The 137170-nt window shown below is 55.3% G+C and overlaps 6 protein-coding genes, 1 long non-coding RNA gene and 2 pseudogenes across 21 annotated transcripts; 3 read left to right on the forward strand and 6 right to left on the reverse strand.

Annotated features, from left to right (window-relative positions):
* Positions 1-17023: 17023 nt before the first annotated feature.
* Positions 17024-28586, reverse strand: CALY (calcyon neuron specific vesicular protein). 5 transcript variants are annotated; one of them, XM_060126812.1, is made up of 6 exons: positions 28567-28586; positions 20838-20980; positions 19796-19912; positions 19050-19163; positions 17686-18051; positions 17024-17324 (listed from the first exon to the last, which is right to left on the reverse strand). In XM_060126812.1, the coding sequence occupies exons 2-5, from the start codon at positions 20958-20960 to the stop codon at positions 17719-17721; spliced, it is 687 nt and encodes a 228-aa protein (XP_059982795.1). In that variant the 5' UTR covers positions 20961-20980; positions 28567-28586; the 3' UTR covers positions 17024-17324; positions 17686-17718. The 5 variants fall into 5 exon arrangements, with proteins under 5 accessions (XP_059982795.1, XP_059982793.1, XP_059982797.1 ...); XM_060126810.1 differs by lacking the exon at positions 28567-28586 and adding an exon at positions 25392-26241; XM_060126814.1 differs by lacking the exon at positions 28567-28586 and adding an exon at positions 25392-26241 and having other exon boundaries at positions 17682-18051.
* Positions 28587-47341: 18755 nt separating this feature from the next.
* FUOM (fucose mutarotase) lies at positions 47342-55411 on the reverse strand. Its single transcript, XM_060125784.1, has 6 exons — positions 55192-55411; positions 50105-50200; positions 48645-48715; positions 48348-48446; positions 47692-47765; positions 47342-47417 (listed from the first exon to the last, which is right to left on the reverse strand). The coding sequence occupies exons 1-6, from the start codon at positions 55409-55411 to the stop codon at positions 47342-47344; spliced, it is 636 nt and encodes a 211-aa protein (XP_059981767.1).
* Positions 55412-56807: 1396 nt separating this feature from the next.
* ECHS1 (enoyl-CoA hydratase, short chain 1) lies at positions 56808-64068 on the reverse strand. The gene is made up of 8 exons (XM_060126198.1): positions 63936-64068; positions 62566-62763; positions 61964-62091; positions 61033-61132; positions 59704-59808; positions 59115-59234; positions 57932-57999; positions 56808-56961 (listed from the first exon to the last, which is right to left on the reverse strand). Exons 1-8 carry the CDS (start codon positions 64021-64023, stop codon positions 56896-56898), a joined length of 873 nt encoding a protein of 290 aa, XP_059982181.1. The 5' UTR covers positions 64024-64068; the 3' UTR covers positions 56808-56895.
* A 93-nt stretch (positions 64069-64161) lies between these two features.
* Positions 64162-71728, forward strand: LOC132507305 (uncharacterized). Of its 4 annotated transcripts, none has more exons than XR_009536135.1 (3): positions 64162-64215; positions 68558-69422; positions 69552-71728. It is a non-coding gene; the product is annotated as an uncharacterized LOC132507305 (long non-coding RNA). The 4 variants fall into 4 exon arrangements; XR_009536138.1 differs by having other exon boundaries at positions 69587-71728; XR_009536137.1 differs by having other exon boundaries at positions 68558-68645.
* Positions 71729-71850: 122 nt separating this feature from the next.
* PAOX (polyamine oxidase) lies at positions 71851-80166 on the forward strand. Of its 5 annotated transcripts, none has more exons than XM_060126522.1 (7): positions 71853-72156; positions 72653-73139; positions 74025-74224; positions 75785-76037; positions 76757-76872; positions 77609-77766; positions 79778-80166. In XM_060126522.1, exons 1-7 carry the CDS (start codon positions 71973-71975, stop codon positions 79979-79981), a joined length of 1602 nt encoding a protein of 533 aa, XP_059982505.1. In that variant the 5' UTR covers positions 71853-71972; the 3' UTR covers positions 79982-80166. The 5 variants fall into 5 exon arrangements, with proteins under 5 accessions (XP_059982503.1, XP_059982504.1, XP_059982505.1 ...); XM_060126518.1 differs by having other exon boundaries at positions 71854-72156; positions 76760-76872; XM_060126520.1 differs by lacking the exon at positions 77609-77766 and having other exon boundaries at positions 71851-72156; positions 76757-76853.
* A 2453-nt stretch (positions 80167-82619) lies between these two features.
* MTG1 (mitochondrial ribosome associated GTPase 1) lies at positions 82620-96109 on the forward strand. Of its 4 annotated transcripts, none has more exons than XM_060126525.1 (12): positions 82620-82831; positions 83876-84044; positions 86268-86313; positions 86400-86471; positions 88407-88487; positions 89020-89076; positions 89293-89383; positions 90637-90698; positions 91083-91179; positions 91482-91563; positions 95290-95380; positions 95641-96109. In XM_060126525.1, exons 1-12 carry the CDS (start codon positions 82720-82722, stop codon positions 95725-95727), a joined length of 1047 nt encoding a protein of 348 aa, XP_059982508.1. In that variant the 5' UTR covers positions 82620-82719; the 3' UTR covers positions 95728-96109. The 4 variants fall into 4 exon arrangements, with proteins under 4 accessions (XP_059982508.1, XP_059982507.1, XP_059982510.1 ...); XM_060126524.1 differs by having other exon boundaries at positions 82626-82831; positions 95290-95402; XM_060126527.1 differs by lacking the exon at positions 86268-86313 and having other exon boundaries at positions 82628-82831; positions 83876-83940; positions 86367-86471; positions 95290-95402.
* Positions 96110-98583: 2474 nt separating this feature from the next.
* On the reverse strand, positions 98584-100132 carry SPRN (shadow of prion protein). The gene is made up of 2 exons (XM_060126528.1): positions 100009-100132; positions 98584-99186 (listed from the first exon to the last, which is right to left on the reverse strand). The coding sequence occupies exon 2, from the start codon at positions 99168-99170 to the stop codon at positions 98724-98726; it is 447 nt and encodes a 148-aa protein (XP_059982511.1). The 5' UTR covers positions 99171-99186; positions 100009-100132; the 3' UTR covers positions 98584-98723.
* A 3351-nt stretch (positions 100133-103483) lies between these two features.
* LOC132506964 (ganglioside GM2 activator-like) lies at positions 103484-104174 on the reverse strand (annotated as a pseudogene).
* A 640-nt stretch (positions 104175-104814) lies between these two features.
* Positions 104815-107944, reverse strand: LOC132506965 (olfactory receptor 6B1-like; annotated as a pseudogene).
* Between the last annotated feature and the right edge of the window lie 29226 nt (positions 107945-137170).

Below are 137170 nucleotides of genomic sequence, written 5' to 3' on the forward strand. Positions count from 1 at the left end.
ACAGAGAAACACACGCACAGATACATATAGAGCCCCCCGCACACCTGCAGCTCCCAGAGCCCAAGGACCCTGCAGTGCAGGGTAGGAGCTCTCAGCCTGATGGCCCCCATACAGGACTCCCAGGAGGTGCCTCTCAGGATGTGGCCCTTGGGTCGCGTGGCAGCCTCTACCTTGTGAGGGGTCCCAGGCACCGCACCAGGAGGGGCTTCTTCTAAATCTGGGACCATGAATGCAGAGACATTATCTGGCCACAGGCCTCCGTGGCTGAACCTCAGGCTGACCAGATGAAGGCGCGGGACAGCCGTGGCCAGACCGAGTGCCGACCGTCCCCCTTGCCCCCCACGGGTGCTTGCCCCCCTCAGCTGGGACGGTGGTTCTCAGGTTCCCGGCTCCCCCACCTCCGTGGCAGCACCCCTGGGAAGCAGGACCACCCCTGCCTCACATGCCAGGCCCACACCCAGAAGCAGGGGCTCTCCTGTCCCCTACAGCCCTCACAATACCTCCTGGGCCCTGTCATGGGCACGGCCTGCCCCATGTCCCCTTCCCAGCGAGGCCTCCCCGGACCACCAGCCCTGGTGGCCACACCCGTCCTTCCCAGCCCGTAAGACCACTAGTGGTATGATGCCTCTCCTTTTCCCCACCGCCCTACCACAGGGGACGTTCCTGTGCTCAGCGGGAGTCCTGTACATGGATCTGGAAAGTGTTCCGTGAACATCTGTTGGTGAACGAATTTGTTGAATTTGTTGTAGGCCGAGGGCGCCCAGAGCAGGCTGGGCTTGGGGTGCGGGCTCCCCGTCCAGACCCCTGGGAGGCCACGGGGTAGAGGATGCAGGTGCCCGTCCCCAGGGACACCCCCGCCCCAGCCTCTCTTGGAGGTGGCGGCTGCCCGGGCACTGCCTCCTGTTGGGGGAGAGAAACGTTCCTCTACCCTTCTCGGTTCTTCTGGCTGGTCTAATAATCAAATAGGCATAAGGCAGATAAACAGGAGAAAAACAAACAAATCTGATTTTGTACGTGCGAGGCTCCATGTGGACCTAAGTCTGTGATCAAAACAGACGGTTTATATATCTTTTTAGACAAAGAATCAATTCTTCGTGAAGATTTGACACAACAAAGGGATTTTTGCTTGGGGTGGCAAATGAATGAAGGAGTAACAAAGTTTGATTATGCAGCAACTTGGCCTTGAGTTCCCTGCCTCCGGCCCAGAGGATGCCCTCCATCCCCCTGCCTGTGGGGATGCTTCTCGTGGGAGTTTGTTTCCTGCTTTCAGGGAGACAAAGGAGAGTCAGAATGTCCTTTGCGTACTGACTGTTTCTCAAGTAACTTTAATTCAAAATAGTCAATATGCCACCTTGGCGTATTTTGGGGTGGCCTGCTCCGAGCCCCTTCACACCCCGTGCCCCTCCCAGCCCGCTGTGGTGGTCACTGGGCTGGTGGGCGGTTGACAGCTGTCTCCGTGGGTGCTCATGGGTACGGTGGGGGGCCAACCCCGCCACCCCTCTTCTGTCCTCCCTCGGGGGCCACGTGGCAGCTGCCTGGCCACCCCGGCTGCTTCTCACCATATGCTCCTGACGCTGACGGCCGCCGGACCCACCCCATGAGGCCCTTCCTTCCATGGAGTCTCCCCTCCCCCAGGTTAGGGCCGGGCAGCAGTGGGGTGGGGGGGGCTTTGTGACCAGGCCTGGCCTGCTCCCACCAGGCCCAGGGTCTGGAGTGCAGCAGACCATCACTGAGGCCTCCTGACCTCAGACGGGGAGGGCTCAGGGACTCCTGGGGTCCTGGGTCAGGTCGCTCCCCCACTGGGGGCTCTGCTGGCAGTGGCCCCTGGAAGGGCTGGTCTGGGGGCTCTGTGGTGCCTTGCCCAGGCCCTGAGACCTTCCCTGCTCAGAGACTGGACATGCTATTTTAGGGGAGCCTCCCAGGCTCCAGAGCCTGCTGGGAGGGGCTGAAGGTGCAGTGATGCCTGTCTAGCAGAGCCTGCCTGGGGGTGGGGGCATCACCCAACGCCTGGTGGTCACTCCAGTGCTACCAGATGTCCCTGTAGACGCAGCCTCAACCGGCCCACGTGGACAACCCTGTAATGTCCACGTTCGCTCAAGTGAGAGTCAATTTACTGCACATCTATTTAAAATATCTGTGGCAATAGCCTGTTACATTAATAATGTTACAAAGGCCGCGAGGCTTACAATGCTGAGTGCCTACAGCACAGCGTGGCTGGACTCTCGGAGTCCACCCCAGGCTTGGGGTCAGCCCTGTCTGTGCACAGACGTGCCCCTGCAAATCCTGCCCCCGTCGGAAGGCCACATACCCTGCTGCCGGGGGCAGGTCCTCCGGCTCTGGGCTGTCCAGGGGCCACCGCGCTCAGTCCCTTTCTTGCCGGGACGGCGGGCACGCAGCTGGGGGGTCTCAGTCTTGCTGCAGGTCAGGAGTTGGGGGTCTCGCCCCCTTCTGGGGACACTGACCTGTGGGGACATGGCCGGCCAGCTGAGTCAGAGTGGGGATAGGGCCCAGCTTCCCCAGAGTTCAGAGTTGCCCCAACCTTTGCAGTGAGGTACATGGTGGGGGTCAGACCAGACATGGGCTGGGGTGCCAGGCAGTGGCCTGGTGTGGTGGAACTCTGCAGGGTGGTTGAGGAGTTGAGGAGGCTGTACCTGGGGGTGCTGTCCCTGGGGGTGCTGTCCCTGGGGAGTACTGTCCCTGGGGGGGGCTGTCCCTGGAGAGTGCTGTCCCTGGGGAGGGCTGTCCCTGGGGGGGGCTGTCCCTGGGGAGTGCTGTCCCTGAGGGGGTGGCTGTCCCTGGGGGGGGGCTGTCCCTGAGGGGGTGCTGTCCCTGAGGGGGTGCTGTCCCTGGAGGTGGCTGTCCCTGGGGGGTGTTGTCCCTGGGGGGTGCTGTCCCTGGGGTTGCTGTCCCTGAGGGGTTCTGTCCCGGGGAAGGCGGTGCTGCCTCAGGCTGAGTTCAGCTGCGTAGAAAGTGGATGTGTCCCCTGTGGGTGGCGTTGGGGAAGGGCAAGTCCACCACAGGGCAGTGGACACTGGGCCTCACAGTCTGTCTGCAGTGGACACCTCCGTGTAACTGCTCTGCCCAAGAGGAGCTGTGGCCCCCAGCAGCTCGGTCCAGACAGGGCTACTGGGTCCTTAGCCCTTTGTCTTTGGCTTTTCTAAAATCGCATTCACACTCCACCTTGACCTGTGGTGTTCCTGCCCGGTCACCCGCCCGAGGTGCCAAAGGACCTCAGCACACCGCCTTGGTAGAAAGCTGACACCATGAGAAGTGGCCACTGGCTGCCCAATAGGAAATGCTAGATGGGTGAGGGGTTAGGCCAGCGTCCTGCTGTGGCCTTGAAAACAGAAGAAGTGAGTCCCTGGCTGCCCGCCTGCCCGCAGCGAGGGCTCTCAGCATCTGGAACGTGGGAGTAGGGCTCCCCCTGTGGGGGCGCGTGCCCCCCTGCAGCCTGCTGTGCGCAGTTGGGGGCCTTCCCTGCCTCTGGGGTCTGGGAGGGGCCCGGCCTGCGCTCCAGACACAGCTCAGCAGGAAGCCGGGCCCCCAGCACCGTCTCCGACCCTGGTCAGGGGCCCCTCTCCACTTGCCCTCGCCTGGCGTGGGCTTCGCAGGGCCCAGGGCTCTCCTGCCGTCCCACCTCGAACCTTTGAAGCCCAGAACCCCTTCTGGGGTCGTGGGGCAGGCCCTGGCCGGGGGCGGTCCCTGAGCCTGGAGCTGCACCTGGGGGTGGCGTGGTCCAGGTGTGGACACAGCTGACCCGTGGCAGAGGGGCCCGTCATGTGTGGAGGGACATGGGTGGAGCTCGGTTCTCCCTCCCTCCCTCCCTTCCTTCCCCAATATGTCTGCTGCCTGGCAGCCCGGACACAGAGATGCCCGCCGTGTCCACCTCATGGAGCCCTGCCAGGCGGGACCAGTGAGTCCAGACGCAGCGCCTGTGCTGGGGGCTGCTGGGGAGGGGTGCGAGTCCGTGGGGGCCTGACTCAGAGGTGCCACCTGAGGTCTGGAAGCAAAGAGGGAAGGCGTGACTGGCAGAGGGGACGGAGGCTTGGTGTGGCCGGAGCACTAGGACTGAGGGGCTTGGAGGGTAAGGGGCCAAGGGAGCTCGGGGACAGCAGATCTGGGGACCCCGTAGGCCAGCAGGCCCCACTCCCCCCAGGCAGCACCCGTGGCTGTCCAGACACTGTTCAGAGGCTCAGACAGCAGCGGGCCGAGGTCATCCAGTCCAGCCTTGATGCGAGGGAAGAGGCGGGCAGCCCTCCCGCGTCCCAGGAGAGCGAAGACCAGCCTCAGGGGGTGTGGTCAAGCAGGGCACGAGGACAGGATAGAGCAGGAGTGGGGATGGGGGTGTCAGCTCACTCCCTGTTTTTCCACATCAAGGGCTTGGGGTAACAGCAGAAAATGAACCCAGCCCAGTTGAGGCGGGAGCCCTCTGGGCTCTGCTCTAAGGAAACACGCCAAGCCCCACAGGCACCAGCGCACTAGGCTCCGGCAGGAAGCAGTTCCTCCCTGCATGGTCAGCATCTTTTTGTCACAGCCGTGGTCACGTGGAACTGCCGCTGGGGCCGTCCAAGGGAGTCCAGAGCTTGCAGGCCCCATTCCTGTGTTCTGAGTGCTCTGGTTACCAGTGAGCTTCCTTTAACTCTATCTTGCCCATATGCCATCTTGGTTTTTTAAATGGAGATATAATACACATACCACAAAGTCTTCCATTTTAAAGTATACACTTTAGTGGTTTTCATTGTATTCACAAAGTTATGCAGCCATTACAATGATCTAATTCTGGAACAATGGTTAAGAATCTGCCTGCCGGGGCTTCCCTGGTGGCGCAGTGGTTAAGAATCCGCCTGCCAATGCAGGGGACACAGGTTTGAGCCCTGGTCTGGGAAAATCCCACATGCCGCAGAGCAACTAAGCCCGTGCACCACAACTACTGAGCCTGCGTTCTACAGCCCGCGAGCCACAACTACTGAGCCCGTGTGCCACAACTACTGAAGCCCACACACCCAGAGCCCGTGCTCTGCGACAAGAGAAGCCACAGCAATGAGAAGCCCACGCGCCGCAACGAAAAGTAACCCCCGCTCGCCACAACTAGAGAAAGCCTGCCGTCCCACCTCGAGGCCTTTGAAGCCCTGAACCCCTTCTGGGGTCGTGGGGCAGGCCCTGGCCGGGGGCGATCCCTGAGCCTGGAGCTGCACCTGGGGGTGGCGTGGTCCAGGTGTGGACACAGCTGACCCATGGCAGAGGGGCCCGTCATGTGTGGAGTGACATGGGTGGAGCTCGGTTCTCCCTCCCTCCCTCCCTCTCTTCCCAAATACGTCTGCTGCCTGGCAGCCTGGACACAGAGATGCCTGCCGTGTCCACGAAGACTCAATGCACCCAAAAACAAATAAATAAAACAAATCAATTAAAAGAAATAGAAATAATTAAAAAAAAAAAGAAATTCAGGCAAGACTGTACTGGGGCCCCTGCTGCAGCAGGGGGCAGTGAGAACTAACAACAGGCTCCCTTGCTTGCTGGCTCCCTGGCGGGGGCGGGGAAGAGAGGGGGCGAGCTGGCTCCTTATATGGGGTGAGGATAGGGGCGTGTCCAGGGGCGGGGCCGGAGGTGTGGCTTAGGTGGTGTGCCCACCCCTAGGTGGTGGTGTGTGCAGGGGGCAGGGGCAGTGCCCCGCTTTTGCTCCAGGCTCTTCAAAAGTGGCAGTTGGGTTTTTTGGTTTCTCTGTATCTTTTGTCCAGAATTTGTCCCAACTGCCATGCACGCAGTTCTTTTTAGTCCCACACAGTTTTTTTGTATTTTCTTGCTCCAGGAGGTGTGTGTCCAGGTGCAAGCACTGCTGCAGCACTGCTGCAAACGGTCCCAGGTCCCAGCTTGTCTCACCTGCAGCCCTGGGCCTTGCTGAGAAGCAGTCCACAGCTGGGCACTGGGCCTGACTACCTGCCCGGCTGGGAGAGGCTGTGGCCCCAAAGGGATGGCACAGGGGTCAGGGCGCACAAAGCTGGTGGCCCTGGGAGTCCTCTTGGGAGGCCCAGAGCCAGGCCTGGCTGGGAGGGCAAGAGGTCCTGAACGGCCTGCCCCTGTGCCGCCTGGAAGGAGGCCTTCCAGCCAGCGGAGCAGTGCTTGCTAATGCCCTGCAGCAAGAAAGCGCCAGAGGCGGGGCCCCAGAGGCGGGGAGGGGCAGAGAGTGGGGTGCCCTCCCTCTGGGTGAGAGCGGGCCGGCAGGCAGGTGCAGCTGTGGGGGGGGGGCGGTGGTGCTGACTTGGACAGGGCGGGCGCATGTCCCCCCCCACCCGCCGTGTCCCACCAGCCCCCACCCAGCCCTGGACCCTCGCCTTCATTCAGAGCAGATGGGCCCCCTGGGCCACTTCCTTTCTCTTCCTCTGAAGCGCCTTCTGCTCTTCTCAGGGAAGAAGAGCCCGAGGCGGCCGCCCAGGACGAAGTCCAGCCAGCCAGTAAGCCCGGCGGGCAGCTCTGGGTCCTGGAGGCCTTTTCTGTGACCGAGCCTGGTGCCAGTTGCTGCCGTGAGAACACGATGAATTTTGCCTTACTTCCACCCCCGCACCTCCCAGGCCTGTGGGTTTCCTCCCTCCCTGGAACCTTCCGCTGCACTGTTGGGGAGGGGGTCTTCTCTCCAAGGCCATTAGCAGTTGGACGTGTCTCCAGTGGGACATGGGCCCTGAGACCCACATGCAGCTGTTTTTTAAAAGAAAACAAAATTTGTATTCGTGGCACTGAAGCTATTGAGAGGCAGGTTTTCAACGAACACAGTTAAAAATGAGCCACGGAGGTGGGGGCACCTGAGCTGGGGAGAGCCTGGGGACCCCGGGAGCTCCAGCCCCACCCCCTGCATCATGGGGCCCAGAGGTGTTGCCCCTCCTGGGCCCCTGAGGGAACCCACCAAAGGCCGGAGGCAAAGCGGGCGCTGAGGGAGCACAGAGTCCCACCAGGAAGCTCCTGAGGACCACCGGACACTTCCTGGGTGGCCGCGGGAGGCCTGTCGGGCTGGGGGCGCTGTGAATGGGCTGAGGGCACTGGGCTTAGGACGCTGCTGTGAGCTCCAGGCGAGCCCCCCGGATTCCAGAGCCAGTCCCAGGTGGACGAGGGCGCCAGGGACAAGCGGCCTGGCTCCCGAGCTCCCAAACCCTGGGGCCGCCACAGGGCGACCTCGCTGTTACAGGCCTTAACTGTTGCATGGATGTTTCTTTTCAGGTTACACCGTACTCTGACCATGCTCCCCACCCAGCCCCAAACTGGAAGTCGGAGGTCAGTGACTTGCCAAGCAGAGTTAAGACAAGGGGGGGGCGGCGATCAGCTTCCGGCCCCGCTCTGCTCACCCCGTCCCCACTCCCCAACCCTCACTCTATCCTTCACCCCTACCCCCACCCCCGTGGACCTGGTGAGTGTGAAAGCCAGACAGAGATGTGGGAGGTTTGGGGAGGTGGGGAGGTATACGGGGGTGGGGGGCTGGAGGAAGCTGGGGTTCCCTCGTGCTTCAACCCAGAGCCTGGTGGGGCTGTGCAGCCAGGAGGGCTCTGGTTGGCGGATTGACCCACGCAGACCCCGGGGCTTGGGTGCCCCCAAAGCTGTGGGTGTTGGGGCGTCAGGGGGCTCCCACACAACCTTTCCTGGAGGACTGCCCCGGCCAATGACACTGCCCCCGCCCCGGGCGCCTGGGAGTTCTGCCCCGGGGACCCCACCCTCTGCACAGGTAACGGAGCGGCTGAGTCCCCACCGCTGCCCTCTCCTTCTGGCCTGCTAGCCAGCTGACGAGGAAACTGACCCCTCCCCGCCTTGGGTGCAGGTGCCTCAGGTGGCCTGTCCCCCTTGCTCTGGAAGAGTCCACCTGAGTCGGCGGACGGAGCAGGACCCCCAGGAAGGGACGAGTAGTGAAAGTCGTTTTCATCCTTCGAAAGGTGGCGACGCTGGAAACGTAGGTCCCTTGAGATCCCATAGTCCAGGCACAGAGTCGAGTCAGCCGCAGTTACAGCACCTGCGGGATTTGGCCCTCAAAGGGCAGAGCCCTCTTTCCAGGCCTCCGGGATCACAGTACCGGTTCTGTTCCAAACCAGAGGGGACAAGTCTGGCCACCGCAGCTGACCGGCACTGGGCTACGTCATCAGTTCTGGGTTTGGCGGTTTTATGGGAATAAAAGAGTGGGTACCACACTGATTTAACGTGTTTCTTCGTCCGGTATGAGGTTGAATAGCTATTTTTTAAGTGATCACATGGGCCTGATGGGAGCCTTTGAGGGCCACCTTCCCCAGGTGGGAGGGAATCATCAAGGGGCAGGGCCCCAAGTGACAGCAATGGCCACTCCCCGGGTTACTTAGCAGAACTGCTAAGGGGCCAGGTGGGCTTCCGGAAGCCGCAGGAAGGTGCGGCTGCCCCCTCCCCTGGGCCCCAGGGGCCGGGGAAGTTACTGGAGGAGAGTGTGGCTGTTTGTGGGGGGTCACCCAGCAGCTGGGATCTTCCCTTGGAGGAGCAGTCAGCCCCAGGGCACCGAGGGTGCACTCCCAGCCCTGAACCCCTCCAGGCCTGTCCCCCTGAAACCGGTCACTCCAGCCCTTCATGTCGCTGCTTCCAGCCGGAGGGGCTGACCCAGCCCCGGGAAAGCACGGGGCTCCGCCAGGGCGCCCTGGTCACCTGGCACCACCATCAGACGGATTTCGAGAGCACCCTGGCCATCCTGCCTCCCCGCTGTCCGGGGTCCAGCCCGTGCCTTTTCCCAGCGCCTCAACCCCTCCTTCCTCAACCTGCTTCCTTCTTTCATTTTCTCGCTGTTTGTTAGTTTTAGCAGAGATGCCTTCAGAAAGTGTTGGCTGAAGACTTCCTTCTGTCTGGGGGAGCATCCCCGACTGCCCCCAGGCCTCCTCGGAGGACTGGGGTGAGGAAGTGGGCAGCGTGAGTGCAATATTCAGACCGCTGGTGCCCAGGACAGCACAGCGGTGGCCTCCGCCTCCTGGACGCCTGGACGCTATGGAAGGAGCGCCCTTCCCCGCTTGGAAGTGCAGGTGAGAGGATCCGGGGGGCGGGCGGGGGACACGACCCTGAGCGCCAGGCTCTCCCACCGTGTCCCTCAGAGCCTCCTGCCCTGACGCTCAGCTGCCACCTCCAGGAGGGGACGGCTGCGGCACAAGGGCTTGCTAGCCAGGAAGGTGTGGTGTCTTCCTGCCGCAGGGCAGGCGGTGTCAGGGGTCCCTGTGGAAGGGGGGAGTGGGGAGACAGTTTCCCGGAGCTGCTGGCTAGACCGCACAGGCCTTGCAGGGCTGGCCTAGCCCTCGTGACCCCACCCTGCCCACCCAAGTGGGGAGGGGTCTCAGCTGGGGGCCCCCGGCTGCAGGGAGGTCACAACCCACCTCGCGCCTGCGGGTTTGCAGGGCTCCAGCGGGAGGGCCGCTTGCTGGGGTCACCATGGCTGGCCGTGGGCACGTGAGAAAGCTCCCACGATTGAGCCTTGGGGAGGTGGCGCTCTTAGAGACAAGCAGACAGACCCAAGTAAAGGCAGTTCAAGCTCAGCCCTCCGCTCACTGAATTGGAGCAGCGGCATCTCGATGGGAGGGTGTGTGCAGAGCAGAGGAGGTCTAGTGCCCTGGACAGCGTGGCTGCCCTTCCTGGGCACGCTGTGGGGTGGGACCCGGCCCGGTCCACTCAGCTGCACCGCACCACACCGCAGGAGGTGCTTACACAACACACGGTCACGTCCCACCGCTCCAGAGGCTGGAGGCCCCGCAGACCAGGGGCTACGTGGTGTGGTTCCCTGAGGCCCGCTTGCTGGCTCCTGGACACTGGGTCCTCACGTGGGCTGGGGGAGCTCTCTGGGGTCTTTTTTATAAGGACACTGACCCCATCATGGGGGTTCCACCTGGTGACCTCGTCACTTCCCAAAGGCCCCGCCTCCTTAGACCATCACCTTGGGGGTTAGGATCTCAACACAAGAAGTCTGGGGGGGACACAGACATTCAACCTCCCATGACCACTGACACATGAGCCACAGGTGACTAGAAGGTGTGGCCACTGTAAGCCCCAACCCTTTTGGAGCTAGATGTCCTGTGGACATCGCCGGAGACCCCCGGGTGGGCACAGCAGAGGCTGGTTGCCCAGGGCGCGCTGGAGTGGGGTCCAGGTCACTGGGGTTTGGCAGGCCGGGCAGTAGGAGGCTTCCTAGTGGGAAGGGGGCTCAGGCTGCCCCCCGGGAGGCTGGGTCCTGGAGGTTAGTTCGGGGAGCGTTGTGACTCTCTCTGGTGGGTCCCGAGTTGGAAGGGGAAGAGTGACAGTCGTTGGCCGCGTCCTGGTGGGTTTGGGTGGTTTGCGGCTTCCGGGGCTGGTAGCAGCTGGTCGTGACTGTGGCTCCACCTCTGTAGATGGTTGGCCGTAGTCCATCTACACAGTCAGCCTGTCTGTCTTCGTCTCTTTCAGCCTAAGGGCAGTTTTCTCCACAGGGACCAGAGGCAGATTCAGGGCAGCGCCTGTGGGTTCCAGTCCCAGGGAGGAAGGCGTGGCCCTGGCCATACCCCCACTGAGGCCAAGCGAGAACTCCCACCTGTTTGTGAGTTACAGCGGCGTGGACGCCACGTGGACCCACGGGCTCTTCAGTCCCTTGGAGGCGGACCACGCGGGGCTGAGGGTCTGCCTGCACGAGCGGGACTTCACACCGGGCAGGAACGCGCTGGAGAACGTGGCAGACTGCATCCAGCAGAGCCGGGGCTTCGTGCAAAGCCGGCGGTGGCTGCTGGAGGCCGACTGTCCCTCTTGGGCTCCTGCCTGGAGGGGAAGCCGGTCATCCCGGTCCTACTGAGGGCCTGCCGGGTCCCGCTGCACCTCGGCCTGACCTACCTGGAGGCTGCAGACAGCCGCTTCTACCCGAAGGTGGCGCAGCTCCAGTGCCTCCCCAGCCACTGTGTGGCGCGCCCCGGCCCTGCGCTCGGCCCCCACCCTCTACAGCGGGGAGACCCTGGACTGCGTCAACAGGGGCAACCTGCCCTCGTGGAAGGTGGGCACCTTCAGCACCCTGGGTGCTGGAGGACCCCGAGGTGTACAAGCGTGCCGTGGGCATCGTGAACGGTGCTCCGTCGCCCAGGTCCTGCCTGCGGTACTGGGGCTGCAGGATCACACTTGGCATCGTCCTGACTCTTCTCTCCTTGGCATCACTGTTCCTCCCCTTGCTTTTAGGGCTCAGGGAACACCACCCAGCTCAGCGGTTCCTCCTGATCACCGCCAATGCATTTTCCGGCCCCTTCCTCATGGTCTTAAGTGCTAACACCCTGTGCTGGTTCCGAAAGTTTTCTAAGAGGAAGATGCGGGAGCTGGTCCTCAGAGCTGGGGAGGCCAGCCTGCTGCTGGCGCCGCATTCGGCACTGATGGGCTAGGAGACCAGAAACAGACTCTGCTTTGTGTATGCGCTGCTGGGGGACTGCAGGCGGGCCCTCCTGGGCGCCCCCGAGGGCGAGGCCCTGTTGCAGGAGGCCCCACTGCAGTTCTCGTCCGGCTACACCTGCTGCCTGGCCCACGCATGCCGCCCCCACCGCGAGGATGCCGCGGGGGCCCCGGGCCACGTGGAGCTGGGCCTGTGCTTCTGCCAGTACATCTCTCTGTAGCTGAAGAGACTCGGGGGGCTCGGGGTTAAACCCGTGTGACGGCTGGAGGGCAGGGGCCGGGCCTCTTGCTGCATGTCCGGTCACCCCTGGGCGGGCCCTGCGGACGGGGCTGCGCTGAGCCCTGGCTGGTGTACACAGGCCTCTCCCCTTGGTTCCCTGTGCTGAGCGTGGCGGCCTCAGGCCCCTGCGTCCTGCCAGGCCAGAGCAGGACTGACTGCAGACCAGGTGCCCTTTCTGCTCGTGGCCTCCCCTCCGGCTCCGCCCCAGCTCCTGAACTGCAGACCTGGTGGCTTCTCCTTCCCCTTCGGGCGGAGGGCGTGCCTGGGGCTGCAGCGACGCCCCCTGGAGCAGGTGGGGTCCATCCACCAGCGCTGCCCCTGAAAGCTGGCTCCGCTTCTGCTGACACTGTTCATCCCCAAGAGAGCAGCCTTGGAGCGCGAACTGGTTCTGGGTGCGGGGATAGCCGGGCCACCTGAGAGTCCTGGCTGAGCGGTGTGGCTCCCATCGCTCTGTGCCCCCAGGGGAGCAGGACTCTGGCTGGTGTCCCCAGAGGTCCCTACGCACCAGGGCAGGACGTCGGAGGTGCACAGTGGCCCTGGGGCTCTGTCCTGGGCCTCAGTTTACTGATCTGTAGATGAGCAGCTGGCAGAAGTTCCTGGCCCTCCTCGGGGAGCCCCCGGCCCGCGGCCAGGTGCTGTGCTGGCGAGAGCTTAGCTAAGCCCCTGCGTGGTATAGTGGCCCCGCAGACACTTCATTTGGCTGGCAGCCTTGCAGTCAGCAAGTGCAGGCCGCGGACAGCAGCCCCAGAGTCACAGGCCGGTGCAGCCTCCTGAGGGGCCTTCCCAGCAGCCCAGTGAGCCACAGCGCCCTCCCTCCCTGGCCTGCCTTCCCCAGGCGCCCCTGAGATGAGACCCCCAGGGTGGACCGAAACCCCACTCTTGTGGTTTGAATTGACCAATCCGGCCCAGCGCAGGGACCCCAAAGCACTGCCCCGTGGACCCTGATGCAAGCTCGCGCTGCCTGCCTGCCTGACCTCCCCTGCGAGTAATAAACTCGCCTGTTTCATTGGCTCTTGTGGTCTGTTGTTGAACCCGCCTCACCACCCAGCACCCTGTGCTCCGCTTAACAAGGGTTAATTGAACGAAGTCATAACACGAGTGTCTTGCTGGAGGCCGGCACAGAGGCTGTGCTGGCCGCCCCCGCCCGGGGGCCAGGATCGCACAGAGAGGCCCCCTCCAGGGGAGGCTGACCTGCAGAGTGAGAGACAGAGAAGAGGAGGCTCTGGGTAGGGGGCAGCGTGAGCAAAGGCGCCGGGCAGGCCCCGGACCTCGGGGGCCCCAGAGACGGGCCCTGACGCAGCCTCTCCATGCCCGTGGGGCCGGGCCCCCTGCAAATTTAAGGGTTGGGGGCTGATGGGGAAGCAGCATGGCCAGGACGTGGCGACGGGCACAGCCAAAGGGGGAAGTGTCCTGTGAGCCCCAAAGCCTGCTGGGCGGCTTGGGCGCCGGCACGTTTTAGGGCACAGTGCTTAGCAGCAAGAGCCACCCGAGGGTCCCAGCACCTGGCCTCTGAGATGCCCAAGGAAGGGCACCATCTGGGTCTCACATGGAGAAGGAGCCTCGGAACAGTGGGGGCTCCTGCTGCCTTCCAGCGGCCCCCCTCCCAGACCCCACTGGGTCCTCCATCCCCAGCAGAGTCTCAGCATGGGTCCACCCACCCCTGCTCCAGGCCAAAACTGCCTCTCGGACCGCACAGGTGGTACCACAGTTACAGAGGGGCCGACCCCAGGCCACACTGGCCACGCCTGTCCAGGCCGAGGGTCCACTCAGTGCCCAGAGGGCACAGGAGCCCTGGGCACAGAGCTGGGCACAGAGCTGGGCACTGCTCAGCCTTTAGGGATCAGACTCCTGGGGGCAGCACAGGGAGCCCTGGGAGGCAGTGCCTGGGTCCGGGGGCAGAGGCCTACCTGTGCGCACGCACCCACATGTATCCGCACATGCCCACACGCATGCACACGTACCCACATGTAACCTGCACACGCCCACATGTAGGCCCACACACCCACATGTATGCGCATGCGCCCACATGTATTCCCACACACCCACCCACATGTATGCACACGCACACACACATCCGCACACATGCACACGCACGGCCCCTTGGCTCCTCGGGCATACCGTTGATGACGTTGGCATTCCTGCCCAGTAGCACCGAGCCGTGCAGCCGGGAGATGGGGAGAGGGACAAAAAGAAGGGCCGTCTGTCACTTCAAAAGGCTGGACTTTTTGTCATGAAATAGCACATTTGTGCAACAAGAAAGGGGAGACGTTTAAACGAGCCTTTCTATGGGACCGTTATCTGTAACGTAGGCTGTGGGAAATCCAAGGCTCTTTTGCACTGTGCCCGCGGCAGGCAGGCCCTGCCTCAGACAGCCCTGCTCCAGTTCTCGGGGCCTGGCCACCCCCAGTACGGCACAGATCCCCCCACTGGGGCCGGGCAGCTCCAGGCAGTGGCGGCGCTAGACCTGGAGAAGTGGTCCCCCCAGAGTGCCCGCCGGGGACCAGGGTCTGGGGCGCCCCAGGCTGGCCAGCCCCCAGCACCCACTCCAGGGCCGTGGGACCCAGGCCTGCCACTCCAGAATGCCAGGACGCCTGCCTACCTCCCCGCAGCCTGGACTCAGGGCTGCCCAGGGTCACACTGCTTGCTCTGACCCCTCGGCCTTGCCACCCGCTCCAGTGGTCAGTGGTTGGGGGGCACCCAGGGCTTTCACGGTGGGGGCAGGAGGAGAGGCCCCTGAGTGTGCAACCTCCGCTGTCTGCCCCAGGACAGAACCCCAACTCACCACCCTGGACAGCTGAGGATGCAGGTGCAGGCTCCGTGGACCTGGGAGCTCCACGCCCTGTAGACGCCCCAGGAAGCTCCTCTGCTGGGTCCTGGACTGGTTCTCAGTGGGGTGGCCTCAGGCAGGCTGGGGCCTGTGAACCCCAGGGAGGGGCTGAGGCTCTAACCAGTGCTGGGAGCCCCCTCACAAGGCTGCTGGTCACCAGGTGCTCCGGCAGCTGTCCAAGGCCAGCCCTGCATCCTGGCGCGCCACCCGCTGGTAGCCACCTCACGGGGCCTCTGCAGCAGCCCCCATTTCAGCCCCGCAGTTTCCCATGAGACAGGAGAGGAAGGCCTCCGGGATGAGGCTGCCACACCCTGGTGACCCCCGTCCCAGCTCAGGCCTGGATTCAGCAGGGGTGACCTGAAGCTCTGAATGGACTGTCCCCAGGGCCCCATACGACCCTCCAGGGCCTTTTAGGACCCCTGACATCCCCAAGACTTCCTAGGCCCCTCCACTGACCTCCACCTGGCTGGGCTCTGCCCTGCGGGTCAGGTGAGCCTCACCATGGACGGTGGGGCTGGGCCAGAGCTGCCCTCTCCAGGATCCTCCCCCAAGGGGACAGGGTGGGGGTGCAGCGCCCAGGTCAGCAGAGGGCTGTCCTGTACCTGCGCTGGGCGTCCTGAGCACTGGGTCGAGGCCATGAGCCAGGCGCTCTCCCCAGAGGTCCTCCCTAGAGGGGAGACGTGGGCGGAGCCGGGGGGCACCAGGCCCAGCTGGGACGGAGTGTGAGGGCAGGTCCCAACCGCCTTGCTGAGAAGCGTCTCCAGAGGTCTTGGGGTCCAGTGTAGTTGAGAGTCTCTTTGGCCAAGGAGACGGCGGAGCTGCATGTTGCTGTAAGGGGCCCACGCAGGTGACGGGGTTGCCATGAAGGTGGCAGCAGTGGGGTGAGGGGTCCCTCAGCAGGATGCCCTTGGTGGGGCGGGTTGCAGAAGGCACCCTGGGAGCGGGTTGATGTTGGCGCTGCCCAGCAGAGCCTGGGTGACCCCAGGGGCACAGAGAGCCTTGTTCCGGAGCGAGGGAACCCACATTCGTGAGAGCGGCCCTGTCCCAGCAACCCCACAGGCGCCAGCTTGCCTGGGTCCCCATTTTACAGACGAGGAAACTGAGTTTTCAGGGGTCTGGTCCCAAGAGACTGCGCAGCCCCCCGTGGCAGGACCGCGGCTGACTCTCTTCTCTGGCCTAGGTCCCCCGCCCTCCGATTCCCAGCTGCTAGGTGAATGGCAGGAACCCTGAGGCGGGGCGTCCCATCTGGGGACACAGCCACAGCCAGGCGGGTGGAGGCCGCTTCTGAGGGGAGTCCACTCAAAACACAAGCCAGGAGCCCCCATCCCAGTCCAACACCCCAGGACAGCCGCTACCTCTGCGGGCCTCCGCCCACCGCCCCAGCTGGGGAAGGGTCTTCACCCCAGAAGAACATGTGTGTGCACGCGTGTGTGGGGAGGGGGCTGCATCACCGGACACCTGGGAGGGGGGTGGTGGGAGTATGTGTGCACGCGTGTGTCGGCATGTGTGCATGTACCCTCAGGCTCCGCATACGAGGATTCAACCAATTGCCAATCAGAAATATTAAAAAAAAAAAATTCCAGAACTTTCCAAGGAGCAAAAGTTGAATTTGCCAAGCCAGGAACTTTTTACACAGCATTTACATGGTATTAGGTATTATAAGTAATCTAGGGATGATTTATAGTACACGGGAGGATGTACGTAGGTTATGTGCAAATATTACACCATTTTATATAAGGGACTCGAGCACCCCTGGATTTTGGTATCCACAGACTTGGATATCTGTGGGGCGTCCTGGAACCAATCCCCGTGGTACCGAGGCACGACCGTATGTGTGCACGTGAGTGTGTGCATCTGTGTGCAGAGGGAGCCCTGGAAGGGTCACCACATCGCAGGCCGCAGGGCGGGGGAAAGAGTCTTTGCTCGCCTGTTCTACTGCAGGGTCTGCACTGTGGGTCACGCTGCGGGGCCGGGGCTACCGCAGGGGGCCGGGCAGGCCACCCAGAGCCGAGCCCCAGCCCACACCCTGACACTGGCCAGAAGCCACGGCCCTCTTGGCCTGGGTCCGTCCCAGGAGCCTGTCCTGGTGCGGCGAGGTGGTCCGCGGGACCCCGCACACGGCGCAGGGAGGGTGGAGCCCTGCTCCTGCTGCCCGTCTAGGCTTAGGTTCGCCCAGAAGTGGTACCAGCAGCATCAGTTCCTGCTGTTCGCTACTGAAAACCAGGGGAAGTCTTAAGAGGATGCAGCACAGGCAACTCGTTTTAATTTGAAATGGCTTAAATTTCATCTCAGCAATCCTGGGTTTTAGTTCCAGGAGGTGAGAGAATTTCAGTTTAAGATCTGACTCCGACCTCGCGGTGTCAGGCGGGTGGGGTCCGCGCTGTTAGATGCTCAGAGGGCTCCTGGGGTATGAGAGCCATAGGGAATCTAATTAATGAAGTTGTCACTTCTGGGAAATGTCTTTAACAGTTTAGAGAGATTAAATGTATAAATTAATGGCGTATTAATTAAAGAATAAGTGAAGACATATACAAAGGTTACTAGGTTAATAAATGCTTTTAAATTGAGCTTTAAAGCTTGAGAAAAGCTGGGCAACGGGGGACAGAATTCGGGTCCTCGCCCGAACGGGGTTGGGGGGTCAGGAAAAAGGCCGGAGAGCCGAGGATGCTCAGGAGAAGCGCGAGATCCAGGTGGAGGTGAATCTTTACTCAGAGAAAAGCGACAGAGCTAGAGGCTCACGGGGCGGGGGGCGTCAGCGAGGGGGCCTGGGAGCAGGGGCACGACCACGGCGACCACAGCGACCACAGAGCGTCGGGCGAGGGCGGTCACAGGTGCCGGCGTGGGACGCTGCGAAGACAGAGGGGAGGAGGGGTGAGGCCGGGCAAGTTGGGGCGGGCGCACGACCACACCGCCCACCTGCGTGCGAAGAAATGAGGCTGAACTCCGCCCTCCCGCCTCCAGTTCGCCTGATCCCGCCCCCCCACTGACCCCGCCCCCCACACTCCGGTCCCCGACCCCCGCGCCCACGCCCCCCATCCCCCATCCTGCCCTGCCCACGCCCTCGTGCCTGCTCCCTGCCCGAGACCCTCACGCGGTCACAGGGGTCGCCAGGGCGGACAGCACCCCTGAATGAGCCTCCGGCCGACCGGGCCGGCGCCCTGCCCCTCCCGGGGGTGGTGGGGCGGATAGGGAGGAGGGTCCCACCTACCCGGACGGGCTGCGACCCGGAGGCCAGAGGCCATCACTGGGGGGCTGGGGGCGGCGCGCTCCCCTCCACCTTCTGCGCCGCCTCCTTCTCTCCTGGCGCCGAGGCCTCCCCCGAGGGCTTCCCCGAGGGCTTCCCCGAGGGTTTCCTCGAGGGCTCGGTGACCGCCGCCATGGCCGCGCGGGCGGGCGCCTTGTGCGCCTTGGGCGCCTCCTTGAAGGCGTGGTAGCTCGCGGACAACCACGGGGTCTCCGTGCCGTGCTTGCGGCCCACTGGGTAGGCCCCGATGGCCGCCAGGAGGCTGCGGTGGTGCTCAGGGTCCAGCTCGGTGTAGTACATCTCCAGGGTCAGCGGGGTGCAGATCTTGTGCTGCGGAAGGGGGCCGGTCAGGGGCGGGGGTGGGGGGAGGTGTGGCGGCCGCGCCCCTGGGCTCGGGTGTGCAAAACGGGGTGCATTTTTTCTCAGTGGCATCAGCCGCGATGCGGGAGCCACGTCCGTGGGCCACCCGCGGGCGGGCGGTCACCTCTGCTTTTGAGCAGTTCGATCATACTGTAGACAGTGCCCCTAAATACACTGATTTCTGCCGTAATTTCAAGCCATCAGGGGTAGGCCTGCAATTCAGACCTGGAGGCTCCGCAGAGAGCCAGCCCTTCTCCGAAAGCACCGGTGGCCGGTGGCCATGGCCTCCTCCTGAGTGAAGGGGAGGGGGCTCGGCGAGTGCCCCGCGGCCCGCCCCCACCCCGCGGGCCCCCGAGGGAATCCCAGTGAGTGAGGGCCGTTAGCAGCCCGGTGCACCCCTGGAAGTACAGTGGGGGCTCGTGGCCTCTGTGGGGGGAGCGCTCCCCTCTCGGAAATCACGGGGAAAGGGGGACGATTTATCTACTGAAAACTTAGAGTCTTGAAAAAATACACTGAAAATGGTAAAAGTCACCATAAGCAAAGCTGAGAGAAAAGAAACAAGGATGGGGGAACACTTTCCAAGCATACAGAAAACGTCAACATCCTGTGACATAGAAACACACCACATACAAGTGAGGGAGGCTTCCCTCCACCTGGACCTCCTTCCTTATGCTTTACTTTTTAAATTACAAAAAGAGAAAACCTCTCGCTAAAACACCTTTTCTTTTAATTTTTCTAAAGATAGGACTTGAATATACCTGGAAGGTGACGGGGTTTGAGGGCCTTTGCAGGTCACGTTCCCATACAGCTGGGAACACCCCAGACCAACCCTCCTGGGGGTAGCTTGGGGGAGAGGAGGGGAGGCACCCCATCCTTCCACAGGACACCCCCCTGGGACCCTCCCTGGCACTCTGCCTGCAGGGCGCGACTGCCCTTCCCAGCCCCGGTGCCCTGTCCACCGGCCTTACCCGAAGCAGGAAGCCGTCGGGGCAGCTGAACTGGTCATACCAGATGGCCTTATACATGATCAGGAGGCAGCCCATGAGCGCCATGGTGAAGGCGATCATCCGCCCTGTGGGCATCTGGGGGGTGGGCAGGTGCGGAGAGGAGAGGTGGGGTGGTGAGGCTGTGCAGGGCCCGGGCCGCAAACCTCAGGGCCGGCGCCCATCGTGCACACAGCCCAGGGCTCACCGGCCTCTCAGAAAGGATGGGGAAAGGGGAAAGGGGCAGAGTTACTACTGAGAAATGAAAGGCTTTAGAAATGGTACCCTAAAAGTTATAAAAAAGCCACCATTAGTAAGCTGAAGAGCTAGAAAAGGAAAGGAAAACACATTTGCCAGAGACACAGCAGGAAAAGTGAGTCTCCATCGTCTACGGGAAATCCGCGAGTCACCGAGGAAGAGACAAACGACCCCCTTGGGAAAGGGTGCAGGGCGCAAGCAGGCACTGCGTCTCCTGCCAGGGGCTCCTCCGAGGGCGGCGGCTGCCCGCACCCCATGTTACAGCAGCAGGGAGGCCAGCAGAGCCTGCTGCTGCCCAGGCCCGACCCCTACCTCTGATGGGGTGATTCCCTGTCCAGCTCTACTGAGAGCAGGGCCCCGACCAAGGGCCCCCAGCCCACCCAGTCCAGAGCCTGGGTTCCCACACCTTGCAGCTGCCTCTCCACCTCCCCTGCCCTGACTCCCCATGGAATTGGCGGGGAGGGTTGGGTTACCCTGCTACGTGCATCCTCTGGGTGGCCGCCGCCCAGCTTCTGGGCCTCTAGGTCGGAGAACTTTGTCGGCTGGTCCCCGGAGGACAGCTGGTATTCCGTCTGTGTCTTAATGACAACCTGTGGGAAGAAATGATGCAGGAGGACCCTGAACTAGGGGGGCTGGGAGGGAAAGGGGGCAGGGGGCAGCTGCCCGCAGTGGTGTGGGTGCTAGTGGCAGGGCTCTAGTGGCTACCAGCTGACACCAAGGGAGGGGGACACTGGAAGTCGGCCAGGGCCGTGGCAGCCCAGGGCCTGGCCAGATGATGGAAAGAGTCCCTACGTCTGCTGGCTGCCTTCGGCTCTGAGGACGCTAGCTGTCCCTGCCAGAAGCTTCCTCTTCCAGGGTACCACAGCTTGGTCCCCTCCTCCAGGAAGCCCACCACTGAGCCTTCCCTTTGGGAACCAGGTCCAGAACGGTAGCAGGCATGGTCGAAGCCCACACAGATCGCTGGAGAAATGCCCTCGGCTCATGGGAGCAATGCTGGGACGTGCCCCCTGCCCTCGCCAATGGCTGACGGGGGCCTCAGGCTGGGACAACTCTGCGTGCCATTCACTCTCCAGAGCTCCGGTGGGGTCAGGCAGGGCTGTGCCTGAGCTGAGCTCTGCTTCTTACAGGTCCCTTCTGAGAGCTCCCCCTCCACCCACCCCTTGCCCAAGGACCTCATCTCAGGCTGCAATCCAAGAAAGAGCACGCCCAGCAGAGGAAGGGGGTAGTTTTTGCTGCTGAGCCCCTGCTGGACCGCAGGCAAGCTGGGCACTGTCTGTGAGAGCATGTGAATCCTCACCATCACCTGTGGCCAGTTTACCCTGGTTTGCAGATGAGGAAAGGGCAGTTCTGGGTGGCGGGGGGAGCCGATCGGGGCACACAGCGGGCTCAGCCTGGCCCTTCCTCCACTTGCTCAGCTGCCCCTTAGAGGAGGCCACACCTAAAGCCACCTTGCTAACGCCCGTGTGTTTCCAGGGCAGGATGACACAGGCCTCCACGCTGGCCCAGGCCCCTCACCTGGTCGGAGAACGCAGGCTGTAGCTGGCTGACATCCAGGGGACTGATCAGAGGGACGCTGTCCATGGTAGCCCCGTCCCCGGAGCCTGTCTTCCCCGAGAAGCTGCAGTTCAGCTTCACCATGGTGGATGGCAGTTCTCGTCCTGTCCAGAGGCAGACACAGGGTCACTGGCCACATAACAGATGTCCACACCAGCTGGCTCTGGAGTGAGAGGGCCCCAGGCTGGCCCTTATGCTCCTCACGCCAGAGGTGGGTTGGGCCGTGGGTGGCCAGGCCAACCTCCCCAGGACAAACCGGGTGAGTCCAGCCGCAGGATTCTAGTCACTTCCTGCCCCCTGGACTCCCTTTGGCCCCCACAGCCGTGCAGGCGAGAGTGCCTCTGACTGGTGACTGCCTGGCAGAGTCTTCCACTGGCCCACCTGCTCCAGGAGATATTCTAAGGGCAGCAACCAACAGAAAACAATCCCAGATAGAAGCCTGGAGAGTAGGGTGGCCAGTACGGTACGCCAGGTTAAATCTGAATTTCAGATAAGCAACGGATGCTTTTGCTTTTTATGATATATCCATGTAATATGCAATACAGGAACATATTTATACTAAAAAGTATTGTCTATCTGAAATTCAAATTTAACTGGGTGTCCTATGTTTTATCTGGCAACCCTACTGGAGATGCAGGAAGTAACAAAGAGCTACAGAAAGAGGATGCTGGTGAATGAATCCAAGAGCTAACTGCACAGAGCGTGGCAGTAATGGTGTACATGGACTGGACCATCTGGGGAGCTGGAACGCCCTGACAAGAACAGGAGTGGGGGGCAGGCAGGAGGTGGGAGGGACCTGCATGGCTTGGAGGAGCACAAAGCTTCCTGGGGGAGGTCAAGATGGTTTCACTTCTAGGCTGACTGATAAGAGAAAAGGAACACAGCAAATGACTTGAAACTGAAAAAACAGAAACACAAAATATACTCAGTCAATCAAAAGGAGAAAGAAATGGTCCCATGTCCACTAAGAAATTAAATCTCTTGTTAAAATCTTCCAACAAAGAACTCCAGGCCCAGGCAGCATCACCCCTGGATTCTACCAATCATTTAAGGAGGAAATCATGCAAATTTCATACAAAACTCATCCAGAGGAAAGAACACGGGAGCACACCCCAGCTTGTGAAGCCAGCACGACCTCTATCTCAGAACTCGGCAAGGACAACGAGACAGAAGACCTCGCAGGCCATGCTATCCACCAACACCAGTGCCAAGGCCCCAGATAAAATGCAAGCATGTGGAATCTAGCAAGATATTAAAAGGCTGGGTGTATTCTGGAAATTTCACATCTGAAAGCAATCATTATTTTCACCATATGAACAGAATAAAGAAGAAAAATGATCTCATCAATTTCAATAGTAGCTGAAAAAGTATCTGGTAAGGTTCAACATTTGTTTACTATTTTAAAAAATCTATTGGAATTCCCTGGTGGTCCAGTGGTTAGGACTTCATGCTTTCACTGTCGAGGGCCCAGTTCAGTCCCTGGTCTGGGAACTAAGATCCCACAAGCTGCGCGGCACAGCCAAAAAAAAAAAAAAAAAAAAGAAAGGGAGATACAAGGCCCTTTATTATCAGTTCTATAAATGATGGTGATTTATAGAGGTCCTAGCCAAGCCATATGGCAGGAAAAAGAAATAAGAGGTACAAAGCCTGGATGAGATTAGGTAAGACTCTCATTATTCACAGAGAAAGCATCTTCTGTGTGTAGAAAATCTAAGAGAATCTGCGTATAAATTATACGGGTTGGAAAGTGAGTTCAGCAGAGTTGATGGGCTTAAGGTATTCAGAAATCAGTTCTGTTTCTATGTATCAGTGACAAAAAATTAAAACATAATTTGTTGAAATATTCCACTTACACAGTATCAGAGATATCGAATGCTCAGGAGCAGGTCTAACAAGAGATTAGAAGGACCTCCCTGTGGAAAACCAGAAGAAACCTCTGTCAAGACACTATTGACTGGGACTTCCCAGGTGGTCCCGTGGGTAAGACTCCACGCTCCCAATGCAGGGGGCCCAGGTTTGATCCCTGGTTAGGGAACTAGATCCTGCATGCCTGCCACAACTAAGAAGCCTGCATGCCACAACTAAGACCCTGTGCAGCCTAAATAAATTTTTTTTTAAAAAAGACATTATTATTATTAATTTATTTTTTGCGGTACGCGGGCCTCCCACTGTTGTGGCCTTTCCCGTTGCGGAGCACAGGCTCCGGATGCGCAGGCTCAGCGGCCATGGCTCACGGGCTCAGCCGCTCCACGGCATGTGGGATCTACCCAGACCGGGGCACAAACCCGTGTCGCCTACATCGGCAGGTGGACTCTCAACCACTGTGCCACCAGGGAAGCCCCTAAAAAAGACATTATTGACTGAGACCAAATAACTCCTAAATTCCTTAAATAAATGGGGAAATATATGGTCATGGATTTTGGAAGTTTCCATGTTTAAAAACATCATTTCCCCTCAAAGTGTAGCTATAGAATCAATAAATCCCAATCAAAATTCCAAGGTGAAATTTTTAAAAAATATATCAATAGTTATGTATTTTTAAAATAAATTTATTTAATTTATTTTTGGCTGTGTTGGGTCTTCGTTGCTGTGCGTGGGCTTTCTCTAGTTGCAGCGAGCGGGGGCTACTCTCATTGCAGTGCATGGGCTTCCCGTTGTGGTGGCTTCTCTTGTTGTGGAGTACAGGCTCTAGGCACGCGGGCTTCAGTAGTTGTGGCGCATGGACTCAGTAGTTGTGGCACATGGGCTTAGTTGCTCCGTGGCATGTGTGATCTTCCTAGACCAGGGCTCGAACCCGTGTCCCCTGAATTGGCAGGCGGATTCCCAACCACTGCGCTACCAGGGAAGTCCTTTTTGTGTGAATTTGATAAACTTTGTAATTTTATATGGAAGGCAGAGGGACAAGGATACTCATAACATCTTGGAAAAGACCGAGGGGGGCACTTGTCTGCCAGGCGTCTAGCTTGTCACATAGCTGTGTGGTATCACTGCGTGATGTACAAAGACCCATGTGACACACCCTATACACACGGACCACGGAGATGTCACTGCAAAGCTTGGGGATGGCCACCCGACGTCCACATGGCAAACAGTGGACCCAATCCCCACCTCACACCCCACACAAAAATCTACTCCCGGTGGATAAGCCAAGATGGAAAAGCGTCGTGGAGATAATACAGGAGAATATTTTCCTGGTCTCAGGGAGGGAAAGAGTTTTTCAGTATCACAAATAAGCGCTAACCACAAAAGAAAATATTGATAAAAGAACTACATTAAAATTAACAGCTTCTTATAACAAACGTATGGTTACCAAAGGGGATAGCAGGGGTAGGGGGAGATAAATTAGGAGTTTGGGATTAACATATACACACTACTATATATAAAATAGGTAAACAACAAGGACCTACTGTGTACCACAGGGAACTATAATCAATATCTTGTAATAACCTATAATGGAAAAGAATCCAAAAAGGAATAGCTATATATGTATAACTGAATCACTTTGCTGTACACCTGAAACTAACACAACACTGTAAATTAACTACAGTTCAATTAAAAAATTAAGAGCTTCTGCCCATCAAAACACAGCCTTCAAAGAATGGAAACAGAAACCAAGACTGGGAGAAAATATTTGCAACCTGCAAATGAGAAAGGACTTGTTGTGGGTTCAACAACAAGACGAGCCCAAGTCCTAACCTGGGCACCTGTGAACGTGATCTTATTTGGAAATAGGGTCTCTGCAGATCTAATCAAGTTAAGATGAGCTCATACTGGATTAGGGTGGACCCTGATCCAATGACTGGTGTCCTTATAAGAAGGGAGAAATTTGGACACAGACACACACAGGAAGGAAGCCATGTTGAAGACGGAGGTGGATACTAGAGGGAGGTGGCCACAAGCCAAGGGACTCCTGGGGCCACCGAAGCTGGAAGAGGAAGGAAGGAGCCTCCCCTGGAGCCTCAGGGGAGCTCGGCCCTTGCAATATCTTGATGTCCCGCCTCTCGCCCCCAGAGCTGTGCAAGAACGAACGTCTGCTGTCCGGAGCCACCCAGCTATGGTGGAAGCCAAGATGGGTCAGGCATCTACCGCATAAACAGAGCGTCTCAAGCTGGTCAAGAAAGACAGGCAGATCACCCAAGAGAAAAATGGACAGAAGAGGATTTCCAATGGCCATGAATACTGAAATGGTGCTCACTCCATTATCCTTGAAGAGACAAATTGCGGGGGTGGTGGTGGGGGAGCGGGGCGGGGGGAAGCCGAACACCAGGACAGGGAGAGCAGGAACACAGGCCGCCACAGGGTGGGGTGGGGCCGCTTTATCTAGGGTGTTGAACCTGTGACGGCCTCACTCACTCCTGGGCAGACACCCCGCAGGAAGGCAGGTGTGCACCCACGTGCACAGCAGCACTGCCCACAGACGCGCGCACCACGGGGCATCTCCACAGTGGAACAAGCACATGAATAGAGGCGTTTCTGCGAGGTCGTCAGAGCAGGGAAGGGAAGGGACCACGCTACCTGCAAGAACAGCCCTGAATCACAAAGCCAGCGTCGGCCAGAAGAAGCCAGGCACACATGAAGGGTCGAGAATAAAGAAACACAACAGCCTTGTTTAGGACCCCATCCCGCGCTCAGGAGCTCGGAGGTGCGGCCAATGCTCCTGCGTCTGCAGAGTCCCCGGTGGTGCCCTTGGGGGAGGGGAGCGGCTTCGGGGCGGGGCGGGCGTTTCCGGTCTTCTCTTGGATGCTGGACGCCTGGGGTTCACTTATGACGAATCATTAGGCTGCACGTTTGCTTCGTGTCCTCTTCTGAGTTCGTTATATTTCACAACAAAAAAGGTTAAAAACAAACAAAACCAAACGACAGCGGGCAGGTAGCAGAGGCACAGCCAGGCCACGCCCTCTCCCAGGACTGAACAGCCTTTTGACAACTGTGCCCTGGCTGTCCCCTTCCTAACGAGGACCTCGGGCTGAGCTTTCCGCCCTGGCCTCCGAATGTGGCCCCTCCCTCGCCACTGCCTGCATCCACCCTGCAACCCTCAAACTTCTGTCCTGAGCGACCCTCCTGGGCATCAGCTCCACCACCGCAGGTGCCTGCCAGGCCCTCACTCAAACCCCGGCAGCCAGGCCCTGCTGTGGGTGCCGGTGCGGGCAGGCCAGGTGGGAACGCAGAGGGGGAGGCCCTGCCAGCGGCAGAGTCAGACAGACCTGCAGGACGTGTGGGAGGCATTGGGCAGGGAGGCTCGGGGCGGCCACTGTGGGGAGGGCAGGAAGCCCCCGGCCCAGGCTGGGAGAGGGGCCGCCCCATCGTGGATTCACTCCCCAGGCGCCCGCGGAGGAGGCTTCTCTTAGGGTCTTGAGCCGGCGCCCTTCCCCGGATGTGCGCGCCTTGCCCGGGCCGTACAGACCGGCAAAGCGTCCCCACTCCCCACCCACCCCAGGCTGAGGCGGTGTGCTCTTCCTGAGGTGGGTCGAGGCCTGGCCGGGCCTCGGCCTGTGGATGACGTCCGGGCACCTGGGCACCTGCCCCAGGCGGGCGGGACATCTGTCCTTCTTCGCTCGTACCGCGCGTATATGACGTCCACGCTCCACGAGGCAGAGACGGACAAGGAGCCATCAACATATAAATAAAAGAAGGTCGGGCGATCCGTGCGAAGAAGGAAATAGAGATGAAAACCGCCGAAAGGGGGCCGCGGAGGAGGGCGGGGGGGAACGACTGGGCACTGCAGGGGAGGGCTGTGCGAGGTGGGGACAGCAAGCGCCCCGGCCTTTAGGGGAGCTTGGCGAGGGGCTGGGGAGGGTGCCCTCCAGGGGGAGGGGGCTGGGGGCCTTCACGCAGCAGACGCCCCGCGACTCTCAAACCCAACCTGCGGTTTACAGACAGGAGCCGGGAGGGGCAGAGGGGGCACAGCCCCCACCCCCGCAAACCTGTCTATCTCAGCTTGGTGGCCACGCCCCCTGGAAGGCGGAAGGCCGAGGTCTCCCCCTCCTCTCCCGCAGGAGGCCCCTATCCATACGAGCTCCGCCTCTGGGTTCCCTTTAAGCCAAACGTAAGCTCCAACTCCTCTGCCTCTGCATGACGTCCACGTTACATCATCCTGGGTTTCCATGGCAACAGAGACAGGCAGGCAATGACACGTCTTCTTGGAGAAAAGACTTGGGGGCCCAACGGACCCTCTGCATCTGACTCTAGGCGCCTTGTTCCAGGCAGAATGCTGGGGTAGGGGCTGGGCTGCATCTGGGAAGCCCCCCCCCCCGCAAAATTCCTTTCCCTGCCTGAGTCATGCAGACCCTCTGGGCAGGCTGGCTGGCCTCATTCACACGACACTTAGCTCCGTGGAATGGGAGGGGTCTTCCCTACTCCTCCCACCGGCCCCCTCCCTCCACGCTGCGCTGTAATTGTGCCTTCGACAGCGGATCAGCTGCTCCCCGCTCGCCGTAGGCTGCTGGGCTGGGATGTGGGGCGGTGTACGTCTCCTCTACGAGGCTTGGGGAGGGGGCACAGGTTGAGCAGTGAGGTTGTGCTGAGGCTGCGATCGGTGGCTGGACGGGAGGGCACGGACCCTCAGCCGAAAGCACTCAGGAAGCTTGGCTGCAGGTCACGTCACAGACTCGCTTTCACACATACGCCACCCTGGGATGCTGCGTCACTCGGAGGTATGCACCGGCGCCTGCATGTGCGGGCGGGCACGAGCGTCCTGTGTGCATTGGGCGTGCGTGTGACAACGGAGCGCGGGGGGCCTGCGCGCTTTGCCGAACCCCGCAAGGCCCCCGCCCCCGCGCCGCCCCTTCCAGGCCCAGCCACAACGCCCACCCAGGTGCGCTCCCACCCGTTGCCCTGCAGGCCGATGGTGGGTTTGACTGCCGGTTCAAGGGCAGGTGGACTGCAGGCGCCAGCCCAGCCCTGAGAGGCCCAGGCGAGCGGGGCAGGTGGGGGGAGGTGCAGGTCTGCCCCCGGCTTCAGCGTCCCAAGTACCAGCCACCTGTGGCTCCGCACCGAGAGCCCGCGGCAGGCGGTTCTGGACAAATGCCCTCTCTCCGCTTCTTGGCCACGTCCCGCCTGCCACGCAGCCTCCCTCACCTCCGCCACCACCGTGCCGTTGCCGGCAGCGCTTCGTGATCTGGTCCGTCGGAAGCCCCTTCTGCCTCCCCCACCCCCTCAGGTAGAGCTGAACCTCAGGTAGAGCTGGAACTGGCACCCCTTCTCCACCTCGGGACGCCCATCTCCCACTGGCTCTCTCAGACCTGCAGAGGTGGAGCTGGCTCGCGGGGAGGGGGCTGCAGTCTCCATGGGACAGGGCGAGCTGATGTCCAGCAGTCCTACCCCCACCCGAGCTGCCCCGCTCTACCGCGGACGGGAATCTGGGAGGCACGTCGGGTCTGCGCAAGGCTGGACACCCACGACCCTTCTGGAACATCCAGGCAGGGACTCTCCCCGCGGAGGCCCCGGATCCTCGGGGGGGCCTGAGGACAACCTCCTGCGCTTGGGCCGACCCCTGCCCGGCCGGCTGCCAACGGGTCAGCCGCAGTTCCCCCCCCCCGCCACTCTCTCACCCCTGCACACGCCCCTCGCACATCCGTGCACACACACCAGTATACCTGCGACCCCCGCACACCCAACACTCGTGAGCACACTCGGCCCCCCACCCGCCCCCCAGCTCCGCTCCACAAGGACAAATGTGCAAATGGCTCACAGGCGGCTCCAACGGGCAGCTGCAGCAGGATGCAGTCGCAGGACAAGGATGCGGAGGAAGGATGCGGTTCCAGACGCTTCTCAGCTGGGGCGCGGCGGGGGAGGGGCCGAGCCCCAGACCGAGGCTGCCGTTGTTGCCAGGGAGATGCAGGCTGGAGGAGGCGAGCAGTGCGTCTGCCGCCGCCGCCCCGCCTCCCACGCGTGCCCGTAGGAGCTGCGCCGCCCCCTCCCACGCGTGCCCGTAGGAGCTGTGACGCCCCCCCAACCTGTCACTGGCTTAGACACGCACACCGCATCCACCCACGGCACACATCTCACACACACACCATTCACACGCTGCACACACATATACATACACCTCACACACTCACACCACCGCACTGCAGGGGGGGCGGGGAGGGGACAGACACCCTGGCCAGCATCCTACCCTGGGGATGTCCAGGCTCCCAGGCACCACTTTGTCGGGCGCGCAGTCTTGCCCCCTTTGGTCCGCTTGGTTCAGGCACAGCTGGGTTGGGCCCCCACCCGCCCAGAGGGCCTCCTCCTCACGGCTCGGCGTCCAAAGCCCCGACTGTCCGCTTTCGGAGGGCAAGCCTGTGGCTCCTGGTAGCCGCTGTGGCCCAGAGCCTGCACAGCGCCAGGCATAGAGCAGCCGCCGCGCAGGCGCGTTGTCCGAGTGAGCAGGTGAGCGGGGGCCGTGGTCTCAGGACCCCGGGGCTCAGCCCAGCAGGGTCGGGGCTCCACACCTGGGCTCACAGCTGGCCGAGGAGCGATGGCGCGGCTGTGTCATGCCTTTTTGCTGTTGACTAGTGCCCCGTGTTGCGGATGTGTCCCGTCTTATCTATTCAGTCGCCAGGCTCTGGACTGTTCGTCCCGGGTGTGTCTACTGTTGACAGCGTTGCCGCCAGCGTTCTTGGACTAGTGTTTGTGTGGACACAGGGCTTTCATTTCTCTTGGGCAGGTACTTAGGAGTGGAATTGCTGGGTCGTATGGTAGTTTACATGTAGTTTTTAAAGAAAATGTTTTAACTTTTTTCCAAAGTGGCTGCAGCATTTCATATTCCCATCAGCGGCGCAGAGGGGCTTGGCTTCACCCCCGCCCCGGACGCGTGTTACCATCTCTCCTTTTTGCTGCAGCCGTCTGTATTCGCTCGCGAGGGCTGCCGTAACTAAGTACCACAGACCGGGTGGCTTAAACAACAGGAATTATTTCCTTATGATTCTGGAGGTTGGAAGTCAGACATCAAGGTGTCGTCAGGGTTGGTTTCCTCTGGGCCTCTCTCCTTGCCTTATAGAGGCCCGCTTCTCCCTGTGTCTTCAGATGGCCTTTCCTCTGCGTGTATCTGTGTCCTAATCTCCTTTTCCTTTTTTTTTTAAGCCTTTAAAAAATAAATAATTAATTATTGGCTGCATTGGGTCTTTGTTGCTGCGCGCGGGCTTTCTCTAGTTGCAGTGAGCGGGGGCTACTCTTCGCTGCGGAGCATGGGCTCTAGGCACGTGGGCTTCAGTAGTTGTGGCTCACGGGCTCTAGAGCGCAGGCTCAGTAGTTGTGGAGCACAGGGTTAGCTGCTCCGCGGCATGTGGCATCTTCCCGGACCAGGGCTCGAAGCCATGTCCCCTGCATTGGCAGGCGGATTCTTAACCACTGCGCCACCAGGGAAGTCCCTAACCTCCTTTTCTTATAAGGACACTAGTCAGAATGGATTAAGGCCACCCATATGACTTCATTTTAACTTAATTATCTCTTTAAAGACCATATTTCCACATACTGTCACAGGCTGAGGTCCTGAGGGTTAGGGCTTCTACGTATGAATTTTGGGAGGAAACAATTCTGCTCATAACGCTGACCTCGTACCCACTAGTAGGATGAGTGATATCTCACCGTGGTTTGAATCTGCATCCCTAATAACTAATGATGCTAATGTCAACAAAAATTAATCAGTAGTCCATCTAAGGAAGAAATAGAGAATTTTATTCAAGGCAACCTGAGGATTATAACTCAGAAAACTCTGAGGACTGTTCAGCTTGCTAGAAGTTGAAGGCACAGCTCTATACATTTTCAAGACAAAGCGTTGTTCATCGAAATGACCCTGACATTTTATGTAAAGTTCACCGAAAATACACACTCCAGCTCTACACGTATGAATCGAGTGCAGGTCACCATGACCGTAACAGTACTAGCAAAAGAAGGAAGGAGGGAAAAAAAAAATGATCTTTTTGGTGAGGCAGAGATTCTTGCTCTTGAGGAGGGCCCAGGGCGGAGAGTATGGTCTGCTTAAATTTTCTTGTCTTGTCTTAAAAACATACATTTTATTCCATCATTAACTATACATCTCTTCGTGGGTTTCTCAGCCACCTGTATATCTGTGGTGAAATGTTTGTTTAAATGTTCTGAACATTTTTCAATTGGGTTGTTTGTCTTGTTGTTACTGAATTTTTAAAACTCTTCATATATTCTGGATACAAGTCCTTCAGCAGGTAGAAGATTTGCAGTCTCCCCCAGTCTGTGACTTGTCTTTTCACTTTCTTGATAGTCTCCTTTGAAGTGCAAAAGCTTGTAGTTTTGATAAAGTCCAAGGAATCAATTTTCTCTTTCATGTGTCGTGCTTTTGGTGTTGTGTTAAGAACTGACCCAAGGCCATGAATATTTTCTCATTTTTCTTCCAGTGGTTTTGTAATTTTAACTTTTACATTTAAGCCTATGATGCATTTTGAGGTAGCTTGTGTGTACGATCAAGTTATAGGTCTAAGTTATTATTTTTTGCATGTGGATATCCGGTTGTCTCAGCACCTTTTGTTAAAATCACTAATCTTTTCATGTTAAGTTGTCTTGACATCTTCGTCAACAACCAGCTGTCCATACATATGTGGGTTCATTTCTGGACGCTTAATTCTGTTTCACTGATGTGTGTCTCAATCCTTATGCCTACAGTATGTCTTTTGCCACTGGGGCTTTGTAGCGTTTTGAAGTGGCGGAGTGTATCTGTTCTAATTTTGTCCTTTTAGAAATTGTTTTGGCTCTTCTGAGTCCTTCCATTTTCATATAAACTTTAGGATCAACTTGTCTATTTCTACAGAGTTCTGCTAGAAATTTGATAGGAATTGCATCGAATCTATAGATTAATTCTGGGAGAATCACCATCTTGACGAAGACTTGAGTCTTCTAATCCATGAAGAAAGAATATCTCTCCATTTATTTAGATCTGGATTTTCCTCAGCTCAAGTCTTGTGCTTCTTTTGTTAAATTTATTCCCAAGTATTCTATTACTTTCAGTGCTACTATGAATGAAAAATTCTCCCTAATTTCATTTCAAATTGTTCATTTCTAGTATATAAAAACAATTGATTTTTGTATATTGATCTTATATCCTGAGATCTTACTAAACTATTTCTAAGTATGGGATCATATCATCTGTAAATAAAGACAGCTATTTTTCCATTCCAATTCAAGCATGATCTTTTCTTTGTCCTGCCTTGTTGTGCAGGCTGGACTCTACAGCACAACGTCGAACAGCAGGGTGAGCGTGGACGGTGACGTCTCCTCCCCATCTGAAGGTGAGAGTTGGTGGTCTTTCACTACTGAATATGATCACCACTGTAAGTTTTTCTGTACCTGCCCTTTTACCGGGTTTAGAAAGTTCCCTTCTACTTCTACTTTTTTGAAAGTATTTTTTTTTAAATCATCAATGAGTATTGGCTTCCTGAAAAAGAATTTCAGATTCTTTTTGTGTCTATTAAAATGATCATTTCTTTGTCTTTCATGTTATCTATATAGTATAGTACATTAATTAACTTTTTGAATATTAAACCAACATTGAATTCCTGGGATAAATTCTTTTTTATGTGTTGCTGGATTTCGCTGGTATTTTTTTAAATCTCATAATAGCTTTTTATTATGATTTTTAAAAATCAATTTATTTATTTAATTTATTTATTTTTGGCCGCGCTGGGTCTTCCTTGCTGCGTGGGTGCTTTCTCTAGTTGCAGCGAGCGGGGGCTACTCTTCGTTGCGGTGCGTGGGCTTCTCATTGCGGTGGCTTCTCTTGTTGTGGAGCACAGGCTCCAGGCACGCGGGCCTCCGTAACTGTGGCCCACGGGCTCCAGAGCGCAGGCTCAGTAGTTGTGGCACACGGGCCCAGCTGCTCCGCGGCATGTGGGATCTTCCCGGACCGGGGCACGAACCTGTGTCCCCTGCATTGGCAGGCAGACTCCCAACCACTGCGCCACCAGGGAAGCCCTCGCTGGTATTTTTTATTAAGGATTTTTGTGTCAATGTCCAGGAGGAATGTTGGTGTGTATATAGCTTTCTTTCCCCTGTAATGTCTTTGTCTACCTTTGGACGCAGGAGGTGCTCTCACCTCCTCTACAGGCTGTGAAAGGTTATTTTTGCTGTTATTCCTTCTCAAGCATTGCCTGCAGGCCTCTGGTGTTTCTGACAAGAAGTCAGCTTTAATCGTGTTGCTGGTTCTCTGCACAGAAGGAGTAGTTTTTCTCTTGCTACTTTCAAGATTTCCTCTTTGTCTTTGGGTTTTAAAGTTTAACTGTGGGCTTCCCTGGTGGCACAGTGGTTAAGAATCTGCCTGCCAATGCAGGGGACGTGGTTTCGAGCCCTGGTCTGGAAAGATCCCACATGCCACGGAGCAACTAAACCCATGCGCCACAACTACTGAGCCCGTGCTCTAGAGCCCACGTGCCACAACTACTGAAGCCCGCGTGCCTAGAGCCTGTGCTCAGCAACAAAGAGAAGCCACCGCAATGAGAAGCTCGCGCACAGCATCGAAGAGTAGCCCCCGCTGGCCGCAACTAGAGAAAGTCAGCACGCAGCAACGAAGACCCAACGCAGCCAAAAATAAATAAATAAAATTAATTAATTAAAAAAAAATTTAGCTGTGATACATCTTTGTTTTTATCCTATTTGGGGCTCATTGAGCTTATTGGGTTCGTAGATAAATGCTTTTCATCAAATTTGGAATGGTTTTTGCCATTAGTTATTGAAATATTTTTTCTGTCCCTCTCTTTCCTCTACTTGTGGGACTCCATGTATGTGTGTGTATGGTGTGTGCCTGTGTGCGTGCATGTGTGTGTTGCTGTCTCACAGGCTCTGGGCCACCAGGGAAGTCCTTGGGATGCTTTTCATTGTTCTTTTTTTTCTCTTCCTTCAGGTTGGATAATTTCTATTTATGTCTTTAAGTGTTGATCTAACTTAAAGGTATATACTTAAATATGTCTTTTATTAAGCCCTCTAGTAAATTTTTTATTTTAGTTATTGTTTTTCAATTCCAGAATTCCCATTTGATTCTTTTTAAAATGTCGTTTATTGAGATTTATTTATTTAAATCACTTTCATCATATTTTCCTTTAACTCTACACATGGCTTCCATTCATTTTTTGCTCTAAGTCCAATGCCTAGGTCCACTAAGAACAGTTTCTATTACCTGCTTTTCTCCTGAATATTGGTCACACTTTTCCTGTTTCTTTGCCTGTCTTGTAATTTTTGGTTGAAAAATACATGTTTTAATTGGCTCATCATTTGTAACAAATATACTAACCAATGTCAGCTACTAGGAGGGGAAATGGGGATGGGAAGAGGGTATTACGGGAACTCTGATTTTCTGCTTAATTTTTCTCTAACCCTAAAATTTCTTATCAGGGGACTTCCCTGGTGGCCCAGTGGTTAAGAATCTGCCTTCCAAGGCAGGTGACATGGGTTCGATCCCTGATTGGAGAACTAAGATCCCACATGCTGTGGGGCAACTAAGTCCTGGCGCTCTAGAGCCCACGTGCCACAACGGCAGATCCCACGTGCTGCAACAAATATCCCACGTGCCGCAACTAAGACCCGACACAGCCAAATAGATAAATAAATATATTTTTTAAAAAGTCTATTAACCAAAACAACTAGATGTCTTAGATTATATTTTGAAACAACTATGGATTATGATATTTTCCCCTGAGGGTAGTGGTTAGCTGTTGAGCAATTTCCTGGACTAAATCTGTAGACTGTTTCCTTGTGGTGTGTGGCACTGATCTCTCTGCCAGGGTAATAGATAAATGACAAAGACCCTTCCTCTTAGGACGTTATTTTCAATGATACTTGTTAGTGGTACAAGGACCAGAATTAGAAAAAAATACAGACTAGATTCTATGTGTCCAGTGACAATAAATGGGTGATCAAAGGGTTGTCCTCTGCTTCATATTAGTGTCAGTAGGTCCCCTACAAGTACTCAGAATAAACATTGCTTAAGGGGTCGGAATGTTATACATTGTTGTTTTGTTGTATGAAGTATTGGGACAATTGATAAAATTAGGATTGAGAAGATTAAGGACAGTGTGCTCCCTGTTTGTTGTGAATGGATCATACAATTGTGTTTGCAAATAAGAAGTATCATTCTGGCTTGATGTGGGGGGCTGTGTTGAGGAGGTTAGGAGGAGTATAATGGTCTGGGTCCCCTAGAAGTTCGGATGAGACTAGTACCAGTATTAGTGAGATTAGAAATAGGAACAAGGCATACCAGATATCTTTAATTGTGCAGTGTGGATGAAACGGGATTTTGTTCATATCGGATTAGATCCTTGTTGGACTCTTAGAGCCTGTTTCATGAGGAGTAATGGGTGAAGAACTACTAAAGCTGCAGCAATCAGTGAATGGGAGGATAAAGTGGAAGGTGAAGAGCAGGGGAAAGGGTGGCTTTATCCACTGAGAATCCTCCTCAGCTGCATTTGACTGGGTTAGTGCCAATGTAAGGAATTGCTGGAAGGAGATTTGTAATGTAATGTAACTCGCCACAACTAGAGAAAGCCCGTGACAGCAACGAAGACCCAACACAGCCAAAAATAAATAAATAAATTATTTTAAGAGAAAAAAGCTATTAAGCCTCATGATAAGACATAACCTGTAAATGCTGTGGCTATTAAACAGCAGGATGATTCCAACATTTCATGTCTCTCGGAAGCTGTAAGATCCGTAATACAGACCTCTCCCAACATGGGCAAACAAGCAAGCAAAGGATATGGAGACTCCATTTCCATTAAGTATCGGCGAATTCACCCATAGTCTCCATCTTGGGAGATACGGGTTATGGACAAGAAGGCAGTTATTGATACATGATACATGATAAAGTATTGCTAGGAATAACCCTGTTAAGATACGTAAAATTAAACAAATACCAAGCTGAGAACCAAATTTCATCATGATGAGAGATTTAATGAGCTGGTAAATCAATAAATGAATCGTTGACAGTTTTGCTTAATGGGTAGGTTTTTCTAATGTTGGTCATTAGTGGGGGTTTTTAAATAAATTTATTTATTTATTTATTTTTGGCTTCATTGGGTCTTTGTTGCTGTGCGTGGGCTTTAGTTGCGGTAAGCGGGGGCTACTCTTTATTGCGGTGTGCAGGCTTCTCATTGCGGTGTCTTCTCTTGCTGCGGAGCACAGGCTCTAGGCACACGGGCTTCCGTAGTTGTAGCACGCAGGCTCAGTAGTTATGGCTCACTGGCTGTAGAGAGCAGGTTCAGTAGTTGTGGTACACAGGCTTAGTTGCTCTGTGGCATGTGGAATCTTCCTGGAGCAGGGCTTGAACCCATGTCCCCTGCACTGGCAGGCAGATTCTTACCCACTGTGCCACCAGAGAAGCCCTGGTCATTAGTGTTTATATAGTTGAAAGACGATGATTTTCATGGCATTGGCCATGGTTACACTCCACATAAGAATAATCATGACATACGCTGGATTTATTTTAAGTACATTTTGGTAGTTAGTTTTGAAGGTTTTCCTTCAAAAGCTTCCTTACTTATGGTGGGCTTGGGTTGATTGTGAGTGGTCGAATTGGTTCTGGCATTGTAATAAGTTTTGGTGGGTCGTCTTTGAGCTTAATGGTTTCTAAGTTTCTTTAGTGGGACTGTTGTTAGTTTGTGTGGTTATACAACAGCTGTGCCTACGGAGCAGTAGCCTGAGCCTTGTGTTTCTAACAAAACTGTCTTAGGGCTGTTTCTTTTGGGGTTGATAATGGGGCGTGCAGTGACCCTTTTGCTGAAAAAGTTGAGGAGCAGGGATTGTGTTTCAGTTTAAGGGGATGGGAACTGAATAATTTATGCTACAGGAGATTCCGACTTTTTCTGAGGAAGCTGCAGGAACGCTGTGTGGTGTAGGTACGGTACGTGACTGGTGACTGTTACGGGTTGGTCCCTGCTTATTGGTGCTCTGGTTATGATGGAGATCACCCGTGGACATTAAATAGGGTTGTACTTAAGTGTGACGAGGAAGGAGAGCAAACGTAATTTAACTGGGCCTATATGTGTCTGCCGTAGGCTGTGAATAATAGCTTTGGAGCATATACAGAGCGTGGCTTTGAAGAACGCACGTGTGAAGCTGTGGAGCCATGCTAGGCAGGGTTTTCGCTGTCAGTAGTTAGTACAATGAGGCCTAGTTGACTTGAGAGGAGTATGCACGCTGAGGCAGTGATGAATGTATCGACCCCTATTAGGATGATGGGGATGTTGGATCCTGAGATGACGTTGCTGCACCCGAGCAAGGGCGCTTGTCCCCTCGGAGCAGAAAGCAACTCCTGACAGCAGGTGTCTGCAGCAAAGAAAGGGTTTATTTGCAGGCTTTAAACAAGGGCATGAGAGACAAGCCTCAGATCCACTCAGACCACCTCAGATAAGCCTCCGACCAACCTGATCTTTGAGGGGATTTTTTAAAAAGGGGAACAAAGAAAGAGGCTGGGATTCATCACTGTTTTGTGACATTTCTGTGACATTTCTGAATCTAGTTTCAGGAGTCAGGCTGTCTCTGATTTACATTCTCAGGCCAGGCGGTCCATGGCTGGGGGGTCTGTGAGCTCATCTTGCCCTGGAGAAACAACCTGAGTGTGTATTAACGATGGTGTCTACAATGGCAATTTCAGTACATTAGCGATGTTATCAACAGCAGCCATCTTAGTCACCTGACTCTGGTTGATTAGTGCTCAGTTAGCACAGGATTGAGGTCAGAGGGAACAAGAAAGGGAATAAAGTTTTGGGTGGAGAGACGAATCATGAACTCAGTAAGGGAACTCGGCTTTAGGGGGACTTGGTGTCACTACTACAAATAACTCTCTAATTAAACTGATTGCTGGCGGCAGGGCTGCATTGGTAAGCCTTGGTAATAGTCGTCATCGCCATTAGTGGAAGAAAGGTTTAGGCCACGGGCTAAAATTATGGTACGGCTGTGAATACGTGCGTGATTTGAATGTGCCAAGGAAAATAGTATAGATGATGTGAGGCCATGAGCAGTTCTAAGCCCCTGCAACATCAAGGTGTCGGGTAAGAACACGCACTGCCAGTGTGGCCCGCGGAGAAGCAGCGGTGAGTGGGTTGCGCTGTTATAATTATTCCTCATTAGGATGATGTAAGGATTGGATCTGCTCTGTGGCTTTAAGGGGTTTGGGAGTTTGGGTGCTGCAGCTGCAGGAACCGTAGATCCCACCGTCGGGGCTTCTACACCCGCCGTGTAGTCAGAGGTGTAACGCGTAGAGGGGTGTTTTTACTGTAAAAGCTATTGTGTATGTTAATCGTATGAAAATATTGAATCGAGAGTCAGATGTTGCTTGGGTTCGGTACTGGATCATTAAAAAGTTTGGGGAGGGCTTCCCTGGTGGCGCAGCGGTTAAGAATCCACCTGCCAATGCAAGGGACACGGGTTCGAGCCCTGGCCCGGGAAGATCCCACATGACGCGGAGCAACTAAGCCCGTGCGCCACAGCTACTAAGCCTGAGTTCTAGAGCCCACGAGCCACAACTACTGACCCCGCGTGTCACGACTACTGAAGCCCGCGTGCCTAGAGCCCATGCTCTGCAACAAGAGAAGCCACGACAATGAGAAGCCCACGCACCGCAACGAAGAGTAGCCCCCGCTCGCCGCAACTAGAGAAAGCCCGCGCGCAGCAACGAAGACCCAGTGCAGCCAAAAAAAAAAAAAAGTTTGGGGAACCAGTGATATATCCGAGGGGTCCAGCAACTGCAGCTGAGGGCCCAGAGGGCAGGGTGGGCTGGGACGCCCTCCAGCTTCCATCCAAGCAGTCAGCCCTGCTTCGGGTCCCATGCCCCTGGGTGACAGAGCCCAGGGCCAGGGTGGGGCGGAGGCTGTGCGAGTTCCCGCGTGTGGAGAGGTGGGGGGAGGTAGGGCTGCGTCAGGTGGCTGTAGCGGGCAGAAGTCAGGTGCTGGGGAGGGTCATGCGTGTGACATACAGGTGGACTCAGTCACCTCGTCAGCCCAGTCAGGATCCCGGCCCCGACCTCTGTCCAGACACGCCCACACAGGGGCCATAAAGCCTCGAGAGAGAGGAGAGGGCAGGGAGAACGAGGACCGGACGTCTGGATCCCTGGGCCGCTGGCTAGCTGGGTCTGCAGCTGCAGGTCCCCCAGAGCGCTGTCTACACTGAGGAGGGGACCCCAGCATGAGGAGGTAATGCCCAGCGCCTGCGAACCCGGGTCCCCACCCAACACCCCACCCACAGCTTTGCTGTGTGGTCACTTGGGTCCAGGAGCCCTGGACTCAGGGAACAGCCCCTGGGGCACCTGGGTCCCCAGTGCAGGCCGGTTTCAGAAGGGAGTCGGGGCTCTGTCTGCAAACCAGTGTCTGGCTGGTTCCCAGGAGCGCCGGCTCCTCCCGGGTGTTAAGGGCTTGGGGACAGAACTCTTCCTCCCGAGTCCTCCAGAATGATTGTAGCCCCTGGGCTCCAGCTCCAAAGGCCACCCCTGTGGCTCCTGAGAGAGACCACTGTCCCTTGGGGTCCCTTGACCCTGTGGAGAGTCACCCGGGAGCCCCTGGAAGCGGGTGGGAGGCACCAGGGCCAAAGAAGGCAGGTCTGTGACTGACGAAATGAAAGTGGGGGTCAAGACGCTGAGCCGGGGCTGGGGCAGGGCAGCTGGAGCCCAAGGGGTCGTCACCCCGGGAGCTGGGGTGTGAGCCCCAGGGAAGCACTGGGGCTCCTCCAGGACCCTGAGGTCAGAGGCCATTTCTCCTGAGGGGGGTCTCCCTCCGCCCCCTCCACCTGTGGCAGGGGTGGGGGGCCCCTCCCCCTCTAAGCCAGCGCTCTCCCCGGCCCTCCTGTCCTGGGGGTTTCTCCTAGGGACCCCAGCGTGGGCCAGGGGCGGGCTGATCAGTGACATGGGGACCTCTTGGTGTCCAGAGCCTCTGTCTGGGGAGAGGCAGGGTAGCTGACCAGACTGGGCCAGTGCCCTGCAGTCCAGGGCAGGCCCCTGCCCTTTGCCCCCTGGGAGTGCAAGGGAACCTCCACCCCAAAGTGCTGAGTCACCGGGAGGAGCGAAGGTCTTTGTGGGGCTGGAATCGGGGCATCAGGCAGGAAGCCTTGATGGGCCGCCCCTGGCCCCTCCCCCCCAGCCACGTGCTCCCAGCCCGGCCCAGCTGCGGAGCAGAAACTTTCCTGCCCACGGACTGACACTGCCGAGAGATAGATGCACTGAGGCGTGTCAAACATTCTGAGTTTATTTAAGCAAAACTCGATTGAAATCGGGGCGGCATCCAATCTAGCAGACAGAAAGGAGCTCCAAGGAGCTGGACAGAGTGAAAGGCTTCTACAGGCCGGGGGTGGGGAGGTGGGGTGAACAAGGAAGTTCCTGTAAGCGAAGGGCGCTGGTTGTGGTCGGGTCACCTTCCTTCAGGGGAAGGCAGGGCCGCGAGTGCCGCCTGGCGGTTCCGGATTGTCTGGCTCAGGATATTCCATCGCGGGGAGGGAGGGGAGGGGAGGGGAGGGAGGGGAGGGAGGGGAGGGAGGGGAGGGGAGGGGAGGGGAGGGAGGGGAGGGGAGGGGAGGGAGGGGAGGGGAGGGGAGGGGAGGGGAGGGCAGCGCCCACCCGGTACTGAGGCCTCAGTTTGGTGATGAAGGCTCTCAGCCCAGCAACTCCACTGGGGGCCTGTTGTCTTGTATTTTAATAATGCAAAAGACACGGGGCACATGCACACCACACACGCGCACGCTACGCACACCCACACCACGCACACGGCAATGCACACGCACAGGCACGGGCGGGTACCGTAACCCAACGCCACGCATCCCCGCCGCGGTCAGCCCCGGCCGTCCTCTGCTCTCCCGACCCGGTCTGTCTTGGGTGAGGCCTCCTCGCTGCTGAGTCCCTTAGTCGCCTTCTGTCCTGTGCGTCCCTCCACACTTCCTGCCTTCGGCCATTGCTCCTCAGAGCCCCTGCTTGGGCTGGGTCCTCGAGCTCCTTGAGGTCAGGCTAGACGTGTCCCGGCGGAGCACCCCATCTTCCCCGCCCCTCCTGGGCTTCCCGCCCAGGTAACGGCCCCGGCGTCCACCCACGGCTCTGGGACAGAACGAAGTGCTACCTGCCTCTGAGGAGCCACGGGCACAGCCTCAGGGCTGCTGCGGGCTTGAGCGCCTGCCAGCTGAGCCCCAAGCCCGCGCCCCACCAGTGCTACAGCCCCACTGCGCCAGGCCCCGACGGTGCGGCCCGCACAGGCCGCGGAGCCAGAGGCAACGCTGGGACCACCAGATCCACGCGGTAACCCGGGCCTGCAGGGTGGGGTCCGAGGGCCCGGGAGCAGGTGTGGGCCTGTGGAGGCCCCATCTCTGTGCCTGCGTGGCCTGCTCTGTGACGTGGGGGACAGTAAACCACCTGTGGACCTGATCAGGACCCGGCCCTTGGCCCCCCTGGCTGGACCATCGCCGGCCCTGCCAGGCGTCATGTCTGGAGGTCGCGGGGCAGAGGCAGAGCCTTGCCTGTCTCTCACTCTCCTCCCTGGTCCCTCAGGCTTCTCCTGATCACCAGCCTGGGTGCTGTGTTTCTGCTACAGGCGAGCTCAGCATGGACCCCCCAGGTACGTGCGGGGTCCTCACCCAGCCGCCCCGTGGCTTCCGCCCTCAGCCCCACCAGCAGGGGGTGGAGAAAGGCACCAGCTGGCCTAGGGCAGGGGAGGCGTGTCACCCATGGGATTGCAGGTCCTGTGCACCGGGCGGGCCCGTGGGCACTGGGGGGACCCTCAGGATGAGGGGAGCGGCCCCTCTGCGGGGTCTGATGGACAAGCCACAACCACCCCAGGTGAGCCAGGTGGAGGAGGGGGCCTGATGACGCTCACCTGTGCTGTGAAGCCCAGGGCACTTCCACATGCAGGGCTGCCCAGGGGCCAGGACTGTGCTGGGGCCGTGTTCTTCACCAGCCGTACACCCTGGGAGTGCCAGGCGAAGAGGGAGACACAGGAGGACCAGCACAGCTGTCCCACAGCTGCCAGGCACCGGTCACTGGGCTGGGTCACCCGTTTCATTTGCTCCCCTGCCCCACTGGCCCCGCAAGGAAGTACGGGCAGAGGAACCGGCCCCCCTTCCTCAGGCCACCAGGGGACAGGTGGTGCAAGTATAGACCCCATGCTGTCCCCAAGTCTCCCCCAAAGCCACACGGCCTCCAGCCAGTCCCCAGAGGAGGACCCTTGGAGGACCACACTGAGCCTCACTTGCGACCTCTCTCTCCCAGGTCCTCGTCCAGACCAAAGGCAAAGCCGGGGCTGAGCAGGGCACAGAGGAGTGAGTGCCCCCGGCAGCCTCTTGCGCCTTTCCCTGTGCCCCCTTCGGGCCTGCCTTGAGCTGGGGGCCTTCATGCATGGAGGGGGGATCCTGTCCAGCAGCTTTGGGGAGGGGAGGCACGGGAGCCCCTGAGATCCGTGAGCAACCGAGCAGAGCGCGGGGCCTGGAGGATCCAGTCCCCCCTCCTGCCCCGCCCAGCTCCCCTGCTCCCCCGTAGCCTCCAGGGTGGCTCCCGCCCGGGGTGGCCAAGGCAGCAGACTGAGCCAGCCGTGCCCCCTTCCCCTACCCATGTGAGACGGCCGGCCAGGCAGGAGGACGCAGCACCACCTGTAGACTGGGCTCCGCTGACCTCTGCACAGGAGGGAGCCCCGGCCAAGCCCATGGAGCCTTCTCAAGGCCTCCCCTTCGGGGACCTTCCCGGGCCCGACGTCGGCACGCCTGGCCCGAGGGTCTGGGTTGGGGGTTGGGCAGGGGTGCCGTCCTGGGGTCTCCCGCTGCACACAGTGACCTGACCCAGACGCTTTTGCTACAGGGCCTGGGGCGCCCGAGCGGTGGAGCCTCCGGAGAAGGACAGCCAGCTCATGTGGTTCCTCATGGCACCAAAGCTCTTGGCCACCACCGGGGAGAAGCGGCAAGGTCAGGGCAGGCGCTGTCCCCTGGGGAGAGGGGCGCAAGTTCATGGCAGGGGGCTCGCAAGGGGCCGACTTGGATGAGTGAAGCCTCGGGAGGGAAACTGAGGCCACACTTCCCTGTGTCTGTCCCTAGGTGCCGAGGCCCTGGCAGAGACCGAGGACACCCTGGGCCGTGTCCCAAGCCCCAGGTGGGGCCCTGAGCCTGACCATGACAGCCTGCACCACAACTGGCCCGAGGAGGCCCAGGGGGAGGCAAGGCCCTGGGCTCGGGTGCTGCCACCTCAGCAGGTGCTTCAAGGGCCAGAGGAGGACCGAGACCACATCTACCACCCCAAGGAGGAGCCCTGGGAGCCTTGACCCCCCCACAGCTGCAAAAATAAACCCTGCAAAGAGGCGGCGGCCACATATGTCTTCAAGAACAGTGATTGTGGACCCCACCTGCTCTGTCTGGGAGAAGGGGGGCCACAGGCTGGCCCCGGGCAGCCCCAGGCTGACGCTTGGCTCCTTGCACCCAGCGCCCATGGCGCTGGGAGCTGTCTGCTTCCCCCAGGCCTCCTCATGTGCTGGGGTGCGGACGGAGCTACTCTGGGCTCCCCGCGGACAGGACCGGAGAATGGAAAGGACTCAGGAGCAGGGAGCCCAGTCGCTGACTGCTCGGGGACGGGGGGGCAAGTGGACAGGTGCTCAGGGGGACGGGGGACAAGTGGACAGGTGCTCGGGGACGGGGGGGCAAGTGGACAGGTGCTCAGGGGGACAGGAGACAAGTGGACGTGCTCAGGGGGACGGCAGGCAGGTGCACAGGTGAGTGGGGGTGGACTTGGGCCCAGCCTTTCTGTCCTCATTTTCTGGGCAGTTGCCGGCGCTCTCTGAGGTGACCAGTCCTCTGACACGGCCTGGCTCAGCAGGCCTGATGTTGCAGACGCAGGTATAGGGTCACTGGAATTTTCCACAAGTTGTACATGTGCTGGGGTGTGTGCAAGTGCAGGCGGGGTTTCTGTGTGGCAGTCGCGCTCTGGCATCGGGCGGGAAGCACTTGGTACCTGAAACTTCCCTGCCGCCCAGACTGAGCCTGCTGGGGGCTAAGACAGAACGAGGCTCCCGGCTGCTCCAGAGGCCGTGGGTCTGTCCTGGAGACCTCGCGTGCCCTACAGCTCCTATGTCACCCCACGGGTCCCAAGCTCCTGGAGGCCTCAAATGGCAGCCTCACCCCAAGATGCGCTGCTCAGAGGCGTACATGCCTCCCGGCTTCGAGGCCCCACAGACAGAAGCTCTTTTGCCCCCAGTACCAACGAGGAGACTGAGGCCCCAGCGGTGACCTGCTGAGACCTGAGGTCGATGGTGGCCACGGCCCTGGGCAGCCCAGGGTGGTGTTCGTGGCCAAGTCTCTCTCCAGCCCTGCTGGAGCCAGGTCCCCAGTGGGCACTGCCTGCCCCGAGGGCACAGCCGGAGACCCACAGGAGCAGGGGACTTGGGGGTGAGCAGGAGACACTGGCAGAGGCCACAGGCCAGCTCAGCCCCCTGTGACCCCCGCCCCCCCAAACTCCCAGGCGCACTGCCGCTGCTGACCCCTTCTACAGAGGGTGCTGAGCGTGGATCCCCTGCCTCTGCTCTCCGGCGTCACTAGGCAGTACTGCTTCTGCAGAGTGACCGCTGCTGGGTGAGGCATCCAGGCAGGGAATAAGACACCTGAGGTCCTTCCTGGGAGCCGCAGCCCTGGCTCCCCTGATGTAGTGTTCCTGCCGGGGACCCGGGATGCTGCACCTGCGTCTGGGGGCACAGGCTCTTGGCCAGGCAGTGCCCAGCGACCCTCATCCCCACACACCTGAGCCACAGGGCAAATGTGACCCACCACACCTGTGGAACGTTCTTCCTCAGTGGACGGCTGGCAAGGGTGGTCTGTGCTCTTCCCTGAGTCTGAGCATTGGGCTGAACCCAAGACCCTTCTGGTGGGCACTGGGGCTCCCCAGCAAGAGCCTGGACTAGTGGAAAGTACTGTCATACTGTGACTTACAATCAGAAATGTGCGCGGTCTTCATCCCTGATGCTGGCGCCGAGCTCCTAAAACCCTTGGAATTTCCCGAGTGATGGGCGTGATAAAGTTGTCCTTTGCTGTGTGACGGAGGTGACTCTCGGAAGGTCCCTAAGGATGGGGTCGGTTGCAGGGAAATGACCAGGAATAGAGATTTGGAACCTCCAGCCCCACACCCAGACCTCGGGGAGGGGCGAGGGGCTGGGGGTCAGATCAATCACCAGTGGCCAGTGACTGAATCCAACAGCCTGCGTAGTGAAGGCTCCACAGAAACCCAGGAGGATGCGTCTGGAGAGCTTCGGGGTGGTGAGCACGTGTAGGTGCGGGGAGAGGGGCGCTGGAGAGGGCACGGAAGCCCCTCCCCGTACCTCGTCCACCTGGCTGGTCCTGAGTCCTATCCTTGTAGGATAAGCAGTGATCTAGGGAGTGAATGTTTCCCTGAGTTCTGTGAGCCGCTCTAGAAAACTAACTGAGACTGAGGAGGGGTCAAGGGAACCCTCTATCTACAGCCAGTCGGTCAGAAGCCCGGGTGCCCCCCTGGACTTGGGACTGGCATCTGGAGTGGGGGCATCGCGGGGGGCAGTCCTGTGGGACTGAGCCCTGAACCTGCGGGATCTGACGCGTCCCCGGGCAGGGGGTGTCTGAACCAAGCGGACTGCAGGACACCAGCTGGTGCTGAGGGGCTGCCTGGTGGTGGGGGGAGCCTCCTGCCCTTCCCCCCACGACACATAGTGGAATTGGTGACCAGAATCATTAAACACCCTAGTGCCAAAATGGGCAAGAGATTGACCACTCATGTCACCAAAGAAAACAGAAGGCACACACACCCGTGAGATGTTCAATGCCATTAACGGTCAGAGAACTCACCGCTACAGTCCCCTTAGAGCGGCTCACGGGAAAGACGGGCAGCCAGGATGAGGGCCAGGGGCTGGAATGCACATTCCCAGGGCTGGGGATGTAAACCAGCTCAGCTGCTTTGGAAACGGTTTGGGAGTTTCTTACAAAGTCACACATACACATGCCCTACGGCCGAGACTTGACCAGAGGTGTTTGCTCCAGAAATGAAGGCTCGTGTCCACGCAGACTTGTGCGGGTACGTTCACAGCAAGCTTATCTGCGATAGCCAAGAGCTGCCTGGATGGAACACAGCAGCGTGTGCACAGCAGAATCCCGCTCTGCAGCAAAGTGGAATCATCGATGCACACAGCGCACGCAAACACACACACCCCACCCCACCGCGAGCACGCAGAGGGCATGCACGGCCTTCCACTTACACGGAGTTCTGCAAAGTGCACATTGACCAGCAGGGAGGGGGGCGGACCAGTGAGGGCAGGGCAGAAGGGGGGGATGGAGGTGCTGGTCCAACACCCAAACGAATTTAACTGAATGCTTTGAACGTGAACAGCTTACTGACTGCACGTCAATTCAACCTCAATAAAGCTGCTTCAAGAGGCCCGTGTGTGGCTGGAAGCGGCTGGCCGTGGGGTCAGGGGTCTGAGATCAGCCCCGGCAGTGGCGGGCCCAGAACGTGGTCCCTTCCCCAGGCTGAGCCCCAGACCTCCGCCCAGTGGACCTATCTGCCTTCCAGGCCCACCAGCCTCCCCCGAGCCCTGGGGATCCCTGGTCATCCCAGCTCCCACGCCCACGTGCTGTGAGAAGGTCTGGAGGAGCAGGAAGAAGGCCCTCAGGGAGGGACCCTGTGCAATGGCCAGTGGGAACCCCACCCACCCCGGGAGACCCAGTTTGAGAACATGCCGGGAAGCCGTCACAACCTCGCAGGCCCCCTTTGCCTGGGTGCCTCGCATCCTCCTGTCCTCTACCCGCCGCCCCGGCCATCCCCAGACCCACTCGGGCTCATGCGTATTCAGTAGGCGCTCAGCCACCAGAGCGAGGGAACACAGGCACCGGGCCCAGCGCCCCCCACCCCAGCTGACCGTGTGGTCAGCTCCCGGAGGCTCCAGACCAGCCTCTGGGGCTGAAGGAGCAGCCCTGGCCCCCTCTTCAAGGGCCACCTTAGTGACTGCAGCCCACTCAGGGCTGCCTGGGTAGCTGATGCACCCACCCCCAGGCCCCCTTGCCATGTGCTGCGTCACCCAGGCCCCTGCCCCGGCCCTCTGTGCGATCTCTCCACGCGAGGGTCTCGACCTGTGTGAACTCTCATCCCAAACCCAGGGACTTGCCAAGTCAGGTGACCCAAACCTATCGGGAGGAGGGAGGCCTTACTTCCCACCTGAGGGTTCACCGAGAGTGGGTGGGGTCTGCCCTCCGGGGAGCCCACAGCCGCTGTTGCACTCAGCACAAAACAGGCCTTTGTGAGTGAAGATGGAGCTCCTGTTTAAACCTTTGGACTGTATGTTGGCAAGTCACTGCACTTTTCCATCATTTTCCTGAACTGGGATAATGCCAGCCCTGGTCAGCAGAGGCCCCCCCAGGACCCGCTGGGCCCCTGGAGCCCCTGGCTGGGTGAGCTTTGAGCGCTGCCGGGCAGGGCCAGGCCAGTTCATCTGCCGCTGGGCACGCCTGCTGGTGGCGGCGTCGGGTTCAGAGTTCCAGATCCCTCCCTGGGCGGGTGGTCTTCAACAGGCCTGGAACAGGGCATCGGGGGCCGGCAACCCCTTCTTGAGGATGAGGTTTCCGTAGAGGGCCGCCTCCCTGCATAAGGAGCAGGCTGAGTGCCGAGCTGGGATGGACAGGACTGGGGTGCCCAGAGCCCTGCTCTGCCACCCACCCTGTGCACTTTCAGCAAATCCCTCGGCTCTGCCATTCCCCGTGGGGCATCTAGTCTCCGATGGGGCAGGGGCTGAGTAGAGGGTGGGGAGGGCTCTGCAGTGGGAAGGGGTAGGGGCCCAGGCTCGGCCCAGATGCAGCCGGACCCAGCCAGACCCAGGAGGACCCAGTGGACCCAGCAGGTCCAGCCAGAGTTCACCCAGTTGTCACAACAGCAACAGCCTTTCTGGTCCACTCATAAAACTCCAATCTCTCTATCGTGGCCAGGGGGCTCTGGAAGGCAAGGGGGGCGGCTGAGGGCCCCAGGCCCAGTGGGGCATCAGCACATTCTCCAGGCTGGGGTCCCCAGGACGCTGGGCTCCTGACCTGCGAGGGCTGGGCGGACAGGTGCACAGGGGGCTGTGGTGGCCGCCTGCCTGGGGCCCTTGAATCGTCTGAGCTGCCCTGGGGGTCGGGGTGGGGCTGCTGTCCAGGACAGGAGCCCCGGGTCCTCTCTTCAGGAAGGTCCTGCCCAAGATCTGCTGGTGGGTGGTGCCGGGAGGACAGGCCCGGCCCCTTGAAGGGTGGGGGGCTGACAGGCAGCATTGGGCCAGGCCTCTGACCACAGACGGGGCTCCCCGCTTTCCCCTGGCTCCGCTCGGACAGGCTGGGGTGGGTGAGGACCCCCGGGCAGAGATAGGTCAGGGTCCTGGAAGGGAGCGGGGAGGCCGGGGCAAGGGGTGGCCATACGCCCGGGTAGAAGCTCGCACAACCATGGTGCAGGGTTCGGGGGGGGCCTGTCTTTCACTTCTCTCGGGACTCCAAAGAGGCACAGAGGATCCCTGACCCCTTTCCTGGTGGGGATCTCAGGCTCACCGCACAGCCGGCCCTGGAGAGGATGGATTGGTAGCTTGGCCACACTGGGGTCTGCAGGCCCCTCTCCCTGTCGCTGGGCACCAGCTCCACGACCACAGCCTGGAGACAGAGGGGGGGTCAGCTCTGTGGCCCACTGCTCCTGCCCCGGGTGCCTCCAGGACCCTTCGTTGGGTGACAGCTCAGGGCTCCTCTGGTCAGGCTCAGGGGTCTTTGGGGACACGGGTCCTGCCCCTACCCAAGGCAAGTGGCCCCCCTGAGTTCTGGCAAAGGGTAAACTGAGGCCCAGAGCAGCCTTACCGGGCTCTCCACGTAGCAGTCCAGTGGTAGCGGCTGCAGCACAGCCTCCAGGCGCTGAGGGATGCCCAGGCCTGAGGGCAGAGTGCCGACCTCAGACGCCGCCGTCTCCCACCCGGCCACCTGCTGCCCGTGGGGTGACACTTATTGAGGTCACATTGGTGTCTCCCCACCCTGGCCACGGCACCTGTCACTGTCTTGGCCCTGCCCATCCCCCTTCACTCTACCACACGGGTTGTTGTTGGTGACCCCCAAACACTCGTCCACCAGGAGGGGCACCTGGGCCACCTCCTTGAACCCAGAAGGGCCTGGAGATGACCTCCTCGTGACGAGGACAGTGGGGTCTGGAAGAAGGCCCCTCTGGCCCCAGGCTGCCCCCAGACCTGCCCCACTTGGCTCCAAGGGCCCCTGCTCTCCCGAAAGTTGGTTTCTGATTGTTAAGCTAACGCGCGCTCATTGTACAAAACCAGGAAAAACAGAAGCCCACGAAGAAAAAGAACCGGCTGTAATCTTACTACGTAAAGGAAACCCTGCTATTGTCGGAGTGCATTTCCTTCTGCCGTTTTCCCTCGTTTCAGCAAGGTTAGACTTTTCTGCACATTGGACGCTGAATGCTAACTGCTTGTTTGCCGGGGTGTGTGTGTCACTTCTGGGGGCTGCACCGTGATTCACTTATGCCTTCCTTCTCTTCCACCATTTGGGCCTTTCTGTGGCCCACCCCGCGGAAAGGGAGGAGAGCACCTCGGGTTACCTGGCTCAAGGTGTAAACCGAGGCACAGCGGGCTCAGCTCCCTGAGCAGGGGGGGAAGCTGGGGCCACCAGGTCGGGAGCGCACTGTCCAGGGGGCTGCGTTTACCCCACATTTCACATCTCTGTGCCTTTAGTGGCCTGAACTCTGCAGGGAGAGTCGTGTTCCTGCCTCACAGCATTACTGGGGGTGGAGGCATCCAGGCACAGCCCAAGCCCAGCCCATGCCCCCCGTTACCCTCAGGACTGCTAACCCCTCTCTTACTGTTACCTCCTGGACCTGGCTCCAGGGCCCTCCCAGCCTCACCTCCCACTGGCCCCTGGGGGGATGAGAGGGTTTTAAGAGACGGAGTGTGCGGACACCTGGAACGTTTGGGGCCCGGTCACGAGTGGTGGGATTCTAGAGCAAAGGCTGAACACCTGACCTGGACCAGGAACCGCTGCTTAGCCAGCCAGGACGGTGCCAGGCCTTAGCTTCCCCATTTGTAAGAAGACACCAAGTGGTGTGTGAGATGGGGCAGGAGGCCCAGGCTCACTTCTGGGGGCTGGGGGCTGCAGGGAGAATCCTGAGGGTCCTGGCACTGAGATTTCCTGGGTCACTGGTGGGTTATTGAGGAATTGGTGGGGGTAGGAGCAGAGCTGCAGCACCTGGGCAGCCCAGAGGCCGGATGACAGCCCACCCTCCCCACCAGAAGCTCTGCGCCCGCCGCGCTCACCGATCTCATCTCCGTGCCCCATCCGCGCCAGGGCGTAGAGCGGCTCGGGGGACGGCAGCGCGGGGACGCCCTTCAGCACCACCCTGCTGGCTGGGCCTGAGAGGGCGGGGCGGCCACGGGGGACGGGGCCGGGGAGGGCGGGCCGCGTGTGGGGTGGATCCTGGAGGGGAGAGGGGCCAGAGGGGGCGGGTGCATGTAGGGGCGGGGCCCGGCGGGAGATGGGCGTGGCCTGAAGGGAGGGTCCCCCGGAGTGCGGAGGACTTGGGGTTGCCTGGGCCGCCTCGGGGCGGGGTCGACCCCAGCCCAGCCCCGCAGGCGCCGTCTTTCGAGGTCTCGCTTACCCGGCCAGGTCCAGGACCCGGGCACCCATGTGTGTTTGTGTTGGAGCTCCCCAGCGCCCTCCGTGCGTGAAGGCCTCCTCTCCAGCCCCCGTTCCGCCCCCAGGCCTTGGGGACTCGTCCCCCACCCCCTCTAGCCCGCAGGGTCCGTGGTGCCCTGGGGTGGGGAGGGCTGGGTGGCGGCACAGGGAGGATTTACTTCTTCACCCAACACTGTTCACACTGGAAGGACCCTGAGGACAGGTGGGTGCGACCTCTGGGCCAAGCGGGTGTGCTGAGAGCACCCCTGCGCTGTCTTCCAGGCGTCAGCCTGCTGAGACTCCTCAGGTACCTGGCTAGGGTGCCGCACCCCTGCCCAGGGAAGCAGTGCTCTGACTCCCCGTTGGGGCCCCAGCGACCTGGACTCCACAGGACCCGCCCCACTCCCGCCCCCACGCCCCCCAACACTAGGTGTCTTAATTTTGCAGGGGAGAGGTCACCTTCAGCTGGCCAACTGAGGTGCATATAAAAGGAAGGATTTCAAGGAGCCCATACATCTTGCATCTTCCCATACATAGGAAAGCACTAAATTCATTACCTTGAGATGTCTGGTTTTCTTTAATTAGCAGTAATATTTTGCTGTTCGGACTACCTGGTTTTTTGTTTTGTTTTGTTTGCAAAAACTCCTGTACATACTGGCTCCTCCTGTTACCCGAAAACTGGGTTCACCTCTCCGTGGGTGTCGAGCCGAAAGACAGCCAAGCCAGCAAAGGTGGGGAGAAGGAAGAATTTATCACAGCAAATAAGGAGAGCACGGGGGCCTTCCCAAAGCAGGGTCCCCCCCAGCAAAACTGGGGACGTTTTAAGCTAAGGGCACATGCATATTCAGGAAGGGGCTTGAGCAGAGAATTTAGCATAAAGTTGGGGCAAAGGTCAGGTCGACAGAGTCACGTCTTTGTTGATTTAAGTCAGGACGGTCAGCATCACCATTCCACCCTCCACCTGGGTAGGGACCTTAGTTCCTGCACAACTCCAGGTATATTATTATGTTTATCCCTTGAGGAGGACCTAGGACTCTGCTTTATCACTGCCTTTTCTCTGTCCCTGTGTTCCTCTGTTCGTTTAACATCACTGATTACTGAGACCTGTTCAAGGGCAAGCACCAGGGCCAGGCTTAGACCACAAAATGGCACAGGCCAAAACGGGTTCTCATATGTTCAGAAAGCCATTCCTGGTTCTCTTTCTCCGGGGACCCCCTGCCCTATCTGCTTACACTCCCTCACCTCTTCGGAACAGTCCCTGAGAGCTGAGAGGCTGTATCCTGGGCTTAAGTCCTCAGCAAGTCCACCGAATAAAGCATAATTCTCAATTTTTAGGTTGTGCATTTATTTCAGTCGACAGGTATGATTGTGTTTTCCCAAAATGGCAGCACTGCCGCCATGTTGTATCTGACACGCCACAGTGAGTGATGCGCCTCCCCTGAGGCGGGTTTGTCCCCTTGCTTGAACCAGGTGGACCTTTGTGTAACTGCCTCCAATAGAATGCTTCACATGCTGCTGCCTGGCTTCTGGGGGCAGGTCATAAAAGGCAGTATAGTGGGACTTCCCTGGTGGCACAGTGGTTAAGAATCCGCCTGCCAATGCAGGGGACATGGGTTCGAGCCCTGGTCCAGGAAGATCCCACATGCCGTGGAGCAACTAAGCCCGTGCGCCACAACTACTGGAGACCGCACGCCTAGAGCCCGTGCTCCGCAACAAGAGAAGCTGCTGCAATGAGAAGCCCAGGCACCGCAATGAAGAGTAGCCCCCGCTCACTGCAACTAGAGAAAGCCCACGCACAGCAACGAAGACCCAACACAGCCAAAAAAAAAAAAAAAAAAAAATGGCAGTATGGCTTCCTCCTGATTCTCTCTTCAGAACACTTGCCCTGGTGTTATAATCAAATGTATCCGATTTTCTCCCGAGGAGACAAAACCAGTTAGACAAGCACAATTTAATTTAGTTTATTTTGCAGGACAAGAAAGGTCAACTTGACCTGGGACAGTTCTTGTTTATGCTTCTGAAAATCATAAGCAAAACTTAAACAGTTCCCCCAACTGGCATGGGGTAACCACTAGCCAACTCTCTTTCATTTAAGAAAATTCGAATCTTGTAACCAATCACTATAAAGAATCACTGCCCTCACACTACATATGCTGCTTTGTAACAACATCCTCTGAGCCTCATCCCATGTTTTGGTTTGAGTACTCCTGGTTTGCAAACTGTCTTTCTGGTGTGTGCACAATACACTTTTACTAATCTCTACCTAAGTAATTTGTTAGTTTTCCTTCTGTTTTTTGTGAACTTCTGCCACTGGGAATGCAGACACGGTGCTGGCAGGAAGCCGAGGGAATGAACGTGGTGAGCCCTCCTGTGGGCATTCGGCCCACAGCCCCAGCTCAGCCCGGTGATGCTGCATCAACCACCAGGCCAGGGAGTGATTGCTCAGGCGGGGCTCCAGCTGAGGCCCCAGACTCTGTGGAGCAGAGACACGCTGACCCATGGCGGCCTGTCTGGATTCCTGACCCACACAAACTGAGAAAGGAGAACTGATGATTGTTCCTGTAAGCCACCGAGTTTAGGGATAATTTTTTATGTGGCAGCAGCTGACTAATGCAGGTGGCTCCTGTGCCCTGCCGAGATGCCACCAAAAGCCCTGCTGACGCTGCCCTTGGCCTTCAACCCTGTGTCTGCTCGCTCTCTACCCCGCTCCACACATGCAGGCTTGAGTGCAGACCCCAGTGCAGATGCCCGTGCCTGCACCGGCCGGATCATACCCCCGCTTAAGAACCCCAAACCTAACTTCACTGCCCCGCCTGCAAACGGGCTCTCGCTCAGGCTAGCTGGCTCTCAGCCCTCCAGGCTCTGGCCCTCCTTACGGGGCTGCCCGGTTTGCCTGCCGGCCACCTGAGTACTTACTGCTGCCTGTGCCGCAGGAAACAGCCCAACCCAGAGCCGGGACAGGCCAGGCTCTCTCCCCTCGGAGCCCGCCCCCTTCCACCTCATTCCCAAATGGACCCTCAGCCCTGCGGTGACACGCCCGGAGGCCTGGCAGCTCCTGCGGAAGTTCTGTACGTGAAAGATGGCAGAGAACCGGAAGTCAACAGACAACCCATGTCCACTGCCCGGCCCTGCGGAGCCTCGCTGGTCAAGGAAGCTGCCCAGGGAGGTGGTCCGCAGGGCCCACACTCAGGCCGCCCACAGTGGCCAATTCCACCCAGTGTGAGCAGTTTCTCCTCCAAAACCTGAGTGGAGAGACTTGAAGTTAACATTCCCTGAAGCTTATCTTTTTAGTAGGAATATAAGAGGGAAAAGCCAATTTTATACAGATAGATGAGAATGCAAGGTCTCAGCTTCAGAAACAAATCAAAACCCCCAAACAATATGGTGCCAGAGGTCAATTAACTCAAGAGGGAGTGGAGGGCTCTCTGGGGCTTGTGGTCCTTGAAGTCCTGCTGGGGTTTGCCTTCAACCCCGCCACCCACAGCAAAGCACGCAGTCACACCACTGGACGGTCCCCAGTCTCTCCAAGTAGGGGCCACCACGCAGCCTGAAGAGAAGATCCTGTTCCCTGGGCCTGGGGCTGGGGCCCCGTCCCTGCCACGTGCTGGATCCCAAACGACCCTGTGGGTGCAGACCTTTGAGACACACACTCTCATGTACGGGTTCCACGTCGAGCCCTTTCTCGGCTTCCGGCTGAGCTGCTGAGACAAGGGTACCCGCGAGTCTTGGATGGGCCCCTCACAACTGGCCCCCCAGCACTTGGAGCTCTGTTGTTCGGAATCGGTTATGAAGGTCACCGCCCAACGCGTGTGAAAGATTAAACTAATGCACGGACTTTCTCAACTCTAAGGTTTCCTGCTGCACATACCTCTGCTTGTTCATTCTAGATGGCACGTCACTAGTGCAAACCCCGGTTACACAGCTTTAATAAATGGGGTTCCCACCTCTACTGCCATGAAGACCGCCCGGCTGGGCCTGGCCTTCCTGACCCCAGGGGAGAGCCTGATCTCGTGGTCCCCTTGTACCTACTCCCTTGCCCACCGTTCAAGGGCGACTCCATCAGAACTCTGTCTGCTGTCTGGGGAGGGTCTTGTGCCGTAACAGAACCACTGCGCCCTTCTCAAACTCCCGACCACGGCACACACTGCAGAATGACAGGGCCTGGGCGGAGACTGCAGAGCTAACCTCCCCAGGCAGACGGTCAGCAGAGCAATTCTTTTTGGGCCCCCCAGCTGCGCAAATATAACCAGAGCACAAGGGCGAGTCATTGAAGGTGCTGGGCGGCCAGAGCTCCACTGGCCATCTCAGCTCTTCCTCAGATGCAGGTGGGTCTCTCTTGGGTGTTCAGCATGGGTCCTGGGTAGGGGGAGGGTACACACTCTGGGCCCAGCCCTGCCCAAGGCCATGACTGCAATCCCACATTCAGAAACCTCCGCTGGGCAGGCTGGTCAACAGGCTACCTGCCCATGACTGGCAGCAGGACAAGGTGGAGGAAACGCCTGTACCAGGTGCTCAGGTCTTCGCTGGGTGGCGGCTCCCGGAGGAGGGCTCTGAGGCCCGATTCCCAGCAGGCAGGCGCATGTCTCACCGTGCAGCGCTTGCTTAGGCAGGGCTCTGCCCTGGGTTCTGAGCAGCACCCGTCATGCCGACAGCTGAGGCTCTCTCTGCAGAGCAAGACGGATGGGGTGGGGGTGGGGGCACAACGAAGCCAGCAGAGCTCACCCCTCACCTGGCCGTCTGTTCACCTGCAGCTGCGTTGCAGTGGGCACCGCACCAAGATCCAGGGGGATCCTCACGGTGCTGGCGTTCGCTCCCAGAGGTGCAGCTGCTCTGGCCTCACCTTGGAGGGTCTGAGGACATTCTGAGGTTGGGGGGCCCTGACCCAGGCCAGTGACTGCCGTCTTCACCTGTGCAGCCCTCCCAGGCAGCAGGAGGACAAAGGCCTTCATCCTGTGCTCCAGGACTCATACGACTCTCCCCCTGGACACCTGCTCGAGAATCTGGTGTAAAATGGAGGGTTTAGAGTTCCGAGCTGGGCTGTGACTTGAGGATTAAACAGCAGACGTCTGGTCGGGGCAGAGGCGTTTCCCGGTACCTCGGTCACTCATTCACCCAGGGTCCTGCAAGGTGCCTGACTGCACGGTGGCCCGGGGGACGCAGCTGGCCCTCCCGGGGATAAGGCCAGCAGAGGAACCTTGGTGTGTAAACTCTCCGTCCTCCCACAGCAAAGGGCACTAATCCTGCGCCAGGTCTGGGAGCACGCATTTTAAACCAACGCCCCAGGGATTCCGACACAAGCAGTCCTCACACCAATCTGGGAGCCTCGGCCCCCAGCAGCCCAGCCCCACAGTGCCGCCCTTCCCTTCCAGACGCACTCGAGCTGAAATGCAAGGATTTGTGCAGGGAATGTTCGCTGCACCGTCGCCACGGCGGCTCTGAAGCAAGAACCTGGACACGGTCTAAACATCCAACACCATGTGAACACGCAGATCACGACATACACACATCATGAAATATTTCAGGGCCACTGAAAGGAGTGCTAGTAGGAATAGTATTCAGCCATGACACGAAATGAAACTGTTAGTGCTACAACCTGACGGACCTTGGAAATATTATATTAAGTCCAGTGACAGAAAGAAAGTGGAACAGAGGGCCCCAGGGCCGGGGGCTGGAGTAGGGAGTTAGTGTTGAAGGGGTGAGGTTTCTGTCTGGGGTGATGAAACAGTCTGGAGATGAAGAACACTGTGAATACACTGAATGCTGCGAAAATGTACATTTAAAAATGGGAAAAATGAAAACAAATGCTAGTCAAACAGAAGGATAGGGTGCATTTGTGTGCTAGAAGCAGACGGTGATCAGTGCACCTTGCAGAAACGTGTACGTGGAGAACCATTTCTGTTCAAAGAAAACGGAATTTCACACCGGAGCATGTGTTCATGCATGTGGGCACAGAAAGACACCTGGAAAGGCACGAACGTGTGAACAGTGGTTACCCTCGGAGTGGGACGTGGGTGCCTTACTTTAAGAGCCTTGTTCTGTTTGAATGTTGTTACTGAGAATGACAAGTTTTAAAAAGTGACAGAACATTCAAATCTAGCGATAACTAAAAGAAAGGCATAATGTGACCTGAAGTTTGTCATTTAGTCAAGAGCACGTCTCTTTAAAGGCTCAGCAGCGAGGCCATCCCTCTGAGCGGCCACGTCCACCGGCTGCAAACGACACCGCGACCAAGCTGGGGGTCCTCACGAGAGCCGGGTGAAGGCCCCCTGCTGCTCGGGGGGGCGAGAGCCCACACAGCCCCCCAGGGCCCCTCACAGCTGGAGAGAAGCTGTGTGTCACTGACACTGAGTTTGAAAGAGGATTTATTTGTTCTGAAGCTGACAGGCCGTTTTTCCTCTTTAACTTGAGGAGCTGAGGCACAGGCAGCCAGCTCCTACTGGTCCTTGAAGCTGGCCTTTCTCTTCTCCACAAACGCGGACATCCCTTCCTTCCGGTCTTCCTGGTGAGAGAAGGGGAAGGGCAGAGATGGATGGTCACTCTGCATGGGGTCCAGGCGCCAGGCTCTGCCTGTGTCAGGGCTGCTCCCTGCCCTTGGCCGTCCACTCACTGGGTTCTGCAGCGGGATCACCTCGAAAACTGTGAATGATCCCAGTTCCCAGGGGCGGCTTGGGAATGGGTATTTTTCCATTAAACACCCCCGCCCCGCCTTTGTGATGGTCATTCAGGAACCACTAACCTATGAGTCGAACAAACTCCCATCTACAGAGAACCTCAGATGCATGTACTTGGGTCATTCACCAAATCATGACCTGGATTTAGCCACGCTCTAGGTCAGGTGGTGTCCTGAGGGTCAGGAAGCAGGACACGAGAATCCAAGCTCTACCTCTGCATACCTTCCTCTGTGTGCACATACGCACACACGCATGCAGTCACACACATGTGCACACACGCACCTGCACTTCCTCAAGAACTAAAGCCATTTTTAATCTTTTATAAAACACCTAGATATGACTTTCTGATAATAAAAGATCAGTTTTAATGACTATTAAGAGAATGATTTCCTTTGAGTTACTGGCAGATATCCTAGAAAATAATGCTCCAAGGCTTCAGATTAAGACAGTATAATATATTCGAGCCCCATTCCAGGTAACTGGAACAATCTAGGAAAATTATGAGTAAATGGATTGCATTTTAAATACAGGAGTTGCTGTTTAAGGGTGCAATTTGTAAGATCTTTTGTAATAGGAAATAACCCTGTGTAAGTTTCTGTACTTTTGAACTTCCACACACTGTACTTATTTGAAAAAAAATCAATGCTCAGTGATAGAACACATGTGGCCCAGTTACAGGGGAAGCTAAGAGTTCTGACCAAAGAGAAATGGTATTTAGTGATAAAACCTATAAGGAAATGCCAGGAACGTCTATGGCTGGACCGTGTGTGATTCTCCACGTGAATGAGGCTTACTTACGGTAGCAAAAGTTGAATAGAAGAGTTTCTTCTCCAACTTAATGCCCTCTGTTAATGTCATTTCAAAAGCTGAAAAAGAAAACCCTGAAGTTAGGAGCTGAGATGCCAGATGTGGGAACGCAGAACGTTTTCGTGGAGGCAGGACACACCCTCGGGGACTGATGTGGACTTTGACTTCACCGATGACGTTTAAAGTACAGCCTCGCTGCTCAAATGCACCACCCCAGCCGAGATGCCCAGTGAATACTGCTCCCGGCCTCCCAGTGTTCTGCACGGGGACCTGGATGGAAGGTGGGACGGCAAACTCTTTCCAGTCACGAGAGGGCTGAGGAAGCCCACGACACTGAACTCAAAAACCACGACAAATAATTAAGGACAACACCCAGAAAACAGAACTCTGTGCAGAACAGAGTGAGTCCCGGGCCATCTTTGCAGTGGAGGTGATGCAGGTGCGAGGCTCACGGAAGCGTTTCCTTGGCGGCACCTGTAGCTGGGTCCCTGCGGCCAGCGCCCAGCGCCCAGCCAAGGTGACTGGTGCCTTGGGCCTGGCGGCACGTCCCCTCCCCTGCTGCACGCTCCACACGCTAGTGCCTGTGTGAACGCTTTGGCCGAGGCCGGGGCCCGGGAGGCCGGTGAGCAGAGACGGGGGCAGAGCGGCTCGCCGCAGGCACACACGGCTGTCCCAGCTCACCGTCCTCTTGAAAGGCGACACGGAGCAAAGGGACAGCCTCACTCCAACGCTGAGAACAAATCGTCATGTTAACACTCTAGCGATTCTGAGGAGGGGCGGTCAGAGCTGCCCCGCCGGCAGAGAGAGGACGCCCAGTCCACAGCGACAGCCGGGAGCATGCTCTCTGCCCCCAGCTCATCCCCGACAGATGGGCGGAGCTGCTGGCCGAGAGGAGCCTCTTCCTCCCAGGTTCCCCAGGTGACCCTTCCCGGGCTTCCCCTGCACGCCAGCCCCCTGCCGCCTGTCCCCCAGGCTGGCCCTGTTCTCGGGTCCTGCTTCCAAGGGGAGCTCAGGCCATTTCAACAGAATTTGTGAGCGAGCAACTAGAAACCAGAACTCTACAAAGAACCAAAATCGAAATACCAAGAATCCTAACAATTTTTGTCGAGACCGGTTAAGATGCATAATTCTGACCCCGCGCTGTCAGGCCTCGCAGCTCCGCTCTCCTCCCTACCTGCGTTCACTGACTCTTTGGCCATCGCTGCTACAATTTTAGAGTTGCTGGCAATCTTTTCTGCACACTTTATGGCTTCTTCTACCAGTGTCTCAACAGGAAAAATTTTGCTTACAAGACCTAAAACACAAAAAGGTAAACAACACGTGGCAGCAGCTGGTTCTCGTTCTCTAAGCCACAGCACAGGCCTCTGGGTGCCGACAAGGCAGTGGGGACACAGGAAAGGGTCCACGGTGTCCCCTGGTAGGGCCGCCACCCTTGGCTGCTGCGGTCATTGGGCTCTTACAGTCACAGGTCACTGAGGGTCCAGGAGAGGGCATGCCTGCGGAGGGTCTCGGAGACCCTGTTGCTGACCTTGGCTCTGGGAAGCGGGGCGGTTTCACTATTGCTCTTTAACCTGCATGCATGTCTCAGTCACTCCTTTGAGCACGTGGTATTTCAAATAAAAAAACAAAGGCAGTGAGTCTCCTGGGCTCCCAGGACACGGGAAAGCTCTGTGCTCATCACCGGTGGGAGGCCCTGGACGCAGCCCTCCCCCCTCCACTCAGCTTCCTGAGGGGGCAGCTCCACGGGAGGCTGTGGCCCGTACCTGCTTGCTTGGCATCCTGGGCCGAGATCCGGTCACCAGTGAGGACCATCTCCATGGCCAGTGACTTTCCGACGGCACGGGTCAGTCTCTGGGTGCCCCCTGCACCTGCAGGGCAGAGGGCTGCTGGGCACGGATGGCTCTGCAGCCAGGATGCACAGACGTGCTGTCCCCAAGTGCCCCAGGGCTGAAGATGGGCCCCTTGGGTGGGGTGGGTGGGCAGAACCCAGGCGTCCAGCAGGTGGGGAAGCCGGGGGAGGCTCCTTTCCACACTCGGGACCCCTTGCCTGGTGCCCTGGGTCCCCTGCACCAGTACCTCTCATGCAGAACTCAGACTACGGACAGACACAAGGAGCTCGCGGCCCAGGGCCCCAGACCCTGACTCAACCCAACCCAGGGGGCAGCTGGGGGGCAGCCTTCGAGCACGGCTTGCTCTGCTCCAGGTGTGGGACGACGCTCCTCTCTTCCGGGTTCCCGCCTCCCCGGCCCCGCTCCCCACCCCCTCCTGCTCACTCCACGGCCTCTAGCTGGAAAGAGAGTGGTCTGCCCGGTCATCCGCCCGAGGTGAACCCCAGGGCTGCCAGACCGAGCCAAGGAGCCACCTGAGGGGGGCACCCACAGTCCAGCAGACTTGGACACTGCCTCAATGCAGTGGAGACCTCAGGCACTGGGATGGGAAGACCCTGGTGGTCACCCTCAGCTGACCTCAGACACGCTCTCCTGACCCCACGGCTGCTCCCTGCCCAGCCCAGCTGCCTCGGGAGAGGCTCTGGGCTCCAGGCTCTACACCCAAAGCAGAGACCCCGTGGGGACACAGCCCGAAGTCCTCGTCAGGTGGACCGAGGGGCAGAGGTGTCACTGTTGGCCCACTGTTCCTGTCGCCCTGCCCATGGGGGATCTAATTCCCTGCTCTGAACCTGGGTGAGGCTATGGGACTCGCTCTGGCCACTGAAACGTGAGCTCTCAGTGTTGCCCCGTGGTCAGCGTGTTCTCTTCTCTGAGCTGCTGACCAATAAAGATCCAGCGCAGATGTGGCTCATAAGCAAGACTCTGCGGTTAGAATCCACCATGTGGCCAGCCTTTCCTATTCGTGTCGGACAAGGGACCCAGCCACTCCAGAGGAGCCGGCACAGCTCCGAGGCCCCCAAGCCACTCTCAGCGCTGCTGTGCCCACGTGACCTTAGTGTGCAGACAGGCAGCCACCGTCCAGGCTCACACGACAGCCCCACGTGCTTTTGTCTGACACTGGAACAGCCCAAATGCCCCCAAGATGCGGGCAGATTGTGGACGATGACTTGAAGAACCGATACCAAAGCTACCATCAGTCTTTACCTGGGATGGTTCCTATTAGGATCTCTGGCTGCCCAAACTGGGCTTTCTCTCCAGCATAAATGATGTCACACATCATAGCAAGTTCACAGCCACCACCAAGCTGCAAAACAGCACGAGGTTCCACGGAGGAACCCGGTCAAAAATCACTGCTTATTTGAATTTTCTATTAAAGTGAAACACAGTCTAGGGTACAGCAAAGATTAACACAGAGATGCAAAGTTAGTTAACTGTTCCCACAAATTACCTATACAGTGGATGCCAGCAAACTTTCTGTAAAGGGCCAGACAGCAAATGCTTGCGGCTTTGCAGGTCCTACAGTGTCTCTCGTGGCAACTCCACTCTCTGCCGGGGGGGCTCGAAGGCAGCCAGGAGGGGGAGAACCGATGGCTATAACCTCTGCCCGCTGACCCGCTGACCCCAAGGGAGCTTTACTAAGGAATCGTGAGTTCAAACGCCCTCCTGGCTTCTCTACAGGCCACAACCAGTCCCAGAGCCTCTGAGCTGTCCAGGCGCCTATAGGAGACCCCGATGGACCAAACAGGGGAGGCAGAGCTTTCAACAGTGGTGAAAGAGGTTAGTTTACAGGGCAGTGCAGGTTGGGAAGCCATCAAAACTGCACAGAGAGCCAATACGTGTGCCCTTAACCTTGCCGTGGGGGAAAAGCACTCCCGGGGAGCCTCAGGACTGGGGGGACTTTACTAACAAAGGAATCTGAAGCCCAACAGCTGAATCCCCACTAACACGGCAGATGCTGAAACACCTCCTCCCTTTACAGCTCTTGGCTCTTCAGCGTCACTAGTCAGAAAAGGCCTGCGAGCCTAGGAACGAGACTCAGGTCTCCCCCAGATAAAAATCAGTTCTACTGCACACACACAAGTACAATTCCTTCAGGTGTTCTGAGTGCAAGGAGGTGGCATGGGCGGGCACTCACGGCGTAGCCATTGACAGCAGCTATGACTGGCTTCTTGACCCGAGAGAGTCGGTCCCAGTGGCTCAAGAACTTGCTGGAGTAGCAGTCCTGGAACGTTAGATTCTGCATTTCCTTGATGTCGGCTCCAGCTGTGGTGGAAATGAGGTCCCAGTTACCAGAGCAGAGACCCCACAGCAACAGGTAGCTACTGAGTGTGCCCCGCCCGCAGGCACCAAGGGTTGCAGGGGATGGCCACGTGGACACACAGCTGGGCTGGGGGTACAGTGCAATACGCTGTGATACGAGCTGATGGAGGTGATGCAGACGGATGTGGACAGGAAACAGAGCGGAGGGGGACTCAGAAGAGGCAGGGCTCACTCACTAGTCACCCGCACCCGAGACGTGACTGCCCCTGAACAGACTGGTTTTGCTGGCGGGGCACATTCAACGTTAAACGTCAGACGGGCCCCTCCAAGCAGCCTGGGGTTTGGTCCCCTTTACGTAAGTAAACCCCTGAGTCGCAGAACCTTCCTGATGCATTCACGGAGGTGTAAGGCTGCCTGCCTCATGCCATGGGTGCGACCGCACACCTGGGCAACCTGCCACCACACTGCCCGCCTCACCTGCAAACGCCTTCTCCCCGCCCGTGAGGACGATGGCCCCCACAGCCGGGTCCTCCTCGAAGGCCTGCAGTGCCTGGTTGAGCTCCATGATCAGGCCATCGCAGAGCGCATTGAGTGCCTTGGGGCGGTTCAGCTGGACCAACCCCACGTTGCTGTTCTTCCCCTTCTTGGCTGTGATGATGTATTCAGAGGCTGCGCCTGGGGGGAGAGGGGAAAAGGGGATGTCCACTCACGGAGGCACCAAACTGGGGGGATGCACCCGTCAGTGGACAGCGTGACCCTGACAGGACCCCTGAGGGCCCCTGCTCAGTCCCTGGTGGCTGCATCATGCAGCTTGTAGCTGCATGGGCGGCTTTTACAGTGCTCTCTGCTTTCACAGATATTGGAACACTTCCTTAAGTTAAAAAAAAACCCAGCAATGAAGAGCAGCCTTCCTTCTCCTGAATGCCTTGGTCAGCGCTTCCCAGGATGCGCACTAGAGACAGCCTGGGATCCTGTAGAAACAAGGAATGAGGAAACGCCTTCTTTAAACAAATGCCAACTAGGTGAGGGCAGTTAAGCTGCAAACAGAACAGAGTTCCAGCCCTGCTGGGTGGACAGCCTGGTGGGAGGTACTCAGGCAAAGGGCAACTGCCAGGGTCTGGGCGGGGACGGCCCGCTCAGAGCTGGGGCCAGCAATGACCTGGAGAAGAAGGTTAACCAACGTGGTGGCTTCCTTGAATGGGGAATCAGGGATCGCGGTACCTATCCTATGCGCTTGTGGGGACGTGACTGAAATCACACGTGTAAAGGCAGCATGCCTGTCACATACAAGACCAGGAATGATGGCTGGGTACAGGCCAGGATGTAGAAGCGGGTGGTCAAAGAGAACTCAGGTAAAACCCACACGACCTGGTAGCTAGGTCAAGTGGACACACAGGTGAAGGCAGAGGCCGCAGAGATTCTTTCCCAGCGACATCGACATGGCCAAGAGTTCCTGCTAAATGAGGGGTGGGGGGGTGGCGAGTGCGCTCAGGAGAGAGGAGGAGGGGCGCCCGGCTGGCTGGGGTGGGGCAGAACCGGAAAGACACAGCCGGGGAGAAGCCGTGGACATGGGGAGGCCTGGGCAGGAGGCACTGCAGGACAGCACGTGCGACCCTTTCCAATTGCAGAGGCGCTAACCGCACGTTCTCTTAAAGTCTGAGGACTTTCACACCGAACGCTGAAATGGCCAGAGGTCTTGGCACTCCGTCCCGAGTCCTCGGAGTTGAGACGTTAGTGACCCCAGGGCTCCGCGAGCTCAGGCAGCAGGTGCTGGGAGGGGTCCGGCCCTGGGATGAGGGCCCGGAGGACCCCCACCGCGGGCCCGCCCCCCTCGGCCCCGCACTCACTGGAGGCGAAGGAGCGCGACGCGGGGCAGCCGGGCCAAGTGCACAGCAGGACGCGGACGCTAGGCTGCAGGGCGCGCAGGGCGGCCATGGCTCTTGCGTGACGATAGGTCGCTACGGCCGCCCGCCCCGCGGAGCCACCGCCCCCCGGAGCCGCCCCCCGGCCGCACCAGTCAGGGCCCGCCCCGCCCACGGGCCAGCATCGCGAGATCTCGCAGGTCTCGCGAGATAAGCCGGGCGGCGGAAGTGGCCGGGGCGACGGGCCTGAGGTTTAGGAGTGAAGGTCAGTGTTCGGGGACAGGGGTCAGGGGGCGGGGGGAGGGGCACTGGTGTCCAGGAGGAGGGGCCGGGGCGGGGACGAGGGCTGGAGGTTCAGGTTCAGGTGGGTACCCTGATCCGCGCCGCCTTTGGCGGACCCCAAGCCGTAGGAAGTAGCCCTGAAGACCTGAGAGCAAACCCTCCGGGCTGGCCGAGCCGTGGGGGTGGAAAGACGCGTGGACCGCGCGCCGCAGCCCGAGCTCGGGGTGTGACCGCTCGGGGCCGGCCGGGACGCCCTCGTGGTCGAGAGGGACCGCCGGGAGGCCTCTCGAGTGCGCAGGCCCGCGGTGCTGGCCCGCCGGGCTCCTGGCGGAACTGTCCGCCGGCCTGCGCCGCCTCTGTTCTTCAGGCCCCGGCAGTGCCCTTAGCCTTTGGCCCTTCCCGCCGTTTCCGGGAAACGGCGTGTGTCTGGGTGCGGGGCAAGCGTGTCGTCCCCACACCCGGGTGACTGCGCCTCGAGCCACAGCTGGGTCCCGGATTCGCAGCTGGAGGCAGTGGCTGTGGGGCATGGAAAGCCAAACTTGCTGAGGACGGGTAGACTGGAGCTCGCTAGAGCTGGGCGGATACACTTGTGACCTGAAGTCAGCCCTCAGGGCAACGTGCAGTTGTAACCAGCGCAGAAGGCCAGACTCTGACAGCGGGCGTTTATAGGACATCAAGCAAAGGAGTGGGAGACAAGCCTCAGATCCACTCAGACCAGCTCAGATAAGCCTCCGACCAACTTGATCTTTGAGGGGATTTTTTAAAAAGGGGAACAAAGAGGCTGGGATTCATCATCGTTTTGTGACATTTCTGTGACATTTGTGAATCTCGTTTCAGGAGTCAGGCTGTCTCTGGTTTACATTCTCAGGCCAGGCGGTCCATGGCTGGGGGGTCTGTGAGCTCATCTTGCCCTGGAGAAACAACCTGAGTGTGTATTAACGATGGTGTCTACAATGGCAATTTCAGTACATTAGCGATGTTATCAACAGCAGCCATCTTAGTCACCTGACTCTGGTTGATTAGTGCTCAGTTAGCACAGGATTGAGGTCAGAGGGAACAAGAAAGGGAATAAAATTTTGGGTGGAGAGACGAATCATGAACTCAGTAAGGGAACTCGGTTTTAGGGGAACTTGGTTTCAATAGCACGGAGAAATCAGAGATAATACTGCTAAGCAGTGTGGGAAGGAGTTGAGAGGCAGAAGTAAGTGCTTAGACAAGGAAAAGATAAATTATTAACAAAATGCTTCCTTTTAGAGGCATCATGTAACTGAGTTTTTCATTGCCAAGCACTGTGGCAAACATCCACCTTCTTATTTCTCTTCCTGTCCCATTTCGTGGTCCAGGTGCTCATGAAGTGTGTGCAGTATTATTCATAGCAGCTGCACGAGGTGGCTGAGGAACATTTTGCAACATTAAACAATTCATATCACTCTGAAATGTATGTATTTATAGGTCTAGATATAACAGGAGTGCAGCATAACACTCTTTACATTGGTAACTTGGTATCTATTGAACACTAGATTGTGAATAGTTTTATTTGTATAAAATAAGATGTAATTAAACTTTAACAATGAAATCATTAAATTACTTTGATTTATAAATTTCAAATGTTTAGACACATATTATTGGCCTCCGTTTGTATTCGTGCCCAAGTTCTGCAAATTCAAGGGTGGAGATAAAAAGATCAAGTACGTGGGAATCCCCTGGCGGTCCAGTGGTTAGGATGCTTTCACTGCTGGGGCCCGGGTTCCATCCTTGATCAGGGAACTAAGATCCCACAAGCTGCGTGGGGAGGCCAAAAAAAAAAAAAAAAAAGAAAGAAAGAAAGAAAGAAAGAAAGAAAAAGGTCATCTACAAATGAAGAGCAAAACGGATATTTTCAGGTAAATAATAAAATCCAAATCAGAATTGAATACTCAGCAAAACTTTATTTCAGGGCTGAGGATAGACTAAAGACATTTTCATGCAAAGAGAAACATTACCAAAACTCTTTACCAAAGGAGCCTCTGTCTTAGTATGGGCTGCAGTACTGTGACAGGTACCCAAAGGGAAATGGCTCGAAAGTAAAGGAAGTTTTTTCCTAACCCCCCCAGGGCTGGTGTTGAGGTCAGGTGGCTGCTATCCTTCATGAAGTAATTTAGGGACAAAAGCACAAGTGACAAAAGAAAAAAATATATAAATTGGACTTCACTCAAATTAAAAACTTTTGTGTTTCAGAGGATACAATGAAGAAAGTGAAAAGCCACCCCACAGAATGAGAAAAAATCTTGCAAGTCATAGATCTGATAAGGGTCTTGTGTCTCGAATATATAAAGAATACTTTCAACTTGCTAACCTAAAAAATAAAACAGCCAGTTATTTTACCAGTTTTCTCTATTTTATAGAGAAAAAGGAGGAAGTTTGGAGGGGTTGTTTTGAAGAAAAGTCAGTTGGAGGAAAAGGAGAGCTCAGGGTGCTGACAGCTTCTCGTTGGCCTGGCAGCTGCGCCATCACTTTCCTGTGAGATGCAGTGAATCTCCTGTTGGTGATCCTTCTCCTTAGGTCTGTAACTGACAGTCAGGAGGTACCTGCCTGGGCTTCCCTGGTGGCGTGGTGGTTAAGAATCCGCCTGCCGATGCAGGGGACACGGGTTCGAGCCCTGGTCTGGGAAGTTGTGCCACAACTACTGAAGCCCACGCGCCTAGGGCCGGTGCTCCTCAACGAGATAAGCCACCGCAATAAGAAACCTGCACACCACAACGAAGAGTAGCCCCTGTTCGCCCTTGACTAGGGCCTTGACTAGGGCCCTTGCTGCATGGCCAGTGGCAACTGTGAAGGGATGGGAAAGCCAAACACAGGACACAGGGTAGTTTCAAAGGTGACAGAGTCAGCTGATGGGACGAGGACAGTGGGGCTGCAACCTGAGAATGTGGCGGCAGCCATTGGGCCCCGCTGGCAGCCCAGAGAGAGGCCCCAGTGTGCCCGGAGTGGCCCAGGCCCAGCAAGGAGGCCTCCTGCACTGCAGGATGAGCACACAGACATGCTTCTCACAGCCCCACGAGGCTGCACCAGTAGCTTGATTTCAGGGGTTACACCAGGGACCTCACTGTGGGCATACCTGTGAGGGACCCAGAGACCAGTGGTGTATTTGTCTGTGGAGCTGGGACCCAAGGTCTGCAGGCTGAAGCATCCCCAGGGTAGACCAGACCACTGGGACGTTGGCAGCAGCCCAGTGACCCCGCTGGGCTTCAGCTTAGCTGACCCTTGGGGGAACCTCACAGGAGGGAGCTACACTGAGCTGGGGACTTTGCTTCAGGTGGCAGAATGGGGGGTAAAATTTACCCCTGCAAACAGGGACACCAGGGTCAGGGTGGCTGCACGCAGATGGGCTGTTTCATTAGAGTAGCCAGGTTGCCTGGGGTTTCCTCATTAGTTGCGGGATGTCAGGCTGAGTGACAAGGCCAGTGTCTGGCTCAGCGTTATGGCTGGTCCCAGGCCCAGCGCTTTAGCTAGGAGGTGGCGCTGCTGACCCCGCGCCGCCTCTGGGTCCGGTGGTCACTGCCATCGCCGAAGGCGCGACTTGGGCTCCCTGCCGGGCTTCGTGCCTCTCCTGCCCTGCGGGGACCGGACGAGGTGAGCCCCCGCCCGGGACGGGCACGCATGGCGTCCTCTTCCGCTGCGAGCGGGGCGCTTCATCCTGGCTCGTTCCCTGCGGGGGGTGGGGGGACCGCGACCAGCGTGAAGCGCGCGGGGCGGGGTGGGGGGGGTCACCAGCCATCTCTCGCGGGCCGCGGTGGGGTAGGAGCTTGGGGAGGCAGGACTCAGAGACGGGGGAAGGGCAGGGGGTGCTCCGCGGGTTGGGGGGTGCAGGGGTGGGGAGTGGAGAGTGAAGAGCCCAGGGCCACGGGCCCAGCAAGCAGCACGCAAGCCACCCTCCGCTGCTGCCGGCCCCCGGGTAGCGGGCCATTGCTAGCAGTCATGCCGCGGGCACCTTGACCTGCTTGGTGGCCTGTAAGACCAGCCACCGAAACTGCTCAGGATCAGCAGCCGGTCAGCCTGCAGTCTGGGCACAAAATGGGAGAGTTTTCAGGGACTGCTTCGGGTCCACGGCAACAGCTCTCCCCAAGCCTTTCTTTGAAAGGGCAGGCATCCCTTGCATGCACATTTCATGGGAGAAACGACCCCATATTTATGCGACTATTTTCTGTCTCCACTCACTGAGCTCCATGAGGGCTGGGATTCTGTCCGTTACTCAGGGGTGAGTCTTCACAGCTTGATTATTTGCATAGGTACTGTCTTATTGCTTAAGAAGCAGTTAGATTCCTAACCCCCTTTTCACATTCCAGGAAGTGGCACTGGGTGACTGGCAGCATCCTGGGAGGCTATTCTCTGCAAACAGGGATTCCAGGAAGGGGACAGCAGGCACAGTTGGAGGTGGGTCTACTGCATCCAGTAAGCTGACCTTCCCCACTCCTGTCCACTCTTTGGCTCCCAAAGTATTGGCAGCCAGGTCTATATGCTCCACGCAGGAGACTGGAAGACTCTTCCCAGGGAGCATGACCAACCCAAGAGGAAAGACCTAGGGATATGGATGGAGGTTCCCCAAATAACAGCCTACCCAGAATCAAGCTCAAATTTGATGAGCCCCACTCACAAACAGCCATCTGGTCTACCATTCCTCATCACCAGCAGACAGACAAACATAACCTGACATCTCAGAGAGCTTCTTCCTGGAAGACAGAGCCAAAAGAAACAGGAAGAAGAACCCAGAGCACAGCAACAGAGCAGAAGCATAGCACTTCACGCCTCCAGACCAGCGAGGACAATCTCCCTGGAAGATGAAGCAAGAAGACACCCTCCCCTTTCTAAAAAGAAGCATTTGTACGAGAAGAAAGGGCTCCTGGAAATGAACACTATGACAGCAGAAACGAAAGCCTCAATGGAAGAAATCACACAGAAAGTGTCACCGGGTTGACGTGCGTTATAACAAAATAGCTCTAACCAAGGAGGTCAACGGAAGACCCGGACCAGCAATCTTGGTTCCGCGATAGTAAGCAAAGAATAGCAAACTACCGCTTTAAGCTTAAGCATAAAGCTAAGTCTATTTAAGCATAGGTACACTCCCAGAGAGGGGGAGAGAGAGAGGGAGAGAGAAAGCGGGCTGTTTCAGCGAAGTGAAGCAAGACCAAAGCAAAGTTTATCAAAGCAAAGGTACACTCTGAGAGAGAGAGAGAGAGAGAGAGAGAGAGAGAGGGCTGTTTCTGTGAATTGAAAGCAGCATTCCCGTACAGGCTTAAGGGTGATATTTATTTATTTATTATTTATTTATTTATGCTGTAGCGGGCCTCTCACTGTCGCGGCATCTCCCGTTGCAGAGCACAGACTCCAGACGCGCAGGCTCAGCGGCCATGGCTTACGGGCCCAGCCACTCAGCGACATGTGGAATCTTCCCGGACCGGGGCACGAACCCACGAACCCGTGTCCCCAGCATCGGCAGGCGGACTCTCAACCACTGCGCCACCAGGGAAGCCCCCAGGCTTAAGGGTGCTTTTAAGGAGCATTTTTCAGGGAGGCGGGGGCAAGTGACAGGGGATCATTATTTGATCGACAGTCCCAAGCTATGTAACAAGTTTACTGCTGCGCATTCTCTCATCCTTCAATCGCTAAGAAACGCCCACGGGGGCGGGGGGCAAAACCATACATGGATTTTATTATAATGATGGTATAATGAGTTTGGGTTTACTATAGGTTATACACCTGTCTGGTCTGGGCATGCGCAGCCCAGGGAAGTTCCCTTGTGTTACTGTGCCCCTCTTTAACAGGATAAGCTGCCCACAATATGACCATAGTTTCAACTGTTCTGGGTGGGGTCAGGGGAGAGTCCCCAGATGGTTGGGTGTGACTCGATTGCTTCTTCTCGTCTTTCTCGCCACTGTCACCTCCTTGCTGCTAATGTCTGACTAACTACCTAACAAAAGGAGAGCAGAAATGTAAAGGTGGGAAACAGGAGAGAACATACGTGAGCATTCAAGGGCCAGGCTCAAAGTCTGACAGCCTGAATTAAGGACTTTAGGAAGAGGTAAGAGTAAACCCTCAAGAGTTTGCTTAGGGATGAGTCATCAGTAGAAACAACTGATTAGTGAAATAATCAATGACATCATTTGCCAGGATTGAAGGATGGGAGTTTCCAGACTGAGGGCCCTTTGAGTGCCCAACACAGTAACAACCGAGGGACATGGAAGCACCACGTTGTGAAACTTCAGGAGAAGATCTTAAAAACTTCCAGGGAGGAAAATGTCCCCACTGCTTGTAAAGGATTAGAAATTAGAATAGCTGTGGATTTCTTCACAACACTCCTAGGAGGGAAGAGAAAGGGAGCAATGCCTTCAGAGTTTGAAGGAAGGAGATTCTGACCTAGAATTCTATGTCCAGGCAAACTACAAATCAAGTATGAGGGCAAAATGAAGACATTTTCAGCTTTGCAATATCTTTAAAAAAATGATCTCCCAGACACCTCTTTTCAGCTTCACCAAAACAGGAAAGTGAATCCAAGAACAAGAATATATGGCTGAGGAGGGCAACACAGGGAGCGAGAAGGGCTCCTCCTGGAGAAGGAGGAACACCCCAAACAGAAAGACTACTTACCCAGCCTGGGAGCTAGCTCCTCTCCCTGACTACCCTCACCCCACAGGGAACAGGTGGCCACGGAAAGTCCACGGAGGCACGGGTGCGCCGTGGTTTGGAGCAGCGGTACCCAAGTGTGGCTGAGAAGGAATGATGTGCCCTAACTGGGTTTACAGGGAAGCCTGAGGACCCTTTTAGCAGAAGGCAGGAGCTTTCTAATCCCTGCAAGGCAGTAGGGGAGACCTGCGGGAACTAGAGGAATTCTCCAGAAATGCCGCAGGCTTGAATATGTCTTCCTCTCCTGAGGCCGGAGGGGGAGGGGGGACGTAAGACTTGTTTCTCCATTTACCGTTTATCTTGAACTTTGTACTTTATGTGTGCTGCATCCTGTGTTTGTAGACTTGTGACTGTGTATATACACACACACAACACACAAAAGTGTCGTCGCCTGGAGGCTTTCTCCCCGTCCCGCCCTGACATCTCAGCACCCACCGTCCACGCGCTCCACCGGGTCGGGAGGTGACGGCGCTCGCCTCCGCGTCTGAAGCTAGGAGGCTCCTCCTCCGCCTTCTGGTCGCCGTCCCGTCTTCTTAGGAAGGGGACACAACCCGACTGGCCAGCCGGCCGCCCCGATTCTCCCTCGGTGGGGACGCTTGCCCACACCGGCCGGTACCGGGGAATACTCACGGACCCTTCTGCACTCGCCCTCGCCCTCCCCGGCGGCCTTCCGCTACCATTCTAGGGCGTGGGCCAGACCCATAGGGGCTGCCCCAGGCCCAAACCAGAGGGGCGCGCGGAGCCAAGGGGGGCCGACGCAGGGGGACAGCCTTGCCCCACGCCCCTTGCTCCACCTCCAGTCCCGCCTTCCGCCCCGCCCCGGGCCCCCTTCCTCTTCTGGCCCCACCCCGCGCCCCCATCCACTTCCGGCCCCGCCCCAAGTGCCCGGCCCCGCCCCGTGTCCCCGCCCCGCGCCCTGAGCCCCTGTCCACCTCTGGCCCCGCCTTCTGCCAAGCCCCGCGCCCCGAGCCCCCTTCAAACTCCGGCCCCGCCCCGCGTCCCGGGCCAACTTCGCGTCTTTTCCCGGCTCTCCGAGCCTCCGAGCGGCGGGGACGCGCGGGAACTGCCCGGGACGGCGCGATGCAGTCGAGTGACCGTCAGGCGGAGGCCCCTGGCCGCGGCCCGCGGGTGCTGGTGGTGGGCGGTGGCATCGCGGGGCTGGGCGCGGCGCAGAGGCTCTGCTGCCACCCGGCCTTTCCGCACCTGCGGGTTCTGGAGGCCACGGCCCGCGCCGGTGGCCGCATCCGCTCGGAGCGCAGCTTCGGTAACAGCCCTCCCGGAACTCCTTCCCGGAACTCCTTCCCGGACCCCCTTCCCAGAGCCCAATCCGTGCCGCCAGAGCTCTGCCGACTCCTGGCTCGGCCTCCGTCCGGGGTTAAGCGACCCGGAACCCTTATCTGGCCCCTTGAGTGAATCCTCGCACTGCTTCAGTTAATAAAACGAAGTTCACTGGTCCCCGAAACTCAGCTGCCCGCATGAGCAGGGCCGGCCCCTGCCGTGCATGGGGAACCCGTGGCAATGCACAGTTGCCCCCGGTTCTGGCCCCGCAGGTAGCTCCCCCTCCAGCCTCCAGGTCGCCCCTCCCGGGTGTTCCTCTTAAACTAGGTCTGATGGGCCCTGCCGGGAGAGTCTGTGGTCCTCAGGGACCGTGCGGGCCTCCGGCTGATTTTCAGAGCATATTTGGGAAGGGCAGGGCTCCGTGTACAGAAGAAGGGCTCCGGTGAGGGAGCCTCACAGTCGCCTCTCCTGCTCCCTCCCAGGTGGTGTGGTGGAGGTGGGCGCTCACTGGATCCATGGGCCCTCGCAGGGCAACCCCGTCTTCCAGCTGGCTGCCAAGTACGGGCTTCTGGGGGAGAAGGCATTGTCGGAGGAGAACCAGCTGATCGAGACCGGGGGTCACGTGGGCCTGCCCTCTGTGTCCTATGCCAGCTCCGGGGGAAGTGTGAGCCCTGAGCTGGTGGCCGAGATGGCCAGACTGTTCTACAGTCTCATAGACCAGACCAGGGAGTTCCTGCATGCGGCTGAGACCCCCGCCCCCAGTGTCGGGGAGTACCTCAAGAAGGAGATCCGCCAGCACATGGCCGGCTGGACAGAGGAGGAGGAGACCAAGAGGCTCAAGCTGGCCATCCTGAACAACTTGTTCAACGTGGAGTGCTGTGTGAGCGGTACCCACAGCATGGACCTGGTGGCCCTCGCACCTTTCGGGGAGTACACTGTGTTGCCAGGGTTGGACTGCACCTTTCCTGGGTATGTGCGTGCCCCACCCACCCAGACATTCCTCCGTGTACCCAGACCCCTCCGTGCCTCCCAGGGGTCCCCCCATGCACCCCAAGTACGCCCCATGCACCCCAGGGGTCCCTACCCGTACCTCAGGCCAAGCTTTGGCAGGCAGGGGACGGGTGGGAGAGACATGGGGCTGTTTGTCTTCCCTGTTTTAGGGAGATTGGTCATTTACTTCCCTAGTTTTGCTCACTTATGAAAAAGAAAAGAATTGTTCTCAAAAACAAGTGATTAAGGGCTTCCCTGGTGGCACAGTGGTTGAGAGTCCACCTGCCGATGCAGGGGACACGGGTTCGTGCCCCGGTCCGGGAAGATCCCACATGCCGCGGAGCGGCTGGGCCCGTGAGCCATGGCCGCTGGGCCTGCGCGTCCGGAGCCTGTGCTCCGCAGCGGGAGAGGCCGCGACAGTGAGAGGCCCGTGTACCGCAAAAACTCCTCCCACATTTAGGAGGCCGCCTGCTTGTAAGCACTGTGCGGGGGCTTCGACCTCAGAGATGGGCAGACAGGCCCTCCTCTGTGTCGATGTGGCTGTTCCCCCATGGGGCACTCACAAGACTCTCCAGGACTGCCCTGCACAGGGAGGGCACTGTGACCAGGCAGATGCCCAGAACAAGAGCCCTGGGCTTGGTGAGGAGGGACCTGCTCTCCACAGGTTACCTTCGCATCCCTTTGCTCATTTAACCCTCCCATGAGACCCCCTCCCTTCCTGCTCTCCTCCCTGGCTGAGCCAGGCCCCCAGGCCAAGACCACAGCCCCTTGCAGCTCCTTGATCTGGTGTGAGCTTGGAGGGCTTGTTTCAGAGACTCACCTCCAGGGCCTGGTCGAACCACGGGACACCTCTGTCTCTCCCAGAGGCTACCAAGGACTCACAGACCGCATCATGGCCTCCCTGCCCAAGGACGTGATGGTTTTTAACAAGCCAGTGAAGACCATTCACTGGGATGGGTGCTTCGAGGAAGCTTCTGCTCCTGGGGAGACGTTTCCGGTGCTGGTGGAATGTGAGGATGGAGGCTGCTTCCCAGCGCATCACGTGGTCGTCACCGTGCCGTTAGGTAAAGGCTCTCCAGTTCCCACCCCAGGGGCCCCTGGCCTCTGGCTTTCTTCAGCCTCATTGCCTCTGGGGCGTTTGTTGGCTGCTAAGCCTGCGTTTTCTTTCTGAGTTTAGGACAGAGTTACTTGGTTGTGCTTTGTAGCAGTCGAGTGCTTTGGAATAAAGTTTCACAGGAAGAGAAAATGCAGGGCAGCAAGTGTCTTACTCCTTTTGGAGGTAATTTATGGAAAGGTTGGGAGGTTCACCAAACTGCTTCCTTAGCGGTGGAGAGGGCGTGAAAGCCAGGTCTCAAGTTTAGGTCCCGGTGGTAATCGAGGAAGGAGTCGTGTGTATAATCCTATTTGCTTCCAGATCTGATGCTTCACACGCAAGTCTTGGAGTAGGAGCGGGCAGTTGGGTAAAAGGTGGAGATGGTTGAAAGCAAGTCTGTGCCTGCTCATCTCATTTACTCCTGAGGCAGCCGGGGACACATCTGCCCCATCCCCATTTGACAAATGCGAACAGAGATAAGTCACTTAATTGCCCAAGTTCACAAAGCTAGCAGGCGCCAGAGTGGATGGAAGATGAAGGGCAAGAGTCTCTGCCCACCTCCCACAGGTCCCGCCTGTCCCCTCGCAGAGAGTTGGGTGTGGATAAGCCTGCTCAGTGCCCGGCTGCTTTTTCCCACGGGGGAATCACACCACGCGTGTTAGCACAGTGTTCTGCTGCTCCTTCGTTTCCGAATCAGCACAGACAGGTCTATCGTGGTGTGTTTTCTCTTACGTGGACGGCCTTGTTCATGCACAATTGTGGTGCGTGGTCGCTGAAGCTGCTGCAGTCAGTAGGTGCGTCGCTGCGGCTGTGTGGTCACTGTGCACAGGGGCCAGGCGCTGTCCCGTTTGTTCTTCACAGCCACACTGTGTTTTCTTGTGTGTAGGTGTCGTTACTTGATACTGATGCAAATTTAGATGGTTTTCACTTGTTCTGTTGCACACAGTGTTGTACACGTGTGTGTTTAAAAACACTTGTGGGCGCATATGTGTAGGATCAATTCCAGTAGCAGGAACTACTGAGTTGAAGCTCTGCACTGAGAGGGCGGCCGTGGAGGGACGGTCCCCTCTGTGGATGCTCACGGCTGGTGCCTTGTTTCCTGTGGGGTTGTTCGTCCTTTTCTTGCAGACCTGCGAGGTTGGCTTGTGCTGAGAATGTTTCATCTCCTCGCGGTTTGACTTTGGACTGAACCTGCTTAATTTTCAGGTGGCTTCTGGGTAAAGCCGGTATGTCTCGCTGCCCCTCCAAGCTAACCCTGGGCAGACTGAGAGGCAGAAGGCTCAGGGGGGAGAACTGTCCCCACAGAGGAGTCCGGGGGCCATGCGACCTGTTCCTGCCTGGCCAGGTGTTCAGGGGGCCTGTTGTGTCCCTCTGCTGAGGTGCTGGCCAGGATTCCCGATGGCCAGCCTGCGTGGGTCCCAGACACCTCTTTCTCTGACTCCTGTGACGGGCTCAGGGTGCCTTCCTGTGGCTATCAGTTCTGGTTTAAGCGATTGACGTGGTGTAAACCGAGTCTACTTATGAATTCCAGGTTTTCTTAAAGAACGTCTGGACACCTTCTTTGAGCCACCGCTGCCCACCGAGAAGGCGGAAGCGATCAGGAAAATAGGCTTTGGGACCAACAATAAAATCTTCCTGGAGTTTGAGGAGCCTTTCTGGCAGCCAGACTGCCAGCACATCCAGGTGGTGTGGAGGGACACGTCGCCCCTGGAGGACGCCGCCCCCAAGTTGCAGGATGCCTGGTTCAAGAAGCTTGTTGGCTTTTGGGTCCTGCCTTCCTTCGGGTACGTGCTCTTCCCAGGTTTCTCCAAGGAAACCTGGTGTGAGCTCTGCGTGGGGTCCAGCGCTATGTCGATTCTCTGTGAGGTGTTTCTGGAGAGTTGGAATGGGTAGGGATCCCAAGGGCACCTTGAGTGGTGAGACAGACACCCTGGGCCCACCCTGTGCAGGGACAGATGGAGACCCACTGTGTGCTGCTTGTCAGCATCTCTTGGGACCTGGAACGTGTAATAAATACTTGCAGTTGTTTTCCTTGTAAGAGACACACTTTGCTCATTTACAAGAAAGTGTCTGTCAGATACCCAGGCCCGAATGCCCCTGGCAGCCGAGCCAGGGTCCGCATGGTGTGCCCCGTCCCCTCCGGCCCGTCACGCGGGGTATTAGGAACACACGCACCCGAGGGTCAGGACTTGATACAGTTAGTGACTCGCTGCCTCACGGGACACTGCAGTAGTGGGGCGTTTCCCAGTGCGTGTGGGTGGCAGGGAAGCCACCGGCTCTGTTCATAGGTTCTGTTGAGTCCCCGAAGGTGCTGGGGGTGGCCGTCCCCACCGGTGCTCAGTTGTGGAGACAGAAGGAATCGTCTTAGTGCCCCGAGAGTTCTGACCTTGCAGACCCCATGTCGAGGGGCCCTGGGAGTTCACGGCCACCCTGGCGGAGCCACTGGCCCTGGTGGAGGCCGTCTGGGTGTTGCGGGTCTGGTCCCAGCGCTGCTTCTCTCCAGCAGGGCCAGCCAGGTGCTCTGCGGCTTCATCGCAGGGCTCGAGTCTGAGTTCATGGAGACGCTATCGGACGAGGACGTGCTCCTGTCTCTGACACAGGTGCTCCGCAGGGTGACAGGTACCGACTGCAGGGGCCATGCCGCCTCCTGCCCTGGTGGCTGGTCTCTGACAGGAACCAGACCTCTCACCAGACAGGAACTGGGTTCAGCCCTGAGTGTCTGGGGACTGTCCTTCCCATTAGTGCGTCACTAAGAGTTCTTGTCTCTGAGGGACACTTCCCACTTCTCTTTTCTAAAATTTGCCACCAAGATGAACACAGTTGTCCCTAATCAGAGCTTCACAGACAAGACGCTGAGGCTTGGGAAAGGCGGCGGTGCCTGTCGGGGGCTCTGCTTCTAGGGCCTCATGCGGGGAGCCCCTTACTAACACCCTCTGGGCCTTGGTTTTCTCCCGGGCAGTATCTCTCGCTTTTAGCTGCTAAGAGTCCTTAAGGTGAGAGGCTCCTTGGTGTTGCTGTTGTTGTTGTTTTTTTAATTAATTAATTAATTTACTTTCGGCTGCGTTGGGTCTTCGATGCTGCGTGGGCTCTCTCTAGTTGCGGTGAGCCGGGGCCACTCTTCATTGCGGTGCGTGGGCTTCTCATTGCGGTGGCTTCTCTTGATGAGGAGCACGGGCTCTTCTAGAGCGCAGGCTCCGTAGTTGCGGCGCACGGGCTTAGCTGCTCGCGGCATGTGGGATCCTCCCGGACCAGGGCTCGAACCCGTGTCCCCTGCATCGGCGGGCGGATTCTTAACCAGTGCGCCCCCAGGGAAGCCCCAGAGGCTCCTTGTTCATGCGGGTGTCTCCCGGTCTAGGGAATCCCCGGCTCCCCGCGCCCAGGAGTGTGCTGAGGTCCCGCTGGCATAGTGCCCCACACACCCGGGGCTCCTACAGCTACGTGGCCGTGGGCAGCTCCGGGGACGACCTGGACCTGCTAGCCCAGCCTCTCCCTGCGGACGGCAGGGGTGCCCAGGTAGGACGCAGCTGCCTGGCGAGGGCACTGGGGTCCCGCTGAAGGCCCAGGGCCCGGGATAGGTCCACGAAGGCCAGGGATGCTGGGTGCGATCAAGTGGGGGGCTGGGGCCCCGAGACTCAGAGTCCATTTTCTTTTTGAAACTAACAGTAATTTTACAATGTGTTATTTTTATCAGAATTATACATACATGTGGCTTAAAGCGTCAGAGGATTCTATGGTGCTGGCTAACAAAATGAAATAAACAAAATACAGCACTCTGGTGGGGGGCATGCCGTTGCCCCTTCCCAGACTGTTCTTCAGGCTGATTCTGATCTGAATAACAGGCTCATGCTACCACTGTTTTAAAGCCATTTTATAAAATCGAAGTATAGTTGATTTACATTGTTGTGTTAGTTTCAGGTGTACAGCAGAGTGAGTCAGATACACACACACACACACGTATTTTTTCTCAGGTTCTTTTCCATTATAGTGCTACCACTTTTTACAAAACATCTAACTGTGTAAAACTTTAAATGTTACAAAGGTTGGCAGAACCTGTGGGTTCCTGTCTCCAGCTTCACAGCTGTCCGTTCCTGGTGTCTCACTGCCCTGGCCTCCCCCATACCTTTACTAGGCATGTCCCACAGGTGATGTCATTTTATTTGCAGATATTTCAGTGTGCGTCTCTAAAAGATCAAGGACACAGCACTGTTATCACACTTAAAAATTCACAATAGTTGCTCCACATCATCCAACATTCTGTGTTCAGTTTTCTAAGCCTTTTTCTTTTTTGGCCGCGCCTCGAGGCACGTGGGATCCTAGTTCCCCGACCAGGGATCGACCCCGCGCCCTCTGCACTGGAAGCGCGGAGTCTTAACCGCTGGACCGCCAGGGAAGTCCCTCTAAGTGCTCTTTGATTTTTCAGTTTTAAGAATTACTGATTGAATTCTCACCACGGCACATAAAGTTTTAGCTTTCTTGCACTCATCTGCCCACCCAGCCCTCAGACCTCTCCCCACCCTCCAAGGTGTGCCGCAGTAATTTTGCTAAGACTGCTACTCACTGTTGACACATCCTGTTTGCCGTGGGCACTCTCCACACCTGAGCTGGCAAGGGTGCCTTTGTTTCTTTTCCAGCAGTGGAAACAACCACTTCTCTGGGCCGATGGATTCTGTAGGTGGGCACCGTGGGACGGTTGTTTCTGCCCCACGACATCTGGGGTCTCAGCTGGGAAGATGACGGGCTTGGGGTGACTCAGGGCTGGGGCTGGGGTCATCTGAGGCTGCCTCTCTCATGTCTGTCCTGAGCATGGCTGGGACGCTGGCTGGAGCACCTGCCCCAGGCCTCTCCATGTGGCTTCCTCACAGAGTGGTGGCCGTCACGCTGCCCTGTGGCCGCCTGGGGCTCCAGCGCAGGCCTTCTGGGGAGGGGCAGCTGCATCGCTCCAGTGACGGAGCTGGGAAGTCAGGAAGCACCACTCCTGCCACACCTGCTGGACAAAGTGGTCAGGAACCCGCCCAGATTCAAGGGGCCGGACACAGACCGCACTTTCTGTGGGAGGAGTGTCCGAGGATTCACAGCCGTGTAAAGCCCCACGTTGGGTGTAAATGCTGCTTGGAGAGCCATGTCCCTTAGGGTTTTGAAGACGTTCTCCAGCGTTGCTGCTGGAAGCCTGAGGCCGTTCCGATGCCTTTCTTCCCTGTGTCAGCTGGTTTTCAAATCTCTGAGGAAGCCTGAATGAGCAGGAAGCCCCACGCTCACGCTCACTCCGAGCCCAGCGGCGCTGCCTCCTGGCACATATTCACTCGTCTGGGATGCTCTTGAATTACCTCACCGTGGTTTTTTTTTTTTCCTCTTTCTTTTTCTGGATTTCTGGTTGGATGGTGGGCTTCTGAGTTGGCCCTTGAATTTTCTTATCTTTTTCCTGCTGATGTCTGTCTTTTTGGTTTTTCGCTCTGTGTTTGGGGAGGAGCGTGTGAGGCTTGTGGCCGACCCCTGGCACCCACCCTCAGCCCACCCTTCTTTGCAGCTCCAGGTCCTGTTTGCAGGGGAAGCCACACACCGGACGTTTTACTCCACCACGCACGGAGCTCTGCTGTCCGGCTGGAGGGAGGCTGACCGGCTCATCGCTCTGTGGGATTCGCAGGCACAGCGGTCTGAGCCCGGCTCTGAGCTCGGCTCTGCTCCCCCAGTTCCCGGGTCCCGGGGAGGCTGGCCCCACCCTTTCCTTTGATGGACAAGGTTCAGTCGGGCTTGGGATTTGGGATGTTAATGTCACTGGGGTCAGCTCCCTCCTTTCCCAAGTCGCTGGAGTCCGGCCAGGGCTGAACTTGAGCTGAGCGCGAAGTCTTCCTGGAGAAGGGAGGGGTGGGATGCTGCTGCTGATGCGGTTGGAAGAACATAAACTGTGTAAAAGTGTCCTTTGTCCAGAGTCGTCCTTATGCCTCGGAGCTGCAGCATGGGTTGCTCTGTCCTCATCGTGCCCCGGGCTCCGGTCACTGCAGGGCCCTGTGCCCCCAGCACGTGGCCCGCCTACCCCGGCCACCCTGGACCCTGGGTGTGTTCACGGGTGTCTGAATTCTCGTTGCTGGTGGCAGCAGAGCCAGTGGACCTCCCCGTTGTTCAGGCACTGGCTGCCCTACGGTCTGGGCGAGGGCCAGTGAGTGTGAGACAGGAGTGTGCGGGGGAGGGGGCACCCTTTTCTGACCCGAGGGCCCAGGGCTTTCTGGAGGAGGTGAACAGTGAGGCCTGAAGGGTGCAGAGGAGTGGGTGCCCTGGGCGGCATTGCTGTGAGCGTGTGAGGGTGCGCTGGGCGGCGCTGGGGTGAGCGTGTGAGGGTGCCCTGGGCGGTGCTGGGGTGAGCGTGTCAGGGTCTCCTGGGCAGTGATTGGGTAGATGGTGGGGAGTGTATCGGGGGCCTGGGTGCTGTGCTCAGCTTCTCTCATCTTCCCTCGCTGCATCCTCAGAGCCCCAGGGAATGGGCTGCACGGCCCCCATCTCACAGCTGAGGAAAGGACAGAAACCTCAGGTGAGGGTGGCAATGGCCAGTCTCATGGCTGCCACGGCAGAGCTTGGGCATCTTTCCAGGACCATCCCGGGGAGGCGGTGCAGCTGGAAGCTAGCCTGTGCAGGGAGGTGCAGGAGCTGCAGAGGCTGGGACTCCATGTGGCAGGCACGGCGCCCACCGGCCCGGCACCTACCTCGAGGTCAGTGGCTCCTGACCCTCCTCAGACCTTGGGCTGCAGGGTGTGTCCTGCTTTGGGTTGGGGCCCTGGCCCCCTGGAGGAGTATATGCATGCCTGGAGAACTGCCTCTGGGCTTCTCTTCAGCCCCAAGTGGCCAGGCTCTGGGCTGTGGTGCCAGACACGCCCTCCGTCCTTCATCCTGGCACCTTCTTACTGACTTCTCACCTTGGGTCAGATCGCCCTCCCAGGGACCTTCCCTCTGCCCCCAGAGGTCTGTCTGTGTGTCCACTGCTTTGTGTCCCTGGAGTTGTCTCACTTGGGGCACCTGCCTGTCAGACAGCTGAGAGAAATCTGGGCTTCAGGAGGGTTTTTATTTTCGTTCTTTGGTCCTAGGGCCATGGAAGAACACAGCGTGCATCAGGCACAGAGTTCTGTGTTGTTGACGTCTCACGTTTCATGAGTCTGGGTGCAGGACTCAGGCTGTCTGGGCTGGCTCAGGAGGGGTGCTGGGAGGCCTGGCAGGAGGCCCAGATGGTCTCAGTCAGGCACCTGGAGGGCTTGTCTCAGCCCCAGGAACCATTAGCTCTGAGTATTAGGAGGTTTAAGGCCATCAAGATGACAGTAGTGATATCTTTGTGCTGAGAATCTGAGCATCTTTGGAGTTTTAGGAGCCTGTTTAAAAAATTCCATTAGGGCTTCCCTGGTGGCGCAGTGATTAAGAATCCGCCTGCCAATGCTGGGGACACGGGTTCGAGCCCTGGTCCGGGAAGATCCCACATGCCACAGAGCAACTAAGTCTGTGTGCCACAACTATTGAGCCTGCGCTCTAGAGCCCGTTGGCCACAACTACTGAGCCCATTTGCCACAACTACTGAAGCCCACATGCCTAGAGTCCGTGCTCCACAACAAGAGAAGCCACTGCAGTGAGAGGCCCGTGCACCGCAATGAAGCGTAGCCCCCGCTCGCCGCAACTAGAGAAAGCCCACGTGCAGCAACGAAGACCCCACGCAGACAAAAATAAAATAAAATAAAATAAAAAATTACATTATTGTCATACTCTTGTAACTCGAAGTGCAGTCAGTAGTTACTCAGACTTGAGGTATAAAGTTAAAATCTGGTGGCCTAGTGGTTAGGACTCTGGGCTCCCACTGCCATGACCCAGGTTCAACCCCTGGTTGCACAACTCAGATCCTGCAAGCCATGCTGCGCGGCCAAAAAAAAAAAAAAAAGTTAGAATCTGACTACATTTATACAGAGTGTTGGGACAGTGAAGGGAATTTTGAGGCTGTTTGTACTAATAGGTTTAATTTAGCAGAACTGCAGTCAGTTTTTGCAAAGGTTTGTTTGTTACATTAAAATCCAGAGTACTTAGAAAAGGATGTTACACTTGTAAGTTAAATGTTAAATATCTGAAAAATTTTGACCAAGTTTGTAAAAAGGGACCAAACTGACAGCGGACTGCTAAATTTTGTTACTTATGCTCAGGATACGCTTAGGAAGAACCCGGATTTTTTAATTTAATGAATTACTGAACCCTGGACCCCGATAACCCCCGGGACTGCGTGGGTCCTCCCCTGGCTCGGAGCCATGCCCCTGGCTCATAGCCCCGCCCACGGGCCCCCGCCCCCTCTCGGGGTCCGCCGCTAGAGGCAGAGTCGTTCGCGCACGCGCGGGCCGCGCTGCGGAAGCTTGGAGACGCGGAACCCTTGTGTGGGTCGCGGGCCCGGCGGAGAAGTCCGTTGATGGAGCGGTCCGCGGCGCTGCGCGGAGCTCGGGACGCGGCGCCATGAGGCTCACCACGCGCGCGCTGTGCGGCGCCGCCCGGGCCGCCTGGCGGGAGAGCTTCCCCCTAGACGGTCGCGACGTGGCGCGCTGGTTCCCGGGCCACATGGCCAAGGGTGAGGTCCGGCGAGACGCGGCGGGGCCCACGCTGTTTACCCGGCTCTTCGCGGGTCGCCCGCGAGCGGGGAGGGCGGGGGTCGTAAGGCCCTTCTGCCACTCGGCTCCTGAAGCCTCAGTTTACACATCTGCTTTGGAAAAGATAAATTCCTGACGTTACTTTGGAGACTAGATGAAGTAGGGGTAGGAAAGCACTTTACAAGTTGTATTCAGCTATTCAGTCACCTCAAAACCTTTGAGACGTAGATCGAGTTTGTTGTCTTCTGCCCAAACCTCTCTGGGAGTTTCTTACCGTTCATTTGTCAAAGTTTGGCCCCAAGAAGACATGTAGGACGGGTCCAGCCCTTCCCCGTGTGACGGATTGCCACGCTCCCCCTGCTCCCGCCCCCTTTGGCGCCTGCTCTGCCAGGCTCGGTGACGGGTGCTCCGCGCGTCGGTGCTCGGGAGGGACGGGGCGCCCGCGGGGGGCGGCATGTGGGGTGAGGTGAGATGTCTGAGGATGTGCATAAATGACAGGGCTTGGCTGTGGGAGGGGAGGCTGAGGGGCGGTGTCACTGCTGAGCCGCAGAAGAGGGGCATTGTTGTGTTCCTAGTGCGGGGTGAGTTCAGTGCCTTGTGTGTGCGTCGTCCAGGGTGAGTGGCTCAGGTTGGTACCTACACCATCGTCATCTCCACACAGTATTGAGGGCCCCATGAGTCAATTAGTCCGTGTTTCTCTGCTTTATAGATAAAGACCCATAGAGGTTAAATATTCCACCTAGAGTCGCCCACTTGTGGAAGTGGTGTAGACGGATGGGCTCTGACCTCACCCTGTGATGTGCAGGTGTCCCTCAGGCAGGGACCTGAACTTTCTCTCCTCAGCCACCAGGGTTGAATTTGAAGGAGACACAGTTATTGTTTAATAGAGCACTGCACTCAGATGTATTCATTGTAGGTTGTTTATGATGGTGTGTCATTCTTGACAGTTCAACTTAAATCTTCTAGCTCTCTTAAAAGGCCATGGACCCCCTTCTTCCCTTAAGCGTCCTTCTTCTGTTTTCCAGGGCTGAGGAAGATGCAGAGCAGCCTCAAGCTGGTGGACTGTATCATCGAGGTCCACGATGCCCGGATATCCTTCGGTGCTTGTGACACCGTGACTTACAATAAGCAGCGCGCATCTGGTCCGTGTCCTGCTTCTGGCACAGAGCTCCTCAAAGTCTTGGAATTTCCGAAGTGAGGAGCTCGTTAAGGTGTCTTTTGTTATGTTAATGAGGTGACTTTGGAAAAGACCCTAAGTCACCTAAGGTGGGGAGCTGGTTGCTGGGGGAACCAACCTTGATATGGTAGCCTCAGAACTTTCAGTCCTACCCTCTGACCTTACGGAAAGGAGAGGGGCTGGAGATTGAGTTCAGTCACCCAAGGCCAGTGATTCATTCTGTCCTGCCTGTGTAATGAAGCCGCTGTAAAAACCCAAAAGGTTGAGGGGTGGGCTGGGGACAGCTTCTGGGTTGGTGAGGTGTCGAGATGCAGGCATAGTGGCATATAGAGGGAATGGAAGCTCCGGGTCCCTTCCCCGTCCCTCGCCCTATACGTGTTTTCCATCTGGCTATTCCAGAGTTAGGTCTTCTTATAATAAGCCTGATCTAGTAAGTAAAATGTTTCTCTTAATTCCTTGAGCCAGTCTGGCAGACTGATATTGCTAGGACCCAAGGACGGGGTCGTGGGAACCCTCCTTCCATAGCCCGTTGGTCAGACAGCATGTTGGTTGTCACCAGGTGACAACCTCGACTTGCAGTTGGTGTCTGAAGTGGGGGGTGGTAGCAGTCCTGAGCCCTTAACCTGTGGGGTCTGATGTCGTCTCCAGGTAGATAGTGGCAGAACTGAGTCGAATACTAGGACACCCAGCTGGTGGTGGTGGAGGATTGCTTGGTGGTGAGGGACGTCCCCCAACCCCATTGGCATTGGGTGCAGAACTGTAGTGCAGGGGAGACCCTCCTGAGTCAAGCAGGAGGCATTCCTGGCTTGTTACCTTGTTTCTGTCTACCTCCTCTGGTCCCTGCTCTGGTCCAGTCAGCACCACAGTGGTCAGCGGCGTCACCTGTCATAATTATTGGCATTTGAAGCAGGGTTCTCAGTCCTCGTTACGCACGAGAATTCCCCCAGGAGGCTTTTGAAAATACCGATATCTGGGCCCCTTTACAGGCCAGTGAACCAGAATCTCTGTGGGGCCCAGAAAGCTCCCCTTTGATACGCAGGTGGCATCGTTTCTCTCAGACCTCTGCCTGGCACGCCCAGGCCTTCCAACCCAGTCCAGGTGGGATATGAAACCTCCATTAAAACGTTCCTGCCAACCAGACTTTTCCCGCTGTACTTGAGGCGTGGATTGGCAAGATGTAACCATCTCGCTCAGTATACTTTTCAGAGCCTGCTTTTGTTGTACTTACCTGAGCTGTGTTTAGATTTTCCTTGTACGGTGAAGGTGTTGGCTTGAGAGTCATTGCCATCTCTAGGGTGGAGGGCGAGGGACTGTTTTCTCTGTTTCAAAGGCCTGTGGGAATTTCTCTACTGTAGGCTAAATGTATCAGTTCGTACAATACCTCATGCCAGTCCGAAGGGCTTACTGGCAGTTATATGTCTGATTATTGAAAAACAATGAAACCTGCCCTTACTGCTCCGTGTGCTGTGATGAGAGGCCACCTCTGCTCCTTTAGTCCCTAGACGTTCTGATTTCTCCTCCAGGTCGGCGCCGTGAGGGAGTCTGGAGGCTTTCAGCGTTATGAATTAGCACAGGCTTGGTTAACCTCTGAGGGAAGAGGGCTGTTTACGGAAAGTCCCTTTGTTGTGTGGGTGAGGACACAGCACTTGACTGGGTGCCTAGACCCAGGGCACGTTGAGGCCTTGGCCTCGTAGTAGACAAGCACCAGGTAGGGGCCGAGTGCTCACGAGATGAAGACACAGACAGACCTCCCTCCTGCCTGGGTCCGTGTCACGGGAGGTGGCACTTGGCAGTGAGCGCCAAGGGCCCCTGGCTGAGGGAAAAAGGGCCTGCCCATGGCAGTAAGGAGGCAGGTTCACTGGAGGTCTTCGTGGGAACTCCACAGGGTGGTGGCGGTGGGTGGCGGCGGTGGTCTGACATATACTAGTTAGGACTCTGTGGGAGGGACTTTTTTTGAGCCATCAGATCATTTTGGCAACTGAACAATGGTCTAGTCGTAAAACCTTCCAGTGAGCTTTGTTTTTTGTTTTTGCCACCGTCGTTCCTGTTTGAGAAGCCACTTGAGAGCCACCGCCCTGTCTGTGCTCTGCCTCTTGTCCACAGGAAGTGGCGAGGGGCCTGCAGTGGCTCCTGGCACTGGCGGGGCAGGCACGCTGGGGGGTTGGTCTTGGTGGGAGGCTGGGCTGGCCCGAGCTCGCTTGCTCCCAGACTGGGCTTCCTCTGCCCTGTCCCTTCTGAAGGTTTCCTTTCGAAGGTGGTCCAGTCTGCGTAACAAGACGAGGCAAAGTACGTTAATTGGCTGGTAAAGCGTTGAAGGAATTTTGCCTTAATTTGGCCACATCCCACTTTCAGGCCGAAACCCTCTGTTTCAGGAGACCCTTGGGCTTAAGCCTCACTTGCTCGTCCTCAACAAGATGGACCTGGCGGATCTGAAGGAGCAGCAGGTAATGCCCCGCAGGGCCTTCAGCGTGAGCGCCCCTGAGTCGGACCGGATCACTGGGCGGGCGTGGTGTCAGGCCGCCCGGGCCCGCCGGCTTTAGCAAACTACCCTTTGTTTAACTCATGATCCAAGTGATCGGAGCGTGCGCCTCCTGTAGCAGGTGGCCGGGAGGTGCGGCCGGAGCCGAGCGCCCCACGTGGCGGCCACTGGACCCGCGAGGCTGTGAGCACGTGGGTCGTAGTTGCTGCTGTGAGGCCGACGTCCACGTTTTATTTCACTTTCATTCGCTAACGTTTCTGTTGCCTCATGAGGTGAGTGGTCGTCCCCCGGACAGCGCTGGCCTGGAGGCCTCCTGGTGGCTGCATTTGCCCCTGGTGTCCTCGCTGGCCAGCCCCACGGCTTCCCAGACCCCTGGCTGACCTGTGGGCTATCTGCTGCCCACCGAGTGATCTGGAAGCTGGAAGGCGGGTGGCCCAAAGCAGCTAGGGGATTTCCCTGAGCCCTGCGGGACGGGGATACAGTGACCAGGCCGGAGGTATGTTTCGCCTTGTCCCTGAGTAAGAGAAACGTGAAGATTCAGGAAATGTTACTTGTGAAGTGTTCTTCTCTGCTTTTCTTGCTGTTATCAAATCCTTTGTAAAGAGTAGGTGTCAGAATCTTGAAATCAAGCCAGTTTTTTTCTTTTGTGGAGCTTTTCCTTTCACAGCAGCAAGAACACGTTCCTGGTTTCTTAGTTGGCTGTGGTACATTGAGTTATTTAAACCCCTGCCACAGGCCTGTAGCACCCGGTTTCCAGGGAGATGCAAGTGCTGAAGCCACAGGGTGCTTTGTTCATTGAGAACCCGAGCGGAAGACGTCGCCCATCAGGACCCTGCCCCTGCCGTGCAGGCTGCGCGTCTGCTCACTGAAATCCCTCCTGCCGAGCGCGCTCCGCTCTGAGAACAGAACCCCACGGGTTTCACTGCAGGGGCAGTTGTAGTTACTGGTGATCACAAGTTTTCAGCTGCTTTGCTTCGCTGAGACTTGGGTCGTATCAGCCATCAGTTGTTCCTGCTCCAAAATGCTGATTTTTGTGGAGTGACGGGCACACTAGGTGGCCTGACAAGGGGACACGGGGGTGGGGGGGTCTCACCTGTGGGAGGCGGCTGGGGTGTTTGCCCCTCCTCTCAGGTGCTGCGGCCAAGGGCTTGGGGAGGAGAGGAGAGGAGAAGCCCCCAGGGTGGCCCTCCGTGTCTGCCTCTGTGGAGTGGGTGGCAGCGTCCCGTGCAAATTTGTACACTTGAAGCGCAGCTTCACGTGTGTCTGTGATGCCTGACCTTAATCTGCGTCCTCATAACAAATAACATAAATGAGTAAAACTAAATGAATTAATGAACGATTTCTTTGTTCCTTTAAGTAACTCAGTAGCTGATCAAAGAGTGCAATACTGGTTGTAAAAATACCAGTCATGCGCTGATTTTGCCTCACGTTACGGCCAGTAAGTTCATATTAACCTTAGTTTACGTAGGGGCTTTTAAAGTATTCCTTGTACTTTGTAATCGGATGGGGCTCAAAGCTTAGTTTCAGTGGAGCTCGTTGTGTGGAAGCTCGTTAGGAGGAGTGGGAGGGATGGTGCGACCAGACAGAGACCAGCGCTGAGCAGTTCCAGTGCTGGGAGTGACTTGGAATGACCTGGTGTGGCCTCCTCTCTCTGTGTCCTCACATGGAGCCAGCCGCCCAGGGCCACCCCGGGGCCAGGCTGCCCTCCTTGGACGTCTCCTCAGGCAGCCTGTCCCTGGTGCTGCGTTGCCCCTTGCGCTGCCCGGTGGGCCCAGCCTCCTCCCTGAGTCCCTGGCCGCTGCGGCTCTGGGCTGGCAAGCAGATCTTGGGCGTTAGCGTGTGACACTGCCCATGTCTTCATTTAGTGTTTAAAATGGAAATTTCGTCTTGTCTCTTTCAGAAAATTATACAACACTTAGAAGGAGAAGGCCTAAAAAATGTCATTTTTACCAACTGTGTGAAGGATGAAAATATCAAGCAGGTGGGTTTTTTTCTGTTTTGTGCTCTAATGCTTCTGCTTAAATATGTTAAAGAAATGCCACGAATTAGGTTGTGCTTCTGTAAGAAGCACAGTGTCGGAGACGACCCGTAATTGCTTGGGTTCTGGGCACGCTCATCTCCCGGTGCCAAGGGCAGCACGGGCCTGACGGCTGATGGTGGGAAGGGAGCGGAGTCAGCCTGCGAGACACGTTCCGGGGTCATAAGGTGGAAGGGCCTGTGGAGGGTCTAGTGCCTGTTTTCCCAGTTGTATTTGAGAATTTCACCGGCTGACGTGCATCTTGTTAGCAGGTGCTGGCAGTCACAGCCGTCGCCCCACGGGGTCTGTCCTGCTGGTCCCTGGTGGAGGGGCGAGGTGGGGCACAGGCGACCCCCACCTCCGCCTGCCGTAGCGCAGCCTGAACCTTGACGTGTTTGGACCTGAGCTGTCCGGTGCTGGGCGCTGGAGTGTCCACCTCCAGAAGCTAAGGGTGGCCAGTTCCCCCAGGAAAGGGCCTGTGGTCTGCTTCTTGCAGATAATCCCGAAGGTCACGGAGTTGGTTGGGAGCAGCTGCCGCTGTCACCGAGGAGAGGTTGGTGGCGGGCCAGTGCCAGCTGTGGGACGCCCCTCCCGCTGGGGAGCCCAGGCCCGGCTACCGAGCACAGCCCGGGGAGCCCCCTGTCCTCCGGGTCTCAGTAGGGGGTGAGCAGGGCCGGTGCAGCGACTGTCCTTCCTGTTAAGCTGGCCTGGGCGTGTGTGGGTCTGGGGGGTCCGGCTGGGCCGCTGATCCCTGGTCTCGCGCCTGCAGAACCTGGAGTACTGCACCATGGTGATTGGGGTCCCCAACGTGGGCAAGTCATCGCTCATCAACTCCCTGCGGAGGCAGCACCTCAGGAAAGGTAGTTCCCCGGGGCAGGCTCTGGTTCTTGTGCTGGGACAAACTTCAGAGCCCGAGACCCCAGCTCGTCAGGGGGTCTTTTCCCACCAGGAGGAGGTGACAGCCTGGCATGCAGCCAGCTGGTGAGACACAGTCATTCCCTTATACATTTTATACTTCATTTGCGTTCTCTCTTCAAAACTAAATGCTTAATTGTAGTGTTTAGTATATGCGATGACTTTTCTAAACATTGGTAGTCTCGTCCTTTCATTTATCTGTCTCTGACCCGCTGTGCTCAAGGTGTGTAGGAAACGTGGGGTGCGACGTCAGGCCGGGACCTGGGGAGGGGGAGCCCCAGGCCTGTGTCCTTGTCCCGCGCCTCTCAACTTTTGAGACCAAGTCTGCACGAGCGTGTCCTTTGGGCGCCACCCCAAAGCCCGAGCAGTGCCAGACTGTCATCTCGGGCTGTTTCGCTGCCAACTGGGGAGCTGTTACAGTCAGCTGTTGTTTTGTTTATTTTTCTTTAGTTGTGGCTTTAAAAAACATCATTGGCATTAAGTACGTTAAGTGCTGTGCAACCATCACGCCACCTATTTCCAGATTTTTCCATCATCTCAAGCGGAAACTCTAGACATAAATGGTAGCTGCCCTCCTGAACTCCTGGGAGCCTCTGGTCTACTTTCTGTCGTGTGGACTTGACAGCTCCGGTGTCACATAACTGGAATCACAGGATTTGACCTGTGTCAGGCTTATTTCACGGAGCCTAACTCTACAGGGTCCATCCGTGTTGTAGCGTGATTCATAATTCATAATTTCCTTCCTTTTTCGGGCTGAATAATACTCTGTGGTGTGGACGGACCACATTTCGTTCATCCATCTGTGCCGACGGATGCATGTGTCCCTTTGTTCTTGTGTTGATTCAGCAGAGGGTGCAGAGTCTGCTTGGGACACACCCTGAGCTGGGCCCCAGGGCAGCCAGTGTTCAGAGCACAGGCGGCCTCTTGGTCAGGAGTGGCCCCACCGACAGGCTCTTCTGGGTGGTGTGGGGGCAGATGCTTGGGACCCGGTCTTGCAGGGAGGAAGGTGATGGCGGCGGGCAGCTCCGGTCCAGACGTCACGGCCGTTGCTTAGCAGGTGCTGGGCCACTCTCAGGGCCGGGAGACAGTTCTCTCCTGGTGTTAGGGGCCCTCCAGGTCTCCACGTGTGTCGTTGCTCATTCTGTAGCTTACCTGCCTGTGTGTTTAACAGGCACTGACACCCTCTTTTATCCTGCAGGAAAAGCCACCAGGGTGGGCGGCGAGCCTGGGATCACCAGAGCTGTGATGTCCAGGATTCAGGTAGGGGCCCTCGGCTGCCGGGCCTCCACCGCCCCTTCCCTCTGCTCTGTCCGCCAAGCGCTGCCCCAGTCCTCACAGCAAGCCTGGGGGAGGGCACAGGTGCCACCGCGTCTCACAGGTGAGGGAAGCTGCCCGAGGGCACACAGGGTCAGGGCAGAGCCCGTCCTCCTGGGAGGAGGGCAGCTGCTGGGTTCCTGCTCTTATTCGTTCTCCGCATCACGCGGGAGTGGCATCCTGTGGAGTAGCTGAGAGCTGGTGGCAGTGACGACGCTGGCGGGCAGGCTCTGGGGCCTCCTCAAGCCTGTGGGGCCCAGCAGAGGGCCTGGCGGGAGGGGCTGCTTGAGGCTGCTCGAGCGGCTGGCCGACTGCCCTCTGTGCCCACAGGTGTGTGAGCGGCCGCTGATGTTCCTGCTGGACACCCCTGGGGTGCTGGCTCCCCGGATCCAAAGCGTGGAGACAGGCCTGAAGCTGGCCTTGTGTGGTGAGCCAGCCCCCCACAATAGGCCCCCAGGGCCCCAGGCTGGGCGCCTCGTGCCAGCCTTGGCCTGGCTGCCATAGAGATGTCCAGAGCTGTGGTGCAGGACGTCTCGGGCAGCGTGTGTGGTCCTGGCTCACAGGTGACACACTCTGCACCCTCTGACCCCACCAGTCCTCCTGGCCTGCCCTGGAGGGGCGCCCTCCTCCTGTTTAACAGGTGGGGCGGGGCTGGTGGGGGCAGGTCAGGCCACGGCTTGGCCTCCTCAGCGGCACGTGTGTGCGCTCACCCTTGCTGCCTGTTCCCAGGAACCGTGCTGGACCACCTGGTGGGCGAGGAGACCCTGGCTGACTACCTTCTCTACACCCTCAACAGGCGCCAGCTCTTGGGGTGAGTGTGGGAAGGCGGGCCCTTCCTCTCCCATCCCAGACAAACGTGACTGAAAAAACAGAACCGTTAAAGTACTGTAGATAGATAGCGTGCAGTCCTTTGAAGTGTACAGTTTAATAGACGTGTGAAAGCGTTCCACAGTCCAGAAAACCCCCCCAGTTCTTATGCTGCTTTGTAGCCCCTCCTTCCCGCCCCTTCCTGCCCCATCTGCTTCCCATCACCTAGAATCTCACGAGTGGAGCCACATGGTGCGGACTCCCTGCTCAGCCCCGTCGTCTCGGGATTCATCCGTGTTCTAACACTGGTCACCGCTGGGAGGTTTCATTGTGCAGACATCTGGTTGGTTCCTTCTCGCTGCTGAGGACGGTGTGAGCGCCGGTGTCCCGTGGGGCCCCAGAGCTGTCCTTTATCACAGGGGTCCCCAACCCCCAGGGGACCCGGTACCGGTCTGTGGCCTGTTAGGAACCGGGCCGCACAGCGGGCGATGAGTGGCGCGTGAGCGAGTGAAGCTTCCTCTGCCGCTCCCCGTCGCTCCCTGTCGCTCGCGTTACCGCCTGAGCCACCCCATCTCCCCCCAACCCCGTCCGTGGAAAAACTGTCTTCCACGAAACCGGTCCCTGGTGCCAAAAAAGGTTGGGGACCGCTGCTTTATCACCTTGAGGACATCAGGCACAGGTTATTGACTGTCCCCAAAGAAGCAGCTTGTGGTTTCATTGACTTTCTGTGTTCTCTTTCTTCCTGGTTGCTGTTGGTTGATTGCTGTTCGGTCCCTGTTCCTTCCTTGTTTCCGTGTTCCTGACTCTCTTCCTGTTTGTGCTGCCCATGGGGAGACGGGCTCTCCCACCACCGCCTGGGCTGCTCTCTTCCCCGCTGTCCTGGCAGCAGCTGCTTCATGAGTTTCCAGGCTCCGTTGTCGGGGGTGGAAAGCGTCAGGAGGTCATTGGGTTCTTCTGGTGGTTTGAGGACGTGACCCCCTTTATCCTTCGAGAGTCTCTGTGTGCTCATCTTTCCTGTCGCTTTGCTTTGAGCTTGTGCGTCTTTACTTTTAAAATGTGTTTATCGGCTGCTTGTAGTTGGGCCTTGCTTTGTACCCAGTCTGACCGTTTCTGCTTTTATTTTGGGTAGCCCATTTACATCTGATGTGGTCACTGACGTTAGGTTTCCATCTGTCATCTTGCCATCTGTCCCAGCTATTCTTTGTTCTTTTTTCCTCTCTCTCTCTCTGGCCTGTTTTATGATTCCCCTTTGTCAGCTTGTTACCTGTAGCTTTGGAGGAGGTAGCTTTAGGGTTTGTAGAACACTTTTCGGGGGTGTTAATGCCGAGTGTGGTGTGAGGGCCTTTCCGCTCTCCTCACCCTCACCTCTGGGCCGGTCTCGTCACACCTTTTGCTTTTATGTAGCAGACGTGCTGCCGAGCTTTGTTTATGCACAGATGTAAGTGGAGGCTCGATCTCGGCAGTTTCCTCTGAGCCTCGCCAGTCACGGCTCCTTGTCTGTGTGTGGACCCGCCCTCCCTCTGGGGCCATCTTCCTGCCCGAGGGTTTCCTGTGACGCTCACAGTGACGCAGGTTGCTGTTTGTCCGAAGATGTGCTCATTTCACCTTAGTTTTTGAAGGGCGTTTGCCCTGCGTGTAGATTCTAGCTGGACGGATTTCCTCAGTCCCGCAGAGCGGCTGTTGTTTCTGATGAGAAGTCTGTCTGTCTGTCTTTGTTCTCTGTATTCATGGCCCTCTGGCTGCTGTTAAGATTTCTCTTTATCAAGTTTTTGAGCAATTTATGGCGCTGGGCCTTCGTGTGGTTTTCTGCATGTTTCTTGTGCTTTTAGTTCCTCGGGCTCTCGCATCTGTGGTTGTGTAGTTTGTATCACATTCGGATGATCTCTGGCCATTCTTCCTCTCTCCCAGGACTCCACTACCCAGGCACTGGCCGCGGGTGCCGCCGGCTCAGCAGTGCTGGCTCTCCAGTCCCCTCACCCTCTCTTCTGCAGATCTGACCTGCTTTAATCCCGAGTGTGTGTTTTCACAGTGCTCTCCTCTAGATACTGGGTTTGGATCATTTTTTTTTTACTATCTTCTGCGTGTTTTCTTAACTTTGTAACCACGGGAACGTAGTTCTAATAACTGATTCAACGTCTGGGAATTCTAACATCTGGGGCAGTTTCAGGTAATTGGTTTTCTCCTTGTAATGGCTCTGTTTTCCTGCTGTGTGTGCCTGACAGCTTTTGACGGGGGGCAGGCACGTGAATCGGACCTTTCTGGTGACAGGTGTCTTTATATTCCTGTTCTGGGACCGTTATTTGGAAACACTTTGGTCCTTTTGGACCTTCCTTTTACAGTTTGTCAGGTGGGCCTGGAACAATTCCCAGGGCGTCCCGCCCCCTCCCCAGCCTGTGGATCTTGGGTTCCGTCTGTCCCGGCTGCTCCCCTCCTGCCTCTTGGGTGGCTCTTCCTGGCCTCTGGCCTTGGGAAACTTGCTCTGCTGACCATCTGAGGGTGGCTGTCTGCCAGTTTCCCGAGCCCTCTCCCTGGGCAGCTCTGCCCTGTCTGACTCGCCTGCAGCCGGCAGCTGCCCTGGTCCCCAGCGCCGTCTCTCCGCTCCGGGCTCCCCGGGGCCCCTCCCTGCACTCCTCCTTCCCATGGCTACACTCTTTGTGGCCTGATGTCTGGGCCTTGAAAACCATTGTTGTGTGAAGTTTTGGTCGTTTCTTCCTTTTTTGTTATTCCAGGTGGCGAGTAGACCCAGTCCCTGTTAGCCCATTTGCATGGAAGTGGGATTTGACATATGTGGGTTTTTTTGGGTTTTGGTTTTTTTTGGCTGCATGTGGCTAAGCGTGTGGGATCTTGGTTCCCCAGTCAGGGATTGAACCCGTGCCCCCTGCACTGGAAGCACGCAGTCTTAACCACTGGACCGCCAGGGAAGTCCTGGAAGTAGAATTTGAAATGTCATGTTTTGCTTGATGTTCGAGGCATTCAGTTTGGACCTCCGCTGTCCTCGGTGTTTCTGGGAAGCGTGACAGCCGACTCCCTGCGGGTGGCAGGTCTTGGGCGTGTGTGGGTGGGAGTCTTCCTTGCCTTCGATCTCTTGGGGACAGAGGGGCCTGCGCAGCTGCTGCTCTGGGAAGTTTGATTTTGGACGCGCATTCCTCGGGGTTGTCGTTCCGAGACTGGCTCCGATGCTCACGTGGGGTCCAGGCGCGAGGCCTGAGGCCCGTCCGGCCTCCCCCACTCTGCAGCTGCAGATCACATTGCAGCCCTGCCTGCCCGGCGGGCGGTGAGGGGGAGGGGCCAGCGCAGGTGCTGGTCCAGGGGTCCTGGCCCCGGGGCTCAGGGAGGCACGTGTCCGTGGAAGACGCTGGTCTCCTTTGGCCTCTCAGCCTCTGATGTGCCGCACCCGTCCCGTGCTGGCTCTTCCCCCCAGGCCCAGAGCACCAGTCAGTGGGGAATACCACCATCCATCTCCGCCAGCCGCCTAGAGGCACCAATGCAGCCTCGGCAGCAAACTGAGTGCCAGTGGCCGGGCTGCCATCGTGGGAGGCCAGCTCAGGGCCAGGGGATGACACCGCCTTTCTGACCGCCGCCCCAGGACCCCGGTGGCGGAGGGGGTCTCGGGCAGCTGGTCGTGGCCACGCGGAAGGCAGGTGTCGGTGAGGCCCCCAGGTCCACGTGGCGGTCACCCGCACCCACGAGGGGTCATTGGTGGAGCTGCTGACCATCGCCCTGTGTGCAGGTACGTGCAGCACTATGGCCTGGGTGAGGCCTGCGACGACATCGCCAGTGTGCTAAAGCGTGTGGCCGTGAAGCTGAGGAAGACCCAGAAGGTGAAGGTGCTGACGGGCACTGGTGAGACCTGGTGGCCCCAGGCTGGGCTCGGGGGGCGGAGCTTCTGGGGGAGGGGCTCTCGGTCTGGGCTGGGGCTGGGGCAGGGTGTGTGGGGCGGCCCCACCCTCTTCCTGTGGCTTCTGGAGGCTCCAGCTTCCCAAATGTGCAGCGCAGGCGCCCACCTGAACGGGCCTGAGGTGGGTGGGCTAGAGCTCCCGAGTGGGGCTCCATCCTTACTGGGCCCTCCTGCTTTCCCCAGGTGACGTCAACGTTGTCCAGCCCAACTACCCTGCGGCCGCCCGAGACTTCCTGCGGGCCTTCCGCAGCGGGGTGCTGGGCCCCGTGATGCTGGACCGGGACCTCCTGCAGGGCCCCCCTGCGGCGGAGCCCTGACTAGTCCAGCAGGAGGGCCTCGCGGCTCCAAGGCCAGGGGTGGGCACCCGGGAGTCCCCTGTCCACAGGCTCCTTGCTGGTCACTGTATACTCCCCGGTCTCTGCTCTAGGAAGGAGGCCATGCCCTCCTGCTGCCCAGCCCAGCCCCTGGTTACAGGGGACTGAGCCTGGGTGTGGACATCAGGGCAGTGGACGTCCCTGGGTTCCTGGCGGGGGGAGGAAACTCACTCATGTTCAGTATCTCCTAAATATTCTCTTGAGGAGAAGCTGGTGTTTTCTCAGAAGGAGTTGAAAGTGTAATCTGTAATTTTAAAATTAAAAGGCCTGTCTCTGTGGTTGGCCCTTTCGTTGTGCACCTGTGCAGCCCCTTGGGCCCCTCACCAAGGAAAAGCGGAACGTGAACCACTTAGTACCCAAGGCTCTTGTGTAAGAATCCCGACACGGAGTCCTGGGTCCTGCAATAAGAAACAGTCTCATTGGCAACAGAGTGTTTATTTCACTACTAAAACGTGCACACACACACGGACAAGGGGTCCCAAGTAGCCGTGGCAGAACCCAAGGACCACCTGTCCCCTCAGTGGCCGGGGCCGCTCTGCTCACAGCCCAGCTGCACACAGGCCGGTGTGGTCAGCGGAGACCCTAGGCCTCCCCGCCGCCTCCCAGCACCTTCCAGCTAATGAGACAGCAGGACTTTTTCCCGGAGGCGGTGCTCAGCATTGCTGTGGTCGCACCTGCAGGGGTGCAGGAACATGACCACCAGCTTGCATTCTGGGGAGGCCGGAGGGGGAAGGGGTGGGGATGGGGTAGGCTGCACCTGGTCAGCAGCCCCGGCCCTTCCTGTAGGCGCCCCTCTAGGTCCTGCCGCCCCGTGTGGCTGCCCCACACCCAGCGCACCTGCCAAGTCTCCTGAGACACCCACCGGCCTCCTGCCGGAACCCTGACCCATAGGGGTGGGAAGCATTCGGAGACTCGCAGCTGTGCCAGACGCCAGATGCCGCTGGAGTCGGGCTGGTGTGTGGAAAAGCTTGACGAGCGCGCTGGCGGCTCACGCTGCAGAGGCACGTGAAGGTCTGGGCCAGCCACAGTCCAGGTCCGGGTGGGTCTCTGAGGCTGAGCACAGCCTGGCCGGGCCCATCGGGGAGAACTGAGTCAACCGAGGGGCCGCCCTGATGGGTCCCCCTGTTCAAGATTTTAAAACGGTCACGCTGCCTCTGAGGCCCCAGCCAGGGCTTGGCCACGACCTGTTGGTCTTCGGGAGCGTCGAGCTTGGTTCGGGAGGACAGAGCGCATCTGGGCGCCGCACCCAAGAATGCTGGCAGTGTGGACACAGGAGGCTGCAGGGAGCTGCGTCCTGCAGCGGAGCGCCTGGGTCTTCGGAGGAAAGTGCTGGTCCAGGTCCCGCGGATAATCTGGAGACCTTCGGCGTAACCAGAGCCGAGCGCCAGCTGTGGGAGAGCAGAGGTGGCACGGCTCCTGGGAGATGCTGGTCTTGGCACTGGCGTCCATCAGCTGAGTCCAAAGGCCCTGCAGCCCAGGGGCAGGCGAGGGCAGATTCTGGAGGCAGCCCTGCCGGGGAGGCTCCTGCTGAGCACAGGAGAGCCTGAGCCGGAAGCCAGACCCCGGAGCCGTCCTTCTGAGGGACAAGAGGCTATTCAAGCCACAGGACATGTGAAAGAGCTGGGGCCCCAGGCTGAGCCCCCGGCCAGTGGACCAGGCTGGCGGCTTGAGAGGTGAAGGGCTGGCCTTCCGCGCGGCTGTTGAGTGCCAGCCGCAAACCCTTGTCAGGACGCGCCCTGTGGTTTCTTCAGAGGCCGCTCTGGCCTCGCTCTGACAGCCCTCGGGGTGTGGAGGAAGCTCAGCTTCTGGGCTTTCTTCTGCTGGACAGGTGCCCTCACATCTGGTGGCACTTGCTGGGCACTGGGCCCTGCCTTGTGGCCATGCCGGCCGTGGGTCTGACTGGAGCCCCGGCCCCTCCGGTCCACCTCGCCCTCAGCTTCCGAGGGGCTGCCTGCCACAGCTGCTGTCCCCGAGTACAGGCGGGGCTCTTATCCTGGAACGTGGACCTGGAGCTCAGAGCAAATGGAAAACTCTTGAAGTTTAAACAGATTTTCTTTTTCTTCCAAAATAGGTCCCAGAAGAGCTGTTTCAAGTCAGAGCAAAGTGGCTTTAAGGGAGCCCCTGGCGACGGGTCTCGCAAAGCGTCTGCCCGTGGGGGGACCCGGGCACGGGCCCTGGGCCCAAGGGCAGGGGCAAGGCGTGGGCAGTTCCTGTGGGCGAGGGTATCCTGGGAGCCGTCTGGAGAACCACGGGGCCACGTCTGGGCTCACTAATCCACAGATGTGGCCCCCTTCCTTTCTGGAAGGCAGCACACTACAGCCTGCGAGGGAAACCTCTCCTCTCCCCCAAATCCTCAAGTCCTTTGGCCCACTGGGGCTGTTTCTGGGGGGGATGCCACCACGTCCTCAGGGGTGTGGCCGAACCAGCCCAGCCTGAGGGCCCACCTCTCTGCCTGGTGGTCAGCACCGTCCACACCTCTCAAGTGTCCAGGTGGGGTCAGGGGAGCTAGAACAAGCTGAACAGCTTGTAGAGTGGTGGGCAGCTGGCCAGGATGGTGCAGGAACCTCAGGACACCTGCCTTTCTGGCTGGGGGGGGTACCCTAACCTCCAAGTGGCAGGCAGGGCATCCTGGAGCTGAGGGGCCACTGGTCCCCTGGTAGGGTGGGAGGTGCGGAGGCTGGGGAGGGGATCGGGCAGGAGGGGGAACAGGAGGTGCCTCTGGGTCATAGGAGGAGAGGCTGCTGGACTGTCGGGAGTTGGCCACGCAGCTCCTCTGGGCTCAGAGGCCTTGGGCAGTGGAGGCAAGGGGCGCTCAGTGCTGGGCAGCCTCTGTGGTGGCTCGCGGGGCAGGCGCGGGCTGGGGGCACATCTGGCCCCCGAGCCCAGCCCGGCCTAGGTCCGCAGCAGCCCCAGGGCGCCCAGGGCACCGCCCAGCAGCAGGCAGAGGTGAGGGTCGCCCGTGGGCCCCGCGCCCGAAGTCCACGCCCGGTAGCTGTAGACGCTTCGGTTCGTTCCGTTGCCGCCGGGTGCGCCGTCCTCGTCGTCGTCTGGGCCATGCTCCCCGGGCCCCGCGGCCCTCCTCCAGCTCGAGCCCGCCGCCAGGCCCGCGGCTGCCCCCGCCGCTGCCCCCGCCGCCGCTCCCGCGGCCACGCGCAGCGAGGAGCCGGCGTAGCGGGGCGCAGGCCTCACGCGCACCCTCGAGGCCCCGCGCGCGCCCCCGCGCAGCCCGCCCCGGGCGCTGCCGCGAGCCCCGCCACGGCCGCCCTTGGCCGCGCCGCTGTCGCAGAGGAAGGTGGCCGCTAGCAGCAGAGCCCAGCACGCGGCGGCAGTCCAGTTCATCTTCGTGGAGCAAAACCTGCGGGAGGATGGAGGAAGGGACCTCAGCTTCTGCGAGGCCCAGGGCGCCCGGGGCCTGGGGACAGGGGCTCAGCATTTGGTGGTACATGGGGCCCCAGCACCTTGGAGCACTACCGGACCAGGCTGGCGTGGGCTAAGAGGAGGAGGTTGTAATGCCTGAGGATTAGGGACTCAGGCTTGGGGAGGGCGTGGGCTCTTGTTCAGTAACTGGGAAGGGGCGGCAGGGGGTGAGAGGGTTCAGCACCTGCGGGTTATTCTGTGCTTGGGGGGGTGGTGGTGGAGTAGGGGCAAAGAATGGGCGGTGGTGAGCACCCTCCGGTGGGCGGGGGGCGCTCAGGCCTGGGGAGGGGGCCCCGTATTCTGGGCTGCTCTGGAAGGACCGACTCCGGTCTCCAGGGCTCGGCAGGACCAGAGGCCACCCTGGGGTCTCAGGGACCGAGGGTCCCCAAGGAACCAGATTGGGGTCTGGAGAAGGGACCAACGGTGAGACTCGACCCGGCCCTCCCACCCCTTCCGGGGCTGCGCGGGGCCAGAGCCGGTTCGGGCCTCGCGGGCTCGTCACCCTGTGCGGACCCCGCCCCGCCGCCGCAGGCCCGGGCCCAGCTTAGGGTCGCCTCCCGCCCGCTTCTGCCTCGCGCTCCCCCCCCGCCCCCACCGCCTGGCTCAGCTGCTGGGCCGGGGGACCGGGATGCGACCACCTGCCGGAGGCTCCACCCTCCGCCCGGGCCCTGTCGGCCCCTCGCTGCGTCTTCATTTCTAGCCCGGCGGGCGCCAGCCCCAGCCTCCCGGTGCGCGCCCACATTCCGCCGCCCGGCCTTACCAGCCACGGGCCTCGCTCGGAACCGCGGCGGCCGCTCCAGGGACCGCTGCCGAGCGGGAAGGACGGAGCTGCGGCGGAGACTGCACGGAGCGCCGAGCGCCGACCGCCAAAGCGCCGACCGCGGAGCCTGGCTTTTGCGTGAGGCCTCCGCCCTAGGCTTGGGGGTGGGCAGACGCGGAGGCGCATCCCCCGGGAGACGGAAGGGAGGAGATAAAGGCAGGCGCTCCGAGGCGCAGCACCCCGTCCTAGCGGCCCCCCCCCCCCCCGGGTCCTGTCTCTCGACAGGACCCTCTGCCCCGCTGTCTTCAGCACCCGGTGCGCACACCGCCACCTTCCCACAGTCCATCCCACTCCACCCGCCCCAAACCCTAACCTCTCCCACCCCACCCTCTCCCGTTCCTCATTTCCATCCTTCCCGGGGTGGGTGTGTCCCAGACACAGGGACCACAGAATGCGACGTCGGACCCTGAGCTCCTGACCGCGGTGCACAGAGAGGGGAGGACGGCTCTCCAGGGCCCCATGGTGGCCGAGTCCCAGAGCAGCACCCCCTCGTGGGCCCCCCCCTCCCGCCCTTTAGTGCCCACTGTTCAGGCTCCTCCGGGGGTCCTCAGGCAGCCCCGCCACCGGTAACCCGACTGCTCCAGCCCGCGGGCCTCCCCGGCCCCGGCCGGACTGGACTCCGGGGCCACGTCTGAGATGGTGCTGTCCTGCTTCCCAAGGTTGGTTTGTCCTCTGGAATCTCTTCCCCTCCACCCACTGACTCTAGGCCTTCACCCCAGCCACTCCACCTGGGGACACCAGGCCCTCTTGATGGTGTCGGAGGTGGGCACAGGGACCTCCTGAACTTCAGAGGGTTGTTACGTGATTCGATCTCTCAGCTTCCACCAGACCCTCGTGGTCCCTGGAGGCTCAGCACCGCTGCTCCACACGTTCTCCTGGGCAATCTCAGGGCCTGTGGGTTTCAAATGCCACCTGGGCCAGAGGGGCAGCGGCCAAGTAGAGAGCCTCCCGCCCAGCCTCAGGGACTGGGCTGCTGTGGTGATGGATGGCAGGAGGGGTGGGGACAGAAATGGGGGTTCGTCCAAGGTTTGCATTCTCTGGTTGAGCCCCCCCCACCCCCGGTCCCACGCACAGAACGGCCCCCAGCGTGTTGCTCACCCCAAGGAAACAAGGGCGTTTCTCTGACGGTATCAGGAAGCACCCGGAAGCCCCGGCGCGGTGTGGGGCCTGCTGGGGACAGCTGCCGCTTTGGCCTCTCAGCGTCCTTTCCCTGTTCCGGTCAAAGCATCCTTGTGTGTGCCCTGGGGAGCCAGCCCTCTCTTATGTTCGGCCCATGGGGGTCTGACTGTGACTGCCCCCTCCCCTGGTCTTGTGAGGGGATGTGGCATGCCCTGTGGCTCTTCCTGGCCACGTGGACCTGCTTCCCAGTGTAAGGCCCCTGGCCGTGGTCTGAGCTGCTGAGAGAGGCCGCTCTCCTTCCGCGGGAGGCTGTGCCTGGAGCCGTTGCATGCGAGGACCCGTCACCCTCGTGGAGCCTTCACATGGAGCCCGAGGGCAAGTGAGTCGGGCCCTGTGCCCCCTCGACCTCCCGGGTCAGGCAGCGCCACAGCTGACGCCGTGGACCTTCTCTGGATGAGTGCTTTCCGTCACCTGCACTTAGAGGGTCCCCAGCCCGATGGCCCATCCCTGCCCCCTCATTCTCAAGGGTCCTGCCGAGCACAGGGAGCTTCCAGGTAGCCTTCCCACTGCTTTGCTTTAAAGTGTGAACAGCAAACAGCGTTTATCAGGCATCCAAAGACAGAAAGTCTGCAACACAGCAGAGAAAGGCCAAGGTAAAGAAATGGGGTGAAAAAAAAAGGCTCAAGAAGTTTGAGGAATTAGAAGAAAACCTAAGAAACAAACAAAAAATATTCCAACTCATAGGCTCAGAAGAGCTGGGGGGATACTATTTATATAAGAACAGGGTGCTGTGACAAAGGTCGAGGCTAAGAACGAACCTCTGAGAAACAACCAGGAGAATTGAATTATAAAGGTAAGGAAATTTCTCTGCATGAGCAGCAAACGATAGCAAATATGAGAGAAAGGGCAGTTTTGGGCTCTGAGTCTGACAGATAGTTGTTCGGAGGAGAGAGAAGAACCAAGGGCACCACGTAGGAGGAGCCACGGGCTGAGGCTTAATTAACCCTTTTCGAGACCCTAAACCTTTTCTCTTAAAATATGAAGACATGCCATGGGCCTGAGCAGAAGAGAGCCATTTCTTAGTTTTTAAATGTTATTTTTTAAATTGAAATACACATGACATGTAACATGTTGTAAATGTAAGGTGTCCAACATGTTGATTTGGTGCATTTGCATATTGTCATACGATCGCCATTGTCAAGCGTTTGATTTCCATCAACACTCATTGGTGGGGAAAAATGCCAAGAAAACTAGTCGTTGAAATGAATTTTTTAACCCGATTAAGGCTGTATTTCAAAAAAACCCTCAGCAGACATCATACTTAGTGGAGAGCCTTTAAATGTGTTCCCTTAAAAAATAGAACAAGAAAAGCTTCCTACTCTCACCACTTCTGTCGATCAGAGTAAAGTCCGGCCTGAGACCAGGAGACAGCCATGCACTGGAGAAGCCACAGGCTCTGCAGTTCGACTGCTTACCACCCCCCGCAGCTGGGGAGCCAACGACCAGGCAGAGCTGACGAAGCCTGCATCCTCCTGTGGTGCTTACTGGCTAGAGCTAGACAGCAGCTGTCCCTACGGACCGGATGTGCCCTTTCCAACTCACCCCAGTCCCCTCATCCCTGATTATACCCCCAGCTCGAGACTGGGCAGCAGCTGCCTCGGATCGGTTATGTTATACGAAGGAAAGGATGGAAGATGTGCCCGGAAACAAGGTGGTGTTCTGTGTGGTCCACTGATGTCTTGCGCTTTGCCCTGCAGGCGCCTGAGTTCGCAGACGTCTTAAACACATAGAGCATTCTCAGATACCTCTCCCATCACATGCCGTGCCTCTCCAGGATACACTGTGCCCCACTGTTAGCTGGGCAAGTCTAGAAAAGAACACTAAATCATAGAAGTTAATGGAGGAACAGACGGAGATCGACTCCTTCAGACCCTTCATTGTAAGAGGGGGTGGGAGTAAAATGAAAACTGTTAGCACTCTCACCTGCTTTTAGGTCGGTGACACACACACAATCAATGAGAGAAGTCATAAAGGTACTTCAGGAGACCAAGACTGGGTCAGTCTGAACAGGGGGTCACAAAACACGTTGGCCCCCTTCCTTGACTGTTTAGAAAATGAGTTGAGTTCTTAGAGAGAAAGCCGGGGGGGGGGTGAGGAGGAAAATGCAGGGGCCAGCCCAGTAGACGTCCTGGGCTGTCAAAAACCACCAGGCTCATCCTCGCTTCGGTTAGGGCTGCTGGCCCACGCCTAAAGATCTTGTAGGTGGCATAAAATGACTTTCAGCGGGGGAGTGTCATCATTGCAGAAAGGACAGAGAGTAGAATCTGGCCTTGGCCAACGTAAGACAGAGGGAGAGGATGCCTTCCTCACACCTCTTCATTCTGCTGTGACAAGTGCCACCTAATTTGCCCTTTAGGGAGGCGGAGACTCTGACACAGCCCAGACGCTTCCCGTTGCTCAGGATGATCTCCGACGGGTAGTTCCCGTTGCTGAGCCAGCTGGGCAACTGCAGGGCAGGCAGGAAGAAGTTAGACTTGGGCAGTGAGTAGGTGCCTTCTTTGAAGGGACAGTGACAGGGAAGCCCACAGGTGTGCAGGGGTTCTGGGCAGGGATTCTCAAGGGGAGTTAACACTTGAAGCACATTACGGAAGTTCTCGTAGGCGCAGCTACCAAGTTGCTCCACACCTGGGACTTTGACCCAAAAGCCAGCCACTTCGTTCTCCACAGCTAATACCACTTTCAGAGGATCTTTGAGGCCCACAGTGGTCCTGACCGCAGCATTGATGGTCACGTTCCTGGGAATGACAGTGGGGTCAGGTTCCACAGTCAGGCTGTTGACCACCGCAGGGTGCTTCCCCTCATCGCAGTTACCCCAGGAAACGCCACCGAGCCTGGAGAGCCTTCGAGAGGATGCGTGCAGGAGCTGCTGGGCCGGCGAGAAGCAAGCCCAGGGAGATGAGGAATGGGGCCTGCATCAGGGCGTTCATCACAGAGGGTGGGTCCTCACCGGGTTAACTACAAGTTTTGTGGAGGTGACGACGCCTTTAAATGCCTGCCCGTATTGGTTATGCAAAGCTGTGCGTTCCAACATACACGCACTTTTGAAACCAAAAGGAGAGGAAGGAAGAATGAGGCAGATGCAGTGTTTAAGGAGGTAATGGCTGATAACTTTCCAAGGCTGATGAGAGAAAGCAAGTCTCGAATTCTAGAAGCGTGACAAACTCCAAGCATGATAACTACACACGCACACACACACACAAGCATACCCTGGACACCAAACACAACAAGAAGATCTTGAAAGCTTCCAGGCGTGGGGGAAAGCCAGAGATTGACCAGGTCACGGGTGGTCGGGGGAGTGACGGTGGAGGGGGACCTTCCCGGGAGCTCGGAGTGAGCTCGTCCTGGGCTGAGGCGCTGTCCCCTGATCGGGTGCTGAAGCTCCCTGTGAGAGGCAGCTGGAGCCTTCGGAGTTTCGGCAGCTCCCACTGTGCTCCCGTCTCAGGGTGCGGGGGGAAGAGAGGAGCTTGCTGGCTGCACTGGGAGAGAGCCATGGCCTGCCTGGTGTGGGCTGGTGGCTGTGAGCAGATGCCGGGGACGGATTTGAAGTTCCTCCCCCTGCAGCTGGTGCTAGGAGGGGCCAGGGGCCTGGTGGAGTTGGGCCAGGGCCTCGCTGATGTCGTGGTTCGGCAGGCAGTAGATGTTGGGGTTGAGCCGTGGGGTCACAACCAAGTAGACCATGGACACCAGCTTGTTGAAGTCGAAGGAGCTGACGGCGTGAGGCCAGGCGTGCATGAAGATGGTGGTGGTGTAGAAGATGGGCACCAGCGCCAGGTGGAAGCACAGGTGGAGAAGGCCTTGTGGTGGCCGGACCCTCCTGGAATGCTCAGCATCGTGGCCACGATGTGGGCATAGGAGGCCACGGTCACTGGCAGGAAGGTCGCGAGCACAGCCAGGGCTGCCACGAAGTCCAGCACTTCGATGGTGATGGTGCCGGAGCAGCAGAGCCGCAGCAGGGGTGAGATGTCACAGAAGAAGTGGTTGAGGACGTTGGGGCCAGAGCCTGAGGCAGGAGGTGAGAGCCATGGACACAAAGGAGACCAGGAAGCCACCCAGCCAGGCGCTGAGGGCTAGACTCAGCAGAGCCTCGAGTCCGTGATGGCCGGCTAGCGCAGCAGGCGACAGATGGCCAGGAACTGGTCACAGGCCATGGTGGCCAGGAGGAAGCACTCAGGGGAGCCAAGGCAGAGGAAGAGGAGCAGCTGGTGAGGCAGCCTGAGAAGGAGACGGTCCTCGCCGAGGCCAGGAGGCCAGCCCGCAGCTTGGGGACAGTGACTGAGGCGTAGAGGGTCTCCAGCACCGACAGGTTGGCCCAGAAGTAGGACACGGGTGTGTGCAGTGGCTGGCTGGCTCTGATGGTCACCACGATGGCCAGGTTCTCCAGGACAGTCACCATGTAGATCGTGAAGAATGACCCGAGCAGTGGCCCCTGAAGGTGGCACAGCCCAGGGAAGCCCAGCAGGATGACATCTGTCACCGAGGTCTCAGTGGAGTTGGTGGAGTTTCTCATAGCCCTCCCTGGCAGGGGGGTCACTTCTGAGTACCCTGGACAGCGGAGAGATGCAGGTGTGATGTGTGCTGGGCAGGGGGCCGGGCCGTGAGAGCTGCATGGGGCACTGTAACCCTTCTCAAAGCCGCTGCAGCACTGACCCCCTCTCAGCCCAGCACCTCGCCCTGAGCTAACACCTGGCAAGGGGGCCTCGGTGCCTGTACGCCGCTGCGCGCAGATGCACCTCTTACCTCCACACTCATGTGGGTGCTCTCAGGTGCGCACTGTTCCCTGTCCCAGCACCAGGTACACGGACAGGCGTGGGAGTGCGCGTGCCCGCGCACACACACACACACACACACACACACGCAGGTGCAGTCCTGCACACACCCCCAGGTACATGCACACACACTCACACACAGGTGTATGTGTGCACATAGCAGGAGAGAAGACCCATTCTGCCTGCCTGGTGTGCCGTCTTAGGCTGTGTGTCTGGGCACTTCCCTGGCCTCCTCCACGTGGGCCCTCAGGGACTGCTGCTCTGTGCTGCTCTCTGGCCAGGGACCCTCAGGCCTCAGGAAGGACACCACTTCCTTCAGATGGCCAGCCGGCTTTCCAGGGGTGAGCAAAACCTGGGCCAGGGGTTTGCAGGGCTGGGGGTGTGGGGGGAGGGGTGGGGGGGAGGGGGTTTGGGGGGAGAGGGTGGGAGGGTTGATCCCCACTTTTGGTGTCCCCACATGACTCTCCGTGAACCGACCTGAGGTCTTTATCCTGTGTTTTCTGAGCATCAAAGTGGCCTTTGGGGGATGGTGGAATCGGTCCACTCAGAGCCTTTCAAGGGCCTCGCAGTTTGGGACTTTCGTGCCAGGACGCCCAGGAGTTGGGTGTCTGACGGATGGGCGAGTGGCAGGGAGGTGGGCGGGCTTGGGCGGAGCCGGGCAGTGCTCCCCGCTGGTGGGTGAGGGGCTCCCGGGGCCTCAGCTCCTCTTCAACCCCTCCCCCGCTCTGCGAGGTTGGGGTCTGTCCAGCAGGACCGGGGGCGCGCTGGAGGGGGAGGGTGATTCCCGCCGGCAAGTGTACTTCTTGGGCGACCCTCAGCCGGTTCCTTCTACATTGACCTTCCCTGGGCCGGGGCTGAGCTGGTGGCTGCTCCTGGCTCACCTCGAAGGGGCTTGGAGACCCCCACTGATGGCGCCCGGTGCCCAGCCCCCTGGGAAGGGGCTGCAGGAGGGCTCAGAGCTGGTGGGGGGTGCAGAGGGGACTGAGGACTGTGTCCCAGTCCCTGGCGATGTGAGACCCGTCGGCGATGCGGCAGAAGAGGCTGGGCCTGAGAAGGGGCTGCAGAACCGGGGTGGGTGGGCCAGCTTGGACACGGGACATCAGGGCTGGGGGCTCCAGGAGCCCGTGCCCTGCTGTCTATGCCGTGCAACTTGGTGGCAGGTGTTGGGGGCACCCGGAAGGTGCTGCCCTCGTAGCACCCCCAGACCCTTTGCCTCAAGACCAAGGTCACTGCCAACCTACCCCACCCCTCCCCTCGCAGAAGGTCTCCAGGGAGGGTCTAGGGGAAGTGGCGCATCTCATTGGGTCCTGCTGCCTCAGGGCCCAGGTGGCTTTTCTGGGGCTCATTAGAGGCTTTGCCCCCCCAGCCCTGTCTTCTGGAGGACGCTAATTGGCATTCTCACCAGCGGGACTCAGAGCAATTTGCAGGGTCCACGGAGGGACTGTGAGGGGGGAATATGATGTAAGGGGTGGGACAAATAGAGCCCGGCCTGTCACCTGCCCTCCAGGTGTCCTGGCCCTGGTGACGCCTGAGACTGGCTCCCAGTCTCAAGGCCCTTCCCTGAGGTCCAAAGGGGAGGGGCTGCTACCCGATAGCAGTCGTTTTGTTTCCTCTCCATGCAGAGCATTTATTTATTCGTTGGTATAAAATAAGGTAAGGGACTCCTGTAAACCGGCTCTCCACTCAAGACCTACACAGTGGCTAATAAGTGACCTTAGTTCCTCCCCTCTGCCACCCCTCCTTCCCTCTCAGAGGGACCACTCACGGGGGTTCCCCTGCTGCCTAAAGCATCTTAATTATAGATAGCACGTTGCTTAGTTCTGCTCGTGTTCAGACGCCATAGCAAAGGGCGCCACGCTACGTGCTGCCTCCTGCGTCCTGCTGTCTCTGTTGCGAAGATTCTTGCTCTGTGGCAGCCGTACCGCGCTCATCCTGGCGCCTGCGCAGTAACATTCTATCGTGTCTGCCTCACGATCTGTGCGTTTGCTCTTTGTGCGCAGCTCCTGAGCGCGGGGCGCCAGGGTTTCTCTTGCAGCCACCCCTGTGAATGGGAGTGCTGGGGCTGAACTTCTCATGCAACTGCAAGAAAATGCCAAGTTCTTTCCTCAAAGTGGCTGTAGTGATTACACTCCTACCATTGAACTACATCCTCTACAACAGATGGTGTTGGTGGATTTCCTAATATTTGCCAATTTGGAGGCTAAAAATAGCATCTCACTGTGAATCGTCTTTCGCTGCTTCTCTTGCTATGGTTAGTGTCAGTGAGTGTTTCTGCTTCTGTGAGATGCCTGTGTGTGTGAGTGTGTGTGTGTGTGTGTGTGTGTGTGTGTGTGTCTTTTGCCCATTTCTCTCCATGGTGCCACCTTTTACTTATTGATTTGCAGGAGTTCTCTTTATATCCTTTTCTAAATTTCTTTACTGAGGTGTAATTTACACAGTGAAGTGCACAGACCTTAAGTGTTAAGTTTGATGAGTTTTGACGAATGCACACATGCATGGAACCCGCACCTCACCAAGATACAAACTTCCTTCACCCCAGAAGCATGCTCCTTCCCAGTCAACCCTTAATCCCCCACTTCGAGGCAGCCACTGTTCTGATTCTTTTCTTCATAGATTAATTCTGTTTCTTTCTAGAATGTAAGAGAAACGGAACCACCCAATATCCCCTCTTTTGTCTCTGGCTTCTGTCAGCATGTTTTTGAGGCATGTCCAGGGTGTCTGTGCCCGTTCCACTATATAGATAGACCATGGTTGTCTGGAAGAGTGTTATTTAATTTCCAAATATTTGGAAATTTTCTGGAGATATTTCTCCAGATATTTTAATTTCATTGTAATCAGAGCGCATCCTTTGCATAATTTTGCATCTTTTAGAGTTTGAGATTTATTTAATGCTCTAGAATATGGGCCTGTATTGGGAAGTGATCTGTGTTCATGGGTCTATTTCTGGATCCTGTTCGGTTCCATTTGTCCCTCAGCTTGTCCTCTCTGACGCCGCACTGCCTCGACTACGGCAGCTTTATAGGCTTGAAGCAGCTGGTGCGAGCGCTCTGACTGCTCTCGTTCTTCAGAGTAGCTCTGGCTCTTTTAGTTCCTTAGCTTTTCCATAAATTTTAGATTCAGCTACTTGATTTCTATGAAAAAAATTCCGTTGTAATTTTTATTGGAATTGCATTGAATCTAGATCAGTTTGGGGAGAATTAACATCTTTACAATATTGAATCTTCCAATACATGAACATGGTCTATCTCTTCATTTTTTGGTTCATCTTTGATTCACATCATTAGTGTTTTTTAATTTTTACCATGTTTTGCAAATATCTTTCCCCAGGTTATAGCTTTTCTCAGTTCCTTTAAGATGTCTTTTGATGAACAGAGTTCTTAATTTTTCAGTTATTTTAGAACAGTTTTAGATTTGCAGAAAAGTTGCAAATTTAGTACAGACAGTTCCCGTACACCCCATACCCAATTTCCCCTAATGCTAATATCTTACATTAGTGTGGGGTATGTTTGTTACAATTCATGAACCAATATTGATACATTATTATCAACTAAAGTCCATACTTTAGTTGGATTTCCTTAGTTTTTACCCAATGTTCTTTTCCTGTCCCAGGATCCCATCCAGAACACAACTTTACATTTAGTTGTCATGCTTCCTTAGTTCCTCTTGGCTGTGAGTTTCTCATACTTTTCTTTTTTTTGGACAGTTTTGAGGAGCTTGGGTTATCTCTTTTATAGGATGTCCCCAAATTAGGGTTTGTCTCATGTTTTTCTCATGATTAGACTGGGGTTAAGGATCTTTGGGGGGAAGACTACAGAGATAAAGTGTCCTTCTCATCATGTCGTATCAGAGGTCCATACTGTCAACAAGGATCGTCAGTGCTGGTGCTGACCTTGATCACCTGGCTGAGGCCGTGTGTCATCTCTCCTGTCAGGTTACCCACCAGCCTTCCACACTGTCCTCTCTGGAAGGAGATGATTACATCAGCCCACACTTAAGGAGTGGGGGGGGGGCGGCGGTCACGCTCTCCCTTCTTGAGAAAGGAATATAGACCTAAATCACTTGCAGTTCTTTTGCATGGAAGATTGTCTTTTCTCCTCATTTCCTTATTTATCCAATCAGTCCTTTATATCAGTACAGACTCATGGATTTTATTTCAGACTTTGGGTTATAACCTGATGCTATGCTAATTATTTTGTTGCTCGAACCATCCCAGCTTTTGTCACTGGGAGCTCTCAGATGATTCCTGGGCCCCTTGGACACGCCCCATCATTTTGGCTTTTCTTTTGAATACTTACTTTCTGGTGCTGAGATGCCCCAGGCTCATCCTGCACATTTCCTGCTATACCTGGAATCAGCCATTTTCCCAAGGAGCCCTGGTACCTTTTATTATACGATGATATTAGAAACCAACCTCTGGGGACTTCCCTGGCGGTCCAGTGGTTAGCACTCCGAGCTTCCACTGCAGGGGGCACAGGTTCGATCCCTGGTCAGGGAATTAAGATCTCTTGTGCCACGAGGCATGGCCAAAAGAAAAGAAACAGAAAAAGAAAGCAACCGCTGGGTGCCAGCAGTGCCTGTCGCCACCAGGCTGCTGTCATCTCTAGCCCTGCCGGCAGAGCGAGGAGACCCGTGTGTACAGTGGCCTGTGTGCACACACTTCCGCACGGATTTCTGTATGTAACACCTGTATCTGTGCTAAGCCAAACAGGAGGCCCTACTGATGTCTCCAGCTCTGATCCGTCACCACATGGACCATTCCATCCCCCGTGCTGTGCTTATCTGTAAGTGTCCACCCCGACAGTGAAACCCCTCGCTCCCACTGCCCATCATCCATTAACTTAATTGTCCAACTCCAGTGTACATGCAAAGTGGTGGTAGAATTGTTAACCTGTACTCTGTTAGGAAAAATCTTTGTCAACTAGAGCACAGTGCTGTGTAGTTTCTCCTGCCATTGGTCTTACAGACTCCACTCATTTCCAAGGTTACTTAGACTAGCACCTTTACACCCCACGTCCTGCAGTGAGGTTTTTCTTGCATTCCTTATACAGTTCAATTGTTTGCCGCCTTCTTCATTCCATCTAGAGTCCCCGAGCCTCCTAAATGATTTTTTTTTAAGTTTATATACATTGAAGTTCACGTTTTGTACAGTAGAGTTCTGTGGGTTTTAACAAGTATCAATATCATGTATCCACCATTACACTATCACAGAAGAGTTTCGCTGCCTTAAAATCCTCTGAACTTCACCTGTTAAACCCTGTCTCCTCCCCCTGGCCCTTTGGCACTTACTGACCTTTACTGTCTCCACAGCTTTGCCTTTTCCAGAATGTTATAAAATTGGACTCACACGGTGTGTAGCCTCTTCAGACTGGTGTCGTTCAGTTAGCAATGTACCTTTAAGATTCAGCCATGTCTTTTCGTGGCTCGATCGCTCATTCCTTTTTAGTGCTAAATGACATTCCACTGGATGGAATTAGCACTAAGTGGACCACAGTTTATTATTTGCTCACCTATTGAAGGGCATCTTGGTTGCTCCCAGTTTTGGGTGGTTATGGGTAAAGCTGCTGCAAACACTGGCATGCGGGTTTTTTCGTGGGCATAAATTTTCAGATCAGTTGGGCAAATACCTAGGAGTGTGACTGCTAGATCACATGGCAAGACTACATTTAGCTGTTAGGAAGCTGCCTAACTATCTTCCACAGTGGCTTTTTCATTTGCTTTCCCGCCAGCAATGAAGCAGTCCTTTTGCTTCTCATCCTTGCCAGCATTGTGCATTGTCAGGCTTTTGGATTCTAGCTGTTCTTATAGGTGAGTAGTGGTATCTCCTTTATAAAAAATTTATTTATTTGGCTGTGCTGTGGGGCATGTGGGATCTTAGTTTCCTGACCAGGGATCGAACCCGTGTCCCCTGCAGTGGAAGCGCGGAGTCTTAACCACTGGACCGCCAGGGAAATCCCTGCTTTTTTTTTTTTTTTTTTGCGATACGCGGGTCCCTCACTGTTGTGGCCTCTCCCGTTGCGGAGCACAGGCTCCGGACGCGCAGGCTCAGCGGCCATGGCTCACGGGCCCAGCCGCTCCGTGGCATGTGGGATCTTCCCGGACCGGGGCATGAACCCGTGTCCCCTGCATTGGCAGGCGGACTCTCAACCACTGCGCCACCAGGGAAGCCCATCCCTGCTTATTTTGATTTGCAATTTTCTAGTAAATTTTGTTGACCATCTTATCATAGGCTTCTTTTTCATCTGTATATCTTCTCTGGTGAGGTGTTAAAGGTCATAATTTTAGCACAGTCAAAATTTTCAATATTTATTTTTTTACAATTCACATTCTTTTTTTTTTAATAAATTTATTTTATTTTTTTAAATTTAGTTCTGGCTGTGTTGGGTCTTCGTTGCATTGTGAGGGCTTCTCATTGTGATGGCTTCCCTTGTTTTGGAGCATATGGGCTCTAGGCTCATGGGCTTCAGTAGTTGTGGCTCGTGGGCTGCAGAGCGCAGGCTCAGTAGTTGTGGCGCATGGGCTGAGTTGCTCTGCAGCATGTGGGATCTTCCCGGACCAGGGATCGAACCTGTGTCCCCTGCACTGGCAGGCGGATTCTTAACCACTGTACCATCAGGGAAGTCCCTGATTCACATGCTTTTAAGGGACATTCTTGGCTACTCTGAGGTTAGAATAATGTTCGTCTATATATTCATGGAAATATTTTAAGTATTTCCTTCTTTTTTGACATTCTTTTCTTTTTCCTTTCTAAAAATTGAAGTGAAATTCCCATAACATAAAATGAACCAGTCAGCTCCCAATTTGCTTTCTGTCTGTGGATTTACCTATCCTAGATATTTCATATAAATGACATCAATATGATATGTAACATTTTGTGTCTGGCTTCTTTCATTTAGCTTAATGTTTTCAAGGTTCATCCATGTTGCAGCCTGAATCAATACTTCATTCCTTTTTATGACTGGATAATATTCCATTGTAAGTATATACCAACTTTTCTTTCTTTATCCATCTCTTAGGGTTGTTTCTACCTTTTGGCAATGTGTGAATAGTGCTGCTACGGACCTTCGTGTACAAGTATTTGCTTGAGTACCAGTTTTCAATTCTCTTGCACCAGAAAGTGATTCAGTTATACATACATATACATACATACATATATATATTCCTTTTCAGATTCTTTCCCATTATAGGTTATTACAATATATTGAATATAGTTCCCTGTGCTATACAGTAGGTCCTTGTTGTTTATGTATTTTATATATACTAGTGTGTATCTGTTAATCCCAAACTCTTTGGTAACTATAAGTTTAATCTCTATGTCTGTGAGCCTATTTCTGTTTTGTAAATAAGTTTGTTTGTATCATATTTTTAGATTCCACATATAATTGATAACATATGATATTTGTCTTTCTCTTTCTGACTTACTTCACTTAGAATGATCATCTCTAGGTCCATCCATGTTGCTGCAAATGGCATTATTTCATTCTTTTTTATGGTTGAGTAATATTCCATTGTATATATATACCACATTTTCTTTATCCATTCATCTGTCGATGGACATTTAGGTTGCTTCCATGTCTAGGCTATTGTAAATAATGCTGCTATGAACATTGGTGTGTGTGTATTTTTTAGAATTGGTGTTTTCACTTTCTTTGGCTATGTACTTAGGAGTGGAATTTCTGAATCATATGGTAGTTCTAATTTTAATTTTTTTGAGGAAACTCCATACTGTTTTCCAAAGTGGTTAATATCATTTGCAAATATTTTTCTCCCGTTCACTAGGTTGTCTTTTCATTTAGTTGATGGTTTTCTTTGCTGTGCATACAATGGAATATTATTCAGCCTTAAAAAAGAAGGAAATCCTGCTATATGTGACAATATGGATGAACCTGGAAGACATTATGCTCGGTGAAATAAGCCAGGCACAGAAGGACGAATGCTGCGTGACTCCACATATACGAGGCATCAACAGAGTCAAACTCATAGAAACAGAGGAGGATGGAGGCTGCCAGGAGCTGCGGGAGGGGAAAGGGGAGCTGTGTTTCAGTGGGTATAAAGTTTCTGTCATGCAAGGTACGTTCTGGAGCTCTGCTGAACACATGGTGCTTATAGTTAACGATAGTGTGTTTGCACCTTAATTTTGAAGAATGGGACAGTGGTGTGGTGATGGGGCCTGGGGTAGCCTTGTGTTCCCGTGCTGCACAATCCCGAGAGTGGATGGGAACCTTCCCCTCCCCCCAGAGCATGGTCTTTATTGTCCAGCTCGTTGCCAAGTGTTTAACGAGGCCCGGCTCTTGTCCTAGGTACACCATACTAGGTGTAAATACAGCAGTAGGAGACACAGTCCCTGTCCATTTGAGGCATATAATCCAAGTATTTCTCAGGAATTACTCCATGGTCAGAAATAAAATCTGGACTTAGCTGCCTGTATTGCAAGGAACATTCTTTAAAGTCAACATTTTAAGGAAAAACATTACACCCTGCACTTACATAGTAGGAAATTTCTTCCTGGTAACATCAGCTTCATCATTATCAATAAACAAGGTTTACTTTTGTTAAAATTCACCTTACATTCCTCTCCTCTGTAATTTGAATAAAGATTTTTAAAAAATTAATTAATTAATTTTTGGCTGCATTGGGTCTTCATTGCTGCATGTGGGCTTTCTCTAGTCGCAGTGAGCGGGGGCTACTCTTCGTTGCAGTGCACAGGCTTCTCATTGCACTGGCTTCTCTTGTTGTAGAGCACGGGCTCTAGGTGCATGGGCTCAGTAGTTGTGGTGCACGGGCTTTGTTGCTTCATGGCATGTGGGATCTTCCTGGACCAGGGCTCGAACCCGTGTCCTCTGCATTGGCAGGTGGATTCTTAACCACTGTGCCACCAGGGAAGTCCCATAAAGATTTTTTGAAAAGGGAATTTTATGAGGTTAAGCAGTGGAAGGAAGGGCTTAGGTATAAATTTGGCCAACAGTTGTCTGGGCAAAGGAGCTCTAGGGTGTTGAGTGAACCCAGCTCATCTCCAGGCCATTTTTACTAATATTTTGAGGACAACAGAAAGCCCCTGAGGGTGGATGGGAACCAGTAAACATGCAAAGGTGGGGGGCTGTCCCTCCTGTAACCACGGTACGTCCTGTAAGACGCTGTCTGAGCTTGGCCCTGCTGGTCCTGAAGAAGCAAGCCACCATCATGAGAAGGCCTGTGGGAAGGCCCCAGGGCAGGGCACGGCGGTGGCCTCTCGGGCCGAGAGCAGCCAGAAAGAAAATGGGACCTCAGTCCCACAGCTGCAGGGAGACAAGTTCTGCCTGAGGGTCCGGCCCTGGTCAAGCCTCAGATGAGAACTCAGCCCACCTGACTGCAGCCTGGGGCCCTGAGCAGGACCCAGCTCAGTTGTGCTTAGGCCGGCGTCCCACAGAGACCGTGAGATAACAAATGTGTGTTGTTTTGAGCCACTAGGTTTGTGGTGATTCGTCGCTCAGCGTAGAAGAACATAGGTGGTGAAGGAAAGGGTGGTGTAAGACTGAAAATATTTTTAGAATCAGCAGTTACCTGAAAGGCGTTCCTGTGTCTGCTTTAGCAGGTCTTCACTGAGAGTAACCTGAGACCTACAGCACCTCTCCAGGTCCACACAGGTGCTGTTGATCAGGACCAGGGGAGGAGCACAGCAGCCAGAGCTGGCGGGGCAGAAGAGAGCCCCCTCAGGAGTCTCCTTTGAGGTCTGTGCCCGTCGGTCCTGAATGTCTGTACAAGTGGCAAATCCCCATATCAGCAATTTTATTGATGCTCTCAAAGAACCAGCATTTGTTTTCGTTGATTTTCTCTCTTTTTTTCCTGTGCTCCATTTCACTGATTTCTGCTCTGATCTTTATTATTTCCTTTATTCTGCTTATTTTTGTGCTTAGTTTATTATTATATTTCTAGTTTCTTAATATGGAAGCTGATATCATTGATTTAAGGTCTTTCTTCTTTTCTAACATAGGTGTTTGATGCTATGAATTTCCCTGAGTACTGCTCTAGGAGAATCCCACAATTTTTGATATGTTGTGTTTTTATATTCATTAAAAACAGTTTCTTATTTCTCTTGATTTCTCATTTAACTAACAAGTTATTTAGAAGTGTACTGTTTCCAAATATTTGGAGATTTCCCAGATATCTTATTCTTTTATTGGTTTCTATTTTAATTCTATTATGATCAGAAACATACACTGCATCACTTTCAATTCTTTTAAATTTGAGACTTGTTTTACAGCCTAGAATAAGGGTCTATCTTGGTAAGTGTTCCATGTGCACTTGAAAAGCATGTATTCTTCTGTGTCTTGTGGCGTGTCCTCTAAGTGTCAAGTAGGTCAAGTTGATGGCTGTTCAGTCTACTGTGTCCTCCCGCTTCTGCTTGTTCTGCCCCCTTGGGTTTCGTAAATACAGCTGTTTCGTCGAGTTTCTCCTGAGTCCTATGCTGGCAGCTGCTCGTCATCTTTCACTTCTTCACGCGCCTTCTCACCTTGGATTTTGTGCTGAAGATGATATTTGAAGCAATATTTGAAGGAATGACTGGCATTACTCTGATGTAATCCCTCCCTCCAGGAGGGATTTTTGTTGGTTTTTACTTCCTCCAGACACATGGTGGTGCTGGTTGTTTAGGATCCTGTGACTCCGAGTTCAAAGTCTGCACTTTCATGCTCTGAGGATTCTCGACTTGTTGTCCTGGGCCCCGGGGAGCTGGATCTTGCCTGAGCCACCCTCGTTCCCAGGGTGCAGCCCCTCCCTAGGCAGGCTGTGGGTTTGCAGGGTCACCGTGTTTGTGGGGTCTGTAGGGCCTCAGCTGGCCTGAGGGCCGAGTCTGGGCTCCCCGCAGTAGACACCGGTGGTCTTTGTTCCTCAGCCTGGCAATTTCTCACTGACTCTTGTCCCTTTGCTGCTTTTAGGATTAAAACGTGGTTCACTCCCCTTATCTGGTTGTCCTCCAGGAAAAGGTTAATCTGAAGTGCTCAGTTCTCCAGCCTGGGTCTGGAGCTCCCCATGGTTTCCTCTGCGTCTCTGGTACTCTTGCTTAGATATCAGATCTCCGGGCCAATTCCCTGATTTTAAAACGTGTTTGGTATCCATTTTGCATGTCAATTCTTGCCTTGATTTTCTGAACGATTTCTTCAATTCACTTCCAATCCTTACTGAAATTTTATTTCTGCCATCATATTTCCAGTTTGCAAGTTTCTCCCTCTCACTCTCTCTCTCTCTCTCTTTTTAAAAAGTTTTTATTGTTTCAACAATGCAATCCATGTTTTCTCATGTCCGAGGATATTCACAAAATTCTTTCCCTTTGAGCTCTGCTTCCTCTGACTTCCAGTCCTTCCTTAGTTTCGCTCCATCTTGCCTGCTAGAGGCTCTCATCAGATGTCTGGTGGCCCTCAGCTCTCAGCCTGCACTGGAGAGGCCCAAAATGCTGACTATACCCAGGAAGGGTCACTGGGCTGGGGCACCCCACTGTCAGTGTCCTTGGTTCTGGGCATTCGTGGGAAGTTTTCTCAGAGAAGTTCCATCCAAGCTCCCATCTGGAGGGACCAGGGTGCAGGACTGGGGTCTCGCCATCAGATATCTGGGTGGGTCCTCCCTGGGCCTCTGTCTCTGGAGTTCTGGGCACGTGTCACCACCAGAGCAGCTGCTCTGCTCCCTCCTGTTGGGTCCCTACCCCCTGCCCCACGTCAGCCTGTCCCTCCGTCCCAAGAACGGGCCCTCCAGACATCCTAGTGAGCTTCCAGGTCTCCAAAGCCCATTTAAAAGTCAGTCCAGGGACTTCCCTGGTGGTCCAGTCGTTAGGACTCCACACTTCTGCTGCAGGGGTCGCGGCTTCGATCCCTGGTTGGGGAACTAAGATCCCACATGCCACATGGCGCGGCCAAAATAAAAGTCAGTCCACTCATTTGTAGTGTGGCTGGGGTTTTAGCTTTTTGTCTGCACTGTACGGGACTCAGAACGGGGCCCTGTGTGGGTCCACACACTTGACGTTGAAGTAACACCCAGTCGAGAGCCGGCTGCCCAGCGAGGGCGGGAGGGGAGCCGACTCCTGTCTTTGGGATCTGGTCCTTTCAAGCCTGTGAAGACAATTCCTTGTAACAGGGGAGAAGCTGCCGCCAGCCCTGGCCCCTGCTGGAACAGGCTGCATCACGTGTGCAGGATGTATCTGGAGAACAGAAACCTCAGCCTCGTATCTCTGCCCTTGTTTCGTGTCTGCTCCAGGTGGCAGGAACCCCCCGTTTTCATCCTGCAAAGACTTTAGGAGGTAGCAGGGCCCCGAGCTCCAGGGTGTGGGCTCTGGGATGGGCAGCTCGGGTTCAAACCCTGCCCTCCCCCGGCCACCTGAGCCTTGGACAGGACAGCTGCCCTCCCCGCGCCTCTGCTCTCTCAGCTGTCCCGCGGGGTCATGGCGGGACCCTGGCTGAGCTCACCTGCTACGGACCCTGGGGTGCCTGGTGGCTACAGGGGCGGCGGTGACTCCAGGCAGAAGAGGGAGCCTGGTCAGACCTCGGTGGTGTGGTGTCAGCCGCCGGTGTGGCCAGGGCCTGGGTACCACTACCCCGGGCCCCCGTCTCCACTCTCCCACTATGGCTCCTGACAGCCATGTCTGCTCTGAGCTGCCGCTGACTGGCTGTGGGACTTGGAACAGAGATCTGTACTCACCCAGCTCCTGTTTCTCAGTCTGAAAGATGGAGCAGAAGGGCCACTTCTTTGATGGGGTGGGAGGTGGGCCTGAGTTCTCATCACACAGATGCACGGGGACAAACCACAAGGTCCCCGTCTTGCACCACCATGTACCAGTCAACACACGTGCTCCCCAAACCCAACACGAGCGCAAGAGCCACACACCGTCCCCCAGACTTAGATTCACTCACAGGTGCCTGCACCCTCCGCGCCCAGCCCACAGGCCCCCGAGCAGAGCAGGCATTCACGTGGACACTACACCCCCAGGCAGATGAAGACACAGAGACGGCAGTGCCCGTGCCCCAGAGAGACACTCAGACGTCCCTGTACACACGCCACCTGCACAGAAACACATGGACAAACACGGCTCTGACACAAGGGTAAACCCCCTACCACAGACACGCTGCCCTGCACACGGGGGCCAGTCAAGACACATACCCGGCTGCCGACAGCCCTGGCTGGCTCGCTGCCCATTGTTGCGGGAATGGGCACACACAGGCATGCGCTCGGACACGGGAACACAGGCACACACACCCTCAGCTCCACCTGTGCTAAGACTGATGCAGTCTCAGGCGGTGGGGCTGGGTTCAAGCCCCAGCCCTGCCCACGCTCTGCTCACCTGTCATGGGGCGCCCGACAGTTCTCTGGGGCAGGGGCCTGGCAGACGCGGCTCCTTACCTGGTCCCGAGCGCTCAGAGGGACTCAGGTTCTGCACGGGTGTTCGGTTGGGTCAGGGCAGGCAGAGGCTGACCAGGGGCTCCTGCAGCGTGTGTCCTGCTGACAGCTGAACCCAGCTCTGGACGCCGGGCCTGCGGATCTTCCCATCCCAGGACTGTTGTGTTCCCTGCGACCATCCAGGTGCATCCCTCCCAGGATAGAGCTCTGAGGATGCAAAAGGGATGAGCCTGGCTGCAGAGATTCCCTCCACAATAAAGAGACCATCTCGGGGGAGAGAGCAGCCGATGCCTGAGATGGAAGCAGGCGCCTCCTCTGAGGTCCCTGTTTCACAGCAACGGGAGTCTGGTCTTCTGGGAAGGCACAGCGGACCACAGCCTCCTCTGCGCGGGGAGAGCGGCCGGGGGCTGGGCAGCCTGGGAGCCCACACCACCCGCCTCCCAGCCCACAAGTGTGTTTCCAAAGGATAACCGAGTCTTAAATGGGAGGCTGACGTCGGTCCTCAGTCACTTTCTTCTCACATGAAAAGAGCCCACAGAAGGGAGAGGCAGGCGGAGGAGGACAGGGCCAGGCTCCTCCCCCCCCAGCCCCCACCCGTCCCAGGGGCCGGTGCACAAGACACCCACACGGGCCCGCAGCTCCTCCTGGGAGGCCAGGCCTCCGCCCAGGGGCCCTCCTGTCCTGTGATTAGCTCTGTCAGCCAGAGTGGCGGGAATCAGAGCCCAGAGGGAAACCTGCCCTCCCCCGCTGTCCTTGTGGGACCACCGCCGGTGTGACAGAGGTAGGATGTGGGTGCAGGTGGACACCCTGCCATCCAGCGGCCGCTCAGTGCAGCAGAGGGGGCTCGGGTAGAAACCACTGCCCACCCCTGGCCAGAGCTGGGGGCACAGGAGCGGCCTGGGCCATGCCCCAGACCCTGCTGTCCTGGGTGGGCTCCACGCTGCCTGCTCCGAGTGGCTGGGGCTCCCGGCCGGCCGCATGGTCACCTACCTCCCTGCTCTCCGGTGGTCCACTGTGAGGGTCACATGAGGTGGACGGAGAAACCCTTTAGTGAGGCACGAAGGGGTGTCGGCCCTAGGACCCTCTGCCCAGGAACCCGCAAGGGGCCTCGGCCGCTTCCTGGCACGTGGGGCGCAGAGCTCGCCATCAGTCTCTGTGCTGAATCAGAGAAGGGGTCCCACAGGCTGCAGGGGACAGCTTACCGGCCCCTTAAAGGTGGGAGAGGGCCCTGCTGCCACTCCAGCTGCCCCGCTGGTCCCGGGTGGGGGTAGCTTGGCTGTGTGTCCCTCTGCCCCGAAGTCATTTTACAGAAGTCCTTTACTCCTTCATTGTTCAGAGGCGTTTGCTGGGTCCTCACTGGTCTCCGCCTGGGCTCTCAACTTCAGATGCAGCAGTGAACAGACAAGTTCCTGCCACGTGGAGCTGGGGTGCTGGAGGAGGTGGATGGCAGGCTGGTGAGCAGGCCCTCCTGGGGCCCACGGGTGGTGACGTGTGCCGGGTGCAGGGCAGGGCTGTGGCTCGCGCCGACTCCTGAGGGCCCAGGGGCACTGGAGATAGCAGGGGAAGGAGGGCCAGGCAGAGCCAATGGTGACTGCAAAGGCCTCAGGGTGCTGCGGCGTGGGCTACGTGCTGGGGAGGGGCCTGGGGCAGAACCACAGCCGAGCTCAGAGGTGGGCGCCCCTCAGTGGTCAGTGCACATAGCCTGCTGGTGTCCTCGGCGCTTGGCTTTCTCAGGGAGAGGTGCAGGGCGCTGACCAGAGCGGGGCCAGATGCATCTTTGCTTTAAAGGAACGAAGCGCCAGGGTCTGGTCTGGGGCTGTGGCTGCAGGTTGTGGAGTGCACTCTAGTGTGACTGTGGCGGGTCAGTCACATCCACCACAGGATGGATTCTGGGCCAGACCCGTGGGCTTGGCTGATGGATTGGACGTAGGTGTGGAAGAGCCAGGAGTCCCAGGCTCTGGGAGCCGTGGGATTGAGGGGTTCGGTGGAAGTCAGAAGTAAGTTTTCTGTATGCTTATTTGGAGATGAAAGGACAGTCAGGTGGAGACGTGGACGTGTGAGACTGGAGTCCAGAGCTGGGCTGGGGGTGGAGGAGAGCCTTCGGGGGTCCGTCTGGGCACGATGGCATTTCCTCACGAGGCTGAGAAGAGGCCCAAGGCCTGGGGCCTCCCACGGCCGAGGGTGTGGGATGGGAAAGGAGCCTGGAGCGGGCAGGTGCGGGGGGGGGGAGGAGTGAGCCCCGGCGAGGCTGGTGAGGTTGGTCTTCTTTAGCTGTTGATGATGTCCTTAACCTCGCCTGGTCCACCATGTTCTCAGGATGCCAGAGCTAATGTATTCAGGATGTAATTTTAAGCGATTGAGAACGTGGCCAGCCCTGATGACCACGGGAGGACGCTGAGACGTGGTGGTGGTGTGGGTGGTGTGTCCACTCTCACTCTCTTCCTGCTGGGCCTGGGCGCAGCGGCGCAGCTGTGGGCTCCGGTGCAGGGCCGCCCACCCTGTGGACCTCTGTCTGCAGCACCGTGGCCTCAGCCTCCCCCGGCTCTGCCTGCGGCAGAGAGGCCTCTAGAACCTTCCAGGGGGTGTGGCTCCGGCCCCACGTGAGCCTCCCTGGCCGGCCGGCCGCCCGCGCCACCAGTCCGCTCAGGGCTTGCTCTCCTAGGGCCGGTCTCCCCACCGCTGCGCCTTCCTACCTTCCTGGGACCTGGCACCGCCGCGCACCCACGGAGACTCACGGGTAGGATGTCTCTCCCGGAGGCCTGTTCGGCACGGGCTGCCTCAGGCTGCAGAACTGCTGGGACTTCTCGCTTGTTTGTTGACGATTTTGGCTCACGGTTGGAGATTTTCTTCTCGGGAGCCCAGGCATCCGTGGACAGCCCTCTCGGCTCACGGCCGCTTGTTCAACCTCCACTTCCCAGGGCCCTGGACCCCACGCCTCGTCAGCCCCTCCGCACTGACACCCCGGCTTCCCATGGCCCACAGCTTCTGCTCTTGGCCTGCCTGTTTCTTGGGTCACTCCCACAGCACCCCTGGTCCCACCGCAGTGAGCGCCGCCCCCCCCTCCAGGGTTGGCACTCACCCACCCCCTGCAGAGCCCCCATCTCTGGCTCTGCAGCATGAGCTGCCTTCCCGGAAGGCTTCCTAAACTCTACCCCCCACCCCTTCTCGGAAAACAAGCCACAGGCTGGCCGGACTTCCTGCCTCCCCCAGAGACCTTATCTTTACCCAGTAGTTCCTGCGCCAGGGCACGCTGAGCTCTCCACCCCAGCCCCACACCTCAAGGGCCCTCGTCCATCTCGGCTCCTGGGTCTTCACCTCCTTTCCTTCCAGCATCAGCATGGAAACTCCCACCTCTGCCCCTTGGTAACCGGCACCCTCACTTCCTCACCCCACGGAGGCCTGCCTGGCCCCTGGAGGTGGCTGGTGGTGTCTGTGGGGAGGAGGGAATGTACTCCTAGATGCTGCTCTCTGCTTCCACCCCACGCTGCCCAGCTGGCCCTTGTAGGAGACCCCCGACCACCACGGACCGCGTCCAAAAGGGGCTGCTGAGGGCTGCTTCTAGTTGACTTGGATGATATTCCCACTCATTGGATTCCGTGTAAATTTTAGAATCATTCTGTCATCTAGTCCCCCTCCTTCAATAGTTTAATTCGGGAAAATTTTACGTCTTTGCAAGACTGAGTCTTCTGTGAACTTGGTGCCTTTCCTTCCTTCCTTAAACTTTCCTTCAGTGTCACTCAGTTTTCTCATAAAGCCTCCACCTCTTTCATTAGAGTAATTCCTAGATATTTAATATTTTTGTTGCTTTTATAAAGTGTATCTAGTTAAAAGAATTCATTTTCTGTCTATTCTCACATATAGAAAAACGAGTGACTTGTTTATTGACAAGTTATCCAGTTATCTCGATAAACTTTCTTCTGAGTTCTGCTAACCTGTCTGCAGATTCTTCTGGATTTTCACATTCCCAGTGGCCTTGTCTGTGAGAATGACAGTTTCCAACACTTATGATTTTCTTCTTAACTTGCTGCGCTGGCTAAGACCTCCAGGGCCAAGTCAGATAGAAATGGTGAGAGTAGCCTGTTTTTGATCTCAGGAAGTAGGACGTTGGCTGTGAGCTGTGTTCTGGTGACACTTCTTATCAGATTAAGGAAATTCCCTCCCACTTCTAGTTTACAAAGTCTTACCTTATTTATTTATTATCAAATGTATATTGAATGTTATATACTTTTTTTGCATCTCTGAAGATGACTGTGATTTTTCTCTCGTAGTATTTCAATGTGGGAGTTTACAGTGATTTTCTAACGTTAAACCGACATTGCGCTCCTGGAGAAAAGCCAGCTTGGACGTAATTAGTATGTTTTGCACACATTGCTGATTCTGTTGCTTCTGGGCCTGGGGTTTTCTCTGTGGGAGGCTTTTCCTTCTTTAAACACAGCATTCTTGAGGTGTAATTGACACACTAAATAGCACACATAAAAAGCATACAGTTTGGTCAGTTTTGACGTATTTGCACACCCAGGAAACCCTCACCACGACCAAGAGAACATGCATTTCCACCAGCCCAGAGCTTCCTCCTCTCCGCCCCCGCCCGCTCCTCTCCAGGCAATACTGACCTGTTTTCTGTCCCTGTCAGTCAGTTTTATGTAAATGGAATCATGTCCCTGTGGCCCTGTAGTTCACCCTTTTTATTCTGTTGTATGGATTTGCCACATTTGCCTGTTGACAGCCATTTTTGTTGCTTGAGTTTTCGGCTGTTGTGAATAATGCAGCTATGAACGTTCCTGTACAAGACCTTTCATACGCACAGGCTTTAATTCCTCCTGGGTAACTACCTAGGAGTGAGATGGCGGGATCGCGTGGTGGGGTGTGTGTAACTCGCTGTGAAATGCCACACCCTCCCCGGGCGGCTGCATACCGTGAGCGCGGCTGCCCACGTCTTCACCGATGACACTCGGCAGGTCTTTGAATTCCAGTCCTTCTGACAGGCCTGTAGGGGCTGCATTGTTGTTTTAATTTGAAATTCCCCAGAGGGTTATTTGCCATCCATGTTTCTTCTTTGGTGAAGTTCAAATACTTTGCCTATTAGATCATTGGGTGATTTTCTTATCCTTGCGTATGAGGGTGCATTATATCTTCTGAATATCAGTCCTTTCTTAGATGTGTGCTTCTCAAGTATTTTCTCTCGGTCTGTCGTTTGTCCTTTGCGCTCTCTATTTCAAAGAAGAGTTTTAAATTTTGATGTAGTCCATTTATCTATTGGTTCTTTTATATTTTGTATTTTGGGGTCATATCTAAGAAATACTTGCATAATCCCAGGTCACAAAGGTTTTCTCCTATGTTTTCTTCTAGAAGTTTTATAATTTTAGATTTTACATTTAGGTCTATAATGCATTTTGAGTTAATTTTTGCATATGGTATGAGGTATGGATCAAAGTTCACTGTTTTCTACTGAGTTGCTTTGATAAAAGTCCATTGTCCATATATTTGTGGATCTATTTCTGGTCTCCCTATTCAGTTCCATTCGTCTGTTTGTCTGTCTTAACACCAATGCATTTTCTTGATTCCTGTAGCTTTATAATAAATCTGAAATCAGGTGGTGTCAGTCCTCCAAATTTGTTACCCTTTTTCAAAGTTGTTTTGGCTCTTCTAGGTCTTTTGAATTTCCACGTGAGTCTTAGGATAAACTTGTCGATTTCTACAGACAAGTTTTCGGGAGGCTTTGGATGAGATTACATTGAATTTAGAGATCAGTTTGGTGAGAAGCGATGTATTAATGATGTTGAGGCTTCTGGTCCAGGGACACAGAGCATCTCTTGATTTATTTAGGCCTTTAATTTGCCCCAGTGGTCATCTGTAGTTCTCAGTGTGTAGATCTTTCATGTCTTTTGTTGGGTATATTCCTAAGTAGTTCATATTCTTGGTGATATTGTAATTGGTATTTTCAAGTTTTAATTTGCAATTGTTTGTTGCTAGTATATAGAAGTACAGTTGATTTTTTGTACATTGATCTCATGTCATGCAACTCACTTAGTAGTCCAAAAAGCGAAGCAGAGACATGGAAGATACATAAAAGATCCACACCAAACTTCTAGAGATGAAAACCAAATGTATGAGATGAAAGTTACACTGGATGGGACAATATATATATGTTAAATAAATTATAAGAAAAGATGAATATAATGTGTAAGGAGAGGAGAGTTTCAGTAAGATATGGATAAACAAGAAGAAAAACAAATGAAAATCTTCCAACTGAAAAATACAGTATTTGCTATTAAAATCATTAACAGAATTAGTATCAGATAGGATGTGAAATAAAAGGGTCATGTGAAATACTACAATATTAATTCAAGACACGCTGTCGTGGGTTTGGGATGCTTATTGTATAAGAAATATAGCTAAAAAGTCAATAGAAATAAAATGGAATACTAAAAAAGCAACCCAAAAGAAGTTAGGGGAAGAGGAACAAAGAGTAGCTGGACAAATAGAAAACAATGGTATGGCAGACTTACACTCTACCATGTCAATAATTACGTTTAATGTAAATGGACCAAACAATCTAATTAAATGGTGGAATGGCTAAAAAAACAAGGCCACGTTTCATGCTATTTACAAGAGATGTACTTTAAATAGAATGACACAAATAGGATAAAAATTAAAAGATGAAAAATGTATACCATGCAAACAGTAAGTATATGAAAGCTGGTGTGGCCACACGAATGGCAGATAAAATAAACTTCAAGATGAGGCGTATTACTGAGATTGAGGAGCGTCTTGTAATGACAACAGGGCCACCTCTCCAGAACGACAAGGTAATCTTACAGGTGAATGCAGCTATTAACAGTTTCAAGATATGTGAAATGAAAATGGACATAACTAAGAGCAGAAATAGACAAAACCACATCATAGTTGGAGGACTTACTGTTCCATGCTCAACCATTGCTAGAAAATGAAGACAAAAGATTCAGTTATTCATAGGAAAAGTAAACAACACTACCAACAAAAATGACCCAATAAAAATTCATAAACCTTACACTGAACCCCTGCACAGTACATATTCTTTTCAAGAGCACATGGTATAGTCACCAATGTAGACTGTATGAGGCAATACAGTAACTGTCAATAAATTAGAAAGGATTGAAATCAGAAGAGTATATTCCCAGACCACACAGAATTAAACTAGAAATAAATAACAGAAATATATTTAGAAACTCCCCCAAATACTTGGAAATTAAGCAACATACTTCTCAGAAACCATGGGTCGAAGAAGAAATCACAAAAGAAATTAGAAAATATTTCAAATTGAGTGATGAGGAATACAAAACAAGCCTTCTGACAAAGATGACTTCACTGGTGAATTCTGTCAAACACTTAAGGAAAAATATTGCCAGTCACCCACAAATTGGAGACAAGGAATAGAGGAAAAGGAAATACTTCCCAAATCTTTCCATTAGGCCAGCATAGCCCTCAAAATCGACCAGGAAATACAGAGCAATATACTTTGTGAACATAATATTTGCAATTAGACTTTAGCAACATATAAAACAGATAATATAACATATAAAACAGATAATATAGCACAACCGGTTTCAGTTTGGCCCAGGAATGGAAGATCAGTTTAACATGCAAAAGTCACCACAGTAATCTTTGAAAAAACTGAACGTCGTTTTGAGCGCCAGTGTTGGAGGAGAGAAGACGGATTGCCAGCAAGTTGGGTCACTCCTCTGGATGAGGGACAGCACGGCCCTGACAAGTTCATTACCCCATGTTTCCTTGGGTGGTTAGCTAAGGTCCCCCCATTCAGTGGAGGGGTGTGAAATTTAAAGAAGATTGTGTATTGTTAGACTGGGCCAGAGTCTCTCGTGAGACATGTAAGTCTCGTTCCCAAATCCCCCATCCCTGAGATAGGCTTTGGGTATATGTAAGCCAATAGCAGCCCCACCAGTGACCCTTTGGTCTCACAAGTTACCCTTTGGTCTCTGCCAGTTGGCCTTTAATACATTATACAGGAAACCAGGGTAGCGACATCAATGTCCGACACAACAGACTATGAGGCAGAAGGTATTTTCAGGCATACTAACGTCAACGTACCTGATAAAACAGTCGCAAAGTCTCTAAAAGGAAAACTGATCGGCCTACTGGGAGAGATCTGAAGCTACTAATAGTGCTCTGTCCATCACGAAGTCAAGCCAACAAGCAAGTATTTTTGATAGCAAGAAAGACACTTGAATAACCTCCCCATCACAGCACATGCAGCTGTTCAAGCGCTACCTGAACATTTACATAAATGGGACTCATTTGGGCCAGTGCCTCTCTGACTATCTGTAGTAAAGAGTTGGTGTATTGCATGGTTTTTGTTATTTTGCAACCTGTTATGAGCCAATATTTTTTCAAAACATAATAGAAGTGACTTACTGGAAAAAAAATCATGTGCTCGGTAAGCACAGCAATGTCGAAGTTTCTATGTCACTGCCTCCTCTCAGTTTCTGTCCTGGTCTCAGCACAGACAGAGCAGACCATTCACAGACAGCCTCAGTCTGTGCGCCACACTTAAATTGCATGTACGAGCCATAAAGCCTAGTTGATTGTCCTGGGATGATTAATATCTATACGGGAAAAACAGATTTTACCCTTAGCCCTTACCGTACACAAAAATCAGTTCCACATGGATTTAAGATGTAAATGTGAAAAGTAAAACTTTAAATATGGGCAACTATCTTTCTGATATTTCCAGGGCAAGGACAGATTTTTAAACCCAAAAAAGTGCTAGCTCCAAAATATAAGACCAATAATTTTAAAGTATCCATTTATTTTTTAAAAATGCCATAGTGTGAAAAGGAAGCCCCCAAAGAGGAAACATATCATTGCAACACATAAAACTGAAAAAGGGTCATTAGCTACAATACATAAAGCAGTGCTACAAACCACGAGAATAAGACAGAAACCACAAGAGAAGAGCATGTACACGAGCAGGCATTTTACAGAAGAAGATACAAGTCTGATGAATAAACATATATAAAGAGATTCTCTACTTCATTCATAATCAGAGAAATGCAAATTGGGACCAGAATTAAATACCATTTTGTGCCCATTAGTCGGGTAAAAATTAGGAACTCCGTTAGTATTAAGTGTTGTGAATGGACAGGAACACTTGGACATGCTGGTAAGAGTTGAATGGGTTCAAACACTTAAGAAGTGACATGGTGTCATGTATGACGTAGACCTTGAGACTCCTGGCCTAGAGATGCTCCTGCAAGAGATGTTCCAGGAAGCATGCATTAACGGCCTGAGCATCACTCCTTGCAGCAGCAGGAACGTGGGAATAATCTGATGGGTAGTGGACAGTCCTGGTCACTGACTCCCAGCCACGGCTCACAGGGCGCCTAGAGGTAATGATGGAATCATTTCTAGAAATTCAAAAATAAGAAAAATGAAACAATGTGAAAACATTGGCAAGAAAACCACCGAGAATATCAGAAGGGAAATTCGGGGCAGTGGTCACCTCTGGAGGCACAGGGACAGGACGGAGGCAGGCAGGTGCAGCTGGAAGTGAGGTGCTCGTTCTGGGATTAGCAGCGGATTGCTTGGTGTTCACTGTTCTTATACCTTGATTTACATGAGGAATTCCTCATACATTCTTTTCAACGTACCACGGATGATATGAAAGATAATAAAGGACAAGTTTGCTTTAGGCTTTTTCCTTTTGCCTCTCCTCTGGGCCCTCTGGTAGGTCCTGCAGTGGCTGGTCCTCTCTCTGGGTCCATCCAGCTTCCACAGGCATCGCTGCCCTTTGGGGGACCCTTCTGTTGCCAAGCCCCACCACTGCTCTGTGCTGGCATCTCCTTTGGAGTCTCAGTAAGCAGAAGCCACACCCCTGGAATTCAGGAGCGCGCCTTCGTCCACCACGCGGGGCTAACTCTTCTGCACGTAGGGAAACTGTGTTGCTTGCTCCCGGAATTTTAAACAGCAGCTCTGAGATGAATGCAGAGCCAGGGGACAGATGAGAGAACACACACTTATAATCCCCAGTCCCTTTGATGTGAAAATTCTGCTCCTGGGCCAAGCCAGCTCACCCTTTGGACCCTGGGAGGTTGTGTGTTCTCTGCTTTTGTTTTACTTGGAAGAGATTTTGGCTTTGTCAAGGTCATTCTTTTTAGCCCAGAGTGCATTAAATGTCACATACTTACCTGCCCATATTTCCATGTGGCTCTTCGCAAACCTTTTACCTACAAAGGAAGAGGGAATTTCCAGGAGAGCATCCTATTTTCAGCTCCAACTCTACTCCACTCCTTCTTGCTTATCCACAGCCTTTTGGGTGCCCAGAGAAGTAATACTTTTTACGTCTGTGGTCTAAGGATTCATGGCTACTGGGTTGCCTCTTAAGGAACTTCTGGGATAGTTGTGTGTCTTCTTGTGAGTAAGAAGGAAGGGGAAGTCAGTGCACAAAATCAACCTGGTAGAAAATACTGTTACCACGGAATCTACCGCTAAGGAGAGCTTGGCCCATGGAGGGAGGTCAAGGAGCCTGTGGGGGTTACAGCCCAGGAGCAATCTTGAGGGGAAAAGGCTCACTGGATATTGCAAACATGTAGTCCATCCTCTCCCCGTAAGACTTGTTTGAGTGTAGATTTTACACTTCTAGGAGGCTGAATCCAAGAAAAAGATATAATGTAAAATTAACAGGCAAAGAGACCAGTAAAGTGTATATTTAAAGGAAAATAATGACTTGGTAAGATGGCTATAAATATTCATGCAATTGCAAAAGTTGACTTTCAAAAATAGAAGAAAATAGGAATTTCCCTGGTGGTCCAGTGGTTAAGACTCCACGCTCCCAATGCAGGGGGCCCAGGTTCAATCCCTCGTCAGGGAACTAGATCCCACGTGCTGCAACAAAGACACGGTGCAGCCAAATAAATAAATGTTAAAAAAAAAAAAAACAGAAGAAAATACATTTAAACATACTTAAAACTAATATTATGAAACTAAAATTCCTGAGTTGGGGCAGAGTGGTATATTGCATGGAAAGTGGAGAGGAAAAGTATGCTAAAGGTCTCTTTTTGCTCAGATCAAAAGAACTCTTCAGGTTAATAAGTCTATGTGTACTTTCAAACTTAAGGGTAATCATTAGTAGAATGACAACAGAACATAAAGACACCAAAGCATCACAGAAGAAAAGGAACAAACAGAATATGACAAATTCAGCAACTAATAGGGAAAGGATATATGTCATAAAGCCATATTTACCAGCAGTCACAATAAATGTGACATAATTCTCCTGTTAAAAAGAAAGAATTTTTAATTATGTCAAACCAACGGATTGTACCAGGCATTTCTCAAGGACAAAATGGCATAGAGATCTTAAAATGCTGGGATGAACAAAAGAAAATATGTGTCAACAATTATCAAAGGGGACAAAAATATGTTTCTGCTGCTAAAAGGTACAATCTGTTAAAAGATAAATCACCAGTCTTAATGTGCATTGAATATATCAAAGTAACTTTTAAAATAAAGCAGCATTTAACAAAACATGATTATAATGTGAGAAATCAGCACATCTTACTTAGAAATGACAAGATCACATTGATTTAAGACAAGTGTTAAATTACACGATTAAAAAGTAATTAACAGAGACAAAAATATAACAGAAGTGTTTTGTAATCTCAAGATAGAGGTCTTTTTTTTTTTTTTTTAATATTTATTTAGGCTGCACTGTGTCTTAGTTGCAGCATGCATGCAGGATCTAGTTCCCTGACCAGGGATGGAAACTGGGCCCCCTGCATTGGGAGCACGGGGTCTTAACCACTGGACCGCCAGGAAAGTCCGAGAAAGTCTTTTTAAGCATGATCTAAATTTTGAAAGCCATAAAGGAAAAGTTCTGAAATTTTTAACTACATAAAAATCTAAATGTCTATATGACAAATCAAACAAGAGACTGGGAGAAATTATTTTCAACGCATAAAACAGGAAAATAACAAATATTTATTTGATATGGATATATAAAGAGTTCTAGGACAACCGGCAGTCCAGGGAGCAGGGCCCATCGGAATCGCTGGGTGGCCGGGACTCGTCGCCGGACCCCCTGGCGCAGGGCCTGGTCTGGATCCTCTTCACTGGGGGCCTCCGACTGGGGACCAGGGACCAGGCAACTTTTTTTCCGAACGTTCCTGGGCGCGGTACGACTGCCAGGGAAGGGATGGAATTCTCTTCCAAGTTTCACCGCAGGCCGCCCTCAGCCCGGGAGAGCAAACTGAGCAATTTTTGCCCTGTCCTCTTGGGTCGATAGCACACCCTTTGCGCAGGAAGAAAGTTTCCTTTTTTCCTCCCTCCCTGACGCCACAATGTTTTCATAAATGAAACAAGTAAAAGTATGATAATATTTAAAATAAACCTATACCTATTTTTTAAAAGTTCTAAAAACCTCATAAGAAATATATTAAACACGATGAGGATATGAGGAGGGGGAGGGGTGAGCTGTGACAGGGCGAGAGAGAGGCATGGACATATACACACTAACAAACGTAAGGTAGATAGCTAGTGGGAAGCAGCCGCATGGCACAGGGATATTGGCTCGGTGCTTTGTGACAGCCTGGAGGGGTGGGATAGGGAGGGTGGGAGGGAGGGAGACGCAAGAGGGAAGAGATATGGGAACATATGTATATGTATAACTGATTCACTTTGTTATAAAGCAGAAACTAACACACCATTGTAAAGCAATTATACCCCAATAAAGATGTTAAAAAAAAAAGAAATATATTAAACACGAATATAAAAAGGGAAAAATATATAGATATTTTATTAAATTAAAAATTAAAATAGCTAATAAATGAGTGAAAAGCTGATGAACTTTATTGATCAGAGAAATGCAAAATAGAGTAATGAGATAGCATTTTCTCGGTTGTCAGTAACTGACAGCATCCAGTGTCAGAAAAAATGTGTAGAAATTAGCATGCCTATACTACTGTGGAAGGATTCTGAAGTACTTCAACCTTTCTGAGGAGCAATTTTATGTATCTATTCACATCTTAAGTCTGCATGCCTAATGATCTAACAACCTCACTCTCACAGAACTATCTTACGGAAATATATGCACTTCTGAACAAAAATACATGTGCAAGGATATCATTGCAGCACTGTTTGTAATGGCAAAAGGTTGGGGGAAAACTAACTGTTCATCAACTCAAAATCGACAAATTATGAAATATTCACAAAATGAAATATTCTCCAGTCATTAAGATGAATGATGAAGAGCTGTATGTTCCAGGTCTAAAAATACATACCTGTGGTATAATTATTGCTAAGAAGATAATTTTGTGATTACTGTGATACAATTCTCTGGGAGGGAAATGTGTGTGTGTGTGTATTTATATAAGTTTTTAAAAATCAGAAGAATACACAGAAGACTGCTAACCATAACAGGGCACACGCTATTAACTGATAATCTAACATCCATTTCCAATCACTTTCTTCTTTGAATACATCCACTTTTTAAAGTCTGGAAAAGCTAAATGCTCACATTCCAACCTCTTTTGCACGTAGGAGTGGCTACGTTCTAACCAATAATAAAAGCAATTTCAGGTTTCCTGGACGTTTTTTGGAAAGCTCTTGAATAAGCGCTGACAACGGGATAAAGGGAGAGGCAAGAGAAGCACTTCCAGAATGGTGGATTAAGAACTCTGAAAATCTGCTCCTTCATAACTGTGATGAAAACACTACCAAAACGTCAAAATAAAGAAAGATGAACACTGCCTCGGAAAACTGCAGGACATCATCAAGAATACCCACGTATGCATAATGGAAGCCTCTGGAGGAGAGAAAAGAAGAAGGGGAGAGAAAGACTATTGGAACAAATAACTGCTAGAAACTTCCAAAGTCGATGACAAACATTCATCTGCATATGCAAGAAACTTAACAAACTCCAAGGAAAATAAACTGGAGTGCCACACCTACACACCTCATGGTCACACTGTCAGAGACAAAGACAAAGAGGGAACCGTGGAAGCAGCAGGAGAAAGTGAACCCCATGTGTAAGCAATCCTCCATAAAATAACAGTTGACTTCTCACCAGAAACTGTGGAGGCCAGAGGCAGTGAAATGACATAATCCAAGTGCAGAAAGAAGACAGTTGACCCTTGAACAACGCTGGGGTTAGGGGTTCCCACTCTCCACACAGTCAAAAATTCGCATATAACTTATAGATGCTCCTCTGTACACTCGATTCCTCCATATCCATGGTTCCAAATCAACCAACTGCACATCGTGTAGCACGGTAGTATTTACTATTTTTTATTGAGGTATATTTGCTGTACAGTAGTATATAAGTTACAGGTGTGCAATATAATGATTCACATTTTTAAAGGTTACACTCCATTTATAGTTATTATAAAATATTGGCTATATTCCCTGTAGCTTCTTTTATACCTAATAATCTGTACCTTTTACTCCCCTCCCCCTTTATTGCTCCTTCCCCCTTCCCTCTCCCCGCTGGAAACCACTAGTTTGAGTATTTACTATTTTTAAAAATTCACAAAGGGCTTCCCTGGTGGTCCAGTGGCTAAGACTCTGTGCTCCCAATGCAGGGGGCCTGGGTTCGATCCCTGATCAGGGAACTAGATCCCACATGCCACAACTAAGATTTCACATGCTGCAGCTAAAAATCCCACATGCTGCAACAAAAACAGAAGATCCCGCCAGCCACAACTAAGACCCAGCACAGCCAAATAAATAAATAAATATTTTTAAAAAACCATAAAACAAAACAAAAAAAATCCACACATAAGCAAGTGGACCCACACGTGTTGCTCACCCATGTTGTTCATGCGTCAACTGTACTGTCAGTCAAGAATTCTATATCCAGAAGTACAATCCTTCAAAAAAGAAGGAGAGGGGGCTTCCCCGGTGGCGCAGTGGTTGAGAGTCCGCCTGCCGATGCAGGGGACACGGGTTCGTGCCCCGGTCCGGGAAGATCCCACATGCCATGGAGCGGCTGGGCCCGTGAGCCATGGCCACTGAGCCTGCTCGTCCGGAGCCTGTGCTCCGCAACGGGAGAGGCCACAACAGTGAGAGGCCCGCGTACCGCAAAAAAAAAAAAAGAAGGAGAGATTCAAACATTCTCAGATAAACCCAAATTGAGAGAATTCACCACTAGCAGGCCTGCCTTACAAGAAATCTTAAAGGGAGTACTTCAGGCTAAAATGAAAAGATACTAGACAGTAATTTAAATCCACATGAAAAATGGAAATTGACAGTAAAAGTAACTACATATGGCATAAATGAATTTTCATTTGTAACTCTTTTCTTCTATCTAATTTAAAACACATAACTCAATAATTATAAAAGTGTCAATAGACTTACTATGTATAAAGATGTCATTTGTATGACAAAAATTACACAAAAGCGGGAGAGAGAACAAGGTCAAATTGGGGCAAATTTTGAATAATATTGAAATTAAGTTGGTATTAATAAAACTAGATCATTTTAAGTTAAGATGGTCATTGTAGTCTCCAGGGCAACCAATAAGAAAATAACTCATAATTATAATATAATAATATATAATTTATAGTCTCTATTATAATACATTAATTATACTATAAAGTAATGTAATGTATATGAATATATAGCTTAAACAAAGAATGGAATTAAAATAGCATATTTGAAAATATCAATTTCATACACACACACACACACACACACACACACACACACACACACACACACATGAATAGAGGTTAGAGGACCAAAGAAGACATCAGACACACATAAAACGAATAGAAAAATGGTAGATGTAAATCTTACCTTATCAGTAACTTTATTAAATGTAAACAGACTATACACTCAAATCAAAGGCAGAGATTGGCAGAATGGATGTTTTTTAATGATTTTTTTCACACGATCTACAAGACATACATTTTAGATTCAAAGACAGCAAAAGGTTGAAAGTAAAGGATAGAAAAAGGTGTTATGCAAACAGTAACCAAAAAGAGCTGAAGTTCTGTAGTAATATCCGACAAAATAGATTCTATGACAAAAATTATTGCTGGAGACAACAAGGATATTTTGTTATGATAAAAGAATCAATCCATCAGGAAGATACAGCAATTATGAATATACAGGTACCTAACAACAGAGCCCCAAAATTTAGATTAATCAAAAACTCAGATAATTGAAAGGAGAAATAGACAATTCATCGATACTAGCTAGAGACACCAACCTTCCCTTTCACTAATGTATATAGAGAACAACTAGGCAAAATATCAGCAAGGAGATAAACGACTTGACCAACAATAAAGCCCAACTCGATTTAATAGTCATCTAGAGCAAGGGCTCCCAACCTCCGGGCCATGGACCGCTACCGTCCATGGCCTGTTAGGAATGGGGCTGCACAGCAGGAGGTGAGTGGTGGGCAAGTGGCTGTATTTATAGCTGCTCCCCATCGCTCCCATTACCGCCCGAGCTCCGCCTCCTGTCAGATCAGTGGTGGCATTAGAATCTTGTAGGAGCGCAAACCCTGCTGTGAACTGCACATGCAAGGGATCTAGGTTGCGCGCTCCTTATGAGAACCTAATGCCTGATGATCTGAGTTGGAGCTGAGGCGATGATGCTAGCGCTGGGGAGTGGCTGCAAATACAGATTATCATTAGCGGAGAGCTTTGACTGCACAGAGACCATAATAAATCAACTGCTTGCAGACCCATATCAAAACCCTATCAGTGAGTGGCAAGTGAAAACAAGCTCAGGGCTCCCACTGATTCCGCATTACTGTGAGTTGTATAATTATTTCATTATATATTACAATGTAATAATCATAGAAATAAAGTGCACAATAAATGTAATGCGCTTGAACCATCCCGAAACCATCCCCCCTCCCCGGTCTGTGGAAAAATTGTCTTCCACAAAACTGTTCCCTGGTGCCGAAAAGGTTGGGGACCGCTGATCTATAACACACTTCACCCATCAGCAGTGACATATACGTCCTTCTCGAGGACACATGGAACATTCTCCAGGACAGCCTGTGGATTAGGCTGTAACTTAGGATCTCAATAAATGTAAAGACATTGAGTTCATACAAGGTATATTCACTGACCACAAGAGAATAAAATGAAATATCAATAACAAGGAAATTTTGAAAAGTAAAAAATATGTGAGAAGTAGACAATACACTTCTAAATAACAAGTGGGTGAAAGAAGAAATCACTAAGCAAGTTAGAAAATATTTTTTGGTGAATGAGACTGAAAACACAACATATGAAAACATAGGAGATGCAGCTAAAGCACTGCTTAGAGGAAAACTTATACCTGTAATGCATATACCATTTATACCTGTAAACACCTACATTAAATAAGAAGAAAGATCTCAAATCAATAACTTAACTTTCCATCTTGATTAAGTAGAAGCAGAAGAGCAAGTTAAACCCAAAGCAAGCAGAAGGGAAGATGTAATAAATTCTAGAGTAGAAATCAATTGAATAGGAATACAAAAACAATAGAGAAAAAATTTAAATCAAAATTGATGATTTGAAAATATTATTTTAACATATATGGCTAGAATGATCATGAAAAAAAGAGGGATGATTCAAATCCTTAAAATCAGGAATGAGAGTGAGAGCATCACAAGTGACCTTACAGAAATAAAAACACGATTCTACGGGATACTGTACGGGATGCTACAAGCATCCGTGTGCCAGCAAGACGGATAACCTAGAAGAAATGGACCAGTTCCTAGAAAGCCAACACATTTCTAGGCCAGCTGCCAAAACAGACTTAAGAAGAAAGAGAAAATCTGAATGTATCTGTAATGTTAAGAGATT

Source organism: Lagenorhynchus albirostris, chromosome 16, assembly GCF_949774975.1.
Source record: "Lagenorhynchus albirostris chromosome 16, mLagAlb1.1, whole genome shotgun sequence".
Classification (NCBI taxonomy): domain Eukaryota; kingdom Metazoa; phylum Chordata; class Mammalia; order Artiodactyla; family Delphinidae; genus Lagenorhynchus; species Lagenorhynchus albirostris.

Coding starts and splice junctions, on each gene's coding strand:
- ECHS1 (XM_060126198.1), bottom strand. CDS start 64,023: ATGGCCGCCCTGCGCGCCCTGCAGCCTAGCGTCCGCGTCCTGCTGTGC. Junction 62,092..62,565: donor CGGGGAGAAGGCGTTTGCAG/GTGAGGCGGGCA, acceptor TTTCCACCACAG/CTGGAGCCGACATCAAGGAA. Junction 56,962..57,931: donor TCTATTCAACTTTTGCTACC/GTAAGTAAGCCT, acceptor TTCTCTCACCAG/GAAGACCGGAAGGAAGGGAT.
- PAOX (XM_060126522.1), top strand. CDS start 71,973: ATGCAGTCGAGTGACCGTCAGGCGGAGGCCCCTGGCCGCGGCCCGCGG. Junction 73,140..74,024: donor TTGGACTGCACCTTTCCTGG/GTATGTGCGTGC, acceptor TGTCTCTCCCAG/AGGCTACCAAGGACTCACAG. Junction 76,038..76,756: donor TGGGTCCTGCCTTCCTTCGG/GTACGTGCTCTT, acceptor GCTTCTCTCCAG/CAGGGCCAGCCAGGTGCTCT.
- CALY (XM_060126812.1), bottom strand. CDS start 20,960: ATGGTGAAGCTGAACTGCAGCTTCTCGGGGAAGACAGGCTCCGGGGAC. Junction 19,913..20,837: donor AGCCTGCGTTCTCCGACCAG/GTGAGGGGCCTG, acceptor TTCTTCCCACAG/GTTGTCATTAAGACACAGAC. Junction 18,052..19,049: donor CCGACGGCTTCCTGCTTCGG/GTAAGGCCGGTG, acceptor CCCCTTCCGCAG/CACAAGATCTGCACCCCGCT.
- FUOM (XM_060125784.1), bottom strand. CDS start 55,411: ATGAAGGCCTTTGTCCTCCTGCTGCCTGGGAGGGCTGCACAGGTGAAG. Junction 48,716..50,104: donor GGGGCACGGAGATGAGATCG/GTGAGCGCGGCG, acceptor CTCTGCCCTCAG/GCCTGGGCATCCCTCAGCGC. Junction 47,418..47,691: donor GTTGCTGTTGTGACAACTGG/GTGAACTCTGGC, acceptor CTCCTTATGCAG/GGAGGCGGCCCTCTACGGAA.
- SPRN (XM_060126528.1), bottom strand. CDS start 99,170: ATGAACTGGACTGCCGCCGCGTGCTGGGCTCTGCTGCTAGCGGCCACC.
- MTG1 (XM_060126524.1), top strand. CDS start 82,720: ATGAGGCTCACCACGCGCGCGCTGTGCGGCGCCGCCCGGGCCGCCTGG. Junction 86,314..86,399: donor GCGTAACAAGACGAGGCAAA/GTACGTTAATTG, acceptor CCTCTGTTTCAG/GAGACCCTTGGGCTTAAGCC. Junction 88,488..89,019: donor AGGATGAAAATATCAAGCAG/GTGGGTTTTTTT, acceptor TGCTTCTTGCAG/ATAATCCCGAAGGTCACGGA.